This window comes from Mytilus edulis, chromosome 6, assembly GCF_963676685.1.
Source record: "Mytilus edulis chromosome 6, xbMytEdul2.2, whole genome shotgun sequence".
Classification (NCBI taxonomy): domain Eukaryota; kingdom Metazoa; phylum Mollusca; class Bivalvia; order Mytilida; family Mytilidae; genus Mytilus; species Mytilus edulis.
In genome coordinates, this window is record NC_092349.1 from 12,055,817 (window position 1) to 12,199,995 (window position 144,179).

General features: G+C 33.8%; 4 protein-coding genes and 1 long non-coding RNA gene across 10 annotated transcripts in view; 3 read left to right on the forward strand and 2 right to left on the reverse strand.

The window, feature by feature from the left end:
- Positions 1–384: 384 nt before the first annotated feature.
- On the reverse strand, positions 385–38,359 carry LOC139527139 (uncharacterized). Of its 3 annotated transcripts, none has more exons than XM_071322417.1 (5): positions 38,242–38,357; positions 28,762–29,041; positions 27,769–27,998; positions 27,030–27,429; positions 385–3,372 (listed from the first exon to the last, which is right to left on the reverse strand). In XM_071322417.1, exons 2-5 carry the CDS (start codon positions 28,976–28,978, stop codon positions 452–454), a joined length of 3,768 nt encoding a protein of 1,255 aa, XP_071178518.1. In that variant the 5' UTR covers positions 28,979–29,041; positions 38,242–38,357; the 3' UTR covers positions 385–451. The 3 variants fall into 3 exon arrangements, with proteins under 3 accessions (XP_071178518.1, XP_071178516.1, XP_071178517.1); XM_071322415.1 differs by having other exon boundaries at positions 386–3,372; positions 38,247–38,359; XM_071322416.1 differs by lacking the exon at positions 38,242–38,357 and adding an exon at positions 35,117–35,209 and having other exon boundaries at positions 386–3,372.
- A 3-nt stretch (positions 38,360–38,362) lies between these two features.
- LOC139527141 (uncharacterized) lies at positions 38,363–49,583 on the forward strand. Its single transcript, XM_071322418.1, has 2 exons — positions 38,363–38,519; positions 46,792–49,583. Exon 2 carries the CDS (start codon positions 47,531–47,533, stop codon positions 49,232–49,234), a length of 1,704 nt encoding a protein of 567 aa, XP_071178519.1. The 5' UTR covers positions 38,363–38,519; positions 46,792–47,530; the 3' UTR covers positions 49,235–49,583.
- A 33,010-nt stretch (positions 49,584–82,593) lies between these two features.
- Positions 82,594–83,356, forward strand: LOC139527113 (uncharacterized). The gene is made up of 2 exons (XR_011665269.1): positions 82,594–83,096; positions 83,308–83,356. It is a non-coding gene; the product is annotated as an uncharacterized lncRNA (long non-coding RNA).
- A 36,942-nt stretch (positions 83,357–120,298) lies between these two features.
- LOC139527145 (solute carrier family 15 member 4-like) lies at positions 120,299–137,808 on the forward strand. 3 transcript variants are annotated; one of them, XM_071322421.1, is made up of 11 exons: positions 120,299–121,212; positions 123,045–123,225; positions 124,583–124,694; positions 126,112–126,274; positions 127,925–128,065; positions 130,107–130,359; positions 133,263–133,358; positions 134,259–135,165; positions 135,485–135,864; positions 135,911–135,965; positions 136,912–137,808. In XM_071322421.1, the coding sequence occupies exons 1-8, from the start codon at positions 120,658–120,660 to the stop codon at positions 134,687–134,689; spliced, it is 1,932 nt and encodes a 643-aa protein (XP_071178522.1). In that variant the 5' UTR covers positions 120,299–120,657; the 3' UTR covers positions 134,690–135,165; positions 135,485–135,864; positions 135,911–135,965; positions 136,912–137,808. The 3 variants fall into 3 exon arrangements, with proteins under 3 accessions (XP_071178522.1, XP_071178524.1, XP_071178523.1); XM_071322423.1 differs by having other exon boundaries at positions 120,486–121,212; positions 134,259–135,123; positions 135,452–135,864; positions 136,912–137,569; XM_071322422.1 differs by having other exon boundaries at positions 120,486–121,212; positions 134,259–135,123; positions 135,452–135,965; positions 136,912–137,569.
- A 3,260-nt stretch (positions 137,809–141,068) lies between these two features.
- Positions 141,069–144,179, reverse strand: part of LOC139527146 (E3 ubiquitin-protein ligase RNF185-like) — an 8,391-nt gene continuing 5,280 nt past the window's right edge. Inside the window, exons 5-7 of one of the 2 annotated variants that reach the window (XM_071322425.1) lie at positions 142,219–143,023; positions 141,324–142,158; positions 141,069–141,243 (exon numbers count right to left, since the gene is read on the reverse strand). In XM_071322425.1, coding sequence (XP_071178526.1) covers positions 142,926–143,023 — 98 coding nt within the window. In that variant the 3' untranslated portion in view covers positions 141,069–141,243; positions 141,324–142,158; positions 142,219–142,925. Of the gene's footprint in view, positions 141,244–141,323; positions 143,024–144,179 lie in introns of both variants that reach the window. The other variant, XM_071322424.1, reaches the window with a different exon arrangement.

Genomic DNA, 144,179 nt, shown 5'->3' on the forward strand with positions numbered 1-144,179 from the left:
TAAGTCAGGAATCTGATGTACAGTAGTTGTCGTTTGTTTATGTAATATATACGTGTTTCTCGTTTTGTTTATATAGATTAGACTGTTGGTTTTCCCGTTTGAATGGTTTTACACTAGTAATTTTGGGGCCCTTTATAGCTTGTTGTTCGGTGTGAGCCAAAGCTCCGTGTTGAAGGCCGTACTTTAACCTATAATGGTTTACTTTTTAAATTGTTATTTGTATGGAGAGTTGTCTCATTTGCACTCACACCACATCTTCCTATATCTATTTTAAGCTTTGGTAAATTCAATTAGAAATATCAAAACTGACCAAAAATGACTTACACCAAATTGCAAGTCTAACTGTCTAATGAGCTATTAGACAGAATTTTATATCAAAATCTAAATCTAAGCAACATGGTTTTATTACATAGAATGTTTTTATCAATGCATAACAAAAGTATTTTGAGAGTTATTTTACATTTAGTAATTGTTTATGGTCAATGTATGTTATTTCTATTTTTTGTAACAAATGTACAATATTGGTATGATTTTCTCTGCTTGCAATATCTAGTGGTGTTAGTCCTCTACATTTAATGTTACAATCTGCTTCATGTTTTAACAACAATTCAACAACCTTTACATGACCTTTATAACAAGCTATAAATATTGGGGAGTCTCCTGTCCCCATACACTTATTAATGTCAGCCTTATTGTTTATTAACATCTGTACTACTTCAGTATGTCCTTCCTCACAAGCAATGAACAGAGGTGATGCTCCATCATTATCACACTTATTAATATCAGCCTTATTGTTTATTAACATCTGTACTACTTCAGTATGTCCTTCCTCACAAGCAATGAACAGAGGTGATGCTCCATCATTATCACACTTATTAATATCAGCCTTATTGTTTATTAACATCTGTACTACTTCAGTATGTCCTTCCTCACAAGCAATGAACAGAGGTGATGCTCCATCATTATCACACTTATTAATATCAGCCTTATTGTTTATTAACATCTGTACTATTTCAGTATGTCCTTTCTCACAAGCAATGAACAGAGGTGATGCTCCGATATCTCTACACTTATTAATGTCAGCCTTATAGTTTATTAACATCTGTACTACTTCAGTATGTCCATTCTGACAAGCAATGTACAGAGGTGATGCTCTATCATTATCACACTTATTAATGTCAGCCTTATTGTTTATTAACATCTGTACTACTTCAGTATGTCCTTCCTGACAAGCCATGAACAGAGGTGATGCTCCATCATTATAACACTTATTAATATCAGCCTTATTGTTTATTAACATCTGTACTACTTCAGTATGTCCATTCTGACAAGCAATGAACAGAGGTGATACTCCTGTATCTTTACACTTATTAATGTCTGTCTTATTGTTTATTAACATCTGTACTACTTCAGTATGTCCTTCCTGACAAGCCATGAACAGAGGTGATGCTCCATCATTATAACACTTATTAATATCAGCCTTATTGTTTATTAACATCTGTACTACTTCAGTATGTCCATTCTGACAAGCAATGAACAGAGGTGATGCTCCATCATTATAACACTTATTAATGTCAGCCTTATTGTTTATTAACATCTGTACTACTTCAGTATGTCCTTCCTCACAAGCCATGAACAGAGGTGATGCTCCATCATTATCACACTTATTAATATCAGCCTTATTGTTTATTAACATCTGTACTACTTCAGTATGTCCATTCTGACAAGCAATGAACAGAGGTGATGCTCCTGTATCTTTACACTTATTAATATCAGCCTTATTGTTTATTAACATCTGTACTACTTCAGCATGTTTTTTTTGACAAGCCATGAACAGAGGTGATCCTCCAATATCTGTACACTTATTAATGTCTGTCTTATTGTTTATTAACATCTGTACTACTTCAGTATGTCCATTCTGACAAGCAATGAACAGAGGTGATGCTCCTGTATCTTTACACTTATTAATATCAGCCTTATTGTTTATTAACATCTGTACTACTTCAGCATGTTCTTCCTGACAAGCCATGAACAGAGGTGATACTCCATCATAACGACAATGGTTTACATTACTGTTACAATGATATAAGCACCATGCAACCAGATCAATATCTCCAATAAAACAACACTGTATTAATGGCGTGCTATTGTTTTGTGTGTCATATAGACTAGCCAATTGTTTCTGTTTTGATATTTCTATTCCATTCAAATGTACAAGTATTCTTTGTCGGAAGATTTGATCATACATATTGATGTTACAGAAGACATCTACTACCTTTCCTCTAAACCAGTCGTCTACCAATCTATTTATATACATTTGCTGATATCTTTCTGATACATCTATTAAAAATTCATTTCTTTTCTCTTTTTTTTCAAAAACAAACCTTTCACGAATAAAATGACTTGAAGCATTATTAATTAAACAATAAATCATAACACTGCCAAAGTAAAAAGCAAGAAAGTCAAACAGCTTGTCATGAATAGTTCTGTATAATTCACCCTCCTTTCTGATAAACGTATGAGTTAGTGAATCCAGTTCATCACGCAGTACCAATCGAGATGTTCCTTTAACCACTTTACAAGCTTCATATGTGTTCTCTATGATTTTTGTTACATCTTTATCAACATCTTCAGTGAGCCATTCTTCTTTAATATGATTGTTAAACATAACACATAGAGCAAGTGCACAGTACTTGACATGCGCTCCTTCTAGCTGTATTTTATCTATCTCTTCTTTATAAACTGTAAATGGATTCTGAAAGAAATCTACCATTCTAAGATTTGTGTTTTTGCTGTACAATTGACATAAAAGAGGAAAACAGTCAAACATGTCATAAAATTCCCTGATCTTATAGGCGTTTGTTTTTAAGTAAAGTTCAGCAATAGATTGTTTTTCTGTTTCTGATAAGTGTTTATCTTCTGACAAAAGATTACATTCACAGGACTGATCAAAAGATAAAGATTTCATTTTTTCATCCTTAAAAACCTGAAGTCTACAAGACATGATTAATTTGACTGGTTTTTTTTCTATTAATGTTTTGATTTTTTCCATCAGATTTTTCCAGCTTTCTAACTTCATAGGATTTATGGTATATGTTCCACAAAAGTCATCAACAACAAACAGGATTTTCTTACTTGGATTGTACCACTTGATAATTTTTTCAGGGTTTGTTACCGGTAAAATAACATAGCCTTCTTCTTGCATTCGTAGAGCAACATGCCGCATCAATGATGATTTTCCTGTTCCCGAACTTCCGGTGACAACAACACAACCATTTTCTTTAATACATTTTAATATACTCTTAGCTCCATTTGTTTCTATAAACATTTTGTCATCTTCTGTCCAAGTTTTTAATTCCTCTTTAATTTGACCTAAAAAGAAAGAATTTGATATTTACAATTATTTTGAGACTGACTTCTGTGATTTTGTTATACTGATATGTACTCATATACCTTATAAAATTTATAAAACTTTAGAACTTGAGCTTACATGATCAAAGTTATTCCTCAATAAAAGATATAATGGTTTTTTTATCCAAACAATATCTTTTTATAGAACAAGCTCTCTGTGAGTATTGCATGGCAAGATATAGTCCACTGCCGGTTAAAAATTTATTGTATTGAAACAAAATTCTAACTTGATCTATAACTTGTCATGGTGTAAACTTTATTACAAATATGTCAATATCTTCAAGAATGACAAAAAAACGTGCGGAAAACTGATTATTTTAGTGAATTTTAAAGTCCAAGGACCATTACTCTGCACAAAATCATCAGGCCGGAACAAAATTCAAATTTGAACTGTAACTTGTCATGGCAAGAGTGCACACACTGAAATGTCTCGCCTTCTTTTCTAATCATTGATATTATGTTGATAGTCCTAAATATAAAGCATTACTACAACTACCACATGAACTTAACTTGATCCAATAAAATGAGGTCAAGGTCATATAAACCAGACAAGAAATACATGTACACATTACAATCATTCTATACACTAAGTATAGTTGACCTATTGCTTATAGTTTCTTAGAAACAGACTTAACCAAGAAAACTAAACATTGACCACTGAACCATGAAATTAAGGTCAAGGTCAGATGAACCATGCCAGGCAGACATGTACAGCTTACAACTCTTCCATACAACAAATATAGTAAACCTACATGTATTGCTTATAGTATAAGAATCAAAGAGCTGATAGCTCTGAAGTGGAAGAAGGTGAATAAAAGGTAACTTGAGTTACCATAAAAGAAGCCCTACGTACCCAGCCTGTTTTGTTCCATTATTGTTATGACGTATTTTTTTTTCTTCAAACAAGAATGTGTCATAAGTACATGGATTTCCCATCTGTACAATCATTTTCTATGTTCACTGGACTGTGAAAATTAGGTAAAATCTTTAATTTGGCAGTAAAATTAGAAAGATCATAATTTTATCATAAGGAACACATGTGTACTAAGTTTCAAGTTGATTGGATTTCGACTTCATCAAAAACTACCTCGACCATAAACTTTAACCTGAAGTAGGACGGACAGACATAACATAAAACATAATGCCCAAAAATCGGGCATAAAAATAATAAGACTTGTTACATACCCGCCAACTTTTGAAAGTTCCCATGGGGGTTTTTAGTGCGCGACAACAATTTTAAAGGTAACAATTTTTAGCGAAGTTTGTCAAGTTGTTATGAACATGATGAAATTGCAATACACAGAAACGAATGCAGCATACGGAGACTCAATGATTTTAAAGTCGGCACCATTGGCCTTCAGAAGACTTGAAGTATTCTTCCACCAAAAACAGACCAAAACACAATAAAATGTTCTGCTGGGTGCAGCTTGATACGACCGCAGAGTTCGAACCCTGAACAGTTTGGGCAAGTATGGACATAACATTCAAGCTTGATACAGCTCTGAATTTGGATTGTGATTAAATATTTGACACAGCATAATTTCTGTCACAGAATGAATGTGGTCTAAGAACTTAAACATATTAGATTAACCTATTATGGTCCAATATCCGAAATCAAAATACATGGTTAGATTCAGCATATTAAAGAACCCCAAGAATTAAATTTTTGATGAAATCTACCAAAGTTTTATTTTGGACCCTTTTGACCTCAATGTAGACCAATTTGATAACCGGGCCAAAATATCAAAAATCTAAATTCATGGTTAGATTCAGCATATATGGAAGAACCCCATATATTCAATTTTTGTTGAAATCAAACAAAGTTTAATTTTGGACCCTGAATTGGACCAACTTGAAAACTGAGCCAATTTTCAAAAATCAATTTTAGATTCAGCATATCAAAAAACCCAAAGAATTCAATTTTGGTTAAAATCAAATGAAGTTTAATTTTGGACCCTTTGGACCTTAATGTAGACCAATTTGAAAACCGGACCAAAAATTAAGAATCTAAATACACGGTTAGATTCTGCATATCAAAGAACCCTAATAATTCAATTGTTGATGAAATCAAACCAAGTTTAATTTTGGACCCTTTGGGCCCCTAATTCCTAAACTGTTGGGACCAAAACTCCCGAAATCAGTCCCAACATTCCTTTTGCGGTCATAAACCATGTATTTAAATTTCATAGAATTCTATTTACTAATACTAAAGTCATTGTGCAAAAACCAAGAAAAATGCTTATTTGGGCCTTTTTTGGCCCCTAATTCCTAAACTGTTGACACCAAAACTCCCAAAATAATTCCATACCTTCCTTTAGTAGTCATAAATCTTGTCTTAAAATTTCATAGATTTCTATTTTCTTATACCAAAGTTATTGTGCGAAAACAAAGAAAAATGCTTATTTGGGCCCTTTTTTGGCCCATAATTCCTAAGCTATTTGGACCAAAACTCCAATAATCAATCCCTACCTTGCTTTTGTGGTCATGAACCTTGTGTTTAAATTTTATAGAGATCCATTCACTTAAACTAAAGTTATAGTGCGAAAACCAATGTGTCATCGGACAACGACGACGACGCCAATGTCATACCAATATACGACCACAAAAATTTTTGCGGTCATATATAAACTTAACACTAAGCAATGAACCGTGAAAATGAGGTCAAGGTAAAATAAAACCTGGCAGACTGACATGCACATCAAAAAATATCTCCATACACCAAATATAGTTGACCTATTGCATATAGTGTTTGAAAAACAGACCAAAACACAACCAGATGCTCCGCAGGGCGTAGCTTTATACGACCGCAGAGGTTGAACCCTGAACGGTTGAGGCAAGTATGGACACAACATTCAAGCTGGATTCAGCTCTAAATTTGGATTGTGATTAAATAGTTGACACAGCATAGGTTTCTGACACAGAATGAATGTGTTCTAATGAACTTAAAATTTTTGTTTTCTCTTAGAGCAATTCACTATGCTGTTGAATATTAATCCTCTCAAAAAATTGTTTGAAGAAATTTTCTTTTTTATTTATGAAATTTCAAATGAGAAAAATTGAACCCAATTTTTTTAATCACATCCCCCTTTCCCTTATTCCAATACAAATCTCAATTAAAATTTCTAATGGAGTTTGCAACAATAACTACTCATTTAAATACATCATAAAATATTAAGATGTAAAAAAACTGCTTGTTATCACTGAATGGTAAAGATTATTTTAATTTATCAGTTGGTAGTAAAAAGTGAATATACATTGTATATTGTATATAACAAAGATTTAAGTTGATTCTGGACAAAGAAAGATAACTCCAATTAAAAAAAAATCTTGCTATTGCACAATATTTTGCAATTAGATATTTCTTGCTTACTATTCTGGACAAAGAAAGATAACTCTAATTAAAAAAAAAATTGCTATTTCACAATATTGTGCAATTAGATATTTCTTGCCATTGCGCAATACTGTGCAATTGAAAAGACTTCCTATATTGCACAATACTTAATATAATAATTTTAGATCCTGATTTGGACCAACTTGAAAACTGGGCCCATAATAAAAAATCTAAGTACATTTTTGGATTCAGCATATCAAAGAACCCCAAGATTTCAATTTTTGTTATCATCAGACTAAGTTTAATTTGGACCCTTTGGACTTTAGTGTAGACCAATTTGAAAACAGGACCAAAAATGAAGAATCTACATACACAGTTAGATTTGGTATATCAAAGAACCCCATTTATTAAATTTTTGATGAAATCAAACAAAGTTTAATTTTGGATCCCCGATTTGGACCAACTTGAAAACTGGGCCAATAATCAAGAATTTAAGTACATTTTTAGATTCAGCATATCAAAGAACCTAACTGATTCTTTTTTGTCAAAATCAAACTAAGTTCAATTTTGGACCCTTTGGACCTTAATGTAGACCAATTTGAAAACGGGACCAAAAGTTAAGAATCTACATACACAGTCATGACAGTTAGAATCGGCATGTGAAAGAACCCCAATTATTCAATTTTGATGAAATCAAACAAAGTTTAATTTTGGACCCTTTGGGCCCCTTATTCTGTTGGGACCAAAACTCCCAAAATCAATACCAACCTTCCTTTTATGGTCATAAACCTTGTGTTTAAATTTCATAGATTTCTATTTACTTATACTAACGTTATGGTGCGAAAACCAAGAAAAATGCTTATTTGGGTCCCTTTTTGGCCCCTAATTCCTAAACTGTTGGGACCTAAACTCCCAAAATCAATACCAACCTTCCTTTTGTAGTCATTAACATTGTGTTTAAATTTCATTGATTTCTATTTACTTAAACTAAAGTTATTGTGCGAAAACCAAGAATAATGCTTATTTGGGCCCTTTTTTGGCCCCTAATTCCTAAACTGTTGAAACCAAAACTCCCAAAATCAATCCCAACCGTTCTTTTGTGGTCATAAACCTTGTGTCAAAATTTCATAGATTTCTATTAACTTAAACTACAAGTTATAGTGCGAAAACCAAGAAAATGCTTATTTGGGCCCTTTTTGGCCCCTAATTCCTAAAATGTTGGGACCAAAACTCCCAAAATCAATACCAACCTTCCTTTTGTGGTCATAAACCTTGTGTTAAAATTTCATAGATTTCCATTCACTTTTACTAAAGTTAGAGTGCGAAAACTAAAAGTATTCGGACGACGACGACGACGCCAACGTGAAAGCAATATACGACGAAAAATTTTTCAAATTTTGCGGTCGTATAAAAACTTAACTTTAACCACTGAACCATGAAAATGAGGTCAAGGTCAGATGACACCTGCAAGTTGGACATGTGCACCTGACAATCATTCCATACACTTAATATAGTAGACATATTGCATACAGTATTAGAAAAACAGTACAAAACACAAAAACTTAACTATAACCACTGAACCATGAAAATGAGGTCAAGGTCAGATGACACCTGCCAGTTGGACATGTGCACCTGACAATCATTCCATACACTTAATATAGTAGACATATTGCATACAGTATTAGAAAAACTGTACAATACACAAAAACTTAACTATAACCACTGAACCATGAAAATGAGGTCAAGGTCAGATGACACCTGCCAGTTGGACATGTACACCTGACAATGGGTTTTTTCATCAACACAATATTGAATATTTAGGCATGTTATTAACACATAATATCAAAATGAGATGTAAATCCATCTTAAATATGTTTCTTTGTATATGTGATAGCTGTTTTATTTGGTTTATACACTGACAAGCAATTGCACGTTTAATTAAAAGTTTTGCCAGTTTTGTATTTTCTCACAACTTATATAAACTGCAGCTGGTGTCACTAGTTGGACAGTAACTAATTACCTTTCTAGATTAAATATGATCATCACCCTACAGTTTAGTTGGGATAGGTGTGGCTAAGTGTTTTTATTTTTATGTAATATATGTGAACATATGAACATTAGGTGGTGTAAGATAGTTTTGCCAGTCCTATCACCTATGCCAGACCTGCTTTTTTTTTAAATAAGAAGTTCCCCGATTTAAAAGAGGGACGAAAGATACCAGAGGGACAGTCAAACTCGTAGATTGAAAATAAACTGACAACGAACGCCATGGCTAAAAATAAAAAGACAAACAGACAAATAATAGTACAGAAGACACAACATAGAAAACTAAAGACTAAGCAACACAAACCCCACCGAAAGATATACCCCAACACCTTGGACAGGTTTATAGGGTGGTTTAATGACAGAGACCACATTCAATTTAAATTTACAAATAATACTGCAACATCAAATAAATGACAATGTTACACTGTACTTGCCAAGAAGACAACTATCTTAAGCATACAGAACAAGTAGACCAAAAACAAAGAAAGTTTCAAGCTGCATTGACGTAAAAATGGATATAATTAAGACCCAATTAAGGCATGCATGTTCACTCATCAACTCATGAAAAAATAATATCATGAAATTGAATATATAAACTAAAATTATACTTGAATGTTTTTGTTTAATCTAATTAACATAAAATCTAGGTTCAGTTGTTCCTTATTATAACGTTTGGTTTCCGATGCTTTCCAACTTCATATCATGTCATAATTGATTTGGCCTTTCACTGTTACAACTGATAAAGGATAAAGTTCTTTTCAAAACCCCATGTTTGTCGTTCTAACAATTTTCTCGTTAAGGCACTCAAACACGCCCGTGCGTTCGATGGACGCTTCCAAAAACACTAGCTACGTCTTGTTATCATTATAATTATCCCTCAGCCATCAACAAGAAGCAGAAAAAATGCTTCTATTCAATATTTTTACCGGACATTACTTTCGTTTTATCATTGTGTTATGATAAATTCCGAGCAATTCGAAAAAAATATGACAACATTACAAACGCTAATTGGATAAACGCAGAGAAGATCGAAATGTTTTCATCAACACGTGTACCGTACTTTTTGAGCAACGGAAAATGCCAACAGGGACCCATTTCAACTACATTTTAAACTTGATGCAATGCTCTATTTTTAGAACGAAAGGACATTTCCAATTATAAATATTATAAAAATAGATTTACGCGACGACCATGTAATAGATAAGGGTAAATAACACAAACGATAGCAAATAAAAGCGTTAAGGTGTCATACCACCAATTATTTTTAGTGGTAACTCCTTTCGGAAGCTCTCTGCTTTCTTATATGATTTTGAATGTATGTTGAAAATTGGCATGCAGAAAGGTGACACCTGTACAATTCAGGATATACCTAGTTTCTATGAAGTTAAACTTAAGGTAAAATATTTAGAAAGCTGTGAAAATTGCAAAATTTGGTTGAACAGATAGGGACTTTTAATTGGTGGTATGACACCTTTAAGCAAAATGCGGTGAAACATCAAAATCAGAAAACAATTGTTTTTTTTTGTCTGAACTGATCATTTGAGATAATAGTAGCCACATTTCAATCTTTTTGGGGGCAAAATGTCACATATTGCAAATTTAGAGCCTAAAACTTGAGTTTGTCCTATTTTTAGCTTTTCCCATCCTGACAATATGCTTTTATATAAAAAAAAATGTCCTAAATAATGTTATAAATGCACAGAAAGTTATTCTGTGGTGTTAAAAACATTGAAACATAAGTTGTTTAATACCCCCAAAAATTTTTGTCATGCAGATTTAATGAAATTATTTGATTTTTACCCCTTATAGCATAATTTTGCGTCATACTATGTACTTGGCAGATAGCATAGCATAATCTAAGCACTGCTGAAACTCACAAAAGCACCATTTATTATTCCAAATGAAATATTTATAACTTAAATTTTATTAACTGATGTAAATAAAATTAAATGACCATGACTGCACTTTTGATCCATTTGTAGTACTTTACTGACACCAGATGAAAAAAGGGGGGTCAATATTCCCTTACACTTCAATACCTTAAATTTTTACTAAATTCATTGCAAAAATTGTTGGAAGTCTTTAAAGAAGTAGAACAAACAAGAAAAAATCAGCAAACAATGATCTTGATATTGAAAGTTTATGTTCCTGTAGCCCAAAATGAAATTTTCAAGTATTTTCTATCAAAGTCATACATTACAGTCAGTTTAAATTGAGCTGTGAAATTTTTATTATAAGTCGCATCATGCTCAGATAGGCTGTTTTTAACTACAAATTGACTAAGGATTAAGAATAAAGCAAAGTAAAAGATTTCTAATCAACTTTTTTGTCTCTTTAAGCAAAATGCGGTGAAACATCAAAATCAGAAAACAATTGTTTTTTTTGTCTGAACTGATCATTTGAGATAATAGTAGCCACATTTCAATCTTTTTGGGGGCAAAATGTCACATATTGCAAATTTAGAGCCTAAAACTTGAGTTTGTCCTATTTTTAGCTTTTCCCATCCTGACAATATGCTTTTATATAAAAAAAAATGTCCTAAATAATGTTATAAATGCACAGAAAGTTATTCTGTGGTGTTAAACATTGAAACATAAGTTGTTTAATACCCCCAAAAAATTTTTGTCATGCAGATTTAATGAAATTATTTGATTTTTACCCCTTATAGCATTGCGTCATACTATGTACTTGGCAGATAGCATAGCATAATGTAAGCACTGCTGAAACTCACAAAAGCACCATTTATTATTCCAAATGAAATATTTATAACTTAAATTTTATTAACTGATGTAAATAAACACAGTTAAATGACCATGACTGCACTTTTGATCCATTTGTAGTACTTTAATGACACCAGATGAAAAAAAGGGGGGTCAATATTCCCTTACACTTCAATACCTTGAATTTTTTTACTAAATTCATTGCAAAAATTGTTGGAAGTCTTTAAAGAAGTAGAACAAACAAGAAAAAATCAGCAAACAATGATCTTGATATTGAAAGTTTATGTTCCTGTAGCCCAAAATGAAATTTTCAAGTATTTTCTATCAAAGTCATACATTACAGTCAGTTTAAATTGAGCTGTGAAATTTTTATTATAAGTCGCATAATGCTCAGATAGGCTGTTTTTAACTACAAATTGACTAAGGATTAAAAATAAAGCAAAGTAAAAGATTTCTAATCAACTTTTTTGTCTCTTTAGGTGTCATACCACCAATTACTCCCTCAAATTTAGAACGTATGTGAAAGTAGGCCTACTCGGACAAAAAAAAGTGCATTTGATGTCATTGTTCACCTAAACTAACTAACAAATTTGCAGAAATGAAAGTTTTGTTGAAAGAGAAATATATTAAGACCATTTTGAGCCAAAATTTATCTGTCTATGAGTTTGCATTAAAAATTGAGGATTAATGCGCTCCATAGTATACTAATTTAAGATTTCCAGAAAACCAGGGGTTATTTTTAGTGGTACCTCCTTTCGGAAGCTCTCTGCTTTCTTATATGATTTTGAATGTATGTTGAAAATTGGCATGCAGAAAGGTGACACCTGTACAATTCAGGATATACCTAGTTTCTATGAAGTTAAACTTAAGGTAAAATATTTAGAAAGCTGTGAAAATTGCAAAATTTGGTTGAACAGATAGGGACTTTTAATTGGTGGTATGACACATTAAGGACTCATGGTTTTGGCATATAATTGGGTTTTCCTTGGAATGAATTGGGTTTTTGAACGCTGCAACGGGCAATTGGCAGATTCCAAATAAGAAAGTTGAAAAGTTCCCCAAAATATATTTAATAAAATCAACTTCAATGAAGTTCTGTTTTGGAATACATGTTATACTTATATAAGTAAACACTTTTTGACAAAAAATAGATCTATTCTCATTATATTTTTTAAATAAAGAACACCTTAAAAAATGTTGCTATCATAACAAAATTGACAGACATTTTGACGGAAATTTTTTATGTTAGCAACACAAAAAATCCTGATATTTTCAGTATTATCAAGGTTTGGATGTATATCTTGATTTTATATGAAAGGCAAATTGGAATAAAACATTTCTGAACATCTGCACCAATAAAAAAGGAATTGTAATAACTTTAAAAAAGGATTATCTTTGAGTTGCTAACATAAGATTTGACAGACATGAACAATGCTGCTAACATAAAATTTGACAGAAATTAAGTTGTTGCTAACATAAAAATTGACGGACTTTTTTGTTGCTAACATAACATTTGACGGACTTTTTTGTTGCTAACATAACATTTGACGGACTTTTTTGTTGCTAACATAACATTTGACGGACTTTTTTGTTGCTAACATAAGATTTGACGGACATTATTGTTGCTAACATAAATTTGACGGACATTATTGTTGCTAACATAAAATTTGACGGACATTATTGTTGCTAACATAAAATTTGACGGACTTGTTGCTAACATAAAATTTGACGGACATTATTGTTGCCAACATAAAATTTGACGGACATTATTGTTGCTAACATAAAATTTGACGGACATTATTGTTGCTAACATAAAATTTGACGGACATTATTGTTGCTAACATAAAATTTGACGGACATTATTGTTGCTAACATAAAATTTGACGGACATTATTGTTGCTAACATAAAATTTGACGGACTTGTTGCTAACATAAAATTTGACGGACATTATTGTTGCCAACATAAAATTTGACGGACATTATTGTTGCTAACATAAAATTTGACGGACATTATTGTTGCTAACATAAAATTTGACGGACATTATTGTTGCTAACATAAAATTTGACGGACATTATTGTTGCTAACATAAAATTTGACGGACATTATTGTTGCTAACATAAAATTTGACGGACATTATTGTTGCTTACATAAAATTTGACGGACATTATTGTTGCTTACATAAAATTTGACGGACATTATTGTTGCTAACATAAAATTTGACGGACATTATTGTTGCTAACATAAAATTTGACGGACATTATTGTTGCTAACATAAAATTTGAGGACATTATTGTTGCTAACATAAAATTTGACGGACATTATTGTTGCTAACATAAAATTTGACGGACATTATTGTTGCTAACATAAAATTTGATGGACATTATTGTTGCTAACATAAAATTTGACGGACTAAAATGTGTTGCTAATATAAGACATTGACGGACTTGTTGCTAACACAAGATTGTGCTAACACAAATAAATTTGACAGACAATATATATTTGAGATTTTTAACCAACATTGGAGATTTTATCCTAGTTGAAAGTCATATTAAGGTGGTATGGGTGTCTTCCTCCATCTTGGATTGTAAAAAACAGAGAATCAAAGGTCCAGATTTTCCATCAAGTTAGCAAAATTTGATGCACGAATGCAGATGTTTAATGTACATTTTCATTTAAAAGTACCAATTTATAAGATTATAACTTCTAAATATTGATATTTTTGCAAATGTTAATTATTTTTGGTTGTTTTTATCTTTTTAAAAATTGGCATTTTAAGGGGAGGTAACTCTAAAAAAGTGCATTTTCTGAAGGATTCTGTATGGAATTTTCCTATTTTGTATTTTAGCCGGAAAAAACGTACGGTGACCCTATCTTTTCTTTTGATATTCTCAAAGCAGTGTCTGAAAGCTATCTTTTCCTGAAGTATTTAACAATTCTATCATTTTGTTTAGTTTCTAATCACAAAATGGTGTTTTTTCCTGTATAATCCATACAAAATGTGTCATTTTGTCCCGTCCTGTAGCTTGAGAAAATGCGCGGTGACCTATCATTTTTATTATATTTTTCACCATATATCAATAGATACAACGTTTTGGCAAATTATGAACAAATTCTATCATTTTTATTTTAGACTCCCATACCACCTTAAGAACTCCTGCAAAATACCGCTGCCTGAAATTTAAAAAGATTTCAACCCGGGACAGATAACTCTAATTTGTAGCACATCCAAATGTTGCTAACATAAAATGTCAAGTTTGACAGAAATTATGTTAGCAACAGAATTGATAAAACTAAATTAAATAAAGTAAATTGAAAGATCCAAAATGTGTATGTTTAATGTAAATTATGAAATACAATTTTAACAGGCTTATATAAGTACCTACAATGATGTGGCAAGATTTTATGAACCTGTTGCTATCATAAAATTTATTGACAGACGAGCATCTAATAAGTAAGGTATTTGAAATTGAAAAAAATATATATCACAGATGTTCTTAACAAAAGAAAAGCAAAAGATTTAGAAAAGGGATGTTTGAATAATCAAACTACACTAATAAAAACCATTATACCAGTGTCAACTTAAAGCATCGTAAAACGTGAACCTTGTGTCAAAAAATGGGAAGTAATTTCCGTCAAACAGTTCACATTTTTCATCTTGTTTTGATCATTTCTACTTTTAATGGAAACAATCATATCCAATAATTGGTTTTCTTGCTTTATATAACATTCTTATTCAATATAACATTCACACATTATCATTCAAATAAAAGTTAGTATTATTTTTCTTAATTTGTTCTTTTTGACGGAATTTTTCATTTCTTTTTGGAATCTGCGAATTGCATTGGGTTTTTCATAATTTTTATTGCGTGATCATGCAAATACGCAGCTTATCTGGGACAATATCCCTAATGCGCCTTGAAATGAGGAACTCAAAAGTCATGTGTAAACAAAAAATCTCTTTGTAGTGATATTTGACACATTTCTATGATAAACAATTGACTGAGCTGAACCATTTGTGTTAATTTAGAAAGTAAGGGAACACAGAATAAATGTGTAAAAACTATGGAGCCATTAAATGTGTTCAAAGTATTAAATTTTTAAAGAACTTATTGTGTCAAAAATGGGATTTTTTACCATGAGGAGCCACATCGCAAAAGGATACCTGGGGTTTGCTAATTTACGGAAAAATGAATCACACTTCGTACCCCGAAAATTTAACCACATATGTAAAAATGTCTCAGCTTTGAAACAAGCCATCATACGTATACAAGTTTATGATATGGGCTGAGCAACAGAAGAAAACGTTACCATTACCGCCTATGTAGAAACAATTGCGCATATTGCCCCATCTTCTAACAAAAAATCCAGAGATATCTTAAGATGATTTCACCTTGTAGGTGTAATACCACCAAATCATGGTACGTCACATCCGGTTGCATACGAAAGTAGGTCTAAAAAAATATTCCCTTGAATTTGACCATTGTAGGTAATTAATCCTACATTTTTTTGCAGTAAAACTATTTCTGTGTCATAAACATATGTCTTGGGTATTTCAAAACACCATTATTTTTTATTTGTGATTTCTATAGAAAATTTTGTAATCTTGAGGTTACATGGTGACTAAACCTTGTACACAGATAGAATAAGGGGAGAAATTTGATTGGTTAACTTACAATGATGGTTATTTTCTTATATGCAATGAAATGTTATGTGAAACTTTTTCTATAGAACTGGACAGGATAAAACTTTACTCATGCCAAGTATTTCTTTATTTGAAACAAAGATAAATTCTGCACAATTTTTTGAAAAGTGCAAATTTAACAAAGACTAATAGGGGAAAATCAATGGTGGTATTACACCTAATATGGGAAGCTGTACATGCACCTATGGCCTTGTGAGTAATCTCATGTGTTAAAATTTCTTGCTAGTTAAGTGAAATAATACAAAAAATGAAACATTCTGAGTGGATTGAGTCTCCAAAACACATTTTATGAGAAAATTGTCTTGAAATAGGACTGTACCATGAATATTCAGTTGACAGAACAAGCCATACTAAGTGCATATATTTATTTTTTTGGAGGGGGGTGGGCTTTTTCTCCTTATTTCTTATATTTTGCTATGATATAACATTTTCCTAGGTAATACTTAAATAAATATATAGTTATAAGTAGATGAAATTATTTTTAATGTTGTAACGACAAGTTATTCACTAAAAGAGAAGCCTTTTATGTCCCTCTTTGGAACGCGGCGTAAATTTAAATTTTACGTAAGGACTTATTGAAACCTTCATGGAGACAGTAAACTTTTATATGGATTGTTCATTCTGCTAAAATGCTTCAATTACTCATTTCTTATAACAGTTCCACCATAAATGATTGAAAGTTACCCCAATATTTTTATTTATTGGCCTGAAAAGTTGAAATTTTGAGGAAATGAGAGGTATAAATTGACCCAAAGAGACCTTATAAAGAAGACAAAGAGGTTTATTAGTGGTATTTTATGTTCCTAAAATCATCTTGTGTATCATTTTCAACTGTTTGTAGGCAGATAAGATAGATATTTGATCATTTATTGGTCCACACTCTATTCTATCTTGATGCGGCTTGGTTTGGATTTGTCGAAGAAATTTTGCTCGAATCGCTGTAGATGTCGTCTTTCAATATACTAGATTTTTCTCAAACTTTTGAACTGATTATGACAAAACTTGACAGAAATGCTTGAAATAACCAGTATTACAAAGGGAAAAAGTCACATTCAGTTTATTGAACAAAAAGGTCTTCTTTAGGTGTAATACCACCAAATCATGGTACGTCACATCCGGTTGCATACGAAAGTAGGTCTAAAAAAATATTCCCTTGAATTTGACCATTGTAGGTAATTAATCCTACATTTTTTTGCAGTAAAACTATTTCTGTGTCATAAACATATGTCTTGGGTATTTCAAAACACCATTATTTTTTATTTGTGATTTCTATAGAAAATTTTGTAATCTTGAGGTTACATGGTGACTAAACCTTGTACACAGATAGAATAAGGGGAGAAATTTGATTGGTTAACTTACAATGATGGTTATTTTCTTATATGCAATGAAATGTTATGTGAAACTTTTTCTATAGAACTGGACAGGATAAAACTTTACTCATGCCAAGTATTTCTTTATTTGAAACAAAGATAAATTCTGCACAATTTTTTGAAAAGTGCAAATTTAACAAAGACTAATAGGGGAAAATCAATGGTGGTATTACACCTAATATGGGAAGCTGTACATGCACCTATGGCCTTGTGAGTAATCTCATGTGTTAAAATTTCTTGCTAGTTAAGTGAAATAATACAAAAAATGAAACATTCTGAGTGGATTGAGTCTCCAAAACACATTTTATGAGAAAATTGTCTTGAAATAGGACTGTACCATGAATATTCAGTTGACAGAACAAGCCATACTAAGTGCATATATTTATTTTTTTGGAGGGGGGTGGGCTTTTTCTCCTTATTTCTTATATTTTGCTATGATATAACATTTTCCTAGGTAATACTTAAATAAATATATAGTTATAAGTAGATGAAATTATTTTTAATGTTGTAACGACAAGTTATTCACTAAAAGAGAAGCCTTTTATGTCCCTCTTTGGAACGCGGCGTAAATTTAAATTTTACGTAAGGACTTATTGAAACCTTCATGGAGACAGTAAACTTTTATATGGATTGTTCATTCTGCTAAAATGCTTCAATTACTCATTTCTTATAACAGTTCCACCATAAATGATTGAAAGTTACCCCAATATTTTTATTTATTGGCCTGAAAAGTTGAAATTTTGAGGAAATGAGAGGTATAAATTGACCCAAAGAGACCTTATAAAGAAGACAAAGAGGTTTATTAGTGGTATTTTATGTTCCTAAAATCATCTTGTGTATCATTTTCAACTGTTTGTAGGCAGATAAGATAGATATTTGATCATTTATTGGTCCACACTCTATTCTATCTTGATGCGGCTTGGTTTGGATTTGTCGAAGAAATTTTGCTCGAATCGCTGTAGATGTCGTCTTTCAATATACTAGATTTTTCTCAAACTTTTGAACTGATTATGACAAAACTTGACAGAAATGCTTGAAATAACCAGTATTACAAAGGGAAAAAGTCACATTCAGTTTATTGAACAAAAAGGTCTTCTTTAATATGGGAAGCTGTACATGCACCTATGGCCTTGTGAGTAATCTCATGTGTTAAAATTTCTTGCTAGTTAAGTGAAATAATACAAAAAATGAAACATTCTGAGTGGATTGAGTCTCCAAAACACATTTTATGAGAAAATTGTCTTGAAATAGGACTGTACCATGAATATTCAGTTGACAGAACAAGCCATACTAAGTGCATATATTTATTTTTTTGGAGGGGGGTGGGCTTTTTCTCCTTATTTCTTATATTTTGCTATGATATAACATTTTCCTAGGTAATACTTAAATAAATATATAGTTATAAGTAGATGAAATTATTTTTAATGTTGTAACGACAAGTTATTCACTAAAAGAGAAGCCTTTTATGTCCCTCTTTGGAACGCGGCGTAAATTTAAATTTTACGTAAGGACTTATTGAAACCTTCATGGAGACAGTAAACTTTTATATGGATTGTTCATTCTGCTAAAATGCTTCAATTACTCATTTCTTATAACAGTTCCACCATAAATGATTGAAAGTTACCCCAATATTTTTATTTATTGGCCTGAAAAGTTGAAATTTTGAGGAAATGAGAGGTATAAATTGACCCAAAGAGACCTTATAAAGAAGACAAAGAGGTTTATTAGTGGTATTTTATGTTCCTAAAATCATCTTGTGTATCATTTTCAACTGTTTGTAGGCAGATAAGATAGATATTTGATCATTTATTGGTCCACACTCTATTCTATCTTGATGCGGCTTGGTTTGGATTTGTCGAAGAAATTTTGCTCGAATCGCTGTAGATGTCGTCTTTCAATATACTAGATTTTTCTCAAACTTTTGAACTGATTATGACAAAACTTGACAGAAATGCTTGAAATAACCAGTATTACAAAGGGAAAAAGTCACATTCAGTTTATTGAACAAAAAGGTCTTCTTTATGGGAAGCTGTACATGCACCTATGGCCTTGTGAGTAATCTCATGTGTTAAAATTTCTTGCTAGTTAAGTGAAATAATACAAAAAATGAAACATTCTGAGTGGATTGAGTCTCCAAAACACATTTTATGAGAAAATTGTCTTGAAATAGGACTGTACCATGAATATTCAGTTGACAGAACAAGCCATACTAAGTGCATATATTTATTTTTTTGGAGGGGGGTGGGCTTTTTCTCCTTATTTCTTATATTTTGCTATGATATAACATTTTCCTAGGTAATACTTAAATAAATATATAGTTATAAGTAGATGAAATTATTTTTAATGTTGTAACGACAAGTTATTCACTAAAAGAGAAGCCTTTTATGTCCCTCTTTGGAACGCGGCGTAAATTTAAATTTTACGTAAGGACTTATTGAAACCTTCATGGAGACAGTAAACTTTTATATGGATTGTTCATTCTGCTAAAATGCTTCAATTACTCATTTCTTATAACAGTTCCACCATAAATGATTGAAAGTTACCCCAATATTTTTATTTATTGGCCTGAAAAGTTGAAATTTTGAGGAAATGAGAGGTATAAATTGACCCAAAGAGACCTTATAAAGAAGACAAAGAGGTTTATTAGTGGTATTTTATGTTCCTAAAATCATCTTGTGTATCATTTTCAACTGTTTGTAGGCAGATAAGATAGATATTTGATCATTTATTGGTCCACACTCTATTCTATCTTGATGCGGCTTGGTTTGGATTTGTCGAAGAAATTTTGCTCGAATCGCTGTAGATGTCGTCTTTCAATATACTAGATTTTTCTCAAACTTTTGAACTGATTATGACAAAACTTGACAGAAATGCTTGAAATAACCAGTATTACAAAGGGAAAAAGTCACATTCAGTTTATTGAACAAAAAGGTCTTCTTTAGGTGTAATACCACCAAATCATGGTACGTCACATCCGGTTGCATACGAAAGTAGGTCTAAAAAAATATTCCCTTGAATTTGACCATTGTAGGTAATTAATCCTACATTTTTTTGCAGTAAAACTATTTCTGTGTCATAAACATATGTCTTGGGTATTTCAAAACACCATTATTTTTTATTTGTGATTTCTATAGAAAATTTTGTAATCTTGAGGTTACATGGTGACTAAACCTTGTACACAGATAGAATAAGGGGAGAAATTTGATTGGTTAACTTACAATGATGGTTATTTTCTTATATGCAATGAAATGTTATGTGAAACTTTTTCTATAGAACTGGACAGGATAAAACTTTACTCATGCCAAGTATTTCTTTATTTGAAACAAAGATAAATTCTGCACAATTTTTTGAAAAGTGCAAATTTAACAAAGACTAATAGGGGAAAATCAATGGTGGTATTACACCTGTACACCACAGAAAATTGTGAAAATGATGGTTAGTATTTTTTTTATTTATACCTAGTTATCATAAACAGTTTAAGATAAATATTATTGATAAAGATCAGCCAAAAGGCAATGAAATTTTCGCTTTTAAAATGCATTACTGGCACAGGGCTGAACACTTTTTTTAGGCACAATCATAACTTTGTTTACCCCCGAGAGATCCGAAAGGAATTATTTATTTAATTGAAAAAGGCAAGAAATAACTAACATGTAATATTATCAAATTGTAAGTAAACATGACACAATATAGTCTTGGTTATGTAATCATCACTTGTTTATGTCAGAGCTCTGACTGGTTATTATCACTCTGGTCTACAGGAATAACTGACAATCAAGGGAGATAACACACTTCACACGCGTAAAGTGAGATACATCATCACATGTGCTTTTATTCAATGATTTGACCCTGGTCAGTAAATATCATATGCAAATAAACAGAAAACAAACATGTACATGTATTAAGAAAATCATGAATTACTAATTTTAATACACACGAGCAAAACACTAGATATTGACATTTCTCAGTGAAAAGGGGGGAGGGTCAAACCTTCTTGAAAACAATATTGCTATTCAACTATTAAGCTAGTTAGCTACTACTCATTGCTTCTAATATAAATGGTTTACATGAAGGTGGCTAAGCAACAAGGGAGAAGCTTTTTTCTTTCTTTGCAATAAAACTTTCAAAAGTTAGATTTTTCTCTCTCAACAATACTTATGTATTTAAATTAAATGATAACACAGCCTGAGTAAATTTTTTGTCTTATTTCAGTTCCAGACATATCATTACTTTTTTACATGAGATGGCAAAGTAAAGGTTTTAAAAAGTCCTGAATAACTGGTAAGCATTTTGTTTTATTAGGCAAGCTCTAAATTATTTATTTATGGTATTCGTGCAATTGAATTACAGTCGGTATGTTAGAAATATGCTAATATGAAAACTGTTGCTATGGTCTTGATACATGTATTAAATGAAAAGGCTTGGTTACTGATCTTTTCGACTCGATATTTCGAGTTAAATCTTGCGGCAACTGTTTCCCATGTAACACTGCAAACTATATTTAGCACTATTTTGATCTGTCGTTATTTAATGACGCCATAATACATGTGATGTCACAATGTTTCCTTTAATACTTCATGTGGATTTCTCACTGATAAAAGTTTTCACTGAAATACATGTAAAAAGCCTTTTTTTCTCAAATAGAATTATGTGAATGGACAAGTTTTGAAAATTTGCACTTCATTGCACTTTAATTACATGATAAGAATGACTTTCTCAGTAGTTTCGAGTGGTTTCCACAGTATTAGATACCAGATGTCCACTAGTAAGAATAATTATTTTGGTGTTTGTTTTTTTTTTATAAAATCTACATTTTTGCATAATTTCTCTGTCAAAATGCACTTTTAGACACAAGAAAATGTTATGAAATGCTTTAACAGGGTCTGTGTATTGTAATTTAAGGTTATCATCAGAAGTTTTGTCCTTGTTTTGAATAGTGATGGTATACTGGAAGAAATTAATTATACAGACACATTGTATTAAAAATAAATGAATATAGCGATAAAAGTGTCATTGCCATATAGTGCTGAAACGACTTTATTTTTTTTCAGAAATGGACAAAAATACACAGATTTATTCAGAATGTCATACCGATGAAGATCACCTAAAAATATTTGGAAAAATCAAAACTATGGATTTCAATATGGGACATTATATCCCTAATGCGCCTTGAAATGAGGAACTCAAAAGTCACATGTAAACAAAAAATCTCTGTGTAGTGATATTTGACACATTTCTATGATAAACAAATGACTGAGCTGAACCATTTGTGTTAATTTAGAAAGTAAGGGAACACAGAATAAATGCGTAAAAACTATGGAGCCATTAAATGTGTTCAAAGTATTAAATTTTTAGAGGACTTATTGTGTCAAAAATGGGATTTTTTACCATGAGGAGCCACATCGCAAAAGGATACTCAGGGTTTGCTAATTTACGGAAAAATGAATCACACTTCGTACCCCGAAAATTTAACCACATATGTAACCAGATGCTCCGCAGGGCGTAGCTTTATACGACCGCAGAGGTTGAACCCTGAACGGTTGGGGCAAGTATGGACACAACATTCAAGCTGGATTCAGCTCTAAATTTGGATTGTGATTAAATAGTTGACACAGCATAGGTTTCTGACACAGAATGAATGTGTTCTAATGAACTTAAAATTTTTGTTTTCTCTTAGAGCAATTCACTATGCTGTTGAATATTAATCCTCTCAAAAAAATGTTTGAAGAAATTTTCTTTTTTATTTATGAAATTTCAAATGAGAAAAATTGAACCCAATTTTTTAATCACATCCCCCTTTCCCTTATTCCAAAACTAATCTCAATTAAAATTTCTAATGGAGTTTGCAACAATAACTACTCATTTAAATACATCATAAAATATTAAGATGTAAAAAAAACTGCTTGTTATCACTGAATGGTAAAGATTATTTTAATTTATCAGTTGGTAGTAAAAAGTGAATATACATTGTATATTGTATATAAAAAAGATTTAAGGTGATTCTGGACAAAGAAAGATAACTCCAATTAAAAAAAAAACTTGCTATTGCACAATATTTTGCAATTAGATATTTCTTGCTTACTATTCTGGACAAAGAAAGATAACTCTAATTAAAAAAAAAATTGCTATTTCACAATATTGTGCAATTAGATATTTCTTGCCATTGCGCAATACAGTGCAATTGAAAAGACTTGCTATTGCACAATACTTAATATAATAATTTTAGATCCTGATTTGGACCAACTTGAAAACTGGGCCCATAATAAAAAATCTAAGTACATTTTTGGATTCAGCATATCAAAGAACCCCAAGATTTCAATTTTTGTTAAAATCAGACTAAGTTTAATTTTGGACCCTTTGGACTTTAGTGTAGACCAATTTGAAAACAGGACCAAAAATGAAGAATCTACATACACAGTTAGATTTGGTATATCAAAGAACCCCATTTATTCAATTTTTGATGAAATCAAACAAAGTTTAATTTTGGACCCCAATTTTGACCAACTTGAAAACTAGGCCAATAATCAAGAATCTAAGTACATTTTTAGATTCAGCATATCAAAGAACCTAACTGATTCATTTTTTGTCAAAATCAAACTAAGTTTAATTTTGGACCCTTTGGACCTTAATGTAGACCAATTTGAAAACGGGACCAAAAGTTAAGAATCTACATACACAGTCATGACAGTTAGATTCGGCATATCAAAGAACCCCAATTATTCAATTTTGATGAAATCAAACAAAGTTTAATTTTGGACCCTTTGGGCCCCTTATTCTGTTGGGACCAAAACTCCCAAAATCAATACCAACCTTCCTTTAATGGTCATAAACCTTGTGTTTAAATTTCATAGATTTCTATTTACTTAAACTAAAGTTATTGTGCGAAAACCAAGAATAATGCTTATTTGGGCCCTTTTTTGGCCCTTAATTCCTAAACTGTTGAAACCAAAACTCCCAAAATCAATCCCAACCGTTCTTTTGTGGTCATAAACCTTGTGTCAAAATTTCATAGATTTCTATTAACTTAAACTAAAGTTATAGTGAGAAAACCAAGAAAATGCTAATTTGGGCCCTTTTTGGCCCCTAATTCCTAAAATGTTGGGACCAAAACTCCCAAAATCAATACCAACCTTCCTTTTGTGGTCATAAACCTTGTGTTAAAATTTCATAGATTTCCATTCACTTTTACTAAAGTTAGAGTGCGAAAACTAAAAGTATTCGGACGACGACGACGACGACGCCAACGTGATAGCAATATACGACGAAAAATTTTTCAAATTTTGCGGTCGTATAAAAATGTCTCAGTTTCGAAACAAGCCATCATACGTATACAAGTTTATGATATGGGCTGAGCAACAGAAGAAAACGTTACCATTACCGCCTATGTAGAAACAATTGCGCATATTGCCCCATCTGGAGCTCTGAAGGTACGAACATACCAAATATAGTTATCCTATTACTCATATTAGGAGAGAAATTAAGAATACTAAAAATCCTATTTTTTTTTTCAAGTAGTCCCTGAACCATGAAAAAGAGGTCAATGACAATGGACATATGACAGACGGAAACTTCGTAACATAAGGCATCTATATATACAAAGTAGGAAGGGTCCAGGTCTTCTACCTACTGAAATATTAAGCTTTCAAGAAGTTAGCTAACGGATCATTATCACTATGTCCAGCTTTCTGCGACAGAAATCATAGGCTCGACAAAAATCAACAATTCAGGATTGGGAAAGTAAATTATAAATAGGACAGAATTTTCTAAAATATTCAGGGTAGATAGAGTTTGATATGCTAACCATATTTCCCCTTTCAGTTTATCTCAACTGGCTCTTGTTTTCCAGATACTCATCAAAACTGTAGTGTTCCCCCTATGTTATATTTTTATAGCCATAGTGGCCATGTTGATTGCTCAGACTGGAGGAAAATTTCAAACTATATAGTTGACATCCTTTACACATGATACATGAACAGACAATTTTTAATTTAAGTTTCTTGTGCATAATTCGGAGTTTAGTATGACGTTTATTATCACTGTACTAGTATACATATTTTTAAGGGGCCAGCTGAAAGACACCTACAGGTGTGGGAGTTTCTCGCTACATTGAAGAACCATTGGTGGCCTTTGGTTGTTGTCTGCTCTATGGTCGGGTAGTTGTCGCTTTGACACATTCCCCATTTCCTTTCTCAATTTTAAACTTTGGTTTCAATCAATTGAACAGTTTAACAGAAGAAGATTTTTCAAGAAAAGTTTAGAGACAACAGACTTTAAGATAAAACAAAACTTAGGCCAGGATTTTTTAATTTATTGGTTTACGGATCTGCCGACCCGATTTTGCTGATTTCCAGAATAAAAATAAAATTCACTTTTCACGCTTTTTTATTCCCGCCGACCTTAACAAATGCATTATCCCTGAAAAATAATTAAAATATTTTTTTTCCTGAAATGAAATGCATTAATCACTAACAAAATTGACAACACTTTCTGGTGTGAAAAAAAACCCTTCCAGTTTACGTTTCTAAATATAGACAAATCAATTATAACTGACCTTGAAATGTCGTTTGCGCAAATAATTTTGCGGAACGAAACTTGTGTTTAAAACCAATTACACAATAAGTTCGTTTACCTTATTTGTCATCAGTCCGTAAGATGCATCATCTCATAGAAATAGACTTGTCCAAATGTGGACAGGGTGAAGGCATCAAATTAAAGAAAACTGAATATTAACAAACCATTAGGAATTTTCTTGTTTTTATAGGTAATAAAAAAAATGTCGTTCATTTGGATAAAAAAACGGGAATGCAAGACAACAGATTAACCCCATATCGTTTTTCCAGTGGACGATTCTATTAGGTTTTTGACACGTGTGTTGAAACTTATTTTTGTACGACGTTTATGCATTTTTTCTTTATCAGTTTCCGTGCTTGAAGATCATTATTTACCAAGTTTTCTGGAATTGATTAAGAGCTACGCGAATCTATTTTTCTTGTTTCTGAAATGATGATTTAATTTCGTCTTTGTCCGTGCATCTCCTTTTTTTTTACTGTAAATTACTAGACAATGTCATGCGTAGTTTATAACAACTGAGCAATAATATTTCATCAAACTAAAATTTTAGAAATGATGATAAAATAGCATAACAAACATATTGTTAGAAAGGTGAAATATATATTGATTTTGCGTATTTTTTTGTCTTCAAAGATGATTTTTTTTCTTTTTTTCCCCCGACCGACTGACCCGACTTTTTCATGGGGAAAATCCGTAAACCAACAAATTAAAAAACCGTGGCCTTACATCTATGACAACTAGCCCAGTTGTTAATTTTAGAGTAGAATGTTTTACACTTTACCTGACAACAGACAACAACAACTGACACCAAGTGACAACAATAGCTCCTTTGATGCTTTAGGTCAGGGGAGATAAAAAAATTATGATTATAATGTACCTCTGATGTTCCACGGTATTGGGTCTTTCAATAGTTCTGTGACTTCCGTGTGTTCAGTCTGTAAAGTACTGTGGGAATCTTGTAACTTCCTCAGATTTCCTGTCACCTCTGAGTGTTCAGTCTGTAAAGTACTGTGGGAAACTTGTAACTTCCTCAGATTTCCTGTCACCTCTGAGTGTTCAGTCTGTAAAGTAATGTGGGAAACTTGTAACTTCCTCATATTTTCTGTCACTTCTGAGTGCTTTGTCCCCAAAATATCCACTGTTTGTCCTAATTCTTTTATCGTTTCCTGTGATTGTTTGATTTCCAGCATAATTTCCTGATTTGACTGATCTAAGATTTTAACCTTTAACTCGTGGCACTCTTGATTCATTGGCTGACCACCCAATCTACTTACTGCCTACAAAAATATTTTGAAAAAGAATAGTATTCAATCAAAACTCCATATAACTCAAAATTAATGTTAACAGACTTTTTCATGAATGAATTTCACACCCATCTTATTAGAAAAATTAACATTTGAAGTCACTGAGGCATGAGATAGGGAAAGCTCATACACTGCATCCCTATATCTTGTTCATTGAAAATTGTGAGATAAAACAAATACATGTTGGATCAATGATTTTGAAAAAGGCACCCATTAACATTTTCACTTGCGGTAGATCCCCTAGACCCTTCATAACCTGTAAGTAATATTATATATATAAAATCACTCATACTTAAGTTATGTAACACTTACATCAGATATATTACTCCATGCTATATTGAAATCACCAGTGGCCATTTTGTTACTATCATGATGGGCTAATATATTCCTGTACCATTTAATCCTTGCTAGATCAGGTCCTGGAGTTGTCTCCCTTGGTAGTGGTAAACTGTCAAAGCCATTGATTGGCTGAGTAACAGATGTCAGGTTTCTGATCAAGCAAATCATCAATGTTACATCAAATGTTGTGGAAACAGGTACACCTATAACATCGAAAGAATTATAATTAATAACATCTATAACATAAAAAGTAATAAAATCGGGTACACCGATAACATCTAAAATATTTGAACTAAGTTCACCTGTAACATCAGAAGTACAAATGTAATAGAATCAGGTACACCTATAACATCAAAAATATTGAAATTAAAAAGTAAAATCACAAAAATACTGAACTCATATCGGAAAATCCCTAATCACATGGCAAAATCAAATGACAAAACACATAAAAAAGAAATGGACAACAACTGTCGTATTCCTGACTTGTTACAGGTATTTTCAAATGTAGAAAATGGTGGATTATTTTCCTTGCACTAGATAATTATTTGTTTAAACTGGGATAACATTTTTAAATATACCATATATGCAACAGTATATTACCATAGGATGAAGATGAAGAAGAAGAAAGTAGCAACATTTTGAGGTGAATTCAATTACACATATACTCTCCACAGTGATGGATCTAGAAATTTTCATAAGAGGGGGCCCACTGAATGCCTAAGGGGGGGCTGATTCCGTTACGCTTCAATGATTTCCTATATAACCAACCAAAATTTTTCTGGTCCCCCTCTAAATCCGCCTCTGCTCCATATTAACATAAACTCATCATAGATACCAGGACTAAATTTTATATATACGCAAGACACGGGTTTCGTCTACAAAAGACTCATCAATGACGCTCGAATCCATGTTACTTAAATTCATTGCATTGGGGTTTTCTTAGCCATATAACATGTATAAACATACCATTTCTTGGAAACAACAGATTCCATTGAGCATGGTTCAAAACTCTCTTTAATTTTAAATCCTGAAGAGTGTTGTAGTTTGTATTCAGTGTTGAAGGTAGATGAGTAGGTGGAAATTCTCTATCAAAGTAGGAACGGACTGCTCTTGGTGACACTCCTTTCAATAACAAAGCTAAGCGTACATAATTCTCTTCTTCTTCCAAGAGGGGTGCCATCATTCAAATTATCTTTCTATTTACAATTGAAACCTATACCATTCTTAATAAGTGGTCCATGCGGTCCTGAAAAAAAATAAAAAATTCTACAAATGATAATTCAAAATAGCAAAACCTTAATTATCAACAGAGAAATAAGCTACATTTCCTTATTTAGAATATTGATAAGAGTGTTTTCGCTCCTGCTGTGTAAATGTACGAGGAACAATGTTGTAATGTATGTGTACATCTACAATACTTAAATAACAAGGTCCAATTTGTTAGCCGCATGACGCAACCAGATGCTCCGCAGGGCGCAGCTTTATACGACTGCAGAGGTCGAACCCTGAAAGGTTGGGGATAGTATGGACACAACATTCAAGCTGGATACAGCTCTGAATTTGGATTGTGATTAAATAGTTGACACAGCATAGGTTGCTGCCACAGAATGAATGTGGTCTAATGAACTCCTATTCAAACAATGATCTCAATTCAAATTTCTAATGGAGTTTGCAACAATCAATACCCATTTGAATACATCATAAAATATTAAAATATAAAATGTCATGCAGTCATGGTTAAAATTAATATTAATTTATAGTAACTTCTGAAAAAATAAATGGGGAATATGTCCAAAGGGACACAGATGATGCCCCCGCTAGCATATAACGTTATAAAAGGACATAACTCTAGAACTGTAAAAGTGAAGCTGCCAAAAATTGAACTTAAACTGAGTTTAGAGGTTAAATAAGCATTATATACACATTTCATTAAATTTAGTTGAGACAAACTTAAGTTAAGAGAACAGAAACTAAAAAATTCTTCAATTTTTCCATTTGTAAAGGGGCATAACACTAGAATGGTAATCAAAGTGCTTATAATAATGTTATAATCACTAAATGGGAAAGACTGCTTTAATTTATCAGTTGGTAGTAAAGTGAATATCGCATTGTATATTGTACAATACAATACAATACAATATTTTTATTGTCAATCAGGAACGCCCTATGAGAGCAGTGTAATTATAAGCAATTTATTACAATGATTATTGTTAGTTCTTAATGATTATTGTATATAGCATTGATTTAAGTTGATTCAACTACTATTCTGGACAAGAAAGATAACTCCAATTTTCAAAGATTTCATAAAGCATTGGTTTTAGGTGATTCAACAACCATTCTGGACAAAGAAAGATAACTCTAATTTATTTTCTTGACACTACAAAAATGCTTGTTTTTGGCCCCTTTTTGGACCTTTATTCCTAGACTTTTTGCCCAATAACCCACAAAACATATCCCAACCTTCTACTTATGGTATTAAAAATTGTCACCTGGTACAATTTCATAACAATTGAAATACTTATACACAACTTTTTGTACTGACACTAGATAAATGCTTGTTTTTGGGCCCTTTGGGCCCCTGATTCTAAACCTTAGGGACCATAACCCCCAAAACCAATCCCAAGCTTCCTTTTGTGGTTATAAACATTGTGTTAAAATTTTATTGATTTCTATTTTCTAATACTAAAGTTATTATCCGGAAACCATCCGTCTTCAGACGACGCTGATGACGACGTGATACCAATATACGACCGGAAAAAAATTGTCAATTATGCACGCCTTTATGACGTCATTTACCAGATAGAGGGGATTGCCTGTATCCCTGCACTATTAACGTTCATCAAGCGTCTAAGTGATCGTCATTGTGCAATATTTTGTTTTGTAAGTACTTAATCACAATTCCCTAATTACAGCAGTGCTGATTTTCAATTATGAAATTTAATTTGCCGAATAATTCGTGCAATTAGAGTATGATAGTTTTCCAACCACTCCCTCAACATTGGAACGGAAGTGGTGATGCACCTAAATGCACAAATGATGTTCACTAAAACCAGAGTTTTGACGGAAATGCATCGAACTTGAAAGTTGTCTATAGCATGTGTCACATGTACATGTAGTTTCAGGTTGTATGTATGTATCTTTATGCATGTTCTGTATATATATTCCTCCTTTAATGATAGCACGTAACCAAGGGTTATGATGTAAAGGTGGACATTAAGCATGTGCACTGTACAGTACAGATTTAATGTGAGCATTTGCCTTCCCAGTTGTAGTAAGAAAATTAGGATGGGCCCAGACTGATAGATCTTGAAACAGAGAAAAATGCTCTTTTTGGGATGTTGTCTCTTTGACTCATTCCTCATTTTCTTTCTCAATTTTATTTTAAAACTGTTCACCTTCATGTCATAACGCGTACAAACTTTTTCGAGCTGAATTTCAGTAATTAGGGGACATTTTTCTTATAATTTAAATAAAAGTTTCCAAAACATGTTCACTTTATTAATCATTATTTCATTGCACTTTGAAAAGCTTTTGATAACTTTGTGACACTTTCTCCTTTTCTTTTGGTTAATTATTGACATTTCTACATTGTTCTATACCCCTACAGAAAAAAAAGTTGAGGGCCAGTTGATGGCCATGTGGCGGACAGTTGAGGGCTAGGTGTTGAGCATTATAGCTCAACTCAAACCTGGCCAAGCACTGTATGTTGGATAGATGTCGCTCAACCGGCCCTCAACTGAAGCTGGCCATTAAGTTGAGGAAAAGTTGAGCAATTGATCTTTGGTTTTCATATAGTTGAGCAAAAGTTGAGCTTTCAGACTTTGAAATTTTTGTAGTTGAGGAAAAGTTGAGCATTCAGACTTTGAAATTTTTGTAGTTGAGGAAAAGTTGAGCGTTCATGCAGACTTTGATTTTTTTTTATAGTTGAGCAAAAGTTGAGCAATTAGAAATATGACCTGGTGATATAAATGTTATGTGCCATCTGTTTTATCTGTCTTTAGTGCAAATGGACAGGAAGTACTATTATAAATGTACACAAAGTTTGAGGCAAAATTAAGGGAAGCTTTCAATTTTATACATTTTTTCTGTATCTTAACTTAACTAAATCTTTGACATAAAGATAAAAAACAAACAGTATTTCTTTTATTATAAGATATATCAAATATTTAAGATTTAGGTAATTAACAGTTATTATTAGGGGCAAATCTCAAAGTGATCACACTGTCACAATACCCAAAAGAACCTCAAACATTTGAAATTTGAACTGGGTTTGAGCATGCACATGGCAAGCAAAGATGTCTTCTAGCTATCATGAATAAAATATGAAATTTACAATGAATGTAGATAAAAAAAAGTTACAAATAACTGTATTGACATTGAAAAGTGCAGTGTATTCTTCTGATGACATGACTCTTGGATTTAGGAAGATTGATGTTTAACACATATTTCTGGAAACATCTTTTGGTAAGGTCATTGGATTAGATTTGATTTCCACCATTTTGAATAGGATAATTATGCTCTTTTAGTTCAAAATAGTGATATTTAAAGTGTTTTCTTTATAAACTTTAAAGAGTGAAGAAAAAAGTGAGACAATATATTTATGCATTAATTTATATATTGTCAAAATGTGTAAGACAGGAGACATGTTTATTTTATTATTAAGACAATTTGTTTTAGAAAGTATTACTAATAAAATAAGAATATTCTAATATAATGAATTTGGTATAAAATTAGATATCTATTCTTATTTGCTAGATAACTTCTAAAAAGCAAGGATAAAGCATTCATGTAGTATGTTGTGAGTTAAGATCTTTCAGCAGTATTTTGGCTATAAAAATACACAATTTAAATTTATATTTTCTACAATGTGTAGTCATCAGTTTGCAATTACCACATAATGCTAAACTTTTTAAGACCTAGCCCTCAACTTTTAATGACCTGGCCCTCATCTATTGGCCACCTAGCCCTCAACTTTTAATGACCTGGCCCTCAACTGTTGGCCAGGTAGCCCTCAACTCTAATTGCTCAACTGTTGGACACCTAGCCCTCAACTATGATATTTTCTCAACGTTGCTCAACTAATTTGCATAAAGTTGAGTATTAATAGTTGAGGGCTACCTAATTTGCATGGCAAAAATCCAGCTAGACCTCAACTGGCCCTCAACTATTTGCCACAAGTTATGACTGGCTATTTTTTATTATTTTTAGAAAGTTGTGATTGGCTATTCAGTCTTTGTTCATCACCTGTTCATATTATAGGTGATTCATTCTGGGATAAATACACTCAAAACCAGATGTCCTGTAGTACATTGTTAAGGTTGAGGCCATATAGTTTGTTGACAGTAAAAATATGCATACGAGTTAAAAACAAAATGTGTTAAAAAAATAAACATATTTCACTGATAGCCATAAACGAAAAGGGGGTGGGGTCATGTATGTAGCAGGAGCAATTCTGCAGGGGATGCAGACCACAGCTTGTTCTAGATGGTGAAGTGATATATAAGAACACGATGGTCGCTTAATATAAAAGCGCCATCTAAATAAAAGAAAAACCAAAAAAACAATGAAAACAATATATAATTTATTCAATAAGTAGAATGCACTAACCTCATACATGTCATAGGGCAGATTTTAGTGCAGTTCAATAATTTAATTTAATATTAAATTCCAAACCACTTATATAAAATGATAAAGTCTCTCAACGAAGGTCATAAATTATTTATAGCAACAATGCAAATACTAAACTTTAGAACATAAATAAATATCTTTAACATGTTTAACAAATGAATTCAAAAAAGCAATATCTATTCAATTTATCAAATACTAGAACACACCCGCGAAATCGCGGGCATTCAGAGCGTAGTTTAAAGTATGTAAAGTGTTGTTGGAAGAATTTTGTAAAATACAGAATGACTGGAGAATTTCAGCAAAAGTATCATAAGTCATAGGTTATTGGGGACAGGAAAATGTTTTTTTACCCTCCACCTTTATTTCCAAAGTTCCCAATTTTTGGTTTTCTATCAATTTCAATATCAACATACATTTAGTATGTTATGAACATTTATTTAAGTAAATAAGGTCGCTAGTTTTCTCGTTTGCATTGTTTTACATTGTCATTTCGGGCCTTTTGAAGCTGAGTATGCGGTATGGGCTTTGCTCTTTGTTGAAGGCCGTACGGTGACCTATAGTTGTTAATATCTGTGTCATTTTGGTCTCTTGTGGAGAGTTGTCTTAACATGGCAATCATACCAAATCTTCTTTTTTTTTTATGTAATCAATGAATTTTGTAAAAGATTTAATGACTGGAGAATTTCAGAAAAAGTATCAAAAGTTCGCATGAATAATTTTAGCGCTTATTTGTATATTATGAACATTCATTACTATATTAAATAAAGCGTATTTACTTTCAATTCTAAGTTTACTAATCGATCCATGGTGATCATTGATATAATATACAGACCCTCTCTATTTAATAAACTCTGTGACCGCCGTGGATAGTAAACTTGAAAATGATAGAAAATACACTTTATTCGTAGTATATGTATGTTCAAAGTATACAGAAAAACGCAAACCGGAAGTCTAATCTGACTTAAAATTTCGTACAATGATGGGACAATATCCGGATGCCTTTTTTCTCGTTTTTCTCCTAAAATAACTCAATCTGAATAATCATATGAATGGATAACAAATGCGACTATGCACTGTACATATAGGACACAGAGGCGTGTTGATTAATTTATTCTGGAAAGAAGAGAAGCGACACCAAAAATGAGGTCTTCTCGTTTAATAGTATAGATGTACTGAAGAAGTATCATGTAAATCGTTAAATATAGAAACAAGCAACTTATATTTTTTCAAACAAGGGACATAACAATTACCTATAATCCTGTCTGGCAAATGTATTTAGAAACAATTACTAATTAAAAAAAAACACACACACACTGAAGCTAACATGTTTTTTTAGTTGAGACAAATTTATTGTTAATAAACAACTGACAAACTGTACCAGAAACAAACACTGTTTTTGGAACAAACTATACACTAAGAACGACAACTTGAACTAGTGATCATGTTAAGTAAACTCTTACAATGTCTCATTTGTTGATAATATAAACAAAAATTGATTTAAAAAAGTGGTAATATGTAGCAATTAATAAAAATCAGAATGCTGTAGTAAAAATAATCAGGAATTTGATCTGCTTTGCCGCCCAGAGATGCCGAAAAGTGAACTTGTATAAAATCATGTTTTCAGGTATCTAACATTGCTAACATATGTTGATATCACGATAACACATTGATAATACTGTCTTGTTAAATATACCTTATTGTCAAAGAATGCAGCAATAGTGTCGTTATCCATGGCCAAAGAAAAATGGTGATGATAAAGCATGCAATTCTGGAAATTGACCATCTCCGAAAATATAAAATTCTTAAATTAAGTTATCAGCCTTTTCGCGCCAGACGACTATCATGACTATTGAAATTCAAAAGACTAAACATATTACTTTAAATGTGTTTGGATTACTTCCCTTACACTGCTTTTAAATTGTCCATTAACCAGGAAACCCTTGTTTCCCCCCTTTTTTGCCCCTAAATCCTAAACGGTTTGAGCCATAACCGAGGGGCCTGATGGGGGGGGGGGTCTCATCACGATTCATGAGTTGATTTTTTTGTCAATCACGAGTCACAGAAAATAAATTTCCATGATCACGGATCACGAAAATATAAAAAGAGTATCACCAATCAATCTCGATAATAGAGATTCAGAAGCTGGTTGTTTGGTGCAATTAAGCTACAATCAAATACATTACTGGCTCATTACTTGTTTACATGTTGAATTCTCCCAGGTTCTAAATTAAATCGTTAAAAACAGTCACATTCTGACTTCTTTTATTGTATAATAATATTTCATAGAAATGTTTTACTGGCGTAAATACCACAGAACCACATCTGTGTTTTATCTTGAGGCTAAACTAAGAGATTATAAAGTATATATATTTATTTTGTCAATAAAATTTACTGCTGAGCCTGATTGTTCTCCCACTCCTGCTGGTTGTCCCTTGAAGAAAACTAAGACATTCTGGGGTGTCAATAACATTGTCCGTTTCTTCAGTGTAGTCCACATCTGATTCAGAAACTTGATCATAGTCCGTGTTACCTTCTTCAGCTATTGAAGGAAATGTGATTTTTTCACTTGTGGTACTGTAAGTTGCATTTTTGTACATATTAAGTGGTAATGTGCCAGTGTTGTACATTGTCGTTTGCTGTCGTACTGATCTTTGTCGAACACACTTTCCGAAATCCTGGGCCCACTCACGCATTTCTCGTTCCTGGTCCTTTGACAGCAGGGCTTTTGGTTTCAAGTGCTCCATAGCACTCAGGGACGACAATGGCATGTCATTTTCAGGAATAGGGTAATAAGAGGAGGGATGCGTAAAGTAGTAGGCAGCCCACAGGACACTCCTTTTTATTCCCTCATACACCGTATTGCTTAAGTTCCGGGCATGTTCTAACATAGTTGGTAATTGGCATTTGAAATGTCCAAGAGCATGTAAGTTTTCAACGCATACAGTGAGACAAGACAACATGTTAATGGGAATTGACGAATTAATTGACGTTATTTGACTTTGCAAATAACTCAGTTCACTATGGATCATGTCTACGGACTTCAAAGTTTTCGATGATATGGTTCCATCTGGCCCATTAAGTTGTCTGTCTGTGTCTAGAATAACTTGAACGCTTCGTACAGTTTCATGGAGATAGTCCGATAACCGTCGAACCAGGTCTTTTGCTTCCTCAAGATTAGCCCTTTCGACATTTTGATGTTTGAAATGTACCCCAAAAGCCTCAGTAAAAATGTATAACCTGTTTTACACAGGCTCAGATAATGAATTTTTCCACAGGAATCTTGAAATTTTATTGAAAAATTCTCACACCCATTTTTCACGTTTAAGGGATAAAATTTCAGATTCCTGTGCCTTTTCTTACTAGCTAAAATACGTGTCAGGAATATGTGAACCTGTTCTGGACTGTTATGTTAAAAAACAGACCTGGTTCTAACCAGCAGGTCATGAAAAACAGACCCCGTTCTAACCAGCAGGGCATGAAAAAGGGACCCCGTTTTGCGGCACACTCATACCACTAAAATTATAGGAAGTAGCCCCCCCCCCCCCCCCCGGATATATATATGGCATATAACATATATTTATATATTTAATATAGATATTCATAGATGTGGCAGGGTCAGATAAACAGTGGGGTCGGATCAACTGGGGCCGGCGGATGGACTAAGGGCTGAATCGACCTTATAAATAAATACATACATTATTATAGCAGTGACAATTTTTAATACCTTGTAAACTACACCCTTTTTCTATTTCGGGAAGCTCCAACTCCCATGTCGCCTGCGTGGAAATGCCGTATGTTTTGACACCTTCTTTGGTCTTCTCCAATCTACTTATTTTCACTTCCACTTCTTTGCCCAAACCTCTTTGGAGAGCTTCCTCCACAAGTCCGGTCTGTTCTTTTAAAATTGAACAAAAAGTTCTGAAAACGTTCACATCCGTTTTTTTAACACTGACCCTCTTTCTCTCTTTTCCTCCAATAAATTTATTTTCCTGTCCAAAACAGGTTGGATCTACATAAAATATCACAACCTCGACAATGTTATTGCTGTGGCTCTCAGCCATGGGGGCTGCCATAGCTTGCACTAATAAATGAACTAATTGCACTTTTAAAACTATCGCGCCACTTCAACTTTTTAAGCCAAGAAAGACAACTCAATGGAACTCTTTATTTCCGTAATGAAAAAAAAATATCACGAGAACGAAAAATATGTCTCAATCACGAAGAACGAACATAAAATTCCAATGAAAACGATTCACGAACAATGGTTTCATCACGAATCACGAAAAATAAATCTGTAGAAAAACGGATCACGATAGCGAAAATGCGCCGATCACGAAGAACGGAAATAACCCATCAGCCCCCTCATAACCACCCAAAGTCAATCCTAACCATCCCTTTGTGGTATGGAAACTTGTGGTATAATTTCAGAGAGATTCATACACCATTTCAAGTTATTAGATGTAAACTAGAAAAATGCTTATTTGGTCCCTTTTTTTACCCCATATTCATAAACTGTTAGGATCATAACCCCAAAAATCAATCACAACCTTCCTTTTGTGGATATAAACTTGTGTTTAAATTTCATTGATTTCTATTTACTTCTAGTAAAGTTATTGTCCGGAAACCAACTGTCTTTGGAAGACGACGACGTGATATCAATATACGACCGCATTTTTTTTTTGCGGTCGTATAAAAATTTAGTACTATATGATAAAAGGACGAGTTGGCGAAGGTACGAGTTGACATCCATCCGAGGACGATGACATGTGAAATCGAAAGTAGACTTAATTTTTACTGTGTTTTGTGTTTGATGTATACCTTACCATCTGTTTCAGTCTTGTTAAATTCAATTTATTAAACTGCTGCTGCTGTAAATCTTTACTTTGACTGTTCACACTGTGACCGTCAAAATTCTCCCTCACACAGGATGATTATGTAGTATTCGTTGGTATTAAGCCAGACCCTGCCGGAAGTGCACGATCCCATGATGCCTCTCTCTCTCTCTTTCCGGAAACATAATCTACAAGACTAACAGAAAATCCAAAAGAGACAATCGCCTTGAAATAAGACGCCTGAGACATCATCAAGCTTCTTGGGTAAGTTTCATATTTACTCGGGATCACAACATTGGCGCTGCGAGCACTTATTTGCGTGGTGCACTGCAAGTAATTGCTTATATTGTGATTTGAGGCGACGTTCGCTTCAACAGTGTTTCCCGCGGAAAAGGATTCGGGGGAAACCTTTACCGATCGTTTTTTGTTGTGTAATACTCTGGGAGAGAATATTACATAACATTACAGGGGTTTTGCAGCGCGGTAGAACCCCTGTTTTTTGTGTAGCATTGAGTATTCGTTGTTTTTTCGTATTTTCAAGACGACTTGGATCACGTGACCTGGGAGGAACGGGGAACCAGTCGTGTTGTTAATTGTTCTGTTTACCTCTGATAACTGCAGACCAGAAGGACGGGTTACCAGTAGTGTTATTGTTCTGTTCTGTTTGCTTCCGCCAATAACCGCAGACCAGAAGGACGGGTTACCCTATAAAGCGGAAGTTTTGTTATTCAATAAAAATAAAATAAAATAAAAACATCTGTATTATTAAAAGAGTTGGTTGTTGTTGTTTATTGATAAATAAATAAACTTGGTACGAAAACAGTGTTGATTGTTTACAGTTACAATGTCCATCATAAACATAAACACTTGTAGCTTTCAAGAGTTACTTCAGCTCCCAGGTATAGGAATAAAAACTGGGGAGCAAATTATGGACATAAGGGAGGGTAAGGGTTTTGTGACTGAGTCAGATCTAGCCACAATATCCCATCTTCGAGTGACAATGGCCCTCCTGTCTAGGCTAGACTTCAATCAAAATGGGGGTGGCCAAAATAATGGACCACCACCTGAAGCCCAAGGCAGGCACAATGAAATGTTAAGCAGGGTTAACACATTAATAGGTGGGGGACACGTTGCCTCACAAGGCACCCCAGCACGGGTACATGCCCAATCAGAATTTAAGCAAGAGGCATGGCATCAGGGGCAAAGTCCTGGACCCTGGAATGGTCCTAGTCAGATGGACTCTGCCTTTCTTGAGTGTAGCCCATATTCCGGGGATGCTGGAGCTAGACCTAAGACCCCAGGAAATTGGGATGGGGGATACAGGGAACAAATTACAAAAAATGAGTGGAGTCAACCCATGATGGGTGACCCAAACCAAAGTAACCCCCAACATCAAGGGAGTAGTATCAATGCCAAACAGCACTGGCCAGGGGAAGCCAGTGCATGGGACAAAACCGTTCCAACTAAAAGGGGCGCACCTTCATACCCCATGGGTCACACAAGCAACTATGCAGGTCAAGGGTCAGCACCCTGTACCCAACCAGCTCACACTGGTGGGGGACAGTATGAAACACCCCGCAGTAGGTATGGCAAGTGGCAAGACAATAGGGGCGAGGACCCCAGGCAAGGACCTGCCCCGACGTATGAAGAAAGACCAAACAACAGGGGTGAGGACCAAAGGCGGACCCCTGCCCGTGCCTATGGGGATAGACAGTCCCAAACTCAGTACAACCAAGGGTATACACCGGTGCCCCCACAAGGGGTCACCACTGGGGGGAGCTACGAGCAACATGCTTACCCAATGCCACACAATGAGGATAGGCCCAGGGAAAACATAAGGGGACCTGACAGCAGAGGTGGGGCACGAGCAACTTCAGGTGCAGTCTCTAAAGTTAGCAATGCCCCAAAAAATATCAAGTATGACGGGAAGGGCAACTGGCAGGCCTTTTTCACAAAATTTGCTAGATACGCAGAGGTTTGTGAATGGGGTCCCCAGGAATGTAAAGACCAACTTTGCTGGTGCCTTGAGGGGAAGGCCAGCGAATATTATGCCCTCATAACGGAAAGGGACAGGGAGGTAAGTTATAGGGAGCTTGTGGAAAAGCTTCACAAGCGCTTTGGTTTCAAGGCACTCCCCGAGACCGCCCGGGTTCAGTTTAACAATGCTCGGCAAGCCCCTGAGGAGTCTCTGGAGGACTGGGCTGACCGGGTGTTGTCCTTAGCCACTAGAGCCTTTAGAACCCTCCCTGATGACTATATGTATGAGCAGGCCGTGATGCGGCTGTGTCAGGGTATTGAAAATAAAGAGCTGGGGGTGCAAGTTTCTAATCTTCAGCCCCAAAGCATAGAGGAGGCCGTAGATAAAATACGGCTATTCCAGCACAATACCCAGGCAATATATGGGAGGTCAACCAGGCGTGAGGTTAGGCAGGTAATGGGTGGCCGGTATGATGACCACCAAGAGGTGTTCCAAGAGTACCAGGTACCGCAGGTAAGAGCCACTATGGCCCCAGAGAGGGCCCCAGTGAGTACTTGGAAAAGTGAATTGGAAAAGACCAATACAAAATTTGATAATAAGTTGGGTCAAGTGCATGAGAAATTGGATGACATGATGGACCAATTTAGGAAACTCCTCACTCGCCCTCCGGCAAGAAGCCCCTCACCGGGCGGACGGCCAGCTGGCGGAGGATGTTTCCACTGTGGGGAGAGAGGACATTTCAAACGGGACTGCCCAAAATTTAGGGGACGGTCACCATCAAGAAGCCCATCCCCATATAGAGGGTCTGGGAGGGAAAGTGTATGCTATAACTGCTATAAACCTGGGCATATGCGAAATGAGTGCCCAGATCTGCAGTCAAAAGAGAAAACGGTAACTTTTGCTGACCAATCTCGTATGGCACCAAGTTCGTTAAACTCCAACGGGGCAGCTCCACAGGTCAGAGCAAGCCCCCAAAAATAGAGTTTGGCCTGTCAACAGATGTGCAGTTTAGGGATCAAAATGTAGGGGAAGTAACCTTGGAATATCAGGGCCCAAAATCAGTTTGTCAGGGGAATGAGGTAATGCCCATACAAATACAAGAGGCAGAGGGGTTGTTATCAGTAGAGTCTGAAGGGGAGGGCACCCAGGACATAGAGTCTGTAAATAACCCAACCCCTGAGTGCCCATTAGAGGATAAGGAGAATGCTTCCTCCGATTCAGAGGAGGAAGTAATCCAAGACCATGGAGTTGACCGTCACTTGTCAAAAACACTGATATATGTGTTGCGGCATGGTGCCAGTAAATGGGGACTCAAGGTTCTCCCTGGGGGATTCGTGTATGTTGATGAGCTCCTGTCGAGGCACCCAGGATTGTCAGGGTACACTCTCAAGGAGCTCACCCGTCTGGTTGAGGTAGACGTGGACAAACGTTTCACTTTAGAGAGGGACCAAGATCATGGTTGGTGGAAAATAAAGGCAAACCAGGGGCATTCCATTGAAGTGGGATCTTTTGGTATGCCCTCTGTAGAGGAAAATACTGTTGCCCATGCCTACCACTACACAACCATGCTTGCCTGGGGGGATATAGAAGAGGAAGGGTTGAGACGGATGAATAGGCAGCACATTCATCTATTGAGTGAGGTACCCCCTACCTTCAAACCTCATTGGGAAGTACAGATAAAGATAGATGTACCAAGGGCTCAGGCCGAGGGTTACGAGTTCTATTGGGCACCCAGTAGGGCTATATTATGCCCGGGTAACCAGGCAGGAGTCTTGCCCGTCAAGTTCTTTAGGGAGGTTGTTCATCTAGACTCTGGAGAACAAATCAAATTTGGACCCCTTATTGTCCAGTCAGTGCTTACCCAAGATCAGGGGGACCCTGGGGGTGAGGAGAGGGGAGAAATACCAGGGAGCTTATGGTTTGAACGCGAAGATACAAGCCTGGCAGCAGTAGCTATGGCCAGTTATGGAGAACCCCAGGGTAGCTGGGACTCCACTGAAGACCACAGCCCTCCCAGGGCGGTAAGAACCATTGATACTGACCTGGAAAATAATGAGGAAGCCCATAACAGTGGGGCCTCCTCTTCAGAGGGGGAAGCAGACACTACATTGGTTGATGAGGAAAATGATTGTGAAATTGTCACTGTCTGTCAGCTCCGTTCCGGGACAGTATTTAGGGTACCCATAAAAGTTCAGGGGCAGAGTTTGTTTGCTGTGGTGGACACTGCAGCAGAAGTGACCCTAATATCAGAGGAGGTATACAGGTCCCTAAAGTCTGTGCCCCCCATCCTCAGGGAAGTCATCATGAATACAGCAGGAAAGGGGATGCAAATGAATGGGTATGTTGTCGGGCCCGTGAATTTGGAACTGGGTTCCAAACTCATACAAACAAATCTGTATGTGGCCCCTATAGAGGATGACATGCTGTTGGGTTTCGACTTATTAAGGGCACATTGCATCGACTTGCAAATGTCAGATGGACAGCTGCGGGTAGGAGACGAGGTCATACCCATGACTATGGGTAAGGTCGGGCAGGCACCAAGGGTAGCTAACGTGACAATCCGTGATAAAGTTACGGTGCCGCCCAATTCAGTGATGAAGCTCAGCTGCCAGGTTAACTGTGAAATGCCCAGTTATATTGTCGAGGCAGGCAGCCCCTCTGGTCTTTTGGTTCCCCGCACTTTACATGAGGCGGGGAGCCAACCAGTAGTATGTCTGATAAATACTTCAGATAAGCATGTACATGTGCGTCAGGGGGAATTAATTGCCCAGGCGGTAGAAGTTGAGAAAATAGAAGTCCCGGCAAAGGTACGTGTAGTAGGTACAGGGGGGGGGGGGGGTACTGGCCCAACAGAATCTGACCAGGGAGTCCCTGAGCACCTCAGAGATCTCTTTGATCGCTCCAAGACACTACTGGGAAGCCAAGAGCAAGAAGCCCTGGCATCTCTGTTAAGGGAGTATGGGGATGTCTTTGCAGCAAGTGAGTTTGATTTGGGGAATTTTTCGGCCATTGAACACCAAATTGACACTGCAGGACACCCCCCAATAAAGCAACGAATGAGAAGAACCCCTATTGGGTTTGCTCAAGAGGAGGAGACCCACTTAAAGAAAATGTTGGAGGCAGGGGTCATTCAGCCTTCAGTTTCTGAATGGTGCTCTGCCCCGGTACTGGTAAGAAAGAGGGACGGGGGGGTCAGGTGGTGCATTGATTATAGAGCTTTAAATTCTACCTGTGTAAAAGACGTATTTCCTCTAGCTTTAGTAGAAGAGTGCCTGGATACCCTTGCAGGGAATCGGTGGTACTCTAAGCTGGACGCTAACTCAGCGTATTGGCAAGTGAAAATCAAGGAGGAGGATAGGTCAAAAACCGCATTTATTTCAAAATACGGCCTTTTTGAGTTTGCCAGGATGGCATTCGGGCTCTGTAATGCCCCAGCTACTTATGCCAGGGTCATAAGCTTGGTTCTAAGGGGGTTAACCTGGGATATAGTGTTGGCCTTTCTGGACGACATTTTGGTTCTGGGAAAGGATATAGCTTCTCATTTGGCCAACCTGAGGGCGGTCTTACAGCGCTTTAGGGAATACGGCCTCAAGCTTAAGCCAAAGAAATGTGAACTGTTTCAAGAACAGGTAGAATTCCTGGGCAGACTAGTAAGCAGGCAGGGTATGAATATTGGCCCAGGCTATATAGAGGATGTGAAGAAATGGCCAGCCCCTCACAATACTAAAACGGTAGAGCGTTTTCTGGGGTTCGCCAATTATCACCGTGCTTTCATTGAGGGGTATTCTAAAATCGCAGTTCCCCATCAAGATGTTACAGGCAAAAGGTCGTTCACATGGGGGGAAAAACAGCAGGAGGCATTTGATAAACTGCGGGAGGCTCTCACCTCTGCACCCCTACTGACCCTGCCCAATACCTCTGATCCATTTATCCTAGATACAGATGCCTCAGACTATGCAATCGGGGCAGTCTTGTCCCAAGTACAAAATGGGGAGGAAAGGGTAGTTTGCTATGCCAGTTGTACTTTAACTCCAGAGCAACGGCGGTATTGCACCACCCGGAAGGAGCTCCTGGCCATAGTACGCTTCACCAGACAGTTCCGGCACTACTTGCTGGGAAGGAACTTTGTAGTCCGCACAGACCACAGTAGCCTCACCTGGCTGCTTCGCTTTAAGCAACCCCAAGGGCAGCTGGCCAGGTGGCTCGAGGAGTTGAGCCAATATCACATGGAGGTGCGACATAGGGCGGGCTCCAAACACATAAACGCGGATGCCCTGTCCAGAATGCCTGTTGACTCTCCATGTCAGGACTTTAAAACCGAGGTCAACTTGGCAACCCTGCCCTGTGGGGGTTGTCCATACTGTGCAAGGGCTCAAGCACAGTGGTCTAAATTTATGACTGATGTGGATGACGTGGTCCCATTGGCATCCAAAGGAACAGGTGTGGGGAAACGGTCTGTAAACGAAATACTGGTCACTGGCCAAAATTCTGATGAGGTTGGGTTTTTAGATGAAATACCGGTTGCCGATCCAAAACCAGCCGATGAGGGTATTTGCATATCACGAGTGACAGTGGCCACGGTGGGTAGAGATGTGGTGATAGTCCCAGATGACCCAGAATGTTCCATCCGGGTTGTCCAAGATGGGCTTGGGGTGGTTTTAGGGAAATATTCTGTTGAACAAATTTGTGACGCACAGAGCAAAGACCCGGAATTTAAGTGGCTCACTGAGTGGCTTGACGATAACAGTTGTCAACCTGCTCAGGGGGACCTGTTTCGAAGTAGCCAACCGGCAAAATTTTACTGGACAATCAAGGAGAGGTTCAGTAGGGATGAACGGGGAATGATAATGTATCATGCAAAAGACGGAGAGGGAAATAGGTTGCTGGTGCCCCGAGAATGGAGGAGGGACATTATGGAATTATGCCATGACATCCCCTCAGCTGGGCACCAGGGCATGACTAGAACCCAAGAAAGAGTAAAACAGTTTTACTACTGGCATGGGCTTAAAAGGGACTTGGAGGGCTATGTGGCAAGTTGTACGGCATGTAACCAGAGCAAGAAACCGAATAAGACTGCAAGGTGTCCAATGACAATGTTTCACGCTGGGGCTCCTATGGAGAGAGTGCACCTCGATTTTGTAGGGCCCCTACCAAAGTCAGACAGAGCAAATGAACACCTGCTCATGATTGTAGATCAATTCAGCAAGTGGGTGGAGTGTATCCCCCTCCCCTCTCAGACGGCTGAAGTCACGGCAAGGGCGGCTGTTAACGATTTTTTCTGTAGGTTTGGGTATCCATATGAAATATTTACAGACCAAGGCCGTAATTTCGAGAGTTTACTCTTCCAATCAGTTTGTGAATTGCTCCACATCCACAAGGCTCGGACCACCCCATATCGCCCTTCTGCTAATGGCCAGGTAGAGAGATTTAATCGAACCCTCCTGGCCTCCATCAGGTGTTTTGTGGGTACCAATCAGAAGACTTGGGACTTACACATTCCCCAATTAGCGGGGGCAATTAGGGCATCAGTGAATCGATCCACCGGGTTTACCCCCAATCGCCTCATGTTGGGCAGAGAGGTAAACCTCCCTGCTGAGTTAATGTTCAGGCCACCAAAAACGGGGCAACCTCCAGACCTGGCCGGGTATGTGGGTGACTTAGAAGAGGCTCTAAGGTCTGCCCATGAAATTGCGAAGGCAAACCTCAAGACCTCCCAGCTTAGAGCTAAGCAAGCATACGATCTTAGGGTAGTTGCTCGTCAGTACAAGGTAGGGGATGTTGTCTATAAGCTGGACACAGCTTCACTGCCAGGGAAGTGCAAAAAGCTAAACCCTATGTGGAGGGGGCCAGGGGTCATCCTAGCAAGAATCTCGCCTTACCTGTATAAGGTAAAAATGAAGAAAGCCCTCACCACGGTGAACCATGACCGTTTGAAGCTGTGTAGGGATAGGGAGCTACCGGTATGGGTCAATCGGGCAATAGAAGAGCTTCAAAATGGGGGTGTGGCCCAAGCAATGCAACCTAACAACCCAGTAACCCCTTCACAAGATAATGTTCAAGATCCTGTCAGGGTGGACCAGGTGCCCCCCACCCTACAATCAACTGAGGGTAGAAAAACAAATGCCTCAGAAAGTACTGGGGCACTGTACTGCACTTGCCGAGGACCTTATACGGGAGAGTTTATGATCTCCTGTGACAGGTGCAGTGAGTGGTACCATGGCAGGTGCGTGGGAATCTCTCCACAGGAGGCGGAAGAATGGGAGAACCAGGACTACATATGCTCTGGTTGTAAGATAAAACCAGATCCACCGCACGTTAGTCTGAACCCTACGGGACTGCGCAGGTCAGCCCGTAGGAAGGGTTCAGAATAGGGTGCTGTTATGATGCTGTTGTTGTACATAAGGAGTCTTTAAGTCATTGTAAATAGTTTCAGATATTGTAAATAGGGAGGCAACTATTTAACTACATTGGTATCTAGTTAGATAGCTGCTATATTGAACGACGAGGCCAGATGTAATTAAGTTGGGCCTTCAAATGTTGTATTTTTTGTATTTGCAGAAAAGACATGTCCAGTGACGAGGGGAGTTCAGGAGGCAGCCCAAAAAGAAGTTGGGATGCCGAGGAAAAGAAAGAGCAGAGAGAGGTAAGCCCCAGGGGACGACACCACGATAGGGTCCCCTCAGTTGAAAGGGTTGTCCCAAGCCAGGTTGATGCAAAGGGTCAGGATGGGGAGTTCGAAGCTAAGGTCCCAGGAAAAGACATCTCTGGGGACCACAGGGACTCCTCCCCAAAGGCTAGGGATACGGGTTCTGGGCTAGTTAGGGGCACCAGGGATGGGAGCCATGATTCCAGGGCCCGGTCAGGTAGCAGGGAGGACAGAGTTAGGGACCCCAGTGGAGGAAGGAGCCGCTGTTCCGTTTCCAGGAGCACTCCAGGGGCCGCTGTCCCGATGGCTAGGGACACCCCTGTGGGCATTCCAACCGACCGGGATGCTCACAGCGCGCCGCCACTGGGTAGGGGTTTTCAGGGGCGTAAGGAGACCACCCAAGAAAGGAAGAGAAGAAGGAGTCGACAGAAAGAGCGACAAGTCGAAGAGACAGCCAGGCTGTAGAGGGCACTAAGGGAGGCCCAACAGAGGCGGACACCAAACTCGTTCCAGGGAGGAGGAAGAAGGGACACAGGGGTGTCGTGGCAAAGGACACCCCAACATAACTACACGCCCACTGGGACAGGGGTGTCAGGACAAAGGACACCCCAGAAGTATAACACACCGAGAGGGACTGGGGTGTCGGGTTATATGACACCCCAGGGAGGCTGTCAGACGAGGAGGACTGGGATGTCAAGTCAAGGGACACCCCAACAAGACTACCAGCCGAGGGAGACTGGGGTGTTGGGCCAAGGGACACCCCAAGGAAACCAACAAGCCAGGGGGGCTGGGGTGTCAAGTCAAAGGGCACCCCAACCAGACTACAAGCCGAGGGAGACTGGGGTGTCAAGTCTAAGGACACCCCAACCTGACTACAAGCTGAGGGAGACTGGGGTGTCAGGCCAGAGGACACCCCAAGGACCTACACTGCCAAAGTTGATGGACATCCCCACCCTACAGCAGTGCCCCATCCAGGGTTGCCCCATAAGGGCATTGGATATTCAGCCACATGTGATGCTGGAACATGTGGCTGAAGTATTCGGAGAACAACGAGACCAACCAAGGGCTTCCCTCGCTCCAATCAGGGTAGCAGCACTACAGGCACAGGCCTGGATGCTAGTGGGTGGGGACCTAGAGGATTTGGTCACCCATGTGAATAGGCTGGAGATAACACGGCCCCACATCATTGGGCAGGCAGTCCAGGGGCAGATGGAGGAGGTATGCCGGGAAGGGGGACGACCAGTTCCCCCATACTTCTCAACAGCACCGGTCAACTCTCCTGGAGCCCTCATTGACTGGAGGGTCCAGGCAGCCATAATGGGGGAGTTGGGAGACAGGGCGGATGCGTTTAGGGGAATGTTTAGGCTGCAAGGTCCCCGGGCAGCCATGGGGTCCTCAGCAGGCCAGATAGGACAGGCAGAGGGGGGAATAGATCCGTTGAGGTCCCCCTCCGACTCCCCTCCAGGAAAAAAACTATTTGTGGACAGTGCAATCAGGAGTCCAACACCTCCAGCATTTGACTCTCACTTCCATTTAGACCGGGGGTGGAGGCAATGGAGGATGAACGGGAGGATGGACCGGCAACGGTTCATCGAGATGCGCCTTCCCACCCCCCCAAGAAACCCAGTGGACCTAGTAGGAGGGGTTATGGTGTATTGTGACCCAGGGACATGGCCATCTGCATTGGCATTGCAGGAACCCCCTGGAGGATCACCCTGGGTCACAGCAATAGGAGTCCACCCCAAAAAGGCCCAGCAGCTGGACGATAGTTCGTTCGACAAGATGGAACGGCTGCTGGGGTTGCCTGGGGTAAGGGCCATTGGAGAAGTTGGGTTGGACCAGAGCCAGCGGGACCCACCTCTTCAAAGGCAGGTTAGCACCCTAAGGTGGGTCCTAAATTTGTGCAAGGGGAGGCCAGAGGTTCCCCTCATTCTCCATATTAGAGGGGCTCCCGAGGATCGCCATAGTGCGGAGGCGCACCTGAAAGCCCTAACAATAGTCCGGGAGAGGGTGGACCCTCAGCAGAGGATCCATCTCCATTGCTTTGATGGGGGCAGGCAGGAAGCGAGGCGTTGGAGGGATGCCTTCCCCAATGTCTATTTTGGGTATACGGGGGAGGTAATCCGGTTTGACCAGGAACAAGGGCAAGTGGTGTCGTCCCTCCCCCTAGACAGGATACTACTGGAGAGTGATGCCCCCTATTTCAGGCCATCATGGGTGCCCAATCACAGCTATGGGCATCCCCAGTATATTGCCGAGGTGGCAATGGGACTTTTGGCCTTTAGGTCGGGGGACACCCTTTGGGCATTGCTGGAGGCCATCACCAGCAATGCACGAGTTCTGTATAGGGTGTAGGTAGTGGGAGCAGTTTTTGTGTACATAGGTGTAGATATCTGTAAACTTGTCCAGAGAGGACAGTTATTTTTAAGTTCATTTTGTTTTTATTATAGTAACTTACTAGCCCCACCTACATTTGTAATCAAGGGGGCATCACCAAGGATATGAGGGGACTGGGATCGTTGCTGGAAGGGGTAAGGGACTGGCTGTACGTTCCAACAGGGTTAACTTAATTTAGCAATCTCGAAAAGAAAACGAATAATTTGTACCCTTGTCTAATCTGGGCCCCTCTCATCTGAGGGGGCCCACCTGGAAAATACACTATTATTATTTTGGACAATTTGGCAATAAATAAAAAAAAAGAAAATTCTATACTTACAACAAACATATAAAACGGGGGGGAGTGTAGTATTCGTTGGTATTAAGCCAGACCCTGCCGGAAGTGCACGATCCAATGATGCCTCTCTCTCTCTCTTTCCGGAAACATAATCTACAAGACTAACAGAAAATCCAAAAGAGACAATCGCCTTGAAATAAGACGCCTGAGACATCATCAAGCTTCTTGGGTAAGTTTCATATTTACTCGGGATCACAACAATTAGGACGATTACCAAACAAACAAATCGGATAATTCTGCGCCCTCTAACGGTCTATTTCTTTAACTGGTACCCGAACGTTACTGGCCACAGACCACAATTAATTCCTCTATCAGTTCTTTATAACCTTTTGCATCATTAAAAAAATTGCACCATGCACTTTTGTCCAATTTTTTGTGTGTGTAATGTATTGTCCTAGTCCAAATATATATCCAAAATTCAGAAAGATTGAAGCAATCACTTTTACAAATTTAGCCAATACACATCCATACCCCTTTTGACAAGTCAAGAGATGTTCCGAAAACTGTAAATATCACCTTTTTGCACTTGACCTAATCACTCATTCCATATCAAAATCAGTTAAAATACAACCTCCAAAAATTTATTTGACCTCTCTTCTTTCATTTCCACCCAAAAAGATTTAAGGAATGAGTGAGGAAAGGAAAGAAAAAAAATAAGGAAAAATACACTCTAATTAAAAGGAACTATATTCGTGGACAACGAAAAGCGGGGTCATTAATTGTGGTCTTGGGCCTATTAGGGGCCTAAAACTTGACCAATTCTAATAAAACTTGGCATGATTCAAGCTTAGTATATTATAAACCAGGTTACAAAGTTTCAAAGCCATATGATACCAATTAAAAAAAATGTGGCATTTTTTATATCTGAATTTTGGGTGCTGAATTGTGGCATTGAATTAGAACAATTAAAACTATCAAATTTGAGCTTCTAAAAACCAAAAGATACCAAAACTAACACTTTTTAATGTCTCTATGTATAAGTTAACATCTATTTAAAGCAACAGAAAGCATATTTCATGTATCAGACTTATGCAAAATGGCCAGAAGTTAATTTTATATGAGCCTGTGCCAAAAAATAGAGGTTTTCAATTAGGGTGAGGCCTTATATCAAATGTAATATTTTTCACTTACCACAATTTTCTGAAGTTGTTAAGTTATCAAACAAACTTTAACAGGTTATAAATGTACTTTTGATGGAAATATAAGTTTCAAATAGCATAACGCATGTGGATAAAATGGTCTTTAGCAATGTTATGCTTAAAAAAACAGATTGCCAGTTTAGGCCGTTCCCCACATTTGCATATTTAAAAGCATATAAATGATATGGGAGATGGAGATATACTTCTTTTTGCTAAAATCTGTGCTCAGATATGAAAAAACATGGAGCCTGGATGTAACAAGACTGTCACTTTCAACTATATATGCAGACAGTATGGTCTGATGCAAAGTTTATTAACTTTACTGTTTAAAAACTGAATGAAATGTCAGCCTCAAAAGGCCAATATTTAAACCACTAGCTATCCAACAGAAGAAAGTAAAGGTAGTCTGTGAAACAGAAATGGTTAAGCAACCAGTAATAAGTGTTTTTGATGTAGGTTCAGTGCAATCTGTTTTGGAATACAACTTTTAAGTGCATAGAACTTCACATTTCACCTGCTGCGTATACTGACCGTTAGACATAGACTATTAAAACAGCACATTTTGCACTCTTTTTATGTTTTTATCTACTTTTTTTTGTGTTCAGAGTTCACAAATAAGTTAAACAACTGAAATAAATACCACAAACACAAATAGATATCAGAAAAAAACTGTCAGAGAGAAATTAAGCATGCTGTTTTTGAAAAAATAGTGAAAAAAGTGAAAAAGCTACATTTTAGGCATTTAACCTGAAAAGTGACTTTTTCACAAAATTTCTATCAAATGAAAGTAAAAATCATTTCTTCTCATATAGTTTGACAAATCAATACCAATAGATCATTCAGAAAAGATGCCAAAGTAAAAATTCTAAATTTGCTGAAATGCACCTCTTAGGCCACAGACCACAATTAATTCCTCTATCAGTTCTTTATAACCTTTTGCATCATTAAAAAAATTGCACCATGCACTTTTGTCCAATTTTTTGTGTGTGTAATGTATTGTCCTAGTCCAAATATATATCCAAAATTCAGAAAGATTGAAGCAATCACTTTTACAAATTTAGCCAATACACATCCATACCCCTTTTGACAAGTCAAGAGATGTTCCGAAAACTGTAAATATCACCTTTTTGCACTTGACCTAATCACTCATTCCATATCAAAATCAGTTAAAATACAACCTCCAAAAATTTATTTGACCTCTCTTCTTTCATTTCCACCCAAAAAGATTTAAGGAATGAGTGAGGAAAGGAAAGAAAAAAAATAAGGAAAAATACACTCTAATTAAAAGGAACTATATTCGTGGACAACGAAAAGCGGGGTCATTAATTGTGGTCTTGGGCCTATTAGGGGCCTAAAACTTGACCAATTCTAATAAAACTTGGCATGATTCAAGCTTAGTATATTATAAAACAGGTTACAAAGTTTCAAAGCCATATGATACCAATTAAAAAAAATGTGGCATTTTTTATATCTGAATTTTGGGTGCTGAATTGTGGCATTGAATTAGAACAATTAAAACTATCAAATTTGAGCTTCTAAAAACCAAAAGATACCAAAACTAACACTTTTTAATGTCTCTATGTATAAGTTAACATCTATTTAAAGCAACAGAAAGCATATTTCATGTATCAGACTTATGCAAAATGGCCAGAAGTTAATTTTATATGAGCCTGTGCCAAAAAATAGAGGTTTTCAATTAGGGTGAGGCCTTATATCAAATGTAATATTTTTCACTTACCACAATTTTCTGAAGTTGTTAAGTTATCAAACAAACTTTAACAGGTTATAAATGTACTTTTGATGGAAATATAAGTTTCAAATAGCATAACGCATGTGGATAAAATGGTCTTTAGCAATGTTATGCTTAAAAAAACAGATTGCCAGTTTAGGCCGTTCCCCACATTTGCATATTTAAAAGCATATAAATGATATGGGAGATGGAGATATACTTCTTTTTGCTAAAATCTGTGCTCAGATATGAAAAAACATGGAGCCTGGATGTAACAAGACTGTCACTTTCAACTATATATGCAGACAGTATGGTCTGATGCAAAGTTTATTAACTTTACTGTTTAAAAACTGAATGAAATGTCAGCCTCAAAAGGCCAATATTTAAACCACTAGCTATCCAACAGAAGAAAGTAAAGGTAGTCTGTGAAACAGAAATGGTTAAGCAACCAGTAATAAGTGTTTTTGATGTAGGTTCAGTGCAATCTGTTTTGGAATACAACTTTTAAGTGCATAGAACTTCACATTTCACCTGCTGCGTATACTGACCGTTAGACTTAGACTATTAAAACAGCACATTTTGCACTCTTTTTATGTTTTTATCTACTTTTTTTTGTGTTCAGAGTTCACAAATAAGTTAAACAACTGAAATAAATACCACAAACACAAATAGATATCAGAAAAAAACTGTCAGAGAGAAATTAAGCATGCTGTTTTTGAAAAAATAGTGAAAAAAGTGAAAAAGCTACATTTTAGGCATTTAACCTGAAAAGTGACTTTTTCACAAAATTTCTATCAAATGAAAGTAAAAATCATTTCTTCTCATATAGTTTGACAAATCAATACCAATAGATCATTCAGAAAAGATGCCAAAGTAAAAATTCTAAATTTGCTGAAATGCACCTCTTAGGCCACAGACCACAATTAATTCCTCTATCAGTTCTTTATAACCTTTTGCATCATTAAAAAAATTGCACCATGCACTTTTGTCCAATTTTTTGTGTGTGTAATGTATTGTCCTAGTCCAAATATATATCCAAAATTCAGAAAGATTGAAGCAATCACTTTTACAAATTTAGCCAATACACATCCATACCCCTTTTGACAAGTCAAGAGATGTTCCGAAAACTGTAAATATCACCTTTTTGCACTTGACCTAATCACTCATTCCATATCAAAATCAGTTAAAATACAACCTCCAAAAATTTATTTGACCTCTCTTCTTTCATTTCCACCCAAAAAGATTTAAGGAATGAGTGAGGAAAGGAAAGAAAAAAAATAAGGAAAAATACACTCTAATTAAAAGGAACTATATTCGTGGACAACGAAAAGCGGGGTCATTAATTGTGGTCTTGGGCCTATTAGGGGCCTAAAACTTGACCAATTCTAATAAAACTTGGCATGATTCAAGCTTAGTATATTATAAACCAGGTTACAAAGTTTCAAAGCCATATGATACCAATTAAAAAAAATGTGGCATTTTTTATATCTGAATTTTGGGTGCTGAATTGTGGCATTGAATTAGAACAATTAAAACTATCAAATTTGAGCTTCTAAAAACCAAAAGATACCAAAACTAACACTTTTTAATGTCTCTATGTATAAGTTAACATCTATTTAAAGCAACAGAAAGCATATTTCATGTATCAGACTTATGCAAAATGGCCAGAAGTTAATTTTATATGAGCCTGTGCCAAAAAATAGAGGTTTTCAATTAGGGTGAGGCCTTATATCAAATGTAATATTTTTCACTTACCACAATTTTCTGAAGTTGTTAAGTTATCAAACAAACTTTAACAGGTTATAAATGTACTTTTGATGGAAATATAAGTTTCAAATAGCATAACGCATGTGGATAAAATGGTCTTTAGCAATGTTATGCTTAAAAAAACAGATTGCCAGTTTAGGCCGTTCCCCACATTTGCATATTTAAAAGCATATAAATGATATGGGAGATGGAGATATACTTCTTTTTGCTAAAATCTGTGCTCAGATATGAAAAAACATGGAGCCTGGATGTAACAAGACTGTCACTTTCAACTATATATGCAGACAGTATGGTCTGATGCAAAGTTTATTAACTTTACTGTTTAAAAACTGAATGAAATGTCAGCCTCAAAAGGCCAATATTTAAACCACTAGCTATCCAACAGAAGAAAGTAAAGGTAGTCTGTGAAACAGAAATGGTTAAGCAACCAGTAATAAGTGTTTTTGATGTAGGTTCAGTGCAATCTGTTTTGGAATACAACTTTTAAGTGCATAGAACTTCACATTTCACCTGCTGCGTATACTGACCGTTAGACTTAGACTATTAAAACAGCACATTTTGCACTCTTTTTATGTTTTTATCTACTTTTTTTTGTGTTCAGAGTTCACAAATAAGTTAAACAACTGAAATAAATACCACAAACACAAATAGATATCAGAAAAAAACTGTCAGAGAGAAATTAAGCATGCTGTTTTTGAAAAAATAGTGAAAAAAGTGAAAAAGCTACATTTTAGGCATTTAACCTGAAAAGTGACTTTTTCACAAAATTTCTATCAAATGAAAGTAAAAATCATTTCTTCTCATATAGTTTGACAAATCAATACCAATAGATCATTCAGAAAAGATGCCAAAGTAAAAATTCTAAATTTGCTGAAATGCACCTCTTAGGGGCCTAAAACTTGACCAATTCTAATAAAACTTGGCATGATTCAAGCTTAGTATATTATAAAACAGGTTACAAAGTTTCAAAGCCATATGATACCAATTAAAAAAAATGTGGCATTTTTTATATCTGAATTTTGGGTGCTGAATTGTGGCATTGAATTAGAACAATTAAAACTATCAAATTTGAGCTTCTAAAAACCAAAAGATACCAAAACTAACACTTTTTAATGTCTCTATGTATAAGTTAACATCTATTTAAAGCAACAGAAAGCATATTTCATGTATCAGACTTATGCAAAATGGCCAGAAGTTAATTTTATATGAGCCTGTGCCAAAAAATAGAGGTTTTCAATTAGGGTGAGGCCTTATATCAAATGTAATATTTTTCACTTACCACAATTTTCTGAAGTTGTTAAGTTATCAAACAAACTTTAACAGGTTATAAATGTACTTTTGATGGAAATATAAGTTTCAAATAGCATAACGCATGTGGATAAAATGGTCTTTAGCAATGTTATGCTTAAAAAAACAGATTGCCAGTTTAGGCCGTTCCCCACATTTGCATATTTAAAAGCATATAAATGATATGGGAGATGGAGATATACTTCTTTTTGCTAAAATCTGTGCTCAGATATGAAAAAACATGGAGCCTGGATGTAACAAGACTGTCACTTTCAACTATATATGCAGACAGTATGGTCTGATGCAAAGTTTATTAACTTTACTGTTTAAAAACTGAATGAAATGTCAGCCTCAAAAGGCCAATATTTAAACCACTAGCTATCCAACAGAAGAAAGTAAAGGTAGTCTGTGAAACAGAAATGGTTTAGCAACCAGTAATAAGTGTTTTTGATGTAGGTTCAGTGCAATCTGTTTTGGAATACAACTTTTAAGTGCATAGAACTTCACATTTCACCTGCTGCGTATACTGACCGTTAGACTTAGACTATTAAAACAGCACATTTTGCACTCTTTTTATGTTTTTATCTACTTTTTTTTGTGTTCAGAGTTCACAAATAAGTTAAACAACTGAAATAAATACCACAAACACAAATAGATATCAGAAAAAAACTGTCAGAGAGAAATTAAGCATGCTGTTTTTGAAAAAATAGTGAAAAAAGTGAAAAAGCTACATTTTAGGCATTTAACCTGAAAAGTGACTTTTTCACAAAATTTCTATCAAATGAAAGTAAAAATCATTTCTTCTCATATAGTTTGACAAATCAATACCAATAGATCATTCAGAAAAGATGCCAAAGTAAAAATTCTAAATTTGCTGAAATGCACCTCTTAGGGGCCTAAAACTTGACCAATTCTAATAAAACTTGGCATGATTCAAGCTTAGTATATTATAAAACAGGTTACAAAGTTTCAAAGCCATATGATACCAATTAAAAAAAATGTGGCATTTTTTATATCTGAATTTTGGGTGCTGAATTGTGGCATTGAATTAGAACAATTAAAACTATCAAATTTGAGCTTCTAAAAACCAAAAGATACCAAAACTAACACTTTTTAATGTCTCTATGTATAAGTTAACATCTATTTAAAGCAACAGAAAGCATATTTCATGTATCAGACTTATGCAAAATGGCCAGAAGTTAATTTTATATGAGCCTGTGCCAAAAAATAGAGGTTTTCAATTAGGGTGAGGCCTTATATCAAATGTAATATTTTTCACTTACCACAATTTTCTGAAGTTGTTAAGTTATCAAACAAACTTTAACAGGTTATAAATGTACTTTTGATGGAAATATAAGTTTCAAATAGCATAACGCATGTGGATAAAATGGTCTTTAGCAATGTTATGCTTAAAAAAACAGATTGCCAGTTTAGGCCGTTCCCCACATTTGCATATTTAAAAGCATATAAATGATATGGGAGATGGAGATATACTTCTTTTTGCTAAAATCTGTGCTCAGATATGAAAAAACATGGAGCCTGGATGTAACAAGACTGTCACTTTCAACTATATATGCAGACAGTATGGTCTGATGCAAAGTTTATTAACTTTACTGTTTAAAAACTGAATGAAATGTCAGCCTCAAAAGGCCAATATTTAAACCACTAGCTATCCAACAGAAGAAAGTAAAGGTAGTCTGTGAAACAGAAATGGTTAAGCAACCAGTAATAAGTGTTTTTGATGTAGGTTCAGTGCAATCTGTTTTGGAATACAACTTTTAAGTGCATAGAACTTCACATTTCACCTGCTGCGTATACTGACCGTTAGACTTAGACTATTAAAACAGCACATTTTGCACTCTTTTTATGTTTTTATCTACTTTTTTTTGTGTTCAGAGTTCACAAATAAGTTAAACAACTGAAATAAATACCACAAACACAAATAGATATCAGAAAAAAACTGTCAGAGAGAAATTAAGCATGCTGTTTTTGAAAAAATAGTGAAAAAAGTGAAAAAGCTACATTTTAGGCATTTAACCTGAAAAGTGACTTTTTCACAAAATTTCTATCAAATGAAAGTAAAAATCATTTCTTCTCATATAGTTTGACAAATCAATACCAATAGATCATTCAGAAAAGATGCCAAAGTAAAAATTCTAAATTTGCTGAAATGCACCTATTAGGGGCCTAAAACTTGACCAATTCTAATAAAACTTGGCATGATTCAAGCTTAGTATATTATAAAACAGGTTACAAAGTTTCAAAGCCATATGATACCAATTAAAAAAAATGTGGCATTTTTTATATCTGAATTTTGGGTGCTGAATTGTGGCATTGAATTAGAACAATTAAAACTATCAAATTTGAGCTTCTAAAAACCAAAAGATACCAAAACTAACACTTTTTAATGTCTCTATGTATAAGTTAACATCTATTTAAAGCAACAGAAAGCATATTTCATGTATCAGACTTATGCAAAATGGCCAGAAGTTAATTTTATATGAGCCTGTGCCAAAAAATAGAGGTTTTCAATTAGGGTGAGGCCTTATATCAAATGTAATATTTTTCACTTACCACAATTTTCTGAAGTTGTTAAGTTATCAAACAAACTTTAACAGGTTATAAATGTACTTTTGATGGAAATATAAGTTTCAAATAGCATAACGCATGTGGATAAAATGGTCTTTAGCAATGTTATGCTTAAAAAAACAGATTGCCAGTTTAGGCCGTTCCCCACATTTGCATATTTAAAAGCATATAAATGATATGGGAGATGGAGATATACTTCTTTTTGCTAAAATCTGTGCTCAGATATGAAAAAACATGGAGCCTGGATGTAACAAGACTGTCACTTTCAACTATATATGCAGACAGTATGGTCTGATGCAAAGTTTATTAACTTTACTGTTTAAAAACTGAATGAAATGTCAGCCTCAAAAGGCCAATATTTAAACCACTAGCTATCCAACAGAAGAAAGTAAAGGTAGTCTGTGAAACAGAAATGGTTAAGCAACCAGTAATAAGTGTTTTTGATGTAGGTTCAGTGCAATCTGTTTTGGAATACAACTTTTAAGTGCATAGAACTTCACATTTCACCTGCTGCGTATACTGACCGTTAGACTTAGACTATTAAAACAGCACATTTTGCACTCTTTTTATGTTTTTATCTACTTTTTTTTGTGTTCAGAGTTCACAAATAAGTTAAACAACTGAAATAAATACCACAAACACAAATAGATATCAGAAAAAAACTGTCAGAGAGAAATTAAGCATGCTGTTTTTGAAAAAATAGTGAAAAAAGTGAAAAAGCTACATTTTAGGCATTTAACCTGAAAAGTGACTTTTTCACAAAATTTCTATCAAATGAAAGTAAAAATCATTTCTTCTCATATAGTTTGACAAATCAATACCAATAGATCATTCAGAAAAGATGCCAAAGTAAAAATTCTAAATTTGCTGAAATGCACCTCTTAGGGGCCTAAAACTTGACCAATTCTAATAAAACTTGGCATGATTCAAGCTTAGTATATTATAAAACAGGTTACAAAGTTTCAAAGCCATATGATACCAATTAAAAAAAATGTGGCATTTTTTATATCTGAATTTTGGGTGCTGAATTGTGGCATTGAATTAGAACAATTAAAACTATCAAATTTGAGCTTCTAAAAACCAAAAGATACCAAAACTAACACTTTTTAATGTCTCTATGTATAAGTTAACATCTATTTAAAGCAACAGAAAGCATATTTCATGTATCAGACTTATGCAAAATGGCCAGAAGTTAATTTTATATGAGCCTGTGCCAAAAAATAGAGGTTTTCAATTAGGGTGAGGCCTTATATCAAATGTAATATTTTTCACTTACCACAATTTTCTGAAGTTGTTAAGTTATCAAACAAACTTTAACAGGTTATAAATGTACTTTTGATGGAAATATAAGTTTCAAATAGCATAACGCATGTGGATAAAATGGTCTTTAGCAATGTTATGCTTAAAAAAACAGATTGCCAGTTTAGGCCGTTCCCCACATTTGCATATTTAAAAGCATATAAATGATATGGGAGATGGAGATATACTTCTTTTTGCTAAAATCTGTGCTCAGATATGAAAAAACATGGAGCCTGGATGTAACAAGACTGTCACTTTCAACTATATATGCAGACAGTATGGTCTGATGCAAAGTTTATTAACTTTACTGTTTAAAAACTGAATGAAATGTCAGCCTCAAAAGGCCAATATTTAAACCACTAGCTATCCAACAGAAGAAAGTAAAGGTAGTCTGTGAAACAGAAATGGTTTAGCAACCAGTAATAAGTGTTTTTGATGTAGGTTCAGTGCAATCTGTTTTGGAATACAACTTTTAAGTGCATAGAACTTCACATTTCACCTGCTGCGTATACTGACCGTTAGACTTAGACTATTAAAACAGCACATTTTGCACTCTTTTTATGTTTTTATCTACTTTTTTTTGTGTTCAGAGTTCACAAATAAGTTAAACAACTGAAATAAATACCACAAACACAAATAGATATCAGAAAAAAACTGTCAGAGAGAAATTAAGCATGCTGTTTTTGAAAAAATAGTGAAAAAAGTGAAAAAGCTACATTTTAGGCATTTAACCTGAAAAGTGACTTTTTCACAAAATTTCTATCAAATGAAAGTAAAAATCATTTCTTCTCATATAGTTTGACAAATCAATACCAATAGATCATTCAGAAAAGATGCCAAAGTAAAAATTCTAAATTTGCTGAAATGCACCTCTTAGGGGCCTAAAACTTGACCAATTCTAATAAAACTTGGCATGATTCAAGCTTAGTATATTATAAAACAGGTTACAAAGTTTCAAAGCCATATGATACCAATTAAAAAAAATGTGGCATTTTTTATATCTGAATTTTGGGTGCTGAATTGTGGCATTGAATTAGAACAATTAAAACTATCAAATTTGAGCTTCTAAAAACCAAAAGATACCAAAACTAACACTTTTTAATGTCTCTATGTATAAGTTAACATCTATTTAAAGCAACAGAAAGCATATTTCATGTATCAGACTTATGCAAAATGGCCAGAAGTTAATTTTATATGAGCCTGTGCCAAAAAATAGAGGTTTTCAATTAGGGTGAGGCCTTATATCAAATGTAATATTTTTCACTTACCACAATTTTCTGAAGTTGTTAAGTTATCAAACAAACTTTAACAGGTTATAAATGTACTTTTGATGGAAATATAAGTTTCAAATAGCATAACGCATGTGGATAAAATGGTCTTTAGCAATGTTATGCTTAAAAAAACAGATTGCCAGTTTAGGCCGTTCCCCACATTTGCATATTTAAAAGCATATAAATGATATGGGAGATGGAGATATACTTCTTTTTGCTAAAATCTGTGCTCAGATATGAAAAAACATGGAGCCTGGATGTAACAAGACTGTCACTTTCAACTATATATGCAGACAGTATGGTCTGATGCAAAGTTTATTAACTTTACTGTTTAAAAACTGAATGAAATGTCAGCCTCAAAAGGCCAATATTTAAACCACTAGCTATCCAACAGAAGAAAGTAAAGGTAGTCTGTGAAACAGAAATGGTTAAGCAACCAGTAATAAGTGTTTTTGATGTAGGTTCAGTGCAATCTGTTTTGGAATACAACTTTTAAGTGCATAGAACTTCACATTTCACCTGCTGCGTATACTGACCGTTAGACTTAGACTATTAAAACAGCACATTTTGCACTCTTTTTATGTTTTTATCTACTTTTTTTTGTGTTCAGAGTTCACAAATAAGTTAAACAACTGAAATAAATACCACAAACACAAATAGATATCAGAAAAAAACTGTCAGAGAGAAATTAAGCATGCTGTTTTTGAAAAAATAGTGAAAAAAGTGAAAAAGCTACATTTTAGGCATTTAACCTGAAAAGTGACTTTTTCACAAAATTTCTATCAAATGAAAGTAAAAATCATTTCTTCTCATATAGTTTGACAAATCAATACCAATAGATCATTCAGAAAAGATGCCAAAGTAAAAATTCTAAATTTGCTGAAATGCACCTCTTAGGGGCCTAAAACTTGACCAATTCTAATAAAACTTGGCATGATTCAAGCTTAGTATATTATAAAACAGGTTACAAAGTTTCAAAGCCATATGATACCAATTAAAAAAAATGTGGCATTTTTTATATCTGAATTTTGGGTGCTGAATTGTGGCATTGAATTAGAACAATTAAAACTATCAAATTTGAGCTTCTAAAAACCAAAAGATACCAAAACTAACACTTTTTAATGTCTCTATGTATAAGTTAACATCTATTTAAAGCAACAGAAAGCATATTTCATGTATCAGACTTATGCAAAATGGCCAGAAGTTAATTTTATATGAGCCTGTGCCAAAAAATAGAGGTTTTCAATTAGGGTGAGGCCTTATATCAAATGTAATATTTTTCACTTACCACAATTTTCTGAAGTTGTTAAGTTATCAAACAAACTTTAACAGGTTATAAATGTACTTTTGATGGAAATATAAGTTTCAAATAGCATAACGCATGTGGATAAAATGGTCTTTAGCAATGTTATGCTTAAAAAAACAGATTGCCAGTTTAGGCCGTTCCCCACATTTGCATATTTAAAAGCATATAAATGATATGGGAGATGGAGATATACTTCTTTTTGCTAAAATCTGTGCTCAGATATGAAAAAACATGGAGCCTGGATGTAACAAGACTGTCACTTTCAACTATATATGCAGACAGTATGGTCTGATGCAAAGTTTATTAACTTTACTGTTTAAAAACTGAATGAAATGTCAGCCTCAAAAGGCCAATATTTAAACCACTAGCTATCCAACAGAAGAAAGTAAAGGTAGTCTGTGAAACAGAAATGGTTAAGCAACCAGTAATAAGTGTTTTTGATGTAGGTTCAGTGCAATCTGTTTTGGAATACAACTTTTAAGTGCATAGAACTTCACATTTCACCTGCTGCGTATACTGACCGTTAGACTTAGACTATTAAAACAGCACATTTTGCACTCTTTTTATGTTTTTATCTACTTTTTTTTGTGTTCAGAGTTCACAAATAAGTTAAACAACTGAAATAAATACCACAAACACAAATAGATATCAGAAAAAAACTGTCAGAGAGAAATTAAGCATGCTGTTTTTGAAAAAATAGTGAAAAAAGTGAAAAAGCTACATTTTAGGCATTTAACCTGAAAAGTGACTTTTTCACAAAATTTCTATCAAATGAAAGTAAAAATCATTTCTTCTCATATAGTTTGACAAATCAATACCAATAGATCATTCAGAAAAGATGCCAAAGTAAAAATTCTAAATTTGCTGAAATGCACCTCTTAGGCCACAGACCACAATTAATTCCTCTATCAGTTCTTTATAACCTTTTGCATCATTAAAAAAATTGCACCATGCACTTTTGTCCAATTTTTTGTGTGTGTAATGTATTGTCCTAGTCCAAATATATATCCAAAATTCAGAAAGATTGAAGCAATCACTTTTACAAATTTAGCCAATACACATCCATACCCCTTTTGACAAGTCAAGAGATGTTCCGAAAACTGTAAATATCACCTTTTTGCACTTGACCTAATCACTCATTCCATATCAAAATCAGTTAAAATACAACCTCCAAAAATTTATTTGACCTCTCTTCTTTCATTTCCACCCAAAAAGATTTAAGGAATGAGTGAGGAAAGGAAAGAAAAAAAATAAGGAAAAATACACTCTAATTAAAAGGAACTATATTCGTGGACAACGAAAAGCAGGGTCATTAATTGTGGTCTTGGGCCTATTAGGGGCCTAAAACTTGACCAATTCTAATAAAACTTGGCATGATTCAAGCTTAGTATATTATAAAACAGGTTACAAAGTTTCAAAGCCATATGATACCAATTAAAAAAAATGTGGCATTTTTTATATCTGAATTTTGGGTGCTGAATTGTGGCATTGAATTAGAACAATTAAAACTATCAAATTTGAGCTTCTAAAAACCAAAAGATACCAAAACTAACACTTTTTAATGTCTCTATGTATAAGTTAACATCTATTTAAAGCAACAGAAAGCATATTTCATGTATCAGACTTATGCAAAATGGCCAGAAGTTAATTTTATATGAGCCTGTGCCAAAAAATAGAGGTTTTCAATTAGGGTGAGGCCTTATATCAAATGTAATATTTTTCACTTACCACAATTTTCTGAAGTTGTTAAGTTATCAAACAAACTTTAACAGGTTATAAATGTACTTTTGATGGAAATATAAGTTTCAAATAGCATAACGCATGTGGATAAAATGGTCTTTAGCAATGTTATGCTTAAAAAAACAGATTGCCAGTTTAGGCCGTTCCCCACATTTGCATATTTAAAAGCATATAAATGATATGGGAGATGGAGATATACTTCTTTTTGCTAAAATCTGTGCTCAGATATGAAAAAACATGGAGCCTGGATGTAACAAGACTGTCACTTTCAACTATATATGCAGACAGTATGGTCTGATGCAAAGTTTATTAACTTTACTGTTTAAAAACTGAATGAAATGTCAGCCTCAAAAGGCCAATATTTAAACCACTAGCTATCCAACAGAAGAAAGTAAAGGTAGTCTGTGAAACAGAAATGGTTAAGCAACCAGTAATAAGTGTTTTTGATGTAGGTTCAGTGCAATCTGTTTTGGAATACAACTTTTAAGTGCATAGAACTTCACATTTCACCTGCTGCGTATACTGACCGTTAGACTTAGACTATTAAAACAGCACATTTTGCACTCTTTTTATGTTTTTATCTACTTTTTTTTGTGTTCAGAGTTCACAAATAAGTTAAACAACTGAAATAAATACCACAAACACAAATAGATATCAGAAAAAAACTGTCAGAGAGAAATTAAGCATGCTGTTTTTGAAAAAATAGTGAAAAAAGTGAAAAAGCTACATTTTAGGCATTTAACCTGAAAAGTGACTTTTTCACAAAATTTCTATCAAATGAAAGTAAAAATCATTTCTTCTCATATAGTTTGACAAATCAATACCAATAGATCATTCAGAAAAGATGCCAAAGTAAAAATTCTAAATTTGCTGAAATGCACCTCTTAGGCCACAGACCACAATTAATTCCTCTATCAGTTCTTTATAACCTTTTGCATCATTAAAAAAATTGCACCATGCACTTTTGTCCAATTTTTTGTGTGTGTAATGTATTGTCCTAGTCCAAATATATATCCAAAATTCAGAAAGATTGAAGCAATCACTTTTACAAATTTAGCCAATACACATCCATACCCCTTTTGACAAGTCAAGAGATGTTCCGAAAACTGTAAATATCACCTTTTTGCACTTGACCTAATCACTCATTCCATATCAAAATCAGTTAAAATACAACCTCCAAAAATTTATTTGACCTCTCTTCTTTCATTTCCACCCAAAAAGATTTAAGGAATGAGTGAGGAAAGGAAAGAAAAAAAATAAGGAAAAATACACTCTAATTAAAAGGAACTATATTCGTGGACAACGAAAAGCAGGGTCATTAATTGTGGTCTTAGGCCTATTAGGGGCCTAAAACTTGACCAATTCTAATAAAACTTGGCATGATTCAAGCTTAGTATATTATAAAACAGGTTACAAAGTTTCAAAGCCATATGATACCAATTAAAAAAAATGTGGCATTTTTTATATCTGAATTTTGGGTGCTGAATTGTGGCATTGAATTAGAACAATTAAAACTATCAAATTTGAGCTTCTAAAAACCAAAAGATACCAAAACTAACACTTTTTAATGTCTCTATGTATAAGTTAACATCTATTTAAAGCAACAGAAAGCATATTTCATGTATCAGACTTATGCAAAATGGCCAGAAGTTAATTTTATATGAGCCTGTGCCAAAAAATAGAGGTTTTCAATTAGGGTGAGGCCTTATATCAAATGTAATATTTTTCACTTACCACAATTTTCTGAAGTTGTTAAGTTATCAAACAAACTTTAACAGGTTATAAATGTACTTTTGATGGAAATATAAGTTTCAAATAGCATAACGCATGTGGATAAAATGGTCTTTAGCAATGTTATGCTTAAAAAAACAGATTGCCAGTTTAGGCCGTTCCCCACATTTGCATATTTAAAAGCATATAAATGATATGGGAGATGGAGATATACTTCTTTTTGCTAAAATCTGTGCTCAGATATGAAAAAACATGGAGCCTGGATGTAACAAGACTGTCACTTTCAACTATATATGCAGACAGTATGGTCTGATGCAAAGTTTATTAACTTTACTGTTTAAAAACTGAATGAAATGTCAGCCTCAAAAGGCCAATATTTAAACCACTAGCTATCCAACAGAAGAAAGTAAAGGTAGTCTGTGAAACAGAAATGGTTAAGCAACCAGTAATAAGTGTTTTTGATGTAGGTTCAGTGCAATCTGTTTTGGAATACAACTTTTAAGTGCATAGAACTTCACATTTCACCTGCTGCGTATACTGACCGTTAGACTTAGACTATTAAAACAGCACATTTTGCACTCTTTTTATGTTTTTATCTACTTTTTTTTGTGTTCAGAGTTCACAAATAAGTTAAACAACTGAAATAAATACCACAAACACAAATAGATATCAGAAAAAAAACTGTCAGAGAGAAATTAAGCATGCTGTTTTTGAAAAAATAGTGAAAAAAGTGAAAAAGCTACATTTTAGGCATTTAACCTGAAAAGTGACTTTTTCACAAAATTTCTATCAAATGAAAGTAAAAATCATTTCTTCTCATATAGTTTGACAAATCAATACCAATAGATCATTCAGAAAAGATGCCAAAGTAAAAATTCTAAATTTGCTGAAATGCACCTCTTAGGCCACAGACCACAATTAATTCCTCTATCAGTTCTTTATAACCTTTTGCATCATTAAAAAAATTGCACCATGCACTTTTGTCCAATTTTTTGTGTGTGTAATGTATTGTCCTAGTCCAAATATATATCCAAAATTCAGAAAGATTGAAGCAATCACTTTTACAAATTTAGCCAATACACATCCATACCCCTTTTGACAAGTCAAGAGATGTTCCGAAAAACTGTAAATATCACCTTTTTGCACTTGACCTAATCACTCATTCCATATCAAAATCAGTTAAAATACAACCTCCAAAAATTTATTTGACCTCTCTTCTTTCATTTCCACCCAAAAAGATTTAAGGAATGAGTGAGGAAAGGAAAGAAAAAAAATAAGGAAAAATACACTCTAATTAAAAGGAACTATATTCGTGGACAACGAAAAGCGGGGTCATTAATTGTGGTCTTGGGCCTATTAGGGGCCTAAAACTTGACCAATTCTAATAAAACTTGGCATGATTCAAGCTTAGTATATTATAAAACAGGTTACAAAGTTTCAAAGCCATATGATACCAATTAAAAAAAATGTGGCATTTTTTATATCTGAATTTTGGGTGCTGAATTGTGGCATTGAATTAGAACAATTAAAACTATCAAATTTGAGCTTCTAAAAACCAAAAGATACCAAAACTAACACTTTTTAATGTCTCTATGTATAAGTTAACATCTATTTAAAGCAACAGAAAGCATATTTCATGTATCAGACTTATGCAAAATGGCCAGAAGTTAATTTTATATGAGCCTGTGCCAAAAAATAGAGGTTTTCAATTAGGGTGAGGCCTTATATCAAATGTAATATTTTTCACTTACCACAATTTTCTGAAGTTGTTAAGTTATCAAACAAACTTTAACAGGTTATAAATGTACTTTTGATGGAAATATAAGTTTCAAATAGCATAACGCATGTGGATAAAATGGTCTTTAGCAATGTTATGCTTAAAAAAACAGATTGCCAGTTTAGGCCGTTCCCCACATTTGCATATTTAAAAGCATATAAATGATATGGGAGATGGAGATATACTTCTTTTTGCTAAAATCTGTGCTCAGATATGAAAAAACATGGAGCCTGGATGTAACAAGACTGTCACTTTCAACTATATATGCAGACAGTATGGTCTGATGCAAAGTTTATTAACTTTACTGTTTAAAAACTGAATGAAATGTCAGCCTCAAAAGGCCAATATTTAAACCACTAGCTATCCAACAGAAGAAAGTAAAGGTAGTCTGTGAAACAGAAATGGTTAAGCAACCAGTAATAAGTGTTTTTGGTGTAGGTTCAGTGCAATCTGTTTTGGAATACAACTTTTAAGTGCATAGAACTTCACATTTCACCTGCTGCGTATACTGACCGTTAGACTTAGACTATTAAAACAGCACATTTTGCACTCTTTTTATGTTTTTATCTACTTTTTTTTGTGTTCAGAGTTCACAAATAAGTTAAACAACTGAAATAAATACCACAAACACAAATAGATATCAGAAAAAAACTGTCAGAGAGAAATTAAGCATGCTGTTTTTGAAAAAATAGTGAAAAAAGTGAAAAAGCTACATTTTAGGCATTTAACCTGAAAAGTGACTTTTTCACAAAATTTCTATCAAATGAAAGTAAAAATCATTTCTTCTCATATAGTTTGACAAATCAATACCAATAGATCATTCAGAAAAGATGCCAAAGTAAAAATTCTAAATTTGCTGAAATGCACCTCTTAGGGGCCTAAAACTTGACCAATTCTAATAAAACTTGGCATGATTCAAGCTTAGTATATTATAAAACAGGTTACAAAGTTTCAAAGCCATATGATACCAATTAAAAATAATGTGGCATTTTTTATATCTGAATTTTGGGTGCTGAATTGTGGCATTGAATTAGAACAATTAAAACTATCAAATTTGAGCTTCTAAAAACCAAAAGATACCAAAACTAACACTTTTTAATGTCTCTATGTATAAGTTAACATCTATTTAAAGCAACAGAAAGCATATTTCATGTATCAGACTTATGCAAAATGGCCAGAAGTTAATTTTATATGAGCCTGTGCCAAAAAATAGAGGTTTTCAATTAGGGTGAGGCCTTATATCAAATGTAATATTTTTCACTTACCACAATTTTCTGAAGTTGTTAAGTTATCAAACAAACTTTAACAGGTTATAAATGTACTTTTGATGGAAATATAAGTTTCAAATAGCATAACGCATGTGGATAAAATGGTCTTTAGCAATGTTATGCTTAAAAAAACAGATTGCCAGTTTAGGCCGTTCCCCACATTTGCATATTTAAAAGCATATAAATGATATGGGAGATGGAGATATACTTCTTTTTGCTAAAATCTGTGCTCAGATATGAAAAAACATGGAGCCTGGATGTAACAAGACTGTCACTTTCAACTATATATGCAGACAGTATGGTCTGATGCAAAGTTTATTAACTTTACTGTTTAAAAACTGAATGAAATGTCAGCCTCAAAAGGCCAATATTTAAACCACTAGCTATCCAACAGAAGAAAGTAAAGGTAGTCTGTGAAACAGAAATGGTTAAGCAACCAGTAATAAGTGTTTTTGATGTAGGTTCAGTGCAATCTGTTTTGGAATACAACTTTTAAGTGCATAGAACTTCACATTTCACCTGCTGCGTATACTGACCGTTAGACTTAGACTATTAAAACAGCACATTTTGCACTCTTTTTATGTTTTTATCTACTTTTTTTTGTGTTCAGAGTTCACAAATAAGTTAAACAACTGAAATAAATACCACAAACACAAATAGATATCAGAAAAAAACTGTCAGAGAGAAATTAAGCATGCTGTTTTTGAAAAAATAGTGAAAAAAGTGAAAAAGCTACATTTTAGGCATTTAACCTGAAAAGTGACTTTTTCACAAAATTTCTATCAAATGAAAGTAAAAATCATTTCTTCTCATATAGTTTGACAAATCAATACCAATAGATCATTCAGAAAAGATGCCAAAGTAAAAATTCTAAATTTGCTGAAATGCACCTCTTATTAGGGGCCTAAAACTTGACCAATTCTAATAAAACTTGGCATGATTCAAGCTTAGTATATTATAAAACAGGTTACAAAGTTTCAAAGCCATATGATACCAATTAAAAAAAATGTGGCATTTTTTATATCTGAATTTTGGGTGCTGAATTGTGGCATTGAATTAGAACAATTAAAACTATCAAATTTGAGCTTCTAAAAACCAAAAGATACCAAAACTAACACTTTTTAATGTCTCTATGTATAAGTTAACATCTATTTAAAGCAACAGAAAGCATATTTCATGTATCAGACTTATGCAAAATGGCCAGAAGTTAATTTTATATGAGCCTGTGCCAAAAAATAGAGGTTTTCAATTAGGGTGAGGCCTTATATCAAATGTAATATTTTTCACTTACCACAATTTTCTGAAGTTGTTAAGTTATCAAACAAACTTTAACAGGTTATAAATGTACTTTTGATGGAAATATAAGTTTCAAATAGCATAACGCATGTGGATAAAATGGTCTTTAGCAATGTTATGCTTAAAAAAACAGATTGCCAGTTTAGGCCGTTCCCCACATTTGCATATTTAAAAGCATATAAATGATATGGGAGATGGAGATATACTTCTTTTTGCTAAAATCTGTGCTCAGATATGAAAAAACATGGAGCCTGGATGTAACAAGACTGTCACTTTCAACTATATATGCAGACAGTATGGTCTGATGCAAAGTTTATTAACTTTACTGTTTAAAAACTGAATGAAATGTCAGCCTCAAAAGGCCAATATTTAAACCACTAGCTATCCAACAGAAGAAAGTAAAGGTAGTCTGTGAAACAGAAATGGTTAAGCAACCAGTAATAAGTGTTTTTGATGTAGGTTCAGTGCAATCTGTTTTGGAATACAACTTTTAAGTGCATAGAACTTCACATTTCACCTGCTGCGTATACTGACCGTTAGACTTAGACTATTAAAACAGCACATTTTGCACTCTTTTTATGTTTTTATCTACTTTTTTTTGTGTTCAGAGTTCACAAATAAGTTAAACAACTGAAATAAATACCACAAACACAAATAGATATCAGAAAAAAACTGTCAGAGAGAAATTAAGCATGCTGTTTTTGAAAAAATAGTGAAAAAAGTGAAAAAGCTACATTTTAGGCATTTAACCTGAAAAGTGACTTTTTCACAAAATTTCTATCAAATGAAAGTAAAAATCATTTCTTCTCATATAGTTTGACAAATCAATACCAATAGATCATTCAGAAAAGATGCCAAAGTAAAAATTCTAAATTTGCTGAAATGCACCTCTTAGGGGCCTAAAACTTGACCAATTCTAATAAAACTTGGCATGATTCAAGCTTAGTATATTATAAAACAGGTTACAAAGTTTCAAAGCCATATGATACCAATTAAAAAAAATGTGGCATTTTTTATATCTGAATTTTGGGTGCTGAATTGTGGCATTGAATTAGAACAATTAAAACTATCAAATTTGAGCTTCTAAAAACCAAAAGATACCAAAACTAACACTTTTTAATGTCTCTATGTATAAGTTAACATCTATTTAAAGCAACAGAAAGCATATTTCATGTATCAGACTTATGCAAAATGGCCAGAAGTTAATTTTATATGAGCCTGTGCCAAAAAATAGAGGTTTTCAATTAGGGTGAGGCCTTATATCAAATGTAATATTTTTCACTTACCACAATTTTCTGAAGTTGTTAAGTTATCAAACAAACTTTAACAGGTTATAAATGTACTTTTGATGGAAATATAAGTTTCAAATAGCATAACGCATGTGGATAAAATGGTCTTTAGCAATGTTATGCTTAAAAAAACAGATTGCCAGTTTAGGCCGTTCCCCACATTTGCATATTTAAAAGCATATAAATGATATGGGAGATGGAGATATACTTCTTTTTGCTAAAATCTGTGCTCAGATATGAAAAAACATGGAGCCTGGATGTAACAAGACTGTCACTTTCAACTATATATGCAGACAGTATGGTCTGATGCAAAGTTTATTAACTTTACTGTTTAAAAACTGAATGAAATGTCAGCCTCAAAAGGCCAATATTTAAACCACTAGCTATCCAACAGAAGAAAGTAAAGGTAGTCTGTGAAACAGAAATGGTTAAGCAACCAGTAATAAGTGTTTTTGATGTAGGTTCAGTGCAATCTGTTTTGGAATACAACTTTTAAGTGCATAGAACTTCACATTTCACCTGCTGCGTATACTGACCGTTAGACTTAGACTATTAAAACAGCACATTTTGCACTCTTTTTATGTTTTTATCTACTTTTTTTTGTGTTCAGAGTTCACAAATAAGTTTAACAACTGAAATAAATACCACAAACACAAATAGATATCAGAAAAAAACTGTCAGAGAGAAATTAAGCATGCTGTTTTTGAAAAAATAGTGAAAAAAGTGAAAAAGCTACATTTTAGGCATTTAACCTGAAAAGTGACTTTTTCACAAAATTTCTATCAAATGAAAGTAAAAATCATTTCTTCTCATATAGTTTGACAAATCAATACCAATAGATCATTCAGAAAAGATGCCAAAGTAAAAATTCTAAATTTGCTGAAATGCACCTCTTAGGGGCCTAAAACTTGACCAATTCTAATAAAACTTGGCATGATTCAAGCTTAGTATATTATAAAACAGGTTACAAAGTTTCAAAGCCATATGATACCAATTAAAAAAAATGTGGCATTTTTTATATCTGAATTTTGGGTGCTGAATTGTGGCATTGAATTAGAACAATTAAAACTATCAAATTTGAGCTTCTAAAAACCAAAAGATACCAAAACTAACACTTTTTAATGTCTCTATGTATAAGTTAACATCTATTTAAAGCAACAGAAAGCATATTTCATGTATCAGACTTATGCAAAATGGCCAGAAGTTAATTTTATATGAGCCTGTGCCAAAAAATAGAGGTTTTCAATTAGGGTGAGGCCTTATATCAAATGTAATATTTTTCACTTACCACAATTTTCTGAAGTTGTTAAGTTATCAAACAAACTTTAACAGGTTATAAATGTACTTTTGATGGAAATATAAGTTTCAAATAGCATAACGCATGTGGATAAAATGGTCTTTAGCAATGTTATGCTTAAAAAAACAGATTGCCAGTTTAGGCCGTTCCCCACATTTGCATATTTAAAAGCATATAAATGATATGGGAGATGGAGATATACTTCTTTTTGCTAAAATCTGTGCTCAGATATGAAAAAACATGGAGCCTGGATGTAACAAGACTGTCACTTTCAACTATATATGCAGACAGTATGGTCTGATGCAAAGTTTATTAACTTTACTGTTTAAAAACTGAATGAAATGTCAGCCTCAAAAGGCCAATATTTAAACCACTAGCTATCCAACAGAAGAAAGTAAAGGTAGTCTGTGAAACAGAAATGGTTAAGCAACCAGTAATAAGTGTTTTTGATGTAGGTTCAGTGCAATCTGTTTTGGAATACAACTTTTAAGTGCATAGAACTTCACATTTCACCTGCTGCGTATACTGACCGTTAGACTTAGACTATTAAAACAGCACATTTTGCACTCTTTTTATGTTTTTATCTACTTTTTTTTGTGTTCAGAGTTCACAAATAAGTTAAACAACTGAAATAAATACCACAAACACAAATAGATATCAGAAAAAAACTGTCAGAGAGAAATTAAGCATGCTGTTTTTGAAAAAATAGTGAAAAAAGTGAAAAAGCTACATTTTAGGCATTTAACCTGAAAAGTGACTTTTTCACAAAATTTCTATCAAATGAAAGTAAAAATCATTTCTTCTCATATAGTTTGACAAATCAATACCAATAGATCATTCAGAAAAGATGCCAAAGTAAAAATTCTAAATTTGCTGAAATGCACCTATTAGGGGCCTAAAACTTGACCAATTCTAATAAAACTTGGCATGATTCAAGCTTAGTATATTATAAAACAGGTTACAAAGTTTCAAAGCCATATGATACCAATTAAAAAAAATGTGGCATTTTTTATATCTGAATTTTGGGTGCTGAATTGTGGCATTGAATTAGAACAATTAAAACTATCAAATTTGAGCTTCTAAAAACCAAAAGATACCAAAACTAACACTTTTTAATGTCTCTATGTATAAGTTAACATCTATTTAAAGCAACAGAAAGCATATTTCATGTATCAGACTTATGCAAAATGGCCAGAAGTTAATTTTATATGAGCCTGTGCCAAAAAATAGAGGTTTTCAATTAGGGTGAGGCCTTATATCAAATGTAATATTTTTCACTTACCACAATTTTCTGAAGTTGTTAAGTTATCAAACAAACTTTAACAGGTTATAAATGTACTTTTGATGGAAATATAAGTTTCAAATAGCATAACGCATGTGGATAAAATGGTCTTTAGCAATGTTATGCTTAAAAAAACAGATTGCCAGTTTAGGCCGTTCCCCACATTTGCATATTTAAAAGCATATAAATGATATGGGAGATGGAGATATACTTCTTTTTGCTAAAATCTGTGCTCAGATATGAAAAAACATGGAGCCTGGATGTAACAAGACTGTCACTTTCAACTATATATGCAGACAGTATGGTCTGATGCAAAGTTTATTAACTTTACTGTTTAAAAACTGAATGAAATGTCAGCCTCAAAAGGCCAATATTTAAACCACTAGCTATCCAACAGAAGAAAGTAAAGGTAGTCTGTGAAACAGAAATGGTTAAGCAACCAGTAATAAGTGTTTTTGATGTAGGTTCAGTGCAATCTGTTTTGGAATACAACTTTTAAGTGCATAGAATGTTCCTTCATCCAAGCATATCTTGGATGTGCAGGATAAAGGTCATTCTTAGAATATGAGCCTGAGGCTCGAAAGTAATAAATTAGCTTAACTTCTCTATGAGGGGTGAAGCTTACATGTAATATCTCTGTTTAAAGAAACAAACTATAGCTGGCCAGTGACCTTGACCCTAGTATATAAGCACCTGTTCCACAATAACTTGTCATAATTTAAAGCAAGTTTGTGTCGACCAAATATAAAACCCATTGGAAAAAGGGTGGGTCTGACTGATAATCCCTAGGGTGGGAATTAATTACTTTCGAGCCTCAGGCTCATATTCTAAGAATGACCTTCATCCTGCACATCCAAGATATGCTTGGATGAAGGAACATTCTTATTCATATTTCGCCTTCGGTCTCAAGTAATAAATTAGCTTGTTTAAAGTGTAGACACAAACTAAAAACAATTTTTATATAAATGCCAACATTTAATAAAGCATAGAAATCACAAGATCATCCAGTAACCACAACTGAAGAAAAGTGTTTTAGTACTGATATTATTCACTTTCCCTTTTATAGAACTTATAAAAAGTTTTACCATATGTCCAGACTAAGCTGTTGCCATAATGTCTTTAATAGAACATCCTGAAGCTAAATGCACTTATGAAGAGGTTCCTCTAAATGAGTAAACCTTAAAACCTCGGCTAAAATTAGAACTCTCTCTTACTATCTAAACTTTACAAAAAGACTTAGATGAATTCTCTCACATATTTTGTACACAAAACATGATAAAACATTGTCTTAACAACACAAAGTTTTGGTTTATCAAAACCCTTGATCACCTCATTAGGTAGACTAACTAACAGATCTAGTATTTTTCAAAAACTCATGTATATGAAAAAATAAAGTGCCATGTCTCTGAATGAAAAACATAGAATGTAAATCTACAGCTGATAAAGATTGTACTTTGGCAGTTGTAGTCAAGGCAAATAAAGACACAAGTATAAAAGACAGTCTTCAATGTAAAATCCTCTAATGAATATAAAGAACTTAAAAAGATAGCACTAAATTCATCTCCATAGTGAAAGAGTATCGAACTCTTCAATTGCAGATTCAGGCTTAAACAACCTTTCACATATGCATGTAGTAAACAAACAAATTTAGTAACATCTAGCTACTTCTTAAAGGATCAAGTCTGTTTCAACATAAAACAAGTAAAATTCACATTCAACATGCTGAATATGAAAAGCTTGTGTTTTACAAAAAATTTTAATATAATCAATAACATCCTTTTGAGATGGTGATAAGGAATTGGTTCTCTTTGAACACACCAAATAATGAAATTTCTCAAAAAATATTAATAATGCTTGATCATACCAAGATGAAGTGTAAATATATTTTACAAATGATTCTGAAATCTCCTGTTTATATGAAAGTGATTTCTGAATAAATACACACATTTTTACCCTACCGCACAATCAACCATTCAGGTGTTGGTCACTTATACTTTTTACAATACACAGTTAAATCAAATCTCTTCCTGACGGAAAGGCATTCTTCAGTATGTAACATTGTTACTAACTTTTATGTTTAGCAGAACTTTTAACTGTCAAATAAACTAAAATTGGTCTTAGCAAAGAAAACAACTCTGAGCAGACCAAAAGGAATAATCAAAAGAGCCTTTTGAACTTTATCACAAATAATTTTCTTTATAATTATCCCCAACAATGAAAAAGATGGGAAAATATAAGGTCTTAAATCTGACCATGAAAAGTACAAACATCTTGTTGGTCAAAAGACAACGAATCAATTATCTACAGATTTGAAAATGAAAACGTGATAACAACAAAACAAATATATCTTCTTTCAATTGCCATCCTGTTGAATCTGTAAATTTTTTAGACATATGATAAGCATCAAAATTTTCTTACCAGGAATATAAAGAGCTGTGATAAAAATGTTCTTTCTTGAACACCAAGCCCAAATAATGAAATATTTGTAGTAAGCATGTTTTAAAAGTGACAAAGAGGTTATACCTCCTATTGCATAATAAATGCTACTGAAATTGTATTTTCTGATTGTATAACTCTCTGTGACTAAAAATTTCTCTCCAAAAGAAAAATATAGGCAACAATTCTAAGAAATCTATAAGAAATGAGCGCATGTTCTTAAAGAAGCTCCATCTACCAAATCAAAAAATTTTCTTCAAATTTGGATCCCAAATCCTTCTAATGAGGCATCTGGTCCAATCCAAAAACTTATTTGGATGGGTCTAAAAATCAATTCTTAATTTCTGATTTAAATCGTTAAAAATTTCACCTATAGATTGATGATAATAAACACTGTAACAACTATAGTGTTTCAACATTATTTCTCGCCATGTTTCTGCAACATTCCCACAGATACTGCATTAAAAGCATGTGCCACAAGACCAATATATGATGCAAATCATCTATAATACAGTTACACAATTCTATTTAAGAAGAATTTCCCAAGGGAGATAATTTTACCATTTCACATCCGTCAGAAAAAACTTAAATAGCTCAGTATCAATAATGAGACAAAGGAAAACAATATGCTTCCAAGGAATGAGTACCAACTTCTCAAAATTTATTCCGAAGCACAGCTTATCAAGCATTTGCACCACTTCTTCTGTATTCACAATACAACCATCTAAATTCTGATCCATAATAAAAGAATCATCAATGTATAAACTATAGCATGTATATACTTCAAGTGACATTATTTCATAAAAATACATAGACAGGTTTTAAAACCTTAGTAAAAAACTCTTGATGCAGAAGCCAATCCAAAACAAAGAACATAAATATCATATCAATGTCCTTTCCACATGAATCAGGCAATTGTGATATAATCATAAATGATACTTAAATATGCATCTGTGAGATCTATAGATGTTAGCTCTCTCTCTATATATATATAGATAATCATCCCTAAGAATTACATCTAAACAAAAGATAAATGGTCCTGCTCCAAATGCTGATTAGCCACAAGCTAAGTATGTTTGAATTATTCAAATAGGAAACAGGCCTTGAAGACCCATCTTTCTTAGGAACTAAGAAAATATAAGAAATAAACTGATTTTCCAATGATCGATCAACCTCTTAAATAGCTCCCTTAGCTATCAATTTTTGGACTTCTGAAATTATTTCATCCTTATGAAAGGTGAAATGTATTTTATTCAAATATGTGGTACATCATTAAAAATAATTTTATAACCATTTCTTAATAAATCTAATTTCAATAGACCATTAGTAACATTTTCCAAATCATAATATTTAAGTTATCTACTGTATATAGCAACTGGTTGAGAAATGTGACCTCTTTGAGATTCTCTGTTCCCTTTTGGGAAACCTCTTCCTCTCAATGAAGGGAATTGCCTACTAGTATATGCCCTGTTAACCAACAGAGCCTCCACAGTTAAAAGACTGATATTGCCTTTCCCATAACAGCTGGGAGTAAAATAATTGCTAGACCTGGAACCTCTTCCAAGGAATCTAGAATTTGCTTAAGAATCTTTGTATAATCACCAAGTTTGCTTCATGCAATCATAACTAAAAACGTAATAAATCAACTATCACATCAGAATTACAAATAAGTTTTATCATCTAGATATTTCTGAGCATCTCCTATGCGTTAAAATAGAAACCCATGGTCAAACAAACAAATAGAATTTTACAATAAAATCCTCAACAATAGGGGTGATGATCAACCCCTTAATAAAGTATCTCTGGGTTTCCTGCATCTTTGAAACCACATAGTGGGCCTGTCTAGGCAGTGCCATTTCAATCTTGTTATTTATCCCAGACACACTAGGATTCTCACAGTTCTCAGGGTGATTATTCTGTTACACCGTTCCGTAATTTATATAGTTCGTTTGATTATATTCTTAATCTATTTATGTGTTCCAGTCTAGGAGGATTATTCATCTTTAACCTCATAAGAACATTAAAACATCGTATCATCGCTACCTTTCCCCTGCTCACACGGATCTCAAACCGAACATTGCAAGGTCATACCAGTTCTGGAGAACTTTTCAAAGGACAAACGTCATCTAGGACACAATTCGTGGCTAACCACAGAGTGAGTTAACTTTACAACATTGTTTTTGAAGCCTTCAAATTACTCTATACATATTTGAACATTCTCTCCGTGAAACACTGGAAATTTAACTGCTCTTGAAAGTACAACATTTTCTCGGATTCAACGGACTGTGCTATCTATTACTTTTGACATTTCGTTTTAATAACATTAATTGAACACATTGTAAAATTGTATTTTATTTGTTTTTCAGCTTTTTACCATTTGTTAGATTGACTCTTGATTAAAGTATCAGCACCTGATAGTCTTTTCTGCTTGAGCCCAATCGTCGGTTATACTTAATGGTCAGGCCATTACAGTAAAAAGTCTACAACTTGCCTGTTGTGTCTCACAGATAACGCCACTCCACGTTAGTTATACAGCTACATAACAACCTACCTGTTGAGCCCTGCATGTACGCGTCATCCCTTGACGTACAGTAAATTGACAACAACTTGTCTACACATCTCCTGAACAGGAAATACAACGGAGCATCGTTCGTAGCTGTTACCTTGACACTACGCAACACAGCTTGTGCGTACTCGGCAGCAACCCAACAACGTTGAGTCAACATGGATCCAAGTCATGTGGAACAACAAGAAGAGATACATGCCCCAGAGGGAAATGTCCCAGATCTGGACCTCTTACAAAATCCGTCTAAAACAACAAATTTAGATGAAAACGCCGAGACTAGGCGAGTACGCGACCTCACAGAAAAGGGACAGGGAGCCTTTATAGAAAAACGTGACAAGTTCTATCACGACTTAGAGGCCCTATGGTCAAACCTAGATTCTCAGTTATTAGAAACGGCCAAGCATCCTAACGACCTCCAGCAATTGTTAACAGCACAAGATAAAATTGTACAAGCCTGTACTAAGTATCGCAGGCTCACAGACGAGTACTTGACATTTCTGAAAAATACAAAAACATTAGACAGCCTTCAAGACATTGATACGTGCAAATTCTCAACGGATATTCGAATGTCTAAAGTAGAACTGGCAATTGAAACTTTGCACGAGCATCGCCTTACCTTGACAAAGGCTAAATCTACAAAAACGAGGACATCTAAGGGCAAGACCACCTCGCACAGTGGGAGCTCACACGCCTCCGACATGTCGAGCCTAGCACGGAGAAAGCGTGCCAAGGCAGAGTCCGCTAGATCGAAGATAGCCTTTGCCGAGCAAGAAGCTGCCCTCCTAAAGCAGGAGGCCGTTTTACAGGAACAGACCCTATATAGACAAACAGAAATCAAGGCCGAAATCGAACAAGAAGCTATCCGTGCAAAACAAGAAGCCACACGTAGAAGAGCCGAAGCAGAACAGGAGGAAGAGCACATCAAAGCTAAAAAAGAACATGAGGCCGTTCGCAGGAAAACTCAAATGGAACAGGAAGCCGCACGTGCGGTCCGAGAAAAAGCCGAACTTCAGGCCGCTAGGAACATTCTCGAAGCAAAAAGAGAAGCTGCAGCCGCAGAAGCCGAGGCTCGTGTCCTGGAATACGACGGCAGCCTAGCCTTTAGCGAACTACCTGACGAAAAGGAAGACCCGCTCCAGCGTGTGCAAGATTTCGTCAATAAACTTCCTGTATCAACTGTTGTAAAGGAAGTAACAGGACCTCAAAAGAAAAAACAAATTCCTGTTAAGACCGAGCTAAGTCACGAAGCACCAGCGTTCGTGCCGTCCTCGGCACTGAACTTGCTGTCACAGACATCTGCTGTCTTGCCTTCCGATACTAAGTCACCGGAAGTTACCTTAATCCCAGATCTGGGAACAATAACTAACATAGGAAAACAGGGCGTTTCAGAAAAGATCCCTGTCTTACACCAAAATCAAGGCGTCATAGAAGAGATCCCTGTTTCACACCTAAAACAAGGTGTAATAGAAGAGAACCCTGTAGCATACCAGCAACAAATCAATCCCACGTCGGAGATAACTAGATTTCTTTTACGCAAAGACCTATTATTCTCCAGGCTAACAAATTTTAATGACCAGGCAGAATCCTTCCATACATGGAAATCTAGCTTCAAAAACGTCATAGACGAATTACAAGTTTCTGACTCGGAACAAATAGACCTACTGATAAAGTGGCTAGGGCCAGAGTCTGGTAAACATGCCATGAGTATTAGGGCATCAAATGCCAACAACCCTACTAGAGGCTTACAGAGGTTATGGCAAAGACTGGATGAGCGATATGGTGCTCCAGAAATGTTGGAAGCCTCTATCACGAGTAAACTCGTCAATTTTCCTACCTTGACGAACAAAGATAACGCACGTCTTTATGACTTGTCTGATATTCTATCAGAAATCGAATATCACAAGGAAAATCCCAAGCTGGGATGTTTGCTTGCTTATTTCGATTCTTCGTCCGGTATAAATCCTATTGTGGAAAAACTACCATACGGACTCCAAGAAAAGTGGATAACAAGGGCTTCAAGATACAAGTCCAAATATGAAGTTGCCTTTCCGCCATTCACAGAATTCTCTGCCTTCATCAGGGAAATGAGCAAAATTAAGAACGATCCTGGGTTCATCTTTGGATCAAAAGTAACACCAAATACAAAAGACTCTACGCCAAGGTTCACACCTCAGACGTACTCTAAAGTCAACGTCCATAAGACGGCTGTTGAACAGCAAACTGAAGACAGCAGTCAACAACAAAATCTGTGTATCCTACACAAGACAAAGCATACCTTGAATGAATGCCGAGCATTCCGAGCCAAACCAATCGAGGAACGCAAGGAACTGTTAAGACAAAACAATGTGTGCTACAAGTGTTGTGAGTCAACCACACACAGAAGTCGGGACTGCAACGCAAGTATCAGTTGTAACGAGTGTGGAAGTGAACGACATACCACAGCACTTCACATCACTAGACCACAACAATCTGAAAGTTCCCAGTTTAGCTCACCCAGACAAGCCTACGGCGGGGAGCTAACACAAGTCTACGGCGGGGAGCAGACAGAGTCAGCTGAAACAAAGTTAACCTCTGTAAGTTCGATCTGCACAGAGATCTACAAAGATCATAAGAGCGAGAAATCTTATGCCAAGATATTACCTGTGGACGTGTACCATAAGGACAAGACGGACAAAATTATCAGGATGTACGCCATTATTGACGACCAAAGCAACCGGTCTCTTGCCTCGCCTGAATTCTTCAGTCTGTTCAACGTTCGGGAGAAACCTGAAAACTACTCTCTTACGACATGCTCCGGCAGAGTAGCTACTTCCGGGAAAAGAGGAAAAGATTTCGTCATAAAATCTGTACATAGTGACGTACAATTTGATCTGCCTACATTAATTGAATGTAATAATATTCCAAATAATCGAGACGAAATTCCTACTCCTGAAGTTGCAATGCATCATCCTCATCTGACAGAACTCAGAGGAAGTATTACACCAATAGAGGAACGTTGTCAAATTCTTCTCCTTATTGGAAGGGACCTTATAGAGGCACACCACGTCCTTGAACAACGCCTAGGACCATCCCGAACTCCATTTGCCCAAAAGTTGAGACTTGGTTGGGTCATAATTGGAAATACATACATTGACAAGCAAACTTCTCCTATTCAAGTCAACACAAAGATAACTAACGTTTCAATCACGGAATCAGAACAACGTCTTGCCTCAAGACCGGAAATAGCCGTCAAGGACAAGAATCCTATTGTTGTTCAGTATAACGACACAAACTTTCATTCGAATGCCAAGGTCGCTAAATCGCATTCAATGCAATCCCTTGAATGTACAGGACCTAGTACCAAGCCTGGTAAACGCACAAATTCATCTAAAGGGACATCACTCGCGTCACTAAAAGCAAAATCTGTGACTTCTATAGAAAAATCTATAGATAAAGAAAGTTTCAATCCGAAATCAACAGAACCTAAAGTTCATGGAGAGGAAATCAATATCATTCACAAACCTATTCCGAAAGAAGGACCTCTTGCCAATCTCAATCTGCCATTGCATGAGCAACGTCTACTACGAGGAGGAAGCAGTATTGTCAAATCTGACTTGAATATAAGTGAAAAGGAACCAGTAGTCTTATCTGGACATCGTCACAGAGTAACACCTTTTCTTGGACATTACTACGACAAAATCAAACATAGAGGACGCCACTCTACAGATAGAGCGACTAGATCTGCAGGATTGAACGTTATGACGAAACGCCTAATTTCGTCTGATACTCACAAAGATGTGTCATATCGCCAAATCGGAAGACAACAAACTACTAACTCTTGTTATACTTCGATCTATCTTCGATCGTCATCGCCGTCTAACTACGTTGGAGAAAACAGTTCCCATTATCGATACAGCAGTGTTAAAACATTCTACAGAACACAACAATGTCGTCCGAGACACCCTTCTTCTAAAGGACAAAAAACTGTGCCTACCCAGTTTCACGTGGAACGTACTTATTAGGAACCTTTATAGTGAAAAATCGTTGAGATCTGATATTTCTCACACGAAATAGTGGACATTTCACCTGTATATATTCAATTTATATTGGGATTAATTCATTTGTGTAAATCTTGTATACATATTCGAAAAATTTATGGAAAAGTGATGTCAGATAGACTTCAGACGGGGAGTATTCTGTTACACCGTTCCGTAATTTATATAGTTCGTTTGATTATATTCTTAATCTATTTATGTGTTCCAGTCTAGGAGGATTATTCATCTTTAACCTCATAAGAACATTAAAACATCGTATCATCGCTACCTTTCCCCTGCTCACACGGATCTCAAACCGAACATTGCAAGGTCATACCAGTTCTGGAGAACTTTTCAAAGGACAAACGTCATCTAGGACACAATTCGTGGCTAACCACAGAGTGAGTTAACTTTACAACATTGTTTTTGAAGCCTTCAAATTACTCTATACATATTTGAACATTCTCTCCGTGAAACACTGGAAATTTAACTGCTCTTGAAAGTACAACATTTTCTCGGATTCAACGGACTGTGCTATCTATTACTTTTGACATTTCGTTTTAATAACATTAATTGAACACATTGTAAAATTGTATTTTATTTGTTTTTCAGCTTTTTACCATTTGTTAGATTGACTCTTGATTAAAGTATCAGCACCTGATAGTCTTTTCTGCTTGAGCCCAATCGTCGGTTATACTTAATGGTCAGGCCATTACAGTGATAGTATTACTCTATGAACTTGATATTTTCCTGATTTGATATTTACTGACATGGTAGTATTATTAACAGTCACAGAAAGTCCAGAAGAAAACTTACACAGTTTTCTGCCTTTTTAAACAATTTTGGGATTTTCCAAGCAAAATCATGATTAAACTGTTCAACAAACAGGATGAGATAATGGACCATTAATCTCATTTAGAGAAGCCTTAAAGGCTTCTGAAAACCTTAATGCAGGAACAAAAGACGTATCAAAATTCAGTTCCGGCTGGACTATCATCAGCCATGGCACAAACTCCAAAAGGAGGTACATGAACAGTATCATTACAGTAGTTCAGATCAAAATTAGAACTAAATCTTCATTAAAGTAAGCCTCTAATGGCAAAATTCGAATAAAGCAGCAGGTTTCTCTGCAAACTCTGCTTGAGTTGAAGGCAGAGAAACTGTCTCAAACCTCATGATTCATACATGTTCTTTACTACATTAATAAAAATGAGTCAATGCATCAATATGTATACAAATGTACATGCCTATCTTAAATCTCAACAGCACTATCTTAAGAAAAATTCACAAATCAAGGAGATTTTGAAGCTATACAAGTAGCACTAGATTTAAAAACTTACTTTTGACTCGTTCTGTTGCTTTGTCAATTATTTCCAATTGCAATGCCATTATGATCTTTTATAAAACTACTAGGTTTTATAACTGTTTAAGAAGAGGATTTATTCAAAATACCTCTTGTTTTCCTATTAAATTTATCATCTTTAATTTCTAAAACAACTGAGATGATGAAAATCATAGCCATCACCCTTGTAAGTGTAAACATAATTCTATACATCTTGCAAAAGCAATACATTTGCATAATCAAATTCAGCCATTGTAATAAAATAATGTGTACCTGTGCAGGTAAAACACGTGTAAATTCTGAAGAGTACTCACGACCTTCAGGTGAATAGAAATACTTTTAAATATCTACCTGTTTAACAAACAGGTGTATGAATTAAGAAACAAATGTGCTGTACATCGTACTAAGGCAAAAACTTAATGAATATATAAAATTGTCATACATCGTAGACAATAAAAAAATTTAATTAATTTCCATCGACACTTGTCATACATCGTAGACAAGAAATTTAAATTCATTTCCATCAACACTTGTCATACATCGTAGACAATTGAGGAATTATTATTTCTAATTAACAAAATAACATTAGAACTTGTCGTACATCGTACACAAGTTAAATGTAACTTTAGTAACTTTCCCCTAAATCTAAAATAAAAATAAATTAACTAAAACGAATTCAAGTGAAGTGTTCACTTCACCCCTCTAGAAAAATAATGACAAGTTATTGTGGAACAGGTGCTTATATACTAGGGTCAAGGTCACTGGCCAGCTATAGTTTGTTTCTTTAAACAGAGATATTACATGTAAGCTTCACCCCTCATAGAGAAGTTAAGCTAATTTATTACTTGAGACCGAAGGCGAAATATGAATAAGAACTTCACATTTCACCTGCTGCGTATACTGACCGTTAGACTTAGACTATTAAAACAGCACATTTTGCACTCTTTTTATGTTTTTATCTACTTTTTTTTGTGTTCAGAGTTCACAAATAAGTTAAACAACTGAAATAAATACCACAAACACAAATAGATATCAGAAAAAAACTGTCAGAGAGAAATTAAGCATGCTGTTTTTGAAAAAATAGTGAAAAAAGTGAAAAAGCTACATTTTAGGCATTTAACCTGAAAAGTGACTTTTTCACAAAATTTCTATCAAATGAAAGTAAAAATCATTTCTTCTCATATAGTTTGACAAATCAATACCAATAGATCATTCAGAAAAGATGCCAAAGTAAAAATTCTAAATTTGCTGAAATGCACCTCTTAGGGGCCTAAAACTTGACCAATTCTAATAAAACTTGGCATGATTCAAGCTTAGTATATTATAAAACAGGTTACAAAGTTTCAAAGCCATATGATACCAATTAAAAAAAATGTGGCATTTTTTATATCTGAATTTTGGGTGCTGAATTGTGGCATTGAATTAGAACAATTAAAACTATCAAATTTGAGCTTCTAAAAACCAAAAGATACCAAAACTAACACTTTTTAATGTCTCTATGTATAAGTTAACATCTATTTAAAGCAACAGAAAGCATATTTCATGTATCAGACTTATGCAAAATGGCCAGAAGTTAATTTTATATGAGCCTGTGCCAAAAAATAGAGGTTTTCAATTAGGGTGAGGCCTTATATCAAATGTAATATTTTTCACTTACCACAATTTTCTGAAGTTGTTAAGTTATCAAACAAACTTTAACAGGTTATAAATGTACTTTTGATGGAAATATAAGTTTCAAATAGCATAACGCATGTGGATAAAATGGTCTTTAGCAATGTTATGCTTAAAAAAACAGATTGCCAGTTTAGGCCGTTCCCCACATTTGCATATTTAAAAGCATATAAATGATATGGGAGATGGAGATATACTTCTTTTTGCTAAAATCTGTGCTCAGATATGAAAAAACATGGAGCCTGGATGTAACAAGACTGTCACTTTCAACTATATATGCAGACAGTATGGTCTGATGCAAAGTTTATTAACTTTACTGTTTAAAAACTGAATGAAATGTCAGCCTCAAAAGGCCAATATTTAAACCACTAGCTATCCAACAGAAGAAAGTAAAGGTAGTCTGTGAAACAGAAATGGTTAAGCAACCAGTAATAAGTGTTTTTGATGTAGGTTCAGTGCAATCTGTTTTGGAATACAACTTTTAAGTGCATAGAACTTCACATTTCACCTGCTGCGTATACTGACCGTTAGACTTAGACTATTAAAACAGCACATTTTGCACTCTTTTTATGTTTTTATCTACTTTTTTTTGTGTTCAGAGTTCACAAATAAGTTAAACAACTGAAATAAATACCACAAACACAAATAGATATCAGAAAAAAACTGTCAGAGAGAAATTAAGCATGCTGTTTTTGAAAAAATAGTGAAAAAAGTGAAAAAGCTACATTTTAGGCATTTAACCTGAAAAGTGACTTTTTCACAAAATTTCTATCAAATGAAAGTAAAAATCATTTCTTCTCATATAGTTTGACAAATCAATACCAATAGATCATTCAGAAAAGATGCCAAAGTAAAAATTCTAAATTTGCTGAAATGCACCTCTTAGGCCACAGACCACAATTAATTCCTCTATCAGTTCTTTATAACCTTTTGCATCATTAAAAAAATTGCACCATGCACTTTTGTCCAATTTTTTGTGTGTGTAATGTATTGTCCTAGTCCAAATATATATCCAAAATTCAGAAAGATTGAAGCAATCACTTTTACAAATTTAGCCAATACACATCCATACCCCTTTTGACAAGTCAAGAGATGTTCCGAAAACTGTAAATATCACCTTTTTGCACTTGACCTAATCACTCATTCCATATCAAAATCAGTTAAAATACAACCTCCAAAAATTTATTTGACCTCTCTTCTTTCATTTCCACCCAAAAAGATTTAAGGAATGAGTGAGGAAAGGAAAGAAAAAAAATAAGGAAAAATACACTCTAATTAAAAGGAACTATATTCGTGGACAACGAAAAGCGGGGTCATTAATTGTGGTCTTGGGCCTATTAGGGGCCTAAAACTTGACCAATTCTAATAAAACTTGGCATGATTCAAGCTTAGTATATTATAAAACAGGTTACAAAGTTTCAAAGCCATATGATACCAATTAAAAAAAATGTGGCATTTTTTATATCTGAATTTTGGGTGCTGAATTGTGGCATTGAATTAGAACAATTAAAACTATCAAATTTGAGCTTCTAAAAACCAAAAGATACCAAAACTAACACTTTTTAATGTCTCTATGTATAAGTTAACATCTATTTAAAGCAACAGAAAGCATATTTCATGTATCAGACTTATGCAAAATGGCCAGAAGTTAATTTTATATGAGCCTGTGCCAAAAAATAGAGGTTTTCAATTAGGGTGAGGCCTTATATCAAATGTAATATTTTTCACTTACCACAATTTTCTGAAGTTGTTAAGTTATCAAACAAACTTTAACAGGTTATAAATGTACTTTTGATGGAAATATAAGTTTCAAATAGCATAACGCATGTGGATAAAATGGTCTTTAGCAATGTTATGCTTAAAAAAACAGATTGCCAGTTTAGGCCGTTCCCCACATTTGCATATTTAAAAGCATATAAATGATATGGGAGATGGAGATATACTTCTTTTTGCTAAAATCTGTGCTCAGATATGAAAAAACATGGAGCCTGGATGTAACAAGACTGTCACTTTCAACTATATATGCAGACAGTATGGTCTGATGCAAAGTTTATTAACTTTACTGTTTAAAAACTGAATGAAATGTCAGCCTCAAAAGGCCAATATTTAAACCACTAGCTATCCAACAGAAGAAAGTAAAGGTAGTCTGTGAAACAGAAATGGTTAAGCAACCAGTAATAAGTGTTTTTGATGTAGGTTCAGTGCAATCTGTTTTGGAATACAACTTTTAAGTGCATAGAACTTCACATTTCACCTGCTGCGTATACTGACCGTTAGACTTAGACTATTAAAACAGCACATTTTGCACTCTTTTTATGTTTTTATCTACTTTTTTTTGTGTTCAGAGTTCACAAATAAGTTAAACAACTGAAATAAATGCCACAAACACAAATAGATATCAGAAAAAAACTGTCAGAGAGAAATTAAGCATGCTGTTTTTGAAAAAATAGTGAAAAAAGTGAAAAAGCTACATTTTAGGCATTTAACCTGAAAAGTGACTTTTTCACAAAATTTCTATCAAATGAAAGTAAAAATCATTTCTTCTCATATAGTTTGACAAATCAATACCAATAGATCATTCAGAAAAGATGCCAAAGTAAAAATTCTAAATTTGCTGAAATGCACCTCTTAGGCCACAGACCACAATTAATTCCTCTATCAGTTCTTTATAACCTTTTGCATCATTAAAAAAATTGCACCATGCACTTTTGTCCAATTTTTTGTGTGTGTAATGTATTGTCCTAGTCCAAATATATATCCAAAATTCAGAAAGATTGAAGCAATCACTTTTACAAATTTAGCCAATACACATCCATACCCCTTTTGACAAGTCAAGAGATGTTCCGAAAAATGTAAATATCACCTTTTTGCACTTGACCTAATCACTCATTCCATATCAAAATCAGTTAAAATACAACCTCCAAAAATTTATTTGACCTCTCTTCTTTCATTTCCACCCAAAAAGATTTAAGGAATGAGTGAGGAAAGGAAAGAAAAAAAATAAGGAAAAATACACTCTAATTAAAAGGAACTATATTCGTGGACAACGAAAAGCGGGGTCATTAATTGTGGTCTTGGGCCTATTAGGGGCCTAAAACTTGACCAATTCTTATAAAACTTGGCATGATTCAAGCTTAGTATATTATAAAACAGGTTACAAAGTTTCAAAGCCATATGATACCAATTAAAAAAAATGTGGCATTTTTTATATCTGAATTTTGGGTGCTGAATTGTGGCATTGAATTAGAACAATTAAAACTATCAAATTTGAGCTTCTAAAAACCAAAAGATACCAAAACTAACACTTTTTAATGTCTCTATGTATAAGTTAACATCTATTTAAAGCAACAGAAAGCATATTTCATGTATCAGACTTATGCAAAATGGCCAGAAGTTAATTTTATATGAGCCTGTGCCAAAAAATAGAGGTTTTCAATTAGGGTGAGGCCTTATATCAAATGTAATATTTTTCACTTACCACAATTTTCTGAAGTTGTTAAGTTATCAAACAAACTTTAACAGGTTATAAATGTACTTTTGATGGAAATATAAGTTTCAAATAGCATAACGCATGTGGATAAAATGGTCTTTAGCAATGTTATGCTTAAAAAAACAGATTGCCAGTTTAGGCCGTTCCCCACATTTGCATATTTAAAAGCATATAAATGATATGGGAGATGGAGATATACTTCTTTTTGCTAAAATCTGTGCTCAGATATGAAAAAACATGGAGCCTGGATGTAACAAGACTGTCACTTTCAACTATATATGCAGACAGTATGGTCTGATGCAAAGTTTATTAACTTTACTGTTTAAAAACTGAATGAAATGTCAGCCTCAAAAGGCCAATATTTAAACCACTAGCTATCCAACAGAAGAAAGTAAAGGTAGTCTGTGAAACAGAAATGGTTAAGCAACCAGTAATAAGTGTTTTTGATGTAGGTTCAGTGCAATCTGTTTTGGAATACAACTTTTAAGTGCATAGAACTTCACATTTCACCTGCTGCGTATACTGACCGTTAGACTTAGACTATTAAAACAGCACATTTTGCACTCTTTTTATGTTTTTATCTACTTTTTTTTGTGTTCAGAGTTCACAAATAAGTTAAACAACTGAAATAAATACCACAAACACAAATAGATATCAGAAAAAAACTGTCAGAGAGAAATTAAGCATGCTGTTTTTGAAAAAATAGTGAAAAAAGTGAAAAAGCTACATTTTAGGCATTTAACCTGAAAAGTGACTTTTTCACAAAATTTCTATCAAATGAAAGTAAAAATCATTTCTTCTCATATAGTTTGACAAATCAATACCAATAGATCATTCAGAAAAGATGCCAAAGTAAAAATTCTAAATTTGCTGAAATGCACCTCTTAGGCCACAGACCACAATTAATTCCTCTATCAGTTCTTTATAACCTTTTGCATCATTAAAAAAATTGCACCATGCACTTTTGTCCAATTTTTTGTGTGTGTAATGTATTGTCCTAGTCCAAATATATATCCAAAATTCAGAAAGATTGAAGCAATCACTTTTACAAATTTAGCCAATACACATCCATACCCCTTTTGACAAGTCAAGAGATGTTCCGAAAACTGTAAATATCACCTTTTTGCACTTGACCTAATCACTCATTCCATATCAAAATCAGTTAAAATACAACCTCCAAAAATTTATTTGACCTCTCTTCTTTCATTTCCACCCAAAAAGATTTAAGGAATGAGTGAGGAAAGGAAAGAAAAAAAATAAGGAAAAATACACTCTAATTAAAAGGAACTATATTCGTGGACAACGAAAAGCGGGGTCATTAATTGTGGTCTTGGGCCTATTAGGGGCCTAAAACTTGACCAATTCTAATAAAACTTGGCATGATTCAAGCTTAGTATATTATAAAACAGGTTACAAAGTTTCAAAGCCATATGATACCAATTAAAAAAAATGTGGCATTTTTTATATCTGAATTTTGGGTGCTGAATTGTGGCATTGAATTAGAACAATTAAAACTATCAAATTTGAGCTTCTAAAAACCAAAAGATACCAAAACTAACACTTTTTAATGTCTCTATGTATAAGTTAACATCTATTTAAAGCAACAGAAAGCATATTTCATGTATCAGACTTATGCAAAATGGCCAGAAGTTAATTTTATATGAGCCTGTGCCAAAAAATAGAGGTTTTCAATTAGGGTGAGGCCTTATATCAAATGTAATATTTTTCACTTACCACAATTTTCTGAAGTTGTTAAGTTATCAAACAAACTTTAACAGGTTATAAATGTACTTTTGATGGAAATATAAGTTTCAAATAGCATAACGCATGTGGATAAAATGGTCTTTAGCAATGTTATGCTTAAAAAAACAGATTGCCAGTTTAGGCCGTTCCCCACATTTGCATATTTAAAAGCATATAAATGATATGGGAGATGGAGATATACTTCTTTTTGCTAAAATCTGTGCTCAGATATGAAAAAACATGGAGCCTGGATGTAACAAGACTGTCACTTTCAACTATATATGCAGACAGTATGGTCTGATGCAAAGTTTATTAACTTTACTGTTTAAAAACTGAATGAAATGTCAGCCTCAAAAGGCCAATATTTAAACCACTAGCTATCCAACAGAAGAAAGTAAAGGTAGTCTGTGAAACAGAAATGGTTAAGCAACCAGTAATAAGTGTTTTTGATGTAGGTTCAGTGCAATCTGTTTTGGAATACAACTTTTAAGTGCATAGAATGTTCCTTCATCCAAGCATATCTTGGATGTGCAGGATAAAGGTCATTCTTAGAATATGAGCCTGAGGCTCGAAAGTAATAAATTAGCTTAACTTCTCTATGAGGGGTGAAGCTTACATGTAATATCTCTGTTTAAAGAAACAAACTATAGCTGGCCAGTGACCTTGACCCTAGTATATAAGCACCTGTTCCACAATAACTTGTCATAATTTAAAGCAAGTTTGTGTCGACCAAATATAAAACCCATTGGAAAAAGGGTGGGTCTGACTGATAATCCCTAGGGTGGGAATTAATTACTTTCGAGCCTCAGGCTCATATTCTAAGAATGACCTTCATCCTGCACATCCAAGATATGCTTGGATGAAGGAACATTCTTATTCATATTTCGCCTTCGGTCTCAAGTAATAAATTAGCTTGTTTAAAGTGTAGACACAAACTAAAAACAATTTTTATATAAATGCCAACATTTAATAAAGCATAGAAATCACAAGATCATCCAGTAACCACAACTGAAGAAAAGTGTTTTAGTACTGATATTATTCACTTTCCCTTTTATAGAACTTATAAAAAGTTTTACCATATGTCCAGACTAAGCTGTTGCCATAATGTCTTTAATAGAACATCCTGAAGCTAAATGCACTTATGAAGAGGTTCCTCTAAATGAGTAAACCTTAAAACCTCGGCTAAAATTAGAACTCTCTCTTACTATCTAAACTTTACAAAAAGACTTAGATGAATTCTCTCACATATTTTGTACACAAAACATGATAAAACATTGTCTTAACAACACAAAGTTTTGGTTTATCAAAACCCTTGATCACCTCATTAGGTAGACTAACTAACAGATCTAGTATTTTTCAAAAACTCATGTATATGTATATGAAAAAATAAAGTGCCATGTCTCTGAATGAAAAACATAGAATGTAAATCTACAGCTGATAAAGATTGTACTTTGGCAGTTGTAGTCAAGGCAAATAAAGACACAAGTATAAAAGACAGTCTTCAATGTAAAATCCTCTAATGAATATAAAGAACTTAAAAAGATAGCACTAAATTCATCTCCATAGTGAAAGAGTATCGAACTCTTCAATTGCAGATTCAGGCTTGAATATAAATATATTTATTAAAGGTATTGGTAACGGTCTGTCTGTTAAGTGATCGATTATAAACACGTGTTTATTGAGGGTAAATTATATGGCCTTCCAAATACCGTTGCGACCCCTAACATCACTGAAGAGACATTTATTGTCGAAATCTAGATCTGGTGTACAAAAAAAATATTGACACCTTGTGTTTGTGGCATAACATCTTGGCCACAAGTTTATCGTTTTCTGTTAAGTATTAAATTTATATTAAGATCCATTTTGTTACATCTCGTGATCAATTTTATTTGGCAATCGCCAATGGCAGTCAGTAGGGTTTAAGAACATCAGCATGATCAGTTGTTCGACCTGTCAGTCAAATGCGTTTTGTTTAAGGCAATGCCTTTGTTTAAATATGCTTTTTCACTTTTTTGGTCTTTGGGGAAATGTTGCTTGTGCTGTATTTAGACCCTTCTACAACGAAACTTGTTTTACATGCACACGTATAAAAAATGCGGTTTTTATCCAACACAATCATAGGTTTGAACGTAGTTTTCAATTTAGACTCGTATATACGCATGCTACTGAGATATCGTGACACCAAATCGCCTGCACTGTAGCCGTCCCGCTAGACCACACGACCACCTGGGCTTCACAATACAAGGCCGTAGTTAGGCATCTTATTTTAGTGAGGCAAAACAATCATGACAATTGAGCCGAGCGAAGCGCGAGGCGAAATTTTTTTTTTGGAGGGTATGAAATGAATGGTGCAAAATCCTGCATTCTAGGCATTTTTAGAGAGTTTGATAATGTTTTGAATTTGGACACTTTTTATATATTTTATTTATATTTTAAGACTTTTACTTACACCAAATGTTTAACTGGCAACTTTATTTAAATTTATATGTAAGATAATCATCCAAATATCACTGATTTGAGTCTGCTGCCAGAACATAGAACAAACATCGATTCAGTAGAGTTTGCCAAATTTTTCTATGGCCGGTTCAGTCAAATCGTTTCAGAATCATAATTTGGTCTGCTGATATCCTTATCGCGATGAACATGGCAAACCCTCACAATCTCTCGCCACTCATGCATGCTCTTTTCCAAGTTTTCGGTCGTTTCAGGGCAGTCTGTGTTTCTAAAGGAAGCACATTATCATCAACACAATGATCAATGTCTTATTCCAATTTCTTCTCCATCAGAAATTTGGTAGCAGCATCGGTAGTACTGTAACAGTTTTGTTTGCAAAAGGGAATTAAGCTTTCCTGTAAGCACCATCATACAGTTGCAGTTACAAAATATTAAACTCGTTGTTATGCTGACAAAGAGTAGTGACAAACTAGGGATAGAATGAGATAAGATAAATGTATATGATTTTATCTATAGAGTATATATGATATGGGTACAGGGGATTTGGAATGGAGTTTTTGACGTTTACATGTAGGTCCATAATTTCAAATTATTTCTGGAAATAGTTGGTGGTATTTTAGTTCCAGAATCTATAAATTTAAGGGTTAGGGGTATGGGGTGTCCGATTCCGAAACCCCGAATATAAAGAAACGAAATTCCGTAGTCCCGAATAAGTAAAGACAAAATCCTGTGTTAAAGGTTCTACCATTCCTCAATAATATCAAATTAGAATATGGGATATTCTTTCAATTTTTAAGGTTAAAGAAACATGGATAGAAACTAATCCATGCATGTTTCATATTATTTATATTTTATTTATCTGTAAAGAGAAAGATTAAAGTTCGTGAAATGAATACGCAGACAGGACTGCCCCTTGTGATGATTTGATTTGTCAAAAGTTGGTTGAACGGAGAAATGAATACGCAGACAGGACTGCCCCCTTCCGAAGACCAGTACTTGATTTGTCAGTCTACTTATCGTTTTTTGATTGTTCTAATAAAGTTATATGCAATACTTAGACTCTGTTCACAAAAAAAAACTAGTTTACTAGAATTATTCCTTCTTTACCTTCAGTGTCGCTTTTCCTTTCTGCAAGAGCTGTTTTTAACTAGAGATCCATGATGATGATCGTTACTAGGTTAATGTAATCGAGAAACATCACCCGTTGAGATGCTGAGTTATATCCAGGAAGAATAGTTTAAAAGGAATGATGACAAGCTATATAGAAATTAAGGTTGAGACAGAACAACAAATGACTATTATATTGATATATATGTATAAAAAAAATAATGAGTGTCGAAATTTAGTGAGGCAATTGTCTCACTTGCCTCAAGGGTAGCTACGGCCTTGCAATAATTAAGCTTTCGGTGGCCGTGTGTTACCTTTCCCCGTCAGTTTTAATCTAGCGTCGTACATGATATATAAGGCATGGAGATGTTATTGTTACAGATCAGCTAAATTATCTATAGTAAAGGATTCTACAAATTAATGCAATCACAGAAAATAATTATATTTATAAGTACGTCTGAGTCAGTGACAACTCTAAAACAGAAGTTATCCATCGGATACTGAGATATCGTGACACCAAATCGCCTGCACTGTAGCCATCCTGCTAGACCACACGACCACCTGGGCTTCACAAAAACTTTCGGTGGCTGTGTGTTACCTTTCCTCGTCAGTTTTAATCTAGCGTCGTACTACAGTACATGATATATATAAATATATAAATGGACATAGTTTTTCTGCCAGTTAACATTACATTCACTCTGTGGTGCAAGTTTTCTAATTTTAATAACTTTCTTAAAATATCCTAAAGTTCTACCCAACTTGGACAGAAGCTTGTTTATGATCATATTAAGATAGTATCCAGAAGTAAATTTTGAAAAAAAATCCTGTTTATCCGTATCTTTACTTATAAATGGACCTAGTTTTTCTGCTAGTTTACATTACATTCACTCTATGGTTAAAGTTTTAAAAATTCTAATAACTTTCTTAAGCTATCCTGGATGTATACCAAACTTGGTCAGAAGCCTGTTTATGATCAAAAGCTAGTCTCTTGAAAGAAATTTTGTAAAAAGTTATTTCTTGTTTTATATTACTTACATGACTTATAAATGGACTTAGTTTTTTCAAGTTAACATTACATACAGTCTGCAGTTAAAGTTTTTTTTTAAATATTAGATTCATAAACAATCCTTGATTTTTACCAACTTGGACTGAGGCTTTTTACAACTTGATCAAAAGATAGTATTTAGAGGAAAATTTTCAATAATTTTGTTGCGCCTGCGACTAACAACAAAAGTAGGTGAGACACTGTGTTCCACGGAACCCTTACAAATTATTATATTGAAAAGCATTGTGGATTATTTCTTTTAGACGATTTTTCAATTTCACTCTCGGCCTAGCCAAGATCAGATGTGCATTACATATTGGGTCTATGTTATAGGCTTGTAAAGACAAGAAGATAAACTTTACATATTAAGTAATACATCTTTGAACTGAAAAAGAGAATGTAGGGTTTCACAATGAATATCAAATATCATGTATAGGTGTTACCGTTTTGAAGGAAAAAAAAACACTAAAATACACGCTGAAAATGGGCAAAATTACACGTTATGTTGTTTCATTTAAAATTTACCTGTTTTTATCAATTGATAGTTAAATAAGTGAACTTAATTTGAACTACATTGTTGGTTCACTGTTATAGACAATTTATTCTTCTTTCTTTTACTGGTTGTTGCAACAAAAAATCTTCAGTGGTTACAAAGTTATGATAAAAAGTTGAATACTATGCGCTTGTTATGAAATTTTGTACTTTTGTTTTTAGCTTGCTCAGTGTAGTGACAAAAGAGAAATTAAATCAAATTTATGCTATTATGTGTTTTGTTTTCTCTTCTAGTATATATACATTATAAAAAAAACTACCTCATTTATCAAAATTGCAGTACCCTAGCTGGAGATATATATGCCATCAAAGTTGGATATACAAATAAAGTGAAAAAATGTCTTGTCCGTAGACATGCATTCCCTAGTAAACTGGAAGCATAATTACACTAATGTTCCATTGCTAAGTTCCTGTTCTTTTGTAGATATGAAAACACTATTAACATTTTTTTCTACCATCTATTAATAGAGGAAAATATTCAAAAATATGTCAGAATGTCTTGTCCGTAGACACATGTCTTGTCCGTAGACATTTCCTTTTATCAATATTGCTTGGCTTTATGGGTCTTAATTAGTCCTATGTGTTGTTTAAACTTAGAAATATCTTATTTTTAATAAATAAATGGTAATTTAAGTGTTCTCAATTTTTGTAAAATTACTTTACAGGAGTGGATTTTAAAAAGTGTCAGATTATCAGTCATAAAAAGCATACCTTATTTTACTTCAATATTGTTTATTCCAGTTGATGCATACCTTAAAAGATTAACTAAATCAAATAAAGAAAAAGTATTTCTCTCTCTCTAACTTTATCTTTTGCATTTCAGTATTAACAGCAGACGAGGAAGTGTCTACAGACAAGACACTTGTACATAACAAGTATTAAATTCAATTATTTGTCTGCTATGGAACTTAAATCTTATTTATATGAATATAGTCACAATTAATTCTAACAGATTTTTTTTTTAAACTGAAATTGTCTTGTCCGTAAACATTACCACAATATATTTGTATCCAATTTCCTTGATTTCAGCCTAATTTGATAGGTCACAAATGTATGTTATTTTTTTAAGAGAACACATTCAACTATGTCAAAATTGAGTTTTAATAATTATAGTTTGATTGTTTTAAGCAGTCAGATATATGGATTTCAGTTAAAAGAATGTGTCTTCAGTTTGGCTTAATCAGTAAATTATTGAGATATGTAAAGAATTATGGGTACATTTTTATATTTTCCAAAATTTTAAAAAACACAGCTTAAAATTTAATTAGTAACTTTTAATCTTAACTTTAAAAATCATCTTTGAAAGCATTTAATTGAATATCAATAAAATGTCTTGTCCGTAGATATTATCAAAATGTATTTGTTTCCATTTTCCTCCAAGTTAAGCATCATTTGATAGATAAACCTGATAAAATGTATCTTTTTTTTTCTCAAGAGAACACTTTCAGCTATATCAAAATTAGATATTGGAATTTTAGTTGTTACGACTTAGTGGTGAAGAACGTTGATGATGTTGATATCATCAATTCCTTTATAAGTGAACTAAATAGGAATTCCATCTTAGTCTTTTCATTATGCAAATTAGGTTCCGATCTTACTCATTTTCATCTATTTGTGCATGAAGTTGATACGGACTTTTTATCAACAAGGTCTTGGTATCATCCAATGAACTTTATTTGAAACAGGACGAGACGTTTTTAGAGATAACCTTGGCTCATCAACTTTCTGCTCAGACACTGGTGACGTTTTATAAAATCTGAGTAGCAACTGCAAGCTCTTGAATACCAATTGAGTTGCAAAATGTATATCCCATTTAAAGGTGATGTTGGTATATTGCTGCTAAAGTGGCGAAAATTTATAATTTTAAAATTAAAATCGCTCGCTTGTCATATATTCTGGTATTGAGATGATCGATCACTTATGTCAAATTCGAGGTATAAATCTAAAAATGAAACGCGCTGATCGAAGTACGTCCATTATTCATAGTTCATTATTCAAAATCCAATACTGAATAATGAAATAGTTCACTATTCATTATTCAATGTTTAAAAAATGAATAATGAATAATGAAATAGTTTATGTTTCATTATTCAACTTGAAGCGGTGAATAATGAAATAAAAATGAATAAAATTGACTGTGACACTATAGCCATATCCCGTATTTCTAAATTCGTCTTTTTTGGTGTTATCTAGCAAATATTCAAATAAATATCAGAAAAAAAAGAAAAAAAAAACCCTCTTTAAATTTTAATTTGATAAATTTATCTAGTTCCTAGTTTCGGATGATAAACTAGTGGGTTTTCCTAACTATTTTGAACAGAAATTCCTTGGTTCAATGTATGGACGACCTGAATACCAAAACATATTTTTTTCAAAATTGAAATATATACTCTACGTGGTCTATCTTTTTTTAATTTTCACTGGACCTTTGCTATTCTTCATCCTTTAATAAATTATAGATTAAACAAGTCGGTTGTGTCGCAATGACCATTAGAGGGGTTACGGATGACCTAAATACGCGTGAAAATTAAGAAATAGCCAATTTTGAATAATGAAATGGATATTTTGAATAATGGAATGGACTGTTGCGACCCTTTAGCCCCTAATTATAGATATACCTTATACCTCATTCGAAAGCTTATTACGAGAGGAACAAAATGTATATAGCCAATTTATTCCGCCCAACGACTATTTGAGGAGTAACGACGGATTGAAATACCGAAATACGCTAGAACATTGATAAATAGCTTATTTTGAATAATGGAATGGACTGCTGCAACCATTCAGTCCCTAATCAAGGCAACATGACTTGTATACACCAAATTAAAGCTTATTGATAGAGGAATAAACTGAGTATAAATGATATGTGCCGCAATGACCATTAGGGGGGTTACGGAGGACCTAAATACTAAATGATACGCGTGAAAATGAAGAAATAGCCAATTTTGAATAATGAAATATAGATATTTTGAATAATGGGATGGAATGCTGCGACCCTTTAGCCCCTAATTATAGATATACTTTATACCTCATTTGAAAGTTTATTACGAGAGGAACAAAATGTATATAGTCAATATGTTCCGCAACGAATATTAAAGGAGTAACGAAGGATTTCAATACCGAAATACGCTTGAACATTAAGAAATAGCTTATTTTGAATAATGAAATTGACTGCTGCAACCCTTCAGTCCCTAATCAAGGCAAAATTTGTACACCAACTTAAAGCTTATTGATAGAGGAATAAATGGTATATAGTCAATTTGACGCGCATTAACGAAGGACTTAAATATCGAAATACGCGTGAACATTTTGAGGGGAATTTCTGCTGGGACTGGACCTAAAATTCCGAAAATCTTGCACGCTCGTTGACGAGGTTAAAAGAGCAAAACGTGGGTGTTTGGGGTTGAAGGGGGGAAAGTGGGGGTTGGGGTCGTTGGAAAATGTATCTTTGTGGGAGAAAGAAAACACACCAAAACAAATCCACAGATAGAATAAGCACAATGGATTGTAAGATTACAAATATGTTTGATCAGAGAGAAAATATGGCGCAAGAGGAAGAAATTTTGTAAAATACTGATCAGGAAACTCTCAAATGACAAGAAGTAGGTCAGGACTCACCTTGGATTGTGAGCTCAGTGCTGTGCCTCTGCTGTGCAGACGTGAAAGGCTATGTATATCAACGTTGCAAATGGATGGTCGAAAAGCTAAGAATAATCTGTTTTATATTGTCATTTTACAATTAACTATTCAAGATTATATATTTCTTGTAATATTTATTTAAGAAGGCACCAAACCTGAGTCTGCGAAACTTATGAATAAAGATCTCTTTATCTGTTCACATGGATCATGACAAAATTAATGAAGATTAAGATTTTGATGAATAATTGTCTATTCTTTAATATAAAAAAAACCCGGCTGTGGCTATTTTGACGAAACCGGCAAAATACTAAGCTCCTTTGGTGCTATTTTGCCGGCTAGTGCTATTTTTCCGGCTTCGGCAAAATAGCGATCTATATACTAGGTAGAGTTTTGCTATTTTGACGGTCAGATTTTTAATCAGTCTATTTGAAATAAAAAAAAATAACGAATTTTTTTTTAGGTTGTTGAATGTTACTCTTTATTTCAAAACTAATAGGATATTTAAATTTAAAGTTTTTAATTACAATTTCGTTTTTTTAATGGGTTTGCATGCTTTTGTTTAATGTTAATTATAAATATATATATATTTTTTTAATATTAATTTCAATATTTACGTTTTGTTGAAGTGATTTTAAAAATTGCATACCATTTATAGACTTATTATAAAGTAAAGAATATCAATTTTAGAGAACATAAGGTCCAGATTTTCCATCAAGTTATCAAAATTTGGATGCAGGAATGGCAGATATTTAATGTGCATTTTCATTTAAAAAATTCAATTTATAAGAAAATAACTTATAAATATTAATATTTTTACAAGTGTTGATTATTTTTGATTGTTCTTAAATGTTTTTAAATTCGTATTTTAAGGGGATGTAACTCTAAAACAGTGTATTTTCTTAAGAATTCTTCATTGAATTTTCCTATTTGGTATTTTAGCCGGATAAAAAGCACGATGACCCTATCTTTTCTTTTGATATTCTGAAAACATTGTCTGAAAGCTATCCTTTCCTGATTTATTTTACAAATCTATCATTTTGTTTAGTTTCTAATCACAAAATGGTGTTTTTACCTGTATAATCCATACAAAATGTGTCATTTTGTCACCTCCTGCAGCTTAAAAAAAATGCGCGGTGACCTATCATTTTTATTATATTTTTGAACATAAATCAATAGATACTACGTTTTGGCAAAGTATGAACAAATTCTATCATTTTTGGAAAATGACGCAGTCATTGTTCCATAACTGCCGACCTGATTTCTCTGCCTACCGCGCTTGGTTTCGTATTTACTAATTTCAATACAAACTGGAATGTGCTTGTGTTATCATTATGCATGAGCATTGTGTAGTAATCAGCCAGGAACCAGTTTACAAACTAACTGGTTTCTGTTTGTATTCCACTACAGTCGAACAAAGTGTTGTAGTTTGACAGGAACCAGTCCAGATTTTGTAAACTACAAAACGTAATCGGTTATTATCATTCCGTTTTGGTGTTTCATACCGACTTATATGGTTTGAATAAGCTTAAGACCCTTCAAACATTAATGTGATAGGTATATTAAAGACTGTTTTACAAAAGGATGAAACTGTTTTGCTTTAAAAGTCGTACTATAAGGATATATGTTATGTACGGATTTCCACTCTCACCGGTTAATTTCTTCTTTTACACGTGCTTTTGAAACTTCCTGTTTAAACATCGCAAGTTTTAAAATTGTTTTTTGAGTGAATTAAACTTATTTTAACAATCACGAAGCGTTCGGGAATCATTTCAAGCAGTTTCTTCTTCTCTTTGATGATGGAAAATAGGTTTTCTCAAGAAAATACCGCAAACGATCGCAGAGGAATTGAAACGTACAAGTCAAGTCGGCACCTGGTTAAATTGGCATCTAGTCAAATCGGCACCTATTTGACGTCAATTCGGCTTCCAATAATATTTATTATAATATTTTCTATTCAATTAATTAATAACTGTTACCAAGTACATAGTGAATATTAGGTAAACAACGAAACCAAAGTGAATATGTTGTTGTGTATAAAAGTAAACAACGAAGCTATTGTTTTAACCAAGAGACAATTATTAAAATTAAATGGAAAACTATGAGTCCCTTTCAATAAATCAAACTTTCATGCCAAATAATTAGCAAATTTAAGGTGGTTTTTTTTTCAGTAATGTTTAAACAGCATTAAACAAACAATCCTGTAAAAGACTCAACTGGTTAAATAATGCATAAAAATATCCAATATCTCATGTATTAGTCCAAATAATAATGAGGTCTGACAAGGCTATTTTATTTTTTTCTGGGACGCCTTCCTAGGACGTTCGTAGAAGGCTTCCTAAGAAGGCGTCCCAGAAAAAAATTAACATAGCCTTGTGCATGTTGTGGTCATAGGAAGGTGTCCCAGAATAAAATTTAAAAAGCCTTGCCAGACGTAATAATTATTTGGACTACTCATATATATCATTAAAAATACACCAAAAAATTCATGTAGTTGAGAAAAATAAATACATACAAAATGTACATGAACATCCAAAAAAGTGAAAGTTAGTATTAACTCTTTTTGCTTTAAAAATTTACAACTGCATTTAAGTATTGAATGCTTTTTTTTGTAAATTCATTGAGGTGTAAAAGGGTTGACCGAAGAACTTTTTGTATGAAGCGCGTAAGCATAAGCGCTTCATTCTAAAAATGTGCACACGGTCAACGCTTTTGCAACCCTATGAGGTTACAAAAAGAAACATTCAATACTTATAATTACTTTTTTTAGCTAGGATCATGAAAACACGAATTTTATAACTTTTTTATTCAATTCATCTGTGCACTTTATTGTGGGACCACGTGTTATCATGAATGAAAAGTTTTATTGAGTGATGCAATTGCTTGAGGAATAACATGTGATGTGCAGTTAGCCAATCAGAATAAAGTATTATAATGAAACATATATCAAATGTAATTATAACAAAATACATTACGTTGTAAGAGTTATCTCCCCAAACACTGTTTTTCTTGTGGCCACCTCTCCTTCGTAACCGTAAAAGATTTTATTTTACCAAATTGCTCGTTACATATTTAGGATAAGAATATTCGTTTGAACCATAGCTCTATGGGGACTCCATATGAGAGTTATTCCCCCTTTTTCATTTGATTCAAGCGATATGCATTTTCAACTGGTAAACCATAACTGATAGAGACATAGAGTCTTCATGAGGTCATTGGTACTAAAAATGAAAATGAGGTCAATGTCAAAGGTCAAGGTCATATTATGAATTTTGATTTTGGCTTATTTTCACTTCTTTTCAAATACTGTATGACATTTTGACAAATAATTTTTCATAAATTATTAGTTGCGACATGTCCTTACTTGTATATTTTGGTTGAAAGGCTGCGCATACAATAAAAGGGAGTTTTTGTCCATCTTACATTTAAAATTACGCGTCAAGTGGTAGTACTCATTAACCAAACATATTAAAGACCTAGGATATTTTGATTCAAGGTCCATGGTTTGTGACCTTGAAATTGAGGTCAAGGTCATAGGTTAATAGGACGTCATAAAGCCATAGGAACTAACATTTTAAACTGATTTTTCATATTTCAATATAAAAATAGATCTTTTCTAGTGGAAAGACTTCAATTGTTCTCTGAACAATTTGTTTTTAATTTACTTCATATTTTGTGGGAGAAGGTGGTTCAGACTATGTGGTATCAGGTCTGTTTGCGCCCAATACACTTTCGCACCTCGCACGTTCACACCCAAGGTCCGTTCGCACTCTACTCATTCGCGCCCAATTTTAATTCAAATTCAAGTTGAATAATTGGAAAATCATGATTGTTGTTTTAAATTGCTTTGGTGTAAATACTGAATGTATTTATAGCTTGGTATGAGTAAAACATTGAAGATTTTAAAGGAAAAACACAAAAGATAATTGTTTTTAAGCCCTTTGATCTGAAACAACGAAACAATAAAATATAGGAACCAAAATATAGCAATCCACTATTATAACCAAAACATGATAAAATTTATTCAACACACAGAAAAAAAAATAGTCAGAATCTCACTTCATTATGAAAGAGGTCAATGAAACAAAGTATAGCAATACACTAACCAAAACATGATTAAGAGTTATTCAACGCTAAATAAAACGTTGACAAAATACCACTTTATTTAGAAAGGATTATTATTATCTTTAACAATACGCTATCCAAAACATGATTAAGATTTATTCAACACAAAAAAAAAATGCTGTCTCACTTTATTTTGAGACAATGACAACAATTATACTTATAAGAAAACACTTGCTTACAGAGTTATTAAACACAAAACCAATTAAGATTAGTTGCGAACATGTAGGGTGTGAAAGTGAAAGGGGGCGAACATGAGTTTGCGCAAACGTGAATGGGCGCGAACGGACCCGGATTCAGCCTATGTACCAGTGAGAAATATAGAAGCCTTTCTACGGTATTTATTTGTACAATTCAGGTAGTCTTGACCTATTCATTTGTCTTTAAAAAAAAAAACCAGCCAGTTGGCACCTTCACTTCACACACACACATATACGAATATCAATTATATGCTTACGAGACATGTTGCATTGTTAAACTAATTACGGTATGTGAAAATCAAGACTTGCATAAAAACTATCCCAATATTAGAGACAGTGGCGTCATTTTTCTTCAGAGCTTTCAGCTCTTTGATTATTTTAGACTCCCATACCACAAATGTACAATATCGAAAAATAATATTGTTATTTTTATCCCACCTGATTACTCATATACTGTAGGATAGCCTCTGAAATAATGTCCAAAGCTGCATTACTTATTTCAGAGGTTATCCAACAGTATATGAGTATTCTGGTGGGATAAAAATAACAATATTATTTTTCGATATTGTACATGTTCAACGTAAAATAAGGCCAGACAATTCAAAGAGGGCAGACGGACGTTTACGGTACGTCTACGGGAATTAATTATTCGGATTCGGATTGGGCTGTATCAACAAGTTAGTTTGTTCCATAGATACATTGGGATAGGCCAAGTATTTTTAGCTCTCCCCCTTGTTCAAAAATCCGTTTTCCCAAATAATTAATCAGTTTCAATAATTTTTGCGTTTTACTGTATAATACTGATGAACACAAATATAATAGAAATAACATGTACTTTGCTATTTACTATGACGATATATGGGTCATTTTAAAAAAATGTCGAATTTTGAAATTGAAAAAAATATTAAAAGTTACTTATTCAAACAACCCTCTACATAAGCAAATCAAAACAAACAGTACTTTAAGAACAACATATTAAAAGATGCAATCTTAACGATGTCATACAAGAATATCTTGAAACATTTTTTGATCGGTGGTACAATATTTCTGTCTATCCTGTTACCATTTTCAAAAGAAATTTTGGGTTATTAAGAAAAGGTTTAGATAAAATGTTAAGCTTGTTTTACGTAGAAATTAGATGGTTTCCAAGGGAATAAACTTCTATATATATTCATTCTGTAAAATAATAGATTATTTGCCAATTTTCCAGGTTGTACTGAAAAATGCCTCTTAAAATTGGTTTTCAAAGGTTGTAAAAATTACCACCATTAATGCAAGTCAAAGATAGCAATTTATATTGTTCGGCATTTTTTCACCCTTTCAAATAAACCCACTATCGGTTAAGTAAATCCCTCATAAGTTAGTTTACATTTCGCTTTATTTCATTGGTAACAGGAACGTACGCTTCTTATATATCACTATATAAAAGTCTATCCTGTTACCTTTTTGTCTATCCTGTTACCGATATCAGTATTGCACCTGCAAATGCTTAATTGGGAAGATTAAGACGTTATAACCTTAAGATGAGTTCAAACAACGAAATATTTCATTCGTTTTGCACATTTATGTTAAGATAAAAAAAATTAATGCAGTTTTTGTCTACAATTGTCTATCCTGTTACTGTAACCATAGCAACCATAGTAACAGGATAGACATAACAGGATAGACATAACAGGATAGACAAATTTCTTCGTTTTTATACGACCGCAAAATTTGAAAAAATTTTCGTCGTATATTGCTATCACGTTGGCGTCGTCGTCGTCGTCGTCGTCGTCGTCGTCGTCGTCTGCGTCGTCGTCCGGCGTCCGAATACTTTTAGTGTTCGCACTCTTACTTTAGTAAAAGTGAATGGAAATCTATGAAATTTTAACACAAGGTTTATGACCACAAAAGGAAGGTTTGTATTGATTTTGGGAGTTTTGGTCCCAACATTTTAGGAATTAGGGGCCAAAAAGGGCCCAAATAAGCATTTTCTTGGTTTTCGCACTATAACTTTAGTTTAAGTTAATAGAAATCTATGAAATTTGACACAAGGTTTATGACCACAAAAGAACGGTTGGGATTGATTTTGGGAGTTTAGGTTTCAACAGTTTAGGAATTAGGGGCCAAAAAAGGGCCCAAATAAGCATTATTCTTGGTTTTCGCACAGTAACTTTAGTTTAAGTAAATAGAAATCAATGAAATTTAAACACAATGTTAATGACTACAAAAGGAAGGTTGGTATTGATTTTGGGAGTTTAGGTCCCAACAGTTTAGGAATTAGGGGCCAAAAAGGGACCCAAATAAGCATTTTTCTTGGTTTTCGCACCATAACGTTAGTATAAGTAAATAGAAATCTATGAAATTTAAACACAAGGTTTATGACCATAAAAGGAAGGTTGGTATTGATTTTGGGAGTTTTGGTCCCAACAGAATAAGGGGCCCAAAGGGTCCAAAATTAAACTTTGTTTGATTTCATCAAAATTGAATAATTGGGGTTCTTTGATATGCCGAATCTAACTGTCATGACTGTGTATGTAGATTCTTAACTTTTGGTCCCGTTTTCAAATTGGTCTACATTAAGGTCCAAAGGGTCCAAAATTAAACTTAGTTTGATTTTGACAAAAAATGAATCAGTTAGGTTCTTTGATATGCTGAATCTAAAAATGTACTTAGATTCTTGATTATTGGCCCAGTTTTCAAGTTGGTCCAAATCGGGGTCCAAAATTAAACTTTGTTTGATTTCATCAAAAATTGAATAAATGGGGTTCTTTGATATACCAAATCTAACTGTGTATGTAGATTCTTCATTTTTGGTCCTGTTTTCAAATTGGTCTACACTAAAGTCCAAAGGGTCCAAAATTAAACTTAGTCTGATTTCAACAAAAATTGAAATCTTGGGGTTCTTTGATATGCTGAATCCAAAAATGTACTTAGATTTTTTATTATGGGCCCAGTTTTCAAGTTGGTCCAAATCAGGATCTAAAATTATTATATTAAGTGTTGTGCAATAGCAAGTCTTTTCAATTGCACAGTATTGCGCAATGGCAAGAAATATCTAATTGCACAATATTGTGAAATAGCAAATTTTTTTTTAATTAGAGTTATCTTTCTTTGTCCAGAATAGTAAGCAAGAAATATCTAATTGCAAAATATTGTGCAATAGCAAGATTTTTAAACCATTTTTGAACCAAAATATCAAAAGAGTTTTTCCTTGAGGTGATACTCATTTTTGACTTCATGTGAAACACAAAATGCACATCTGATCTTGGCTAAATGGGAATGGTGGTTTACAGGGTAGAAAAATCAAAAGTTTTGATATAATAAATTTCAGAGAGAGCTCGAGATTAAAAATCATCAGGAAGTTCTGAAGAGTTTTTTTAGAATCCATATATGGTTAATACCACTACGCGAGTAAACAAGTTCACAGTATTTCTGAAGACCCTCTTTCACTGTGGCCAGAATGTTAGTCAATCTAATGGACAATTCCTTTGTAGAACATACAGATAAGTCGGTAATGTACCGTTATTTGTGCGGAATTTTGTGAAGCTTAGGTTTTCATTGAAGCCATGTAGGACTTATTATTCGCCAAAATATCCTTGTGATATGTTTTTGTATGTGGGATTACCTGATTGCTGATTTTTATATCGTAATTCATTTACAAAACATTCATAGTAGTACGATTTACATACAAAAACAATATTATTTGAAGCTTTGTCTGCAGGAACAACGCCACATTTATCGCGACGAGATGATAGACCCTTCACAGCTTCTTTGTCTCTGAAAACGGACTTTGGTCGATCATTCACACAGTTTTTCAACTTATGAATTTGAGGTTTTTATCAGAGACCTGATTGTGTTGACCAATTCTGTCAGTGTGTCCAGTTCAATTTTTTCTCGTTTAGCCCATGCTTTGGCGTAGTCCTCAGTGGAATCCATAATTATTTTGAAGCTATGGTTCCAATTGATGTGTTAAGGTTCTTAAAACTTAGGACCATGAGATATGTTTAGATCCCCAGTAAAAACATTACCAAAAGGGATGTAAATTTAAGGTAAGTGGGAAGAGTCACATGTCGTTGTTTTTTGGTATTTTCAAGTTCCTGCATTGCTTGCTTATAGATAAATAATTTAAGGTGCAATGGTTTTGGTGTAACTGTTGCATGTATAGGATACAATAGGAACAGACTAATTTTGATTTTGTTCTGTTGAAAAATTGATTTTGAAAATAAATTGGAATTTTAGTTGTTACGACTTAGTGGTGAAGAACGTTGATGATGTTGATATCATCAATTCCTTTATAAGTGAACTAAATAGGAATTCCATCATAGTCTTTTCATTATGCAAATTAGGTTCCGATCTTACTCATTTTCATCTATTTGTGCATGAAGTTGATACGGACTTTTTATCAACAAGGTCTTGGTATCATCCAATGAACTTTATTTGAAACAGGACGAGACGTTTTTAGAGATAACCTTGGCTCATCAACTTTCTGCTCAGACACTGGTGACGTTTTATAAAATCTGAGTAGCAACTGCAAGCTCTTGAATACCAATTGAGTTGCAAAATGTATATCCCATTTAAAGGTGATGTTGGTATATTGCTGCTAAGGTGGCGAAAATTTATAATTTTAAAATTAAAATCGCTCGCTTGTCATATATTCTGGTATTGAGATGATCGATCACTTATGTCAAATTCGAGGTATAAATCTAAAAATGAAACGCGCTGATCGAAGTACGTCCATTATTCATAGTTCATTATTCAAAATCCAATACTGAATAATGAAATAGTTCACTATTCATTATTCAATGTTTAAAAAATGAATAATGAATAATGAAATAGTTTATGTTTCATTATTCAACTTGAAGCGGTGAATAATGAAATAAAAATGAATAAAATTGACTGTGACACTATAGCCATATCCCGTATTTCTAAATTCGTCTTTTTTGGTGTTATCTAGCAAATATTCAAATAGATATCAGAAAAAAAAGAAAAAAAAAACCCTCTTTAAATTTTAATTTGATAAATTTATCTAGTTCCTAGTTTCGGATGATAAACTAGTGGGTTTTCCTAACTATTTTGAACAGAAATTCCTTGGTTCAATGTATGGACGACCTGAATACCAAAACATATTTTTTTCAAAATTGAAATATATACTCTACGTGGTCTATCTTTTTTTAATTTTCACTGGACCTTTGCTATTCTTCATCCTTTAATAAATTATAGATTAAACAAGTCGGTTGTGTCGCAATGACCATTAGAGGGGTTACGGAGGACCTAAATACGCGTGAAAATTAAGAAATAGCCAATTTTGAATAATGAAATGGATATTTTGAATAATGGAATGGACTGTTGCGACCCTTTAGCCCCTAATTATAGATATACCTTATACCTCATTCGAAAGCTTATTACGAGAGGAACAAAATGTATATAGCCAATTTATTCCGCCCAACGACTATTTGAGGAGTAACGACGGATTGAAATACCGAAATACGCTAGAACATTGGTAAATAGCTTATTTTGAATAATGGAATGGACTGCTGCAACCATTCAGTCCCTAATCAAGGCAACATGACTTGTATACACCAAATTAAAGCTTATTGATAGAGGAATAAACTGACTATAAATGATATGTGCCGCAATGACCATTAGGGGGGTTACGGAGGACCTAAATACTAAATGATACGCGTGAAAATGAAGAAATAGCCAATTTTGAATAATGAAATATAGATATTTTGAATAATGGGATGGAATGCTGCGACCCTTTAGCCCCTAATTATAGATATACCTTATACCTCATTTGAAAGTTTATTACGAGAGGAACAAAATGTATATAGTCAATATGTTCCGCAACGAATATTAAAGGAGTAACGAAGGATTTCAATACCGAAATACGCTTGAACATTAAGAAATAGCTTATTTTGAATAATGAAATTGACTGCTGCAACCCTTCAGTCCCTAATCAAGGCAAAATTTGTACACCAACTTAAAGCTTATTGATAGGGGAATAAATGGTATATAGTCAATTTGACGCGCATTAACGAAGGACTTAAATATCGAAATACGCGTGAACATTTTGAGGGGAATTTCTGCTGGGACTGGACCTAAAATTCCGAAAATCTTGCACGCTCGTTGACGAGGTTAAAAGAGCAAAACGTGGGTGTTTGGGGTTGAAGGGGGGAAAGTGGGGGTTGGGGTCGTTGGAAAATGTATCTTTGTGGGAGAAAGAAAAGACACCAAAACAAATCCACAGATAGAATAAGCACAATGGATTGTAAGATTACAAATATGTTTGATCAGAGAGAAAATATGGCGCAAGAGGAAGAAATTTTGTAAAATACTGATCAGGAAACTCTCAAATGACAAGAAGTAGGTCAGGACTCACCTTGGATTGTAAGCTCAGTGCTGTGCCTCTGCTGTGCAGACGTGAAAGGCTATGTATATCAACGTTGCAAATGGATGGTCGAAAAGCTAAGAATAATCTGTTTTATATTGTCATTTTACAATTAACTATTCAAGATTATATATTTCTTGTAATATTTATTTAAGAAGGCACCAAACCTGAGTCTGCGAAACTTATGAATAAAGATCTCTTTATCTGTTCACATGGATCATGACAAAATTAATGAAGATTAAGATTTTGATGAATAATTGTCTATTCTTTAATATAAAAAAAACCCGGCTGTGGCTATTTTGACGAAACCGGCAAAATACTAAGCTCCTTTGGTGCTATTTTGCCGGCTAGTGCTATTTTTCCGGCTCCGGCAAAATAGCGATCTATATACTAGGTAGAGTTTTGCTATTTTGACGGTCAGATTTTTAATCAGTCTATTTGAAATAAAAAAAAATAACGATTTTTTTTTTAGGTTGTTGAATGTTACTCTTTATTTCAAAACTAATAGGATATTTAAATTTAAAGTTTTTAATTACAATTTCGTTTTTTTAATGGGTTTGCATGCTTTTGTTTAATGTTAATTATAAATATATATATATTTTTTTAATATTAATCTCAATATTTACGTTTTGTTGAAGTGATTTTAAAAATTGCATACCATTTATAGACTTCTTATAAAGTAAAGAATATCAATTTTAGAGAACATAAGGTCCAGATTTTCCATCAAGTTATCAAAATTTGGATGCAGGAATGGCAGATATTTAATGTGCATTTTCATTTAAAAAATTCAATTTATAAGAAAATAACTTATAAATATTAATATTTTTACAAGTGTTGATTATTTTTTATTGTTCTTAAATGTTTTTAAATTCGTATTTTAAGGGGATGTAACTCTAAAACAGTGTATTTTCTTAAGAATTCTTCATTGAATTTTCCTATTTGGTATTTTAGCCGGATAAAAAGCACGGTGACCCTATCTTTTCTTTTGATATTCTGAAAACATTGTCTGAAAGCTATCCTTTCCTGATTTATTTTACAAATCTATCATTTTGTTTAGTTTCTAATCACAAAATGGTGTTTTTACCTGTATAATCCATACAAAATGTGTCATTTTGTCACCTCCTGCAGCTTAAAAAAAATGCGCGGTGACCTATCATTTTTATTATATTTTTGAACATAAATCAATAGATACTACGTTTTGGCAAAGTATGAACAAATTCTATCATTTTTATTTTAGACTCCCATACCACAAATGTACAATATCGAAAAATAATATTGTTATTTTTATCCCACCTGATTACTCATATACTGTAGGATAACCTCTGAAATAATGTCCAAAGCTGCATTACTTATTTCAGAGGTTATCCAACAGTATATGAGTATTCTGGTGGGATAAAAATAACAATATTATTTTTCGATATTGTACATGTTCAACGTAAAATAAGGCCAGACAATTCAAAGAGGGCAGACGGACGTTTACGGTACGTCTACGGGAATTAATTATTCGGATTCGGATTGGGCTGTATCAACAAGTTAGTTTGTTCCATAGATACATTGGGATATGCCAAGTATTTTTAGCTCTCCCCCTTGTTCAAAAATCCGTTTTCCCAAATAATTAATCAGTTTCAATAATTTTTGCGTTTTACTGTATAATACTGATGAACACAAATATAATAGAAATAACATGTACTTTGCTATTTACTATGACGATATATGGGTCATTTTAAAAAAATGTCGAATTTTGAAATTGAAAAATATATTAAAAGTTACTTATTCAAACAACCCTCTACATAAGCAAATCAAAACAAACAGTACTTTAAGAACAACATATTAAAAGATGCAATCTTAACGATGTCATACAAGAATATCTTGAAACATTTTTTGATCGGTGGTACAATATTTCTGTCTATCCTGTTACCATTTTCAAAAGAAATTTTGGGTTATTAAGAAAAGGTTTAGATAAAATGTTAAGCTTGTTTTACGTAGAAATTAGATGGTTTCCAAGGGAATAAACTTCTATATATATTCATTCTGTAAAATAATAGATTATTTGCCAATTTTCCAGGTTGTACTGAAAAATGCCTCTTAAAATTGGTTTTCAAAGGTTGTAAAAATTACCACCATTAATGCAAGTCAAAGATAGCAATTTATATTGTTCGGCATTTTTTCACCCTTTCAAATAAACCCACTATCGGTTAAGTAAATCCCTCATAAGTTAGTTTACATTTCGCTTTATTTCATTGGTAACAGGAACGTACGCTTCTTATATATCACTATATAAAAGTCTATCCTGTTACCTTTTTGTCTATCCTGTTACCGATATCAGTATTGCACCTGCAAATGCTTAATTGGGAAGATTAAGACGTTATAACCTTAAGATGAGTTCAAACAACGAAATATTTCATTCGTTTTGCACATTTATGTTAAGATAAAAAAAATTAATGCAGTTTTTGTCTACAATTGTCTATCCTGTTACTGTAACCATAGCAACCATAGTAACAGGATAGACATAACAGGATAGACATAACAGGATAGACAAATTTCTTCGTTTTTATACGACCGCAAAATTTGAAAAATTTTTCGTCGTATATTGCTATCACGTTGGCGTCGTCGTCGTCGTCGTCGTCGTCGTCGTCTGCGTCGTCGTCCGGCGTCCGAATACTTTTAGTTTTCGCACTCTAACTTTAGTAAAAGTGCATGGAAATCTATGAAATTTTAACACAAGGTTTATGACCACAAAAGGAAGGTTGGTATTGATTTTGGGAGTTTTGGTCCCAACATTTTATGAATTAGGGGCCAAAAAGGGCCCAAATAAGCATTTTCTTGGTTTTCGCACTATAACTTTAGTTTAAGTTAATAGAAATCTATGAAATTTTGACACAAGGTTTATGACCACAAAAGAACGGTTGGGATTGATTTTGGGAGTTTAGGTTTCAACAGTTTAGGAATTAGGGGCCAAAAAAGGGCCCAAATAAGCATTATTCTTGGTTTTCGCACAATAACTTTAGTTTAAGTAGATAGAAATCAATGAAATTTAAACACAATGTTAATGACAACAAAAGGAAGGTTGGTATTGATTTTGGGAGTTTAGGTCCCAACAGTTTAGGAATTAGGGGCCAAAAAGGGACCCAAATAAGCATTGTTCTTGGTTTTCGCACCATAACGTTAGTATAAGTAAATAGAAATCTATGAAATTTAAACACAAGGTTTATGACCATAAAAGGAAGGTTGGTATTGATTTTGGGAGTTTTGGTCCCAACAGAATAAGGGGCCCAAAGGGTCCAAAATTAAACTTTGTTTGATTTCATCAAAATTGAATAATTGGGGTTCTTTGATATGCCGAATCTAACTGTCATGACTGTGTATGTAGATTCTTAACTTTTGGTCCCGTTTTCAAATTGGTCTACATTAAGGTCCAAAGGGTCCAAAATTAAACTTAGTTTGATTTTGACAAAAAATGAATCAGTTAGGTTCTTTGATATGCTGAATCTAAAAATGTACTTAGATTCTTGATTATTGGCCCAGTTTTCAAGTTGGTCCAAATCGGGGTCCAAAATTAAACTTTGTTTGATTTCATCAAAAATTGAATAAATGGGGTTCTTTGATATACCAAATCTAACTGTGTATGTAGATTCTTCATTTTTGGTCCTGTTTTCAAATTGGTCTACACTAAAGTCCAAAGGGTCCAAAATTAAACTTAGTCTGATTTCAACAAAAATTGAAATCTTGGGGTTCTTTGATATGCTGAATCCAAAAATGTACTTAGATTTTTTATTATGGGCCCAGTTTTCAAGTTGGTCCAAATCAGGATCTAAAATTATTATATTAAGTGTTGTGCAATAGCAAGTCTTTTCAATTGCACAGTATTGCGCAATGGCAAGAAATATCTAATTGCACAATATTGTGAAATAGCAATTTTTTTTTTAATTAGAGTTATCTTTCTTTGTCCAGAATAGTAAGCAAGAAATATCTAATTGCAAAATATTGTGCAATAGCAAGATTTTTAAACCATTTTTGAACCAAAATATCAAAAGAGTTTTTCCTTGAGGTGATACTCATTTTTGACTTCATGTGAAACACAAAATGCACATCTGATCTTGGCTAAATGGGAATGGTGGTTTACAGGGTAGAAAAATCAAAAGTTTTGATATAATAAATTTCAGAGAGAGCTCGAGATTAAAAATCATCAGGAAGTTCTGAAGAGTTTTTTTAGAATCCATATATGGTTAATACCACTACGCGAGTAAACAAGTTCACAGTATTTCTGAAGACCCTCTTTCACTGTGGCCAGAATGTTAGTCAATCTAATGGACAATTCCTTTGTAGAACATACAGATAAGTCGGTAATGTACCGTTATTTGTGCGGAATTTTGTGAAGCTTAGGTTTTCATTGAAGCCATGTAGGACTTATTATTCGCCAAAATATCCTTGTGATCCTATTATTCATTTATCTAAAGTTACTGAACTAGAAGACTCCATCTATTCAATATTTAATATGTGTAACTGTCTCGAATTCTGGTGTTTTTACAACACCAGCCATGGACGTAGTTGCCAACAACTACAGCTAGGAAATCGTTACACACACATAGGACAAACATTGCCTTATTTCAGCATTTTTTCTGTCGAACTTGAATAATTCGTCTTACCCAAATGGTTCGAAATGTTTGTATTTCTTTTATATTCTCTGATACTTTGACCAATATATAAGGTGCCAGCACAAGTGATTGTACTATTGCTATGACATATTAACAAGAAATATTAGTATTGACTAAGAATTATTCTAGCACTAACCAAATATAACTATGCGTTTCATAATTACATCTAGTAAAACTGTTTTTATATGAATAGCACTCTGTCAATTGTCTGGCCAGAAAAAAACATGTATGCTAATTTTTTAAAACTATTCAATTGTGCAACTCTCTCTATACATGGTATATATACACAAGTCAACAAAATGATAACAAAGATGGGTTGAAGCAGATGACAATGAAAATATTAAGTATGTCTTGACATCATTCCACGCATTAAACCTACAAGACAAATGGCCATCCGCATTGAACAATGTTTCAGTAAGAGGTAAATTCTGTCACTACGAATCGACATTCTCTAAGTACAATCCAGCAATGTGTCAATTGTTTTCCTTGACATGTATCAATTATTAATTGTGATCAATCTTCCTTTGTTAGTGCTGATGTCAAATTGGAACAGTGGAACATGGTGAACATTTTGCTTTAGATATATATATATATATATATATTCATAGTAATGGCATTATTGAGAAGCTTACGTGATTGGTTAGAAAGTTGTAATTGAACATAGTTTTTCGTGAACAGCAGATTCTTTTCACAGGCTTTCATGCATAATAAACAAGATATATCAATGAAGTTGTAGCATGTTTTCTTCTCATTCTGATACAAAGATCCTAAAATGATTTTAACTGAGGAACGAGACAGTGTTAAACTATGTTACAGTCAAAGAAAGAATTAATTAAGATAAATTGAGTCCACGTAACCCCTTCTGATTTTTAACATTAATGATTGAAGTAGATATTTGTATGTTAGAAGATTAAGATAAGGTCCCTTCTAATGTATAAAGGTATCATTATGCTGCTTATTCTGTGGTTCTTAGCATTTTTATCCTATTTATCATAGTGTATGTGTGCTATAGTATGTGAGTAACATTAAGCATACAGTTCTAGTGTTGTAAACGTGATATGAAAATGGTATATGTAGATCAAGCAATGAATATAATTAAACACTTGTAAAATAAGGAGACCGGGCTATCGTGTTGAATGTTATTAATAATACCGCACAAATACAGCACATACATAGGAAGTCTTTTACAGAAATGGATATATACCCTATTGAATACTTGTCACAAAGGTATCAGCATTTTGCAGGAGCTCATAAAATATGGTTGAAAGCAGACTTGGGGTCAATTACATTGGAATGTAATTAATTAAATTACACATTACATTGCAAAAATGGTCAATTACACTAATTACACATTACACAGTTTTTGAAATGTAATTAATTAAATTACAATTACTTTACTAAAGTAATTAATTAAATTACACATTACATTTCATCATGATATTTTTTAACAATAATTTACATGTTTATATAATGCATGTGTAAAATTTTCATGTAAGCAGAGTTTAAGCATTGCATTTGATAATCATTTAATATAGTTATTTTAATGTTTTGTCAATTATTCTGAATCTCTCTGGTCTGAAAACAGCAATTGTACATAGTCTTTCGACAGGAGCTAATATGGTAAAAGATATTGTTTCATCAGGACATGGAAGTTTTTTTATTAGAAGATCATTATATTGATAGGAGAGGGAATTTGTTCCTATTAACTTGCCAATAAATCAAGGGGTATTTTGACATCTCAGAAATGAACTCATTTAAATTAAACATAATATGAATAAGGAAATTATAAATGAATTTAAAATATTTTTTTATTTTACTTTAAAAATATAAAAAAGTGCTTGTCACAATATTGAAAATAATTTTAAGTACAAACATTGTATATAATGTCTCAATATTAGCAATATTTTGCTAATTAGATAGAATATCTGTAATAGTGGCATTGCCCCTGGTCATTTTAATCTGATTAATTGCTGTTTGTTTTTACAGCTGTTAATTTTTATTTCTATAATCCTTTTGTGTATACTAATTTGACAAAATGATTGTATGCAGTGATTTTAAATTCTAAATGAACTGTCTCAGAAAGATGTTTCACATTGACACATTTTATTGTTTTTGTTTAACAAGGTGTTTATTACTTATCAATCTATTTAGTTAAAGATCTTTCTTAAAAACTGAACAACCCTAATATATATGATTATCACATTTTTTAAATTATAAGACTATTAAAAAAAAATCTGTAGGTCAAATAAAATATATAAAAACTTAAGAAAAAATTACAGATTCATATATTAAAAAAGCATTGATATTAATATTTGAAAAATATATATAATTTTACAATTTATATTATAAAACACAAATCCTTAACTGTAACACCATAAAAGTACATGTAATTGAAATGTAATTCAAAAGTAATTGAGCATTACATGCTTTTTTCAATGTAATTAATTAAATTACCATTACATGTAATTAAAAAAATGCTCAATTACACATTACATTCAATTACATGGAAAATTGTAATGCATTACACTTAATTACCATTACATTTTTAATTACCTCATCCCTGGTTGAAAGATACTCTAGCGGTAGATAAAAATGTGGGAGGATTATGATTTTATGTACATTTCTTTTTCAAATGTGGTGAAGAGTTGTGCAAAGACTAAATGGGTTATACTTGCGGGAACACATTTTTAAACGGCTGTGAAAATATTTTGTTGTTTAAATGTTAAAGAAGACTAGGAAGACACCATGAGCAACATGAACCCTCTCATAAAACTAGGAGATGATCTAAGGTGTTCTAGGAGGGTCAACAGGTGTTATTGGTTAAATAGCTTGATGAGTCATATCCAGTATAATCAAATTAGAAACATGTTGGTATATGTTAGGTATAAGGCCAACTAAAATTAATTAGTAGATTTTCATCCAAATTTTCGAAAAACATGGGGCGGGTGGGAGGATTTTATTTTTAAAATTTTATTTCATATGAAACCCTTGTCACAAGTTCTTCATACCGCGGGGTAATATGCTAGTGGAAAACAAGCTTGTATAATGTATATACATGTTGTATAAGGAATCTGACACTATTTTTTAAACTCTTAAAAGAAATCCATGATTGGCAACCACTGTTATACATGTAATTGCCGCTTTAGAAACCTATTTATAGTATACATCAAAGGGAAGAGAAATGCTCTCTTCAGTTGGACTAGACCTACACCAAATTTATTTTGCTTTTTAAGCAATGGTTTGTAGTCCACATAAAATCAATAAAATGTATTGGTACAATTGTATGCAACACAAGTATTTATGCAACACAAGTATTATGAGTACAAAATAAAATGTAAACTCAGTGTGGAAAGTAATTATGTGATGTAAAACATGAACTTAACCAAAAAGTAGTTTTTAATGACCAAATTGAGGGTATTTGGACAGTTACAGAGGGTGTTTGCTGTTTGTCAACAAAAACAACAGACATGGGTAAATATAAGGGAATAGGGCTCTTCACGGTTAGTTCGGCCATATTGGATAGGGGCAGATTTTTTGGAAGGAGGTGGAAATGGTATGAAAGTGTGGGAAATCCTATGTGTGTTTCCAAGCAACAGCTCTGTTTTAATGATGTTTTCCCGTATTTTTCACACCATTTTTACCTCTATTATGAAAATCTGCCCCCTATCCAATATGGCCGAACTAACCGTGAAGAGCCCTATTGAAATGCGTGTTTGTCGACTTTTTTTTCTCAATATACGGTCATAAATCAAACAAATTCGTGCTTGTGTCAATTTCTTTAATCCAGTCATGTTTTTTGTACCAATTTGTTCTACGATTCTTGCGCTTTGGATATCAATTACAGTCCAAATTTCCTGACACAAAGTCATCGTATAAATAAAGAAAAAACACGGTTTTCGATTCACTTGTGACTACCGCAATTTGCGTTAAATGACAAGGCGTTTTACTTGTTACTCGAATATTTCATGCCCTTCTCGTTATCAATCTCTATTCTCGGTAGATGTCGTCATAATAGAGCAGCAGAATATGTCGTCTCAATCATATCGTTATTAGATTACGCGGAGAAATACAAAAACGAAACAGGAAGTGTTGAAAGAAACGAAATTATCGATGGTTCCCGGTAACGGACATGATAAAATCCGGAAATCGTATTTTTGTTAAATAAAAAAAATCGGGGCGGGACAATTTCAGAGGGGCGGGCGGGGATGAAAATCTAGCAATTAATTTTAATTGGCCTAACAACATCTTTTTAATTCTGTTATCTTATATTTCACCAAATGTGAAAGTTTGAAATGAAATCAGGTTCGCCATTTCTGTATGATGGATACTACTGCTTTAAAAACTCATTTGTAGACAACACAGATATGAAATAATAAGGATCAAATTACACAGCATTGACAAATTTTCATTGGGAAAAAAAATACATGTACTATGAATCGGACAAGGGGTAGAAAAGAGGTAGAACATGTGGTATGGGCTTTACTCATAGTTGAAGGCCGTCTGGTGACTTATAACTGTTATTTTTTGTGACATTTGGTCTCTTGTTAAGATTTGTCTCATAAGCACTTCGCCTTTATTTAAAATCATAATTTATGATTTAGATGGTACACAGTCAAACAAATCATAAAGGCGTCATGAAAACGTTCGAATGTTCCCATTTAAGGGATATTTGATTAAAATATCGTGCAAGCCATGTATTATGGAAACACAATCCTTAGAACGTAGTATCAACTGCAAATAGCAATTCGAAGAATGAAAAAAATATCAGCAGAGTCATGTTTTAGTTTATTTTAGATAAATTATTTTTTACACATTTGGCGGCCATTTTGAAATGTCCGCCATTTAATTTTATTTTTAAAGTTTTAATTACCACCACGACTTACTTTAAACGTTGAATCACATTTGTTATGCTTTAAAAATATTAGATTTGAATATTTGCTGTAATTAAAAACTGGTAACTGATATTTTGACTGATTTGCAGCCATCTTGAAAATGGCCGCCATATTGGATTTTTCAGGGTGGGTCCATAGCTTAAATTGACAACCATATATAGATCTACCATTGTGCAAAGTTTCATGCTTTTATCATCAAACCCACAATTCTTTTGAAAAAATGCACGAATCAGCTGGACTATAGTACGTGTACCAACCCTTGTCTTGTATACCATTTGAAACAGATTTGAATACGTTTTGAAAGCAATTTTATATTCTTTTTTTTTCTGTTTGGGTAGCTGTATTCTGTCACTAGAGGAAAATTGTTACACTTTGAATCTTATGCAGGTTTTGGCGTACATTTTCAAAAAACTTTTCCTATATTTCTCACTCAAATTGCGTGAACCTAATTACTTTTTTTCATGTGATTTTTTTTTCCCGTACTTAGAAAGAATAGCACGTGACATAAATCACATGACTATTAATAGATGTTCAAAATGGTGGACAAAAGTTGGTTATCAATTTGTGCAAATTTTTATCAAAATCTATCGTATTAACAAATATTTGCTAATCACTTTAAGTGTAAACAAATGATTATTTATAATTTTATGGAATTAGGTGTTTGAAGCAGACTGTCACCAACTATGGATGAAAATACAAGCCTTATATCAGGGAAAAACAGAGAATCTGGTCAATCTGCGAATGGACCAGGATGTAAAGTGAAAGTAGCCGAGGGTGCCGTTCTCTTGACAATAACATTGGAAAGAATTGCTTTCTATAGCTTAGCAGGAAATCTTGTGTTGTTTTTAAATACAAACCCATATGCGTGGACATCTTACAACGCTATGTATGCCTTGTTATATTTTTTTGGAATCTCATATTTGATGTCATTCTTTGGAGGTTTAATTGCAGACACTTTATTAGGCAGGTTCAAAAGTCTGCTATTGTCCTTGCTCTTGTACTTGGTTGGTTATCTTCTTCTGCCATTACAAACTAGTTCAAATTCTTATCTAAATCCTTGTAAACATCTGAATGGACCGATTCCTTATAAAAATATAACACTTGGATTAATGGATATAAACCACCAGAAGTCACCATTTGATGAAAGTTGTTCTGGCTTGATGTTTGGAGTATTGACTTTAATTGCTATTGGAAGTGGTCCTTTCAGATCAAATATTGCTCCATTTGGAGCTGATCAGGTATAAACATTGATAAACGTTGTAAACCTACACAATGTTTTAGAAATCTTTACCTAATGTTTTAGAAATTTTTACCTAATGTTTTAAAAATCCTTATGAATTAAATTTATCCTGTCATACTTTTTAAGTTATTAATATAATAAGTTAAATTTAAACTTCAACTAAAACAGTATACATGTATCATGTGTATAATCAGACATGTCAGACAAGACTCTTGTAAAGACTGGTCATCATGCTGATCATGCTAGTACATGTAGTAGAAAACATGTTTTTCGATTGTACCATAGAAAGTTTAGACTTTCAAACCCTATAATTTTGAAAGGATGCTCTACATTTTGAATACACATACATGACATATATTTTTCTTAACAAGAATGAGGCCATAATAAATAATAGGTTTGTTTGCCCAAACGCTACCTACCCAGAAAAAAGCTGCCTACTCAAATTCTTTTATTGTCCTGATTTGAAGAAGTTTTTTTTTAATCATATAGGCATGAAGACTAATAAACATCTGATACTTCAATTTCTTTTTTTGAAAAAAAAAAAGAAAATGCCTACCTACCTACCCACTGTCTCAACCTTTGGGTAGGGTTTGGGCAAACCAAAATATTTTTAAGTGTGGCCAAGTCATGGCAGATTATTTTCTCTAATAGTCATCCATCATTGTCTATCCTTCTCTTTCATGTCTTTTTTTTTTAAAACGTTTTACTGTACATACATAATATATCTGTGATTTCAGAATATTGTTGAAGGGTGTTTAATAAAAGATTGATATCCATTTTTTTTGGATGATTAACATAATGACATACATGTAGTACAAATGTACATGTAGGTTGTGACAGTCATATTACATGTATTACATTGCAATTTTATAACCCTTTTCGGCAAACTAAAAACTTTCTCATCATATAACATGTATAATAATAACAAGTAAGGAAACAACATAAATGGAAATCACAAGTTAACTAGCACTTAATTCATACATGTTTTACATAGATATTGGAAGATGTGGTATGAGTGCCAATGAGACAACTCTCCATCCAAATAACAATTTATAAAAGTAAACTATTATACATGTTATAGGTCAAGCCTTCAACACAGAGCCTTGGCTCACACCGAACATCAAGCTATAAAGGGCCTCAAAAATTAGTAATGTAAACCCATTCAAACGGGAAAACCAACGGTCTAATCTACAAATGTAAATGTATGTTATAAGAGAAAACTCTTGAGTCATTTGAAGTTTTAAAATCATTCTTTACAGTTGTTATTGGGTCAGACTATAAGCACAATCATGGGAACAGTCTTTGTAAAGTCCTAAAGGGTCCCCCTGATAAACATGCAACCCAATATAACAAGTATACCCCAGGTTTAAAAAAATGGGGCTGTACTGTTTAATATCCGTCTATTTATCATGTTTATCCATCTGTCAGTCTAAGGATTTCAGAAATTTGATTTCAGGGTTTATATGAGTCAGCTATTCTTATTACACTTATCATGTTTATGCCCTCGCTTAAAAATAGTGGGGTAGGGGTACTGTTTTACATCTATTTGTCCATCCATCATTGTCCATCAATCTATCTGTTAGTCAGTCAGTCTGTTATATGAATATTTTTTTGTCACATCTTTGTCATGAACATGATGAACTACATCATTTTGTACATTACACATTTACAAGGATTTCTGAAATTGGGTTTCAGGGTTTATATCATTATGAGTCAGCTATACTTATGATATGTTTTTAGATTCATCAACAACTTCCTGTTTGCCTTCTACTTCAGCAGGTATATTAATATCTTTTTTTGTTATTATTTTTTTTAAATTTATTGTTTCAGGTGAAAGGTGAAAGTCAGCAAGCTAATTTGACATTTTTCAATTGGTATTATTGGTGTGTTAATGTAGGAACATTGGTGGCATTGTTAGTTATTACATACGTACAGCAACATGAAAGTTTTTATGATGGATACTTGTCAGCATTGATTTGTCTGGGGGTGGCAGCTGTTGTATTCCTTTGTGGTAATTATAAAATCATTCTTTTAAACATGTTTTAAATAGAATGATAGATATAAGATGTTGTATGAGTGCCAATGTCAGACAACTCTCCATCCACAACTTGCAAAAGTAAACCATCTTAGGTCAAAGTACAGTCTGCAACACAGAGATTATGACTCACACCAAACACCATTTTATAAACATGATAAAGGGTCCTAAATTGACTAGTGTAAAACCATACAACATGTAAACCAATGGTTTAATCTTATTAAAAAATATGAGAAACACTTATCATTGCTTATGAACCACATCAATAATTGACAACCACTGAACATCAGGTTCCTGGCTTAGGAAATTTGCAAACAAATGCAGTTGTTTTCAAAAATCTAATAGGTACCAACCTTCACTCTTATCTGAAAAAATTGTGTAACATCACAACATAGAAAGACGCACTATAAATCAACTGTAAATAGTCTTTGTCATAGATGCATATTTCAGTAGTTATATGCCCTCAGTATCACACTATTTGTAAAAGTTTTAGGCTTTAGCAAATAGTTTTAGGCCTTCTAAGACCTTAAAGGAAAGCTTTGTCCAATTTCAATTTCTGAGGTTAGTATTTGCATAATTTGAGCTCAAAATGAAAATTTAAACTGAGAAACATGACAAAAAATAGTGTAAGATTGAGGTAACATGCATACACTACGAAATAAATGGTATGACGTTGACCTGAAAATGTATGGAGCACCATTGCAGCCAAATAACAGTATGTTGGGTACAGCCTTAATATTAAAGCCCCTGCATGGTAAAGGTTTATTGAGATTCCACAAAAGTTTGTATCCAAGGACCAATAATATATATAAAGTACTCAGTTGGTAAACATGGATATATCAGGCTTTAATATGTTTAACATGGTATTTACATTGTGTCATAACTTTAAGCGTATTTTCACTTGTTTGTCATGTTTGTGTCAACATGTCTTTTGATTGATTTAAGTCATGTCTAATGATATTTTAATTGAAGGGTTGAGTTAAGTCAAAATTTAAAAACAAAAATCAAAAATATTTGATTTTTTGTGCAAATGACTTTCTTTAATAGACATGTGTAACCAGATCAGTTTCACTCCAGCCTAAGAAATTTTTTTTAACTGTCTATTGTTTCAGGAACTAGTTTGAAGGTGCCAACCCTCCCCTATCTGGGCCATGTTTTTTTTAAAAGTAGAAATAGCTTGTACAGTATTTGAACATTTAAAAAAATTAATAACAAATTAAAGGAAGTACACAAAAACTTTCAACATGAACAAAATACACAAGACTTAGATAAGAAATTCATATTGATGCATCAATGTGGTTTTTTTAACAAATTTATTTTATGAATGTTATAGGTTCCTGTAGTTATGTGTACAGACCAAGAACAGGCAGTGTGTTTAAGAATATATTCACAGTCTTATGTGAGGCATGCACCAAATGTTGCTGGAGACGAAAACCTAACTCAAGGTAAGTGTATCCCATACTCTGTATGAGCATTGTCTTATGTGAAACATGCACCAAATGTTGCTGGAGACGAAAACCTAACTTATGGTAAGTGTATCCCATACTCTGTATGAGCATTGTCTTATGTGAAGCATGCACCAAATGATGCTGGAGACGAAAACCTAACTTAAGGTAAGTGTATCCCATACTCTGTATGAGCATTGTCTTATGTGAAGCATGCACCAAATGTTATGAATGTTGCTGGAGACGAAAAAGACAATTCAAGGTTATATAAGTGGGTCAATTTCATGAGCATTGTCATTTATTATATTATTATATATATTGCTATATGAAAATTTTAGGTCTCAGTAAAAGGACCTATATATATTCAACAAGTTCAAGTAGAAAATAATTTCAAAATCAGAAGTAAGACACATTAATTTGTTAACTATGACACTCATTTTAGAATGTTAGCAAATTTTACTCATATAATAACATGAATAAGCAGATTAGTTAAAATAAAACATATTAAATATTTGTTCAGTATTAAAATCTCTTTGAGGTGACTTTCTGGTATACTATTCTGAGTTTCAATTGGACAGACACTGTTATTATAAAGTTGCAATAATTTCTCATGTTAAAATGTAAAGAACTTAGTTTGATAGTAATTATGATACTAGCTCTTAAAATGAAATCTGTAAATCAATTTCATTTAAAGTTATTCCTTCCACTAAACGAAAATGTTCTTGCAAAAATGACAGTAAATTACAATTTCCCTACAAAACATACTTGAAAGAAAAAAATCTCTCTCTTTGACGATTTGAAAAATTGAAACAAATGCTTTAAGGATCAATGTCTCGTGTACATTCACCCCATATCTCTTTTCTCTTGTTGATGTGGATGATCTGTCATAACAAACAAACATACAATCCCCTTGTTGATAAAAATCATTTTCTCGGTTTGACGAAATTTTATCCAGGTAATAGACACTTAACTACTGTATATCTGTAATGTATATATAGAGGTTAGACATTTATCAAACAACTTTATTTGAGTAACTTATCAGATATTAACCCTTTATATAACATTATACTATTGATTGTTTATATAATTGCAAAACTGCAGAATTAAGTCAAACTTTTGAATATTATAAACATTATTGAAATATATAGCAATCATACCTGAATATTTGTGATTTTGTCCTAATTAGGAACATCAAATACATCAGAGGTAGATTTAGAAGGGGGCCCCTCTATTCTGGGAAAAAAAGAGGTTGATTATATAAGGAATCACTGAAGCATGACTAGAGCAGGCCCCCTTTTAGGCAGTCAGTGGGTCCCCACTTGTGAAAATTTCAGGATCAGCCACTGAATAATATAGTTAATAGCACCATTTAAATAAATGGATATTCCTAACAGAAAAAAAATTGTTTTTTCTACAGTTTAGGTGATGATGCCATTGAGCAGCCTTCATCATGTTTGGACTTTGCTATGTATAGATATGGAGGAAACTTTCAGGAGGGAACAGTAAATGAGGTTAAAAAGGTCCTTAAAATTATATGTGTGTTCCTGACCATGGTTCCATACTGGATGGTTTATTTTCAGGTAGGAGTGACATATCTTTTATAAGATTTTATCAAGGATCTTTACAGAAATTCTACTTCTTTTGGTGGTGTTGAATATTGGGGATATGAAAATATAAAAATTCTTCACTTCTCCCAGGACCAGTACTACACAAAAATATATCTACCCCATACATTTTCCACTTGATCTTAAAATTTATTAACACAAAATGTGAAAAATGAAAAGAAAGTGAATAAAATTCAAAATGGAAACATGAAATATGTCAAATAGACAACAACCCCAACTAAAGCGCAACAAAAGCCCAAGGCCTCAAAATCCTGCATCTGGAGGTGGGTTTTACCTGGCCCCTAAAAATGATGTATGCAATTCAGCAATAATGGGAGTCACACTAATTTGCTAATTCCAACATTTCAATAATCAATACTGCAAATGCAAAAGAAACAAATTTTAACACAGACATGACTGAAGTATGGGGAAAATCTGGATTCTGAATACGGGTGTATTTGTTTTTTTCGTCATCTGCTTGAAAACAGTATTTTTTTCTTCAAATAGAGGATCAGAATATTTTTTTAAGGAAAATGATACAGCATAATTTAAAGAAAGTGGTATTTAACACAACCAATCGATCATTGATTATACATCATGGGAAGATATTTTATTCTTATCCACTTGATGACCATACAGGATATAACTTATCTTGTTCAAACAAACTTGTTTTGATTAAACTATCAGATAGTGATTTGTTATAAAACATTGTACTTTTACAAAACATTGCACTTTTATTGAATTACCAAATAAATTATATACCTGATAAACAAACATCATTTCATAATCAAAAGTATTTACATATGAAATAAAACCATCAGAATTAGGTACAATATAAGAGTTATTGGAAAATTTACTTACAGGATATACTGTTAAAACTGTCTGTCTTGGAACGGGGACCCAATTATTTGCCCCATTGGAATGCATTGAAAATCATAGTAAATACATAGGGTCCTGTTCAATAAATAATTTGATAGCCACCTTGGGACTTCTGGTTCATGTTAGGCATTCATTTTGAAGTGTTTAAGTACAATCTCAGTGCCTCATGACCGGCATTACATTGCAAAATTTATTTTTATTGACAGCAGGGTCAGTCTGTCTACTTCTGGGGATGAATAAAGGCTAGAATTTTGGCAATTTACTCTTTGTACTGACGCCAGATTACATTTAAATCAATCAAAATTTTTACAGAAATTCAAACTAGATAGCCTACCCTTTCAAATAAATCTACATTCAGTTACAGAACTAGTGAAATAATAACACTACACAATTTATAAAAAAAGTTAAATATTTTTTAAGAACTACATTTGTGGGTACCGGACTGGTTGCCCTAGCTGGGATCCTATTCCTCTTGATACTTTATTTTTGGTAACATAATAATCATATATTTCGGGTTTTTCTCTCTCCGTAATTATGGTAATATAACACTAATGACTTTTAATGAGGTGAATGCATAGATTTATAGAAGTTGTCTAAGGATTACATTAAGTAATACCTGACTTTGTTACTAAGGACTGTATAATTCAGATATTGGTTTAATAAATGACATTTAGACCCTCAATAAAAATGTTGATGTTTATAAAATCATTCATGTTGACCCTCATTTCTTATTTTTCTCTCTTGCAGATGGAGACAACTTTCCTGCTACAAGGACTTCATATGAATTTGAACTTACCAGTAGAAAGTGCCAATGTAACAGTTGACTGTAACCCCCAGAATTCCACAGGAAATGATGACCCTAATGACATCGCTAGCAAACCTCCAAAGGTATCAGCTCATTTTATATCCATCTCTCACACAGAGCAGCAGGCATACCAACTAACAGCCTGAATTATATTTGAAGATATACAAATAACACTTGATAAATTTGATGCTTCTTTTAAAAACTACTCCTATTCAATTTGAATTCATTGCGCATCTGAATAAATGATAGAAAATGTAATTTTGGAATTTGGGGACGAAGTTCATTATCTGTTTGAATGTCAGTTTTTTATGCCCCACCTACGATAGTAGAGGGGCATTATGTTTTCTGGTCTGTGCCTCCGTCCGTCTGTGCGTCCGTTTGTCCGTTCGCTTCAGGTTAAAGTTTTTGGTCAAGGTAGTTTTTGAAGAAGTTGAAGTCTAATCAACTTCAAACTTAGTACACATGTTCCCTATGATATGATCTTTCTAATTTAATTGCCAAATTAGAGTTTTGACCCCAATTTCACGGTCTACTAAACATAGAAAATGATAATGCGAGTGGGGCATCCGTGTACTATGGACACATTCTTGTTTTTTTTACCACAGTGAGAATTTATCATTTGATAAAAATGATTAAGCATGTGTAAATATTTTAAAGTCAATAATATCTTAAAGATATTAGGTCAGTTTAGGGGGATACCCCTTGTGATAAGTCAATTATATTTGTTTGCAGTTAAGTTTTATAAGTATTGGATTATTTCATTTCCAGCATTGGTTTGTTTTTGCCATGTACATCACAGGCACTTATCTCAGAATTTTTTTCCCCTATATACCTTTATATAACACAAGTTTTTAACTCGCGATTTTGAAAAATGTCATACGGTGACGAAATTCCATTAAAAATGCTGTGTCTCTGCTGTCAATAAAACACTAAAACTTGTTATGCCGTTAATCTAAATTGATTTATCATCAAAATGGTGTATAACACGCTTACTGTTGTTGTCGGAATCATCCGTAGCAATCCTACCCAAGTATGTCAATCGTTATTATTTTGTCAACTTACACAAAATGGGCAATACACGAATCACAGTAAATGATTAATTGTAAAAATTGTTTCAGAAAAAAATTGTTAGTTTTCGTATGAATAGAACCTATCAAACAGTTAGTAAAATTGTATGATATACCGTGAAAAAAATCTAACAAGACTTAGTGTTGTTTGTGGTATGTCTAATAATTTACTAATTTTCCCATGACGTCAATGTCATGCAGATTCTCTCTTGACTTTACGTATGAAATGAAACAAGATCAGATAAATCCGAGAATCATTTAGACTTTCCCATAGAATTAACCAATCGGAAACCAAGATATACAAGGAGATGTGACACGTTTAATGCCAATTCTTCAGCGGTTTGCAAAATTATTACAATTGACATACTTTGGTAGGATTGCTACGGATGATTCCGACAACAAATGTAGGCATTTTATACACCATTGTAAAGATAAATTAATTTAGATTTACGATATAACAAGTTTTAGTGGGGTTGACAGCCTATAAAGCAGCATATAACGGAACTTCGTCACCACCTGACATTTTTCTAAAATAAAAGTTAAGTACCTTGTGTTATATTAAGGTATATAGGACATTTTTTTCTGAGACAAGTGCCTGTGATGTATATGCCCTCAGTCATATTTAATTGACTTCAAAACTTTGGTAAAGTTTACATGTTGAAATGAGGCGAATGATACCAGAGTAACATTCAAACTCATAAGTCTAAAATAAACTGACAACACCATGGCAAAAATGAAAAAGACAGACATCAAACATGAATAGTACACAAGATAGAAAACTAGATTGAGCAACAGGAACCCCACCAAAAACTGGTGGTGATCTCAGGTTCTACAGAAAGATATGCAAATACTGCTTTATTTCATATGTGGCACCCATTGTGTTACTTATGTTAGTACATACCCAGTAGTTAGTCTATATTGATAGGTCACATTTATATTATGACATAAAACACAAAATGTCTGCCATTTTGATTCCAAATTTTTTAAATTATACTATCAGAATTACAAACAGGCAAGACATTTTTCTGTGTCAACAGTTTTTTAATTTTTATTTCAGCTTGTTGCAGCATGGCTATCAATATTTGACGTTATATTTGTCATTATTCTCATACCAGTGTTTGATCGTTTTATTTATCCACGGCTAGCCAAGGCTGGACGTCCAATGGGATTTGTGTTACGTGTAAGTCTCGGGATGATGATTGCTGCCAGTGCGGTATGTGTGGCTGGAGTTGTAGAACATTATCGTCTGAAGTCAGTTTATCAAAATGATAGTATGCCTTGTTGTAGACATACAGCTCAACAAAAAATAGGTAAGATAAGATATACTATAAACCAGTTTATTTTCACGGATACTTAATTTTGCGTTTTACCCTTTCTAGAATATTTTCCGGCTATTTAATTTGGCAATTTTCTCATTTACTTGATGTTATTTAATAATAAGGAAAGATCCAAATTTTACATATTCACGACAATTTATATTCATGCTATTTTATAGTTGGGGAAGTCGCGAAATTCCATCGCTCGCAAAATTAAGTTGGTTTACAGTAATTGATATTGTTCTGGCCGGAGAACACATTTATTTTGTAGAGCCTTTCTTTTAGACAATAATCTCAGATTAAAAAGTCTTACCTGCTCTCTCTCAAAGAGATGTTTACAGTGTAGTGTATGACTATTTGGACCAATAATATCAAAATTATAGAAAAGTCTACCACTTCTAATTAAAAATGGACATTTCTGTTTTAAGGGGGTCTGTAATTCAGTTTGACAGCTTCAGACATATATATCAATTTTTGAGCTTTTTTCACTGGACCAAATCACTTCTTTTCATAAAAAATATGAAAAAAAATGGCAACTTATACTTTGTCAACACTAGGGAATACATTTTTTGTTAAGGAAAATAACTTTGTCTGTGGACCTTCTGTTGTTGACAGGTATACTGTGGGCTCATCATCATTTTTAGGATACAGATTTACATGGATTCCTAATTAAGGTATAGGTGAACCACAAATTGGAATGTTCAACAGAGTACAAAGGAGTAGGTTCTGTAAGACCCCTTTTTGGCCTCAAAATATAGCAGTTTTAGAAAATTGTGAAAATGTAATCTTTAAGCTATATTTTGTAAAGTAAAATGCTTCTGCTACATAAATATGAGCTGTTTTTGACAAAACAATGCACAAATATTGCATTCTAGCATCATTAAGTCATGCTAAATTGCTGAAATCTTCAAAATTTTAGCATTTAATTTGATTAATTTTTAGACGGTGTCCGTCTAAAATGAAAGTGGCAGCATTCGTGTTCATTCATAATATTGAAATGTAAGTTGTATTTGATGATAATACAAAACATATATAAAGGTTGAGGATGAACACAGATGCGGCCACTTTCATTTGTGACAAAAACCATCTGAAAAGTGACGTTTTCTGGCATATTTGATAGATTTTTAACCGGATTTTTGTGACAAAAATGTCGGTTATTGATTTGGGGATGTACGGCGGGCGGCCGGGCGGTCAGGCGGGCGGCCGGGCGGGCGGCAATCAAATGTTGTCCGTGCATTTACTCATGAACCGTTCAATCAAAGCTTTTAAAATTTTAATATGTTATTACTGACAACTATACGAAGGTCAAGTTTAATAATGGCGATTTTGACTTTTACCGTTCAGGAGTTATGGTTCTTGAAAGATTGAAAAACTGAGTTTCCAGTTGTGTCCGTGCATTTACGCAAGAACTGTTCTACCAAAGCTTCCCAAATTTAAATATGTTGTTACTGATGACAGAATGGAGGTCAAGTTCAATAATGACGATTTTCACTTTTACCGATCAGGAGTTATGGTTCTTGAAAGATTGAAAAATGGAGTTTCCAGTCGTGTCCGTGCATTTATGCATGAACTGTTCTACCAAAGCTTCGGAAATTTTGATATGCTGTTACTGATGACAAAATGGAGGTCAAGTTCAATAATGACGATTTTGACTTTTACCGTTCAGGAGTTATGGTTCTTGAAAGATTGAAAAATGGTGTTTCCCGTCGTGTCCGTGCATTTTCTCCTGAACCATTCAACCAAAGCTTTTGAAATTTTAATATGTTGTTACTGATGACAAAATAGAGGTCAAGTTCAATAATGACAATTTTGACTTTTACCGTTCAGGAGTTATGGTTCTTGAAAGATCATAAAATGGCGTTTCCATTCACGTTGTTGCATTTACTCATGAACCATTCAATCTAAGCTTTTCAAATTTTAATATGTTGATACTGATGACAAAATGGAGGTCAAATTTGATATTGACGATTTTCACTTTCACCATTCATCAGTAATGGTTCTTGTGATATTGCCAGGACACAAATAAATGTTAATAAATCCGGTTTGCTGTCGTTGTGACAGCCTCTTGTTCATATTTAAGCTTGAATTAGAGCGTTTTTAATGACTAAATCAATTAGAATCTTTCACACAAACTAATGGAATCAATTGAAATAGACACTTAAGTGTTTAAAAAGTGTCCAAAAACTTTCGTTAGATGAACCTGAAATTTGAAGCCAAAATCGGCCCTTACCAAACCTATTCCTTTCTATAGGCTAGTATACATGCAGTCAAATTCATCAAATCAAATATCAATGAAATACAATTTTTTTCTGCATCAAATGAAGTTTGAACCCAAGATAATGCATGAGCTGTATCAGATAGAACAATAAACCTTATGCAAAGGAATATCAATTTATATGTTAAATTATTTTGGACCAAAAAACATCGATGTAAAATCTGTGATTGTTTGAAAATTAAGTTGTTATATAAGAACCTTTCAAAACGACCAATATTCAACTTAATTATCCCAAAACCAATCAAAGTCATTTACATGTATATACATCCTTGCATAAAGTTGATCTCTTTTGATGCATTTCACATGTAAATGAATTTGCTGTCAGTGGAAAAAAACATCACTTGGACTTCTTTCATATCAATGCTTTTATCAGTCTAGGAAAGGATTTATCTGATCATGACCTTATTGTAATGGATGTTTATCACATTAAAGTTTATATAATATTATAGTTAAACCTTTCCAATAAAACTTTCAACATGAAATCAATGTTGAGTAAAGCAGTTGAGACATTTCAGCATGTGTAATTATATCTAGAGTTGAACTTAAGTTTATGTTCCTTGAAAAAGTAAATTTCAAGCTTACTGTAGCATTAAGTATATAACTATCCCCTATATAATTGTAGGACGTACTGTATATAATGCAGCAGAGATGTCAGTCTTGTGGCAGATACCACAGTATGCTCTGATTGGACTCAGTGAAGTATTTGCCTCAATTGCAGGTAAGTTACCGTCTATTGTTAGGGGTCTCATTGGGGAGTTCTGATCCCAGATCCCGCTTGCTGTTTTGTCAGATTCCTGCATCCTACTTACACTATGTACGGATGCAAATCTCATTTTTTTGTAATTTCCCGTGTCCTGCTAGACTTCATTTCTATTTTTCATGGCACAATAATTTTACTTTCATGTGTAAAGCTTACAAAAAATCGGCAATCCCACGTCATTCTTAGACCCCAATGAGTACCACTTGTTTGATCAACAAGTATATTGCATTAGATAAGAATGATGTAGATTCATTTTTGTCGAGCCTTAACAGCAAATATAGGCGAGACACTGGGTTCCGTGGAAACCCTTACAAATTTTTGTTGAATCTGCGATTAACAGCAAAAGTAGGCAAGACACTGGGTTCCGCGAAACCCTTACAAATTTTTTTATATGAGTTGTTTCAATTTTTGTAGATTGTGGAAAACTTGCATTTTTCAAGGATATTCAATAATCATGGTTTTGCAAACGTATCGGCATACATTCGATTAGAAAATCAAAACATTGAAATTGTGTAATTTTTAAGTTTTATAAAAATGGATAATTACCACATAAATCATTGTTTACATTTACTCAGAAGAAATTGTTCCGAGTATTTCTTATTTTGATTGGCTAATTTGTTACCTCGATACAGGATGCTTTTATATAATTTCTCTGTTTTCGGGATTCCCAGTACATTTGAAATTTATCATTGAAATTATTCATATGAAAACTATCTAAATAATAATAATAATGATAATGATAATGATAATGATAATGATAATGAATCCACAGCATTTTGTCAGGAAAAAATCATGTTTATGATAATTAATCTCATTACCCTGATGTTATTAAAACAATAATTCATGTTGTCTTTTCAGCTTTAGAATTCGCCTACCTAATGGCGCCCAAGTCAGCTAAAGGTATCATTATGGGATTGTTTTATCTATTCACGGGAGTAGGAAGCTTCATAGGATTTGCATCCATGGCCATCTTTCAGGGATATTGGTTTGGACCATACGATAATGGAAATATAAACTGTCGTCTGCCATGTACAGAAAATGGCGGGAAGTTTGAAATTAAACTCAAATGCCATTTAGACAATTATTTCTTTTTCCTAGCAGGAATAGAAGTCTTAGGGCTGCTGTTGTTTTTGTTTGTTGTAAAAATTTGCCGCATTCAAAATGAAATTTCTGCAGTGGTTCGTCAGAAATCTCAACCACAGATAATATCCAGAAGATCAGTAACTGAAAGACTGAAATCACCTGTATCTTTGCAAAGGCAGTCTAGTTCAGACATCAGTGTCACATGAAAAGACAGAATACTCTATTTATTTCATAATAGTACTAAAGAGGAATTCATAGAAAGAAGAACAGTGTAAAAGTGCACTGAATTTATGTCACAGATGGACAACTGATATCCATTCCTTTATTTTCCTATTCCATTAAACAAAGAATACAAGTACTAGAATTATCATTCTCATCTGAATTTTCTGAATGATGATGTTTTTATAGTTGTATTAACATATATTTTTACATGAACAGTACTTTAGTCTTCATTTGATAAGGTGCCGCTTGCATGAGAAATAAGAATCCATATAAAAAAGAATGCTACCTGCTACAGGTCAGGATGTGAGTTGTTTATGAAAGTTGTGTACCTTTCTACTTACATTCTCAGGGCTATTCCAGAATATATCTGGTGAGAATTGGATGCACTCAAATAAATCGAATATATTTGCATTTTTATGCCCCACCTACGATAGTAGAGGGGCATTATGTTTTCTGGTCTGTGCGTCCGTTCGTCCGTCCGTCCGTCTGTCCGTTCGTCCGTCTGTCCCGCTCCAGGTTAAAGTTTTTGGTCAAGGTAGTTTTTGAAGAAGTTGAAGTCCAATCGACTTCAAACTTAGTACACATGTTCCCTATGATATGATCTTTCTAATTTTAATGCCAAATTAAAGTTTTTACCCCAATTTCACGGTCCACTGAACATGGAAAATGATAGTGCGAGTGGGGCATTCGTGTACTGAGGACACATTCTTGTTTTAAAACTATTGTATAAATAAAGTTGCATTGAGTGAACCAACACCATGTATAATAAATTGTATAAGTAAAACAATTTTATTTTAATTTTACGGGTGCTTTTAATTTTGGAACAGCCCTAAGATGTAAGTCTCAAAAGACATGTGTAGCTTTTGCCAAACCATTGTATAATTTCCATGAACTCTTATATCATTTTTGTATTTCTGCAGCACTGGTTTTATTGATGTATGTGTGTTATATATATTTATATACCTTTCAATGCAAACATTTGTCTTTTTTAATACATGTACATGAAAGAGATGATTTTCATAATGATCATAATATTTGTTTACTGTACATAGTCATGATAGTCCACACATTTCTACCTAAAACTGAATGGATTTCAATGAAACTTTAAAGAATCTCCTCAGTGCTTATTGATATTGTAAAAATAACACATTCGATAAAAGTGGGATAAAGCATATTGTGACCCTGCGAAAATGTTGTTAATTGAGGGATAACAATCTGCTCTATCATCCTCTCAGATATGTGTTATTTAATTATCAGTCTGTCCGTCCGTCCGTCCGTCCGTAACACTTTGTGTCCGCTCCATATCTAGAGAACCATTATGATTTCATACTTTATACTTTACATGTTAATTAACCACCACCAGAGGGCGTGTCATGATGTATGTACAACTTCCTAGGTCAAAGGTCAAGGTAAAAAAACTTTGGTTTCAGTTGACAACCCTGTGTCCTGTGGTGAAGATCGTGTCCGCTCTATATCTTGAGAACCGTTATGATTTCAAAGTTTATACTTGACATGTATATGAACCAACACCAGAGGGTGTGTCATAATTTATGAACGACTGCCTAGGGCATAGTTCAAGGTCAAAAACTTTGGTTTCAGTTGACAACCCCATGTCCTATGGTAAAGATTGTGTCCGCTCTATATCTTGAGAACCGTTATCATTTCAAAGTTTGTACTTGACATGTATATAAACCAACACCAAAGGGTGTGTCATAATTTATGTGCAACTTCCTAGTTCAAAGGTCAAGGTCAAAAACTTTGGTTTCAGTTGAAAACCCCATGTCCTATGGTAAAGATCGTGTCCGCTCTATATCTTGAGAACCTTTATCATTTCAAAGTTTATACTTGACATGTTTATAAACCAACACCAAAGTGTGTGTCATAATTTATTTACAACTTCATAGGTCAAAGGTCAAGGTCAAAAACTTTGATTTCAGTTGACAAACCCATGTCCTATGGTAAAGATACAATTTTTTAATGCACATTATTCACAGCGGGGCCCACAGAGATGGCTCCCATCTCAATGATATCTAGTTTATTTTACTGAATGTTCTATCATTCATGTGTCAGTTCTGCCAACTTTTCATGAAGCAAATGCAGGAGATTTGTCAAAAATTGAAAAGATCAAAGAGAAAAAACAATAGATCAAAGGAAAATGCCACCAAAAAAGCATGAACAGGCGAGAGTCTCACACTAAATGCGTTAGACTTTGCGTCCTTGCTGTGTGTAAAAAAAATCATGATTTTGGAGGGACATAAAGGGGATGCATGTTATAAACAACTGCATACAATCATGACTATACACAGCTAAATATGGTAGTTGAATACAACTTAGGCATCTTGCTGGCCGAGTGGTCCAAACTTTCCAGCTACTGTATAACTACTGTAACAGACTGCATGACTGAGATTGTGAGTTCCAACCCCACACATGGCAGATACATTTGACTCATATATTAATTGACTTAGATTGTAATTTTTTATGCTGAAGAGCGATGGATCTCACAGTGCACTCCCCCTTTTTCCACCAATAAAACTGGCCACCATTAAAAAGCCAATAGTGTTGAAAGTAGTGTTAAACACCATCAATGAATTATCCAATCAAAACAACTTGATACAATTGGTGCAAATAATGTCAAATGTTAACCTCTAAACGATTTTTTTGTTGTTAGGTTGATGTCTCATTCATAATAACCTCAGATCTCCTGTCATCTGCCGACGGCTTATTTATATGTGTGCACCTATTTTATAACTGTACATAACTACATTTATAGTGAGGTCACACCAAATAAACTTGTTGTTCCTAGAATAGATATATGCCAAAAAAAGGTGAAAGTTACTGAATTTTTTTAAAATAAAAAAAAAATACAATATTAATTAGACTTGCTATAATCAGACTAATGCTAGGATAATGCATACAAAAATAATTAAGTGTGGCCTTTAAAAGATTATTAAGATATGGTGCTATCTAATATTGAGAGCATTTCTTGCATAATTGTATATTTTATACCATGTAAAGATTAATTTTGTAATTGTTAAAATTGTGATAGACTTAATGTTTTGTTATAATCAAACTTCTAAATGTTTCCTAATAAAATTTAAAAATATTTTATTTTGAATGATTTTTTTAACTTTGAGTTGCCAGTGAGACAATTTGCCATATATAAACAAAGGACAATTTATGTAAATTCAGAAATTATTGCAATTTTTTTAGAAAGGAGAAAAGTAAGGTTTATTATTTGATTTGTAGGGAAATCTGCAAAGTTGTATGTATCAGATATGTATAAGTTTTTGTCTCGCCTTGACAGAGTAAAAATGGGAGACATAGGTATGCTGTTTCTGGCGTCATGGCCAGTGTCAACAATGGTATTAGTTTGTGATTACCTTATGGTAGGTCAATGATATTTGGTATGCAGTTGTATAAGCATTGACTCATCTTATTTACATAACCACTATTTGGCCCTGCCCCCTCAGTCATGGTCTATTGACCTTGAAACTTTTGCTTAGTTTACGAGTAAAAGTTTGTGATTTAGATCGGTTTATGGGGAACCACTAGTGGTAAGTCAATGATATTTGGTATGCAGTTGTATAAGGATTGGCATATCTCAATATCACGGAGATTGTTTGGCTATTCCTCCTCAGTCGTGGTCTATTGACTTTAATACTTTGACTTAGTTTACATGCATTAGTATATGATTAGTTAACTTAAGATGAAATGCTAATGTTAAGTCATCGATATTTGGTGTAAATTTATTGGCATTTTCTGTGGTTCAGGCTATGTTAAAGATTCACAACTGTTTATAATGTTTAAGGTAAACAACAGTTTGAAATGCTGTCCCTGTGGTTAAGGCTATGTTTAAGGTAAACAACAGTTTGAAATTTGTCCCTGTGGTTAAGGCTATGTTTAAGGTAAACAACAGTTTGAAATGCTGTCCCTGTGGTTAAGGCTATGTTTAAGGTAAACAACAGTTTGAAATGTTGTCCCTGTGGTTAAGGCTATGTTTAAGGTAAATAACAGTTTGAAATGTTGTCCCTGTGGTTAAGGCTATGTTAAAGGTTTACAACAGTTTGAAATGTTGTCCCTGTGGTTAAGGCTATGTTTAAGGTAAACAACAGTTTGAAATGTTGTCCCTGTGGTTAAGGCTATGTCAAAGGTTTACAACAGTTTGTAATGTTCTTAATGTTAAAGGTTTACAACAGTTTGTAATAAATCAGGAACCTGGACAGTGTTTGTCTCCTGTTATATGTTAATGCTTTAAAAAATATTTTGTGTTTACCACTGAATTACTTTTTTCAAGGCATTTGGTTGCCTTTTCATTGATATACACCCAGCATCTCTTTTCATTCATTTTTCTATGGAAAAGTAAAATCATTCAAACTTAATTGATTTTTGGAGTTGAATAAATGAATATTTCTAATTAAAGATATAACGATAGAAACTAGCTTAAAAGAAGGTGGTGAAGGGATATTTTCATGCAACATTTTCAGCCTTTTTATTAGCTCACCTAGCCCAAAGGGCCAAGTGAGCTTTACCCATCACTTTGCGTCCGGCGTGCGGCGGTGTCCGTCGTCGTTAACTTTTACAAAAATCTTCTCCTCTGAAACTACTGGGCCAAATTAAACCAAACTTGGCCAAAATCATTATGGGCTATCTAGTTTAAAAAATGTGTCCGGTGACCCGGCCAACCAACCAAGATGGCCACCATGGCTAAAAATAGAACATAGGGGTAAAATGCAGTTTTTGGCTTAAAACTCAAAAACCAAAGCATTTAGAGCAAATCTGACATTGGGTAAAATTGTTTATCAGGTCAAGATCTATCTGCCCTGAAATTGTCAGATGAATCGGACAACCCGTTGTTGGGTTGCTGCCCCTAAATTGGTAATTTTAAGGAAATTTTACTGTTTTTGGTTATTATCTTGCATATTATTATAGGTAGAGATAAACTGTAAACAGCAATAATGTTCAGCAAAGTAAGATTTACAAATAAGTCAACATGACCGAAATGGTCAGTTGACCCCTTTAGGAGTTATTGCCCTTTATAGTCAATTTTTAACCATTTTTCGTAAATCTTTGTAATCTTTTACAAAAATCTTCTCTGAAACTACTGGGCCAAATTAATCCAAACTTGGCCACAATCACCTTTGGGGTATATAGTTTAAAAATGTGTCCTGTGACCCAGCCATCCAACCAAGATGGCCGCCATGGCTAAAAATAGAACATAGGGGTAAAATGCAGTTTTTGGCTTATAACTCAAAAACCAAAGCATTTAGAGCAAATCTGACATGGGGTAAAATTGTTTTATCAGGTCAAAATCTATCTGCCCTGAAATTTTCAGATGAATCTGACAATCCTTGTTGGGTTGCTGCCCCTAAATTGGTAGTTTTAAGGAAATTTTACTGTTTTGGGTTTATTATCTTGAATATTATTATAGATAGAGATGAACTTTAAACAGCAATAATGTACAGCAAAGTAAGATTTACAAATAAGTCAACATGACTGAAATGGTCAATTGACTGGGCAAAGTTCATTATAGATAGATATAATTGTAAGCAGCAAGAATGCTCAGTAAAGTAAGATGTACAAACACATCACCATCACCAAAACACAATTTTGTCATGAATCCATCTGCGTCCTTTGTTTAATATTCACATAGACCAAGGTGAGCGACACAGGCTCTTTAGAGCCTCTAGTTTCTTATGTTTTTTGTATTTTGATGTTTTATATCACTTTTTTTTTGTTTAGTTCAATGTGTGTGCTTCACGTTTTCCTTTATTTATTTTCAGTGTTTTGTGTCAGTACTATTAAATTATCTTGCTTGTCCCACATTTGATTAATAAGTAAACCAGGACTAAATTTAAAGTTAGTCTGGAGATTGTGTTCCCAGGATATTAATTTACTATCAGATTACTATAATTTTTTTCACAAATCGGCAACTAGCGGACGTTTAGAGTTGACTGCAGGGTCTTCATGTCAGTAAAGAATGACTGCATGATCTCCAAGAACGGCTGAGTTATAACTTCTAGTACATATTCCACTGATGTTCACAATTGTTTTTCTCATGCTCCATTTTTCCTTATTTTTATTTTCCGTGCAACGTTTTTGCAATTTTTATTTCACGTGTTTCCATTTCCCCTTTACCACCCTTTTATAAGAGTAAAATTTGGGAGTAAAATTCCCAATCCAGAAGGTGGTGTCAACTTATCAAAGAGATCATTTCACAATTGAAAAAATCCAAATCAGATAAAGGGGGTCAGATATTTTAGGTAAATCTATGTTCAACTTGTTGAATGCCAAATCAAACTTAATTTTTCAAACTCTTAAATCATTTTGCCTGCTAGAGAAAAAAAATTAAACAAAAGAATTAGCTAGTGTACTCTGTCATATATTTATTTGTGTTTCTGTTTTTAATACACTATCACAGACACACACATATATATCTATTCTCTGCATAAAGACAACAACAATCTCTCATTAAAGTACCATACACAAACACAACATTTTAATTTAAGAATACTAAATAACAAACACATACTGTAGATTCCTTTAATTTCATTAGTGTCAATTTTCGTGGATGAAGGAAACTTACATGTACTTTGTGGATATTTAATTTTGTGGTTTTGCCTTTTTCATTAGTGTCAATTTTCGTGGATGAAGGAAACTTACATGTACTTTGTGGATATTTAATTTTGTGGTTTTGCCTTTAGTCTGCATACAAGTCTATTGGAAATTTGTTCGTCCTGGAACATTTAATTTCGTGGTTCACCTGTATCCATAAAATCTATGAAAATTGTTATCCAACGAATAATAATGAATCTACAATATTGTTTTATCAGCGAATAATAAGGAATAAAATTCTATACAATATATCACATGATTGTAACATTGACCTCTAAAAAATTAGAAAGGATGCTAACAATAAATATATGGTTATCCTCATTGATACAATAGGGACAAAAAAAAACCAGTTAATTTTAATGAATCAAAGTTTCTAATCAAGTCTTAGTATGAACAAATATAAATCGAAGTTTCCATTCACTTCTAAATATGAAAAATATAACAACAAAACTTATCAACCATAAATAAATACACATTGATAATGCCTCTATAAATGAAACAAGCTCACATAGCATTTTTAATATTAAGACTAAGATATACCCATATTGATCATATAAGGTGGTCTCATTTAGGGCTTCTGATCCCAGATCCAGCTTATTGTTTTGTTAGAATTCTGTTTCCGCTTATCATTGTAATAATAGTGCTGGTAATTTCACATGTCGCACACATCTTCATTTCCCGTTTTCAATCGAAAATAATTTGACTCTCATGTGTGCGTAATTGTCTAGCTATATTTATAAATTTTTAAGCATAATAAAAAAGTCATTTGAAGCAAATTTAATATAATATAAAAAAAAAATTAGAATTAATTATCTGGTATGTCTTTGGGGTTTGGTGTGACCTAGTGTGGCTACGTGTATATTTAGTATTTGTAAGTTGTATCTTTTGGGTTTGATGTGACCTAGTGTGGCTACATGTATATTTAGTATTTGTAAGTTGTATCTTTAGGATATAATAAATAACACTCTATTGCACAATAAACAATAATGTTGCTGGGATTAGTTTAAAAATATTTTATTGTTCAAAACAAATGGATTAGACACAAGTTTTTTCACTTAGTTCCATCTTCTCCATTGCTGGGATAACATAACAAACATATCATTTGACTTGCAGGGTATACTGTAAATCCGAAATTATAATGTGCATTTATCATGTTTATTATTGCGATTTTTGCAAATTGCATGTGTAACAAATCATATATCTCTTTTGGCAAAAAAAATCACACATATTTGACAAGATATTGCATTGCAAATACTGATACAAAACATCATATCAAATTACCCTGTCAATAAATTATATCAATATATATGATAAACAATGAAAGTTCACTATTTAAAGAGCAACCTTTTTCAAAGTTAACTTTATATATAATTTCTTAATATACAAATCATTGTTTTGCAAATAAGTAAATAAATCACAAGTCAATTTCAATTTACTTTCTTGACTGGTTTTCAAATTCAGTCTCCTTATAACATTCACAATAGCTTTACAGAAAATTTGTATTTCTAAACAAAATATAATCAATATATTAATTTTCATCCATGTCCACTCATTCCATATGCACAACACATGTCCTTTCAATCTATGTATCATCCATTCATAACAGAATCAGGCAATGAGCAGCCAAAACATAAACAACACGGCCACCCATAAGAAAACTTTAGATAGGAATTGTTCCTCTGTGTGATGTGGTGAACCTGGTGCAGCTGTAAATAAAAGAAAGCATTTTAAAATCAGAACAAGAGTTATCTCCCTTCTTCTAGTCCTAATGAAATAAATTTTAACATATGAAAACTGTTTAACACTATCATGACTGAGAACTTTTCTAAAACCTACCATAAACAGTAATGATTAATTCCAATAGTTTGTGTAAACATGGTAAAGGCTGTAAATAAACATCTGGGGTTAACAAATTTTGTTACAGCTTACTAGCCAAGGACTTATTGGCAGCCCGATTTTACTAGCCCTGTAAGGAGAACTGCCAGTCCATCAAAACTGACCTGCTAGCCCGAGTATGCCTTAAAAAATTAGAGTTAGCTGCATAATACAAAGTGGGTGTAGATCCCTTGTTTTGAAGGCAGCATTAAACACTGTATTTGATATTTTTTGTTGATCTGCTATTTATTCTGTTGGTGCTTAACCATGTTAACCTAACTTAGAACTTTGTTCCCACATACAAAGCAGACTGTTTATTGGCGTGCTTGGGAAAATAAGGGCAATATTCAAATAGCATCGTTCCATCAGCAACAGCCGACTTTGCCCAGGGGAATCATTCTGTCCTGGACAAAATATTTTTTTCCCCCTGCTTTTCCAGGTCATATTTGTCATTTTTGGGGGATGAATTTTCAGCCTCGTTACCCCCCTTCATCTACCGTTTTTTGTTTTGAAACTGACGAAGTTTAAGGGGTGCCCGAATTAAAATATTTTGTTGCATGGGTTCGTGCTCAACAGCTGTCCGCGACAAGACAGGTCAATACTGATCAATTCTTCATACCCCCAGTACCGTTAATTGAAAATTTTGACATAAGCAATGTACAATACCCCAGGCCAAGGTATGAGAAATCAATATTTAGAATTGCGATCAATATATGATACCGGGCCACCTAGAGTTATTAGCAATAGGCAATCCTCGGTAGAATCCGTTACTTTCCTTCTATTCCGTTAGATGAGGGTACGGAATCGGCCGAGTTGAGACGATTGAGTTATTTGTTCTATTTTTAAAATATGTACAAGACCTGTACAAACCAGTTCAAATTTTTGGAATCCCGGATGAAGTTATTGAATCTGATTGGCTAAGATAAAAAAGTGATGAAGGGATTTTCCACTTTCTATTTTGGAAACGTCCAGAATTTTTTGTTACTA

What these genes read in the sequence shown, in the direction of transcription:
- LOC139527139 (XM_071322417.1), bottom strand. Translation starts at nt 28,978, where the DNA reads ATGATGGCACCCCTCTTGGAAGAAGAAGAGAATTATGTACGCTTAGCT. An exon ending in TCTGTTGTTTCCAAGAAATG is followed by an intron (nt 27,999 to 28,761) that starts GTATGTTTATAC and finishes TCGATGTTATAG; the next exon opens with GTGTACCTGTTTCCACAACA. An exon ending in CATGGAGTAATATATCTGAT is followed by an intron (nt 27,430 to 27,768) that starts GTAAGTGTTACA and finishes ATATTTTTGTAG; the next exon opens with GCAGTAAGTAGATTGGGTGG.
- LOC139527141 (XM_071322418.1), top strand. Translation starts at nt 47,531, where the DNA reads ATGACACCCCAGGGAGGCTGTCAGACGAGGAGGACTGGGATGTCAAGT.
- LOC139527145 (XM_071322421.1), top strand. Translation starts at nt 120,658, where the DNA reads ATGGATGAAAATACAAGCCTTATATCAGGGAAAAACAGAGAATCTGGT. An exon ending in AGACGAAAACCTAACTCAAG is followed by an intron (nt 124,695 to 126,111) that starts GTAAGTGTATCC and finishes TTTTTTCTACAG; the next exon opens with TTTAGGTGATGATGCCATTG. An exon ending in TACAGCTCAACAAAAAATAG is followed by an intron (nt 130,360 to 133,262) that starts GTAAGATAAGAT and finishes ATATAATTGTAG; the next exon opens with GACGTACTGTATATAATGCA.